Source organism: Aegilops tauschii, chromosome 2 (assembly GCF_002575655.3).
Source record: "Aegilops tauschii subsp. strangulata cultivar AL8/78 chromosome 2, Aet v6.0, whole genome shotgun sequence".
Lineage (NCBI taxonomy): Eukaryota > Viridiplantae > Streptophyta > Magnoliopsida > Poales > Poaceae > Aegilops > Aegilops tauschii.
Window position 1 is genome coordinate 21,479,263 of NC_053036.3, and position 143,525 is coordinate 21,622,787.

At 45.9% G+C, this 143,525-nt stretch overlaps 10 protein-coding genes, 1 long non-coding RNA gene, 1 other non-coding gene and 2 pseudogenes across 14 annotated transcripts; 6 read left to right on the forward strand and 8 right to left on the reverse strand.

Moving 5' to 3' along the window:
- Positions 1-7,023: 7,023 nt before the first annotated feature.
- LOC109733185 (uncharacterized) lies at positions 7,024-13,861 on the reverse strand. Of its 2 annotated transcripts, XR_005770279.3 has the most exons (4): positions 10,674-13,861; positions 10,268-10,453; positions 8,591-8,790; positions 7,024-7,392 (listed from the first exon to the last, which is right to left on the reverse strand). It is a non-coding gene; the product is annotated as an uncharacterized lncRNA (long non-coding RNA). The 2 variants fall into 2 exon arrangements; XR_002225556.4 differs by having other exon boundaries at positions 10,268-13,858.
- A 2,663-nt stretch (positions 13,862-16,524) lies between these two features.
- Positions 16,525-17,515, reverse strand: LOC109733184 (transcription factor PCF1). The gene has a single exon (XM_020292376.3). It carries the CDS (start codon positions 17,513-17,515, stop codon positions 16,847-16,849), a length of 669 nt encoding a protein of 222 aa, XP_020147965.2. The 3' UTR covers positions 16,525-16,846.
- Positions 17,516-36,168: 18,653 nt separating this feature from the next.
- LOC109733199 (ruBisCO large subunit-binding protein subunit alpha, chloroplastic) lies at positions 36,169-40,313 on the forward strand. The gene is made up of 8 exons (XM_020292393.4): positions 36,169-36,377; positions 36,610-36,763; positions 37,635-37,756; positions 37,852-38,059; positions 38,285-38,430; positions 38,565-38,871; positions 39,000-39,451; positions 39,774-40,313. Exons 1-8 carry the CDS (start codon positions 36,321-36,323, stop codon positions 40,062-40,064), a joined length of 1,737 nt encoding a protein of 578 aa, XP_020147982.1. The 5' UTR covers positions 36,169-36,320; the 3' UTR covers positions 40,065-40,313.
- On the reverse strand, positions 40,155-41,112 carry LOC109733200 (putative invertase inhibitor). The gene has a single exon (XM_020292394.4). It carries the CDS (start codon positions 40,992-40,994, stop codon positions 40,437-40,439), a length of 558 nt encoding a protein of 185 aa, XP_020147983.1. The 5' UTR covers positions 40,995-41,112; the 3' UTR covers positions 40,155-40,436.
- A 3,869-nt stretch (positions 41,113-44,981) lies between these two features.
- LOC120973344 (putative invertase inhibitor) lies at positions 44,982-45,554 on the reverse strand. Its single transcript, XM_040398866.1, has 2 exons — positions 45,483-45,554; positions 44,982-45,434 (listed from the first exon to the last, which is right to left on the reverse strand). The coding sequence occupies exons 1-2, from the start codon at positions 45,552-45,554 to the stop codon at positions 44,982-44,984; spliced, it is 525 nt and encodes a 174-aa protein (XP_040254800.1).
- Positions 45,555-51,812: 6,258 nt separating this feature from the next.
- Positions 51,813-52,304, reverse strand: LOC109733192 (uncharacterized). The gene has a single exon (XM_020292383.1). It carries the CDS (start codon positions 52,302-52,304, stop codon positions 51,813-51,815), a length of 492 nt encoding a protein of 163 aa, XP_020147972.1.
- A 599-nt stretch (positions 52,305-52,903) lies between these two features.
- LOC141040640 (zinc finger BED domain-containing protein RICESLEEPER 1-like) lies at positions 52,904-54,550 on the forward strand. The gene has a single exon (XM_073506757.1). The coding sequence runs from the start codon at positions 52,904-52,906 to the stop codon at positions 54,548-54,550; it is 1,647 nt and encodes a 548-aa protein (XP_073362858.1).
- Positions 54,551-58,937: 4,387 nt separating this feature from the next.
- Positions 58,938-60,733, forward strand: LOC120974363 (uncharacterized). Its single transcript, XM_045233736.2, has 2 exons — positions 58,938-59,499; positions 60,521-60,733. Exons 1-2 carry the CDS (start codon positions 59,168-59,170, stop codon positions 60,645-60,647), a joined length of 459 nt encoding a protein of 152 aa, XP_045089671.1. The 5' UTR covers positions 58,938-59,167; the 3' UTR covers positions 60,648-60,733.
- A 360-nt stretch (positions 60,734-61,093) lies between these two features.
- LOC109733183 (cytosolic sulfotransferase 5-like) lies at positions 61,094-62,481 on the reverse strand (annotated as a pseudogene).
- An 8,057-nt stretch (positions 62,482-70,538) lies between these two features.
- Positions 70,539-81,614, forward strand: LOC109733198 (disease resistance protein Pik-2-like). Of its 2 annotated transcripts, XM_045232495.2 has the most exons (6): positions 70,539-70,760; positions 70,876-71,017; positions 71,099-71,317; positions 71,416-72,095; positions 78,905-80,924; positions 81,039-81,614. In XM_045232495.2, the coding sequence occupies exons 3-5, from the start codon at positions 71,123-71,125 to the stop codon at positions 80,907-80,909; spliced, it is 2,880 nt and encodes a 959-aa protein (XP_045088430.1). In that variant the 5' UTR covers positions 70,539-70,760; positions 70,876-71,017; positions 71,099-71,122; the 3' UTR covers positions 80,910-80,924; positions 81,039-81,614. The 2 variants fall into 2 exon arrangements, with proteins under 2 accessions (XP_045088430.1, XP_020147981.1); XM_020292392.4 differs by having other exon boundaries at positions 70,539-71,017.
- A 482-nt stretch (positions 81,615-82,096) lies between these two features.
- On the reverse strand, positions 82,097-84,825 carry LOC109733191 (cytosolic sulfotransferase 1-like; annotated as a pseudogene).
- Positions 84,826-85,094: 269 nt separating this feature from the next.
- LOC109733182 (cytosolic sulfotransferase 5-like) lies at positions 85,095-86,656 on the reverse strand. Its single transcript, XM_020292373.4, has one exon. The coding sequence runs from the start codon at positions 86,648-86,650 to the stop codon at positions 85,526-85,528; it is 1,125 nt and encodes a 374-aa protein (XP_020147962.3). The 5' UTR covers positions 86,651-86,656; the 3' UTR covers positions 85,095-85,525.
- A 5,512-nt stretch (positions 86,657-92,168) lies between these two features.
- Positions 92,169-92,242, forward strand: TRNAT-AGU (transfer RNA threonine (anticodon AGU)). The gene has a single exon. It is a non-coding gene; the product is annotated as a tRNA-Thr (tRNA).
- A 26,169-nt stretch (positions 92,243-118,411) lies between these two features.
- LOC109748096 (uncharacterized) lies at positions 118,412-120,509 on the forward strand. Its single transcript, XM_020307148.4, has one exon. The coding sequence runs from the start codon at positions 118,606-118,608 to the stop codon at positions 120,367-120,369; it is 1,764 nt and encodes a 587-aa protein (XP_020162737.1). The 5' UTR covers positions 118,412-118,605; the 3' UTR covers positions 120,370-120,509.
- The last annotated feature ends 23,016 nt before the right edge of the window (positions 120,510-143,525 follow it).

Genomic DNA, 143,525 nt, shown 5'->3' on the forward strand with positions numbered 1-143,525 from the left:
TGACCGTTAACTGTCATGTAGGGCCCACATGTCAGTGTCTCCTCATTTTCTCCTCCTCCTCTCTGCCTCCCTTCTCCTTCTTCTTCTCCTCTCTCTGGAACTCCGTCACAGCCATGGCCGTCGGCCACACAGTTGGCGCCCGTGGAGCCCCGCCTCCGTTGTTGCTGCTGCCCTCTACGCAGCCGGCGAGGAGATTGCCGGCGTTGGGCATGGGAACCGAGCCCGTCGAGCTGCTCCGCGGCGGCTACGGGCGTTGCAAGGTTGCTCGGAGGACCAAGCCGCCTTGAGGAATGCGGCGGCTGAAGCTCCTGGGCGCGGCAGCCTGAGTTCCTGGCCATGGCGGCCCGAACGCAAAGAGAGGCTGCGGCTGCTCCAGCGGCTCGCGGCTGCGGCTGTGGCCGCGGCTCGCCTGGAGCACGGCCGGGCACAGGGAGCTGCTGGAGGGAGCGCTCGCCGGGCACGGAGAGCGGTCGGAGGCCGAGCGTCGTCGGGCGCGGGAGCGGCCGGAGGGCGAGCGTCGCCGGGCTTGGGAGCGGCCGGAGGGAGTCCGACGAGGTCACTACGCGGGTGCGTGAGCTGCAGGACGACCTCCATAGGGACCCGATTGCTTTCTTTGATTAAGTACAGGGACCCGATTGGTTTTTTATTTTTTGGCAGGGACCTGATTGCTTTTATGCCACATAACGGTCAACAAACGGTCAAACGATCAGAGCTCTTACGTGCGGGCCCGACATGTCAGAATTGCAATCAATTGTAAAACATACGGTCATTTGGGTTTTTTGGAACAACCGACTCCAATTCTGGTAGTTATCAGCGATAAATAAAAATCTGGTAGGTTTTTGGAACCATAGCGCGAAAAGTGGTAGTTTTATGCTATTTACTCACATTCTCCTTACTTCCTCACCGGTACTTCTAAGTTGCCTATTGTTCATACTCGTACGTCGTTGTTTCTAAATTGCCTATAATACTATGATGTCGTCTACCGATGATGCTTTTGTGTCTGCTATTGCTAGTTATGGTAGGCAACGTGATGGTGACTCTTGGCCACTTTAGTGTGTTTGTAGGTAACTTAGAAAAACAATGATAAACAACTTCATAATATTGTAGGAAACTATTTTTGCAAAGTTAGGCAACTGAGAAGCAATTGTAGGCAACTAATTACCAATAGCAGGCAACTAGGCATCAATTATAGGCAATTTATAGCATTTATAGGCAATTGAATATCAACCGGAGGCAACTAAGCATCAACAACAGGCAATTGAGCAGCCATGATACGCAAGTTAGAATGATGTTAGCAAAGCTCACGGATACACATAGTGCAGTGAAGTTGTTTTGTATGTAGCCGAAAAAGGCTCGCGCCCCGCTTTATATATAAAGCAACGACCAATCATCATACAACTCAACACACCCCACTCGGCACCACAACGCACACACACAAGGCACGACAGGGGTGATAAGAACAACTACATGGAGAAGCACGGCATGGCGAACCGGGAGCTCCAAGACAGCGCCTTCAGGAAGGACATGACACCAAGATGCCGCCATCGCCTGATCTAGGGATCGGGGTTTCCCCGGAGCAACAAGGAAGACGAAGAAGAGCCGCAACGCGCCTTCAAGAAGGGAACGACACCATAGGTGCCGCCGCCGTCGACCTGGCATAGCTAGAATAGGTTTTCGCCCCAGCCCGCCCTCTGCATCTCCCAGACGGAGTACACCCGCACCACCGTCACCGGCCGCCGCACACAAACCACCATGTCGCCCGCACGACCATGGCAGCCCGTCCACACCCTAGTCGCAAGCTCCGCCCACGAGCACCGCTGCAACCACCACCAAGGCCGCCGCCCTGGAATCCAAGACCCCGACACCGCCCCCACTTGAGATGCGCAGCTATGACAAGCAAAGAGACGGGTGGAAATGATCCTCTTTTCTCACCCCTATGCATCCCCCTACAGTACCGAGACCCACCTCCAGGACGGCCAGGTCTGGCCACCAACGCCCCGCCCTGCCGCTCCCGGCCGAAGGACGAGCTCCCCGGTGGCATACCACCAACCGAAGGGAGGCAAGGATGATTCCGTGGCCCTCCTGGCGGGGGAATCGTCCCTCAACGGTGGACGATGACTGGGAGAGGATCAGCCCTCCGGCGAAGACAGCACATGCACAACGAGGAGAGGATGTAGAGGCCGAAACGGTCCGCCTGCAGATGAGACGACATTGGAGAAGTCGACTGTCGTCGCAGCCGAAGGCGCCAAGCTACCGTGTTGCGACATGATGCAGGGAGGCCACGCGCGAGCTCACCGCGCCACCTTCGCCCACGGCCAGAACAGCCACCATGCCAAGCCGCTGCCCCAACCCACGCCATCCACCAGCCACCATAGCAACAGAAGCCTCTGGGGCGCCAACCACCACCATCGTACCTACGCATCCACGCCCTGTCCAGATCCACCCGGAACCCCGCCACACCACACCAGAGCACCAGGACACCAGCCGCATCACCGCCACCGTATCATGGCCGCCGACCACCCCTGCCACCACCAATCGCCACGTCAACTGGATCTGGGAAGGGACTCCCAGATCCACCGCCAGCACGTCCCTAGGAACCCCCCTAGTCGTTGCTAGAGGGGGAAGGGAGGAAGCAGCGCCGGAGGGCCACAAGTCGTCAGGAGGAGGGAGTCAGAGCAGGGGCCAGTCCGGGGCCCGACGCCGCCGAGCAGTGGAAGGCGCCCCGCGACGCCTGCCACCCGCACACGGGAGAAACCACCCCGACGCCGCCTACGCGAAGCGGCCTTTGGTCGGTGACGCCATCGGCGACGGCGAGGGAGGGGAGGTCGGGGAGAAGGCCTGGGGGCGGCGGCGCTAGGGTGCCTCCCGGGGGCGCCCGCGGGAGCGCCTCGGGAGGGGAAGGAGTCGGGCTTGCGCTTTGTTTTGTATGTAGCACTAAAGATGTCTTGTGTTTTGAATGATCTTTCTCGGTTTTACGCAAATCAACCTAATAATCAGTCCAACTAGGCCAAAATAAAGAAGTTGCTTCCTTACAGCACTAGAGTTGCCTCCATTGCACCAAAGTTACCCTCGAAATAAAGTTTGATGAAACCTACTCATATGAGATCTAGTTTTAAAGAACTCGTCGTCGGAAACTTGACAATGAAAACGGAACTAGATTTCGATTCTTGAATCAAAAGTTATGGCTTTTACAACTTATTAAACCCCGAAATAAATGCAACTGAGGACATGATTTAGACTGATTCAATCGGCAGCCATGTGCGCTATGGAATGTGACCAAACAATTTTCTTTTTTAACATAGACAGCTGGACACAAGGACATGCAGTTACTATATATGGCAGTGCGGCGCTCCCTAGCCACTTAAATCCAAAGATGAACAAATTCAGTTATGACGTGTTATCATCTCCTGCTCCAGTCACGATTTTTGTGTGCTGGTTAGGTGTATTTTTGGGTTGGCTTTTTCACTACTAGGGGAAACCCTAGTAGTAGCGCGGGTTTTGAGGCTATCAGCAGCGCGGGCAGCCGCGCTACTACTACGGCGTTACAGCTAACTGTTAGTAGTAGCGCGGTTTGTACCCGCGCTACTACTATTGACTATATCAGCAGCGCTTTTCCGGAACGCGCTACTATTAATTAGCTGTAGCGATTTCCTAGCCCGCGCTACTGCTATATCTTTCATCATTTCCCCCTGGCTTCCTACCCCGTTTCAGCTTCAATAAATTGCAATTTCCAGATACTAGGTACTACTAGATATCAATTTCATAAAGCATTATAGGTACTAGGTAGTACTCCCTCAGTTCCAAATTACTCGTCGTGGTTTTAGTTCAAATTTGAACTAGTTAGTTCAAATTTGAACTAAAACCACGACGAGTAATTTGGAACGGAGGGAGTACTAGATAACAATTTCATATATACTCAACATGCATCCTCAAGCAATACTAGGTGATATCGACGACAATCATCATATGTAGTTCTAGATGATATCGACGACGATCATCATATGTAGTTCTACATGATATCGACGACGATCATCATATGTAGTTCTAGATGATATAGCCACACACATATGTAGTTTTAGATGATATCGACGACGATCATCATCCTCAAGCCTGGGCGGTGGGTGTTCCTGATAGTAATTAGGATGGTCTGTCCAACACGAAGATTCTTGCCAACGAGGAATCTCTTCGACCCAACCGAGTTTAAGTGTGTGCGACCGTCTGTGTCCATGCGGTAAGTACAGGTGGTGACGGAGCCCCTTGCGGTAAGGCATAGTCCAGCTGAGCCTTCTTCATCAGGCTCGATACCACAACTCACAGATAGGTTCTTTGGCAATTTCTAAATAAGAAAAACATATCAATTAATAAATAGCCTCGCACATACTCTTGCAAATATATTTTTATTAAGTATAGATTTCTACACTATCAAAAGACACAGTACTACACATTTGTACTAATTAAGCATTAATTCTACTAATAAGTATATATGAATTATCTACACTATTAATAGTTTCTTGGATTCTACACTAATAAGCATGTGATCAGACTCTACACTAAAGCATATCATCGACTAGATTCCACACAGCATATCATTGGACTCTACACTAAGAGTATCATCGGATTCACTAAGCATATCATCGGATAATTTGCATTTGTAAGTATAACAATAAAGCATGTATATATCATCAAATTACTACAGTCAGTATAACATATCATTTCATGCCGATCGACCATGGTACTTGTCAGGCGGGTCACGAATGGCACCCCGACAAAGTCATCACGTGGCGGAACTATGTCCCATAGGTTGCACACCTCCTTCTCGCTCAGCCTCATTCTTTGAGCTATGATGGCTTCATGAAGTGGGTTCTCATCATCTTCATCGAGTGGGTCCTCATTATCTTCATCATCTTTGTCATCTTTGTCATCTTCATCATCTTCCACCAGGTTGATATAAATGACAGCCAGCTTGGGTCTTTCTGCTCTGAAGGAGAAGCTGATCAACTCACCACCAGTAAGACGCATGCGGGCGAGGAAACGGGCCCATCCATCTCCTCCAATCTGCGACATATTGCGTCCTTTCTCGACCTCCATAGTGTACGGCCCCCCAAGAGCCTCAAATGTCACAGTGTCTCCTGTCAGCTTGTTGAATTTCAACCTCACATTGCATGGGACGATCTGTGTAAAAAAGAAAAATGAAACATTGCAGTAATGCCAACACTAAAAATAAAATAGTTGTTACATTTCATCTAATTTCCTACCGCCGCATGACGAAAACTCAGCTGGAAATAAATGCCGAACAGCTTGCCAGTTGCAAGGCTGCTGGCGCACCTTGACTTGCAAAGTCGACATGGTGGTGGTGGTGGTGGCGCCATTTTCCTAAAGCAATATGAGCAAAGGATTAACGATCCACTTCACAGGAAAGAAAACAGTAGCATGTGATATTTTTGGTTCTTCTTCAGTTATATTTTCATAGTGGAACCCGATCCCAAAAAGTAAACAACAAGCTCTCAATTTGATGAAGAGATTCTTCCGCGAGAAGCAATTTGATGGACAATTATAATCCTAAGATCTAGTAACACACAAGATGACAAGGTATCACCTATGAAAGCATTTCAGTGGCACCTATTGCCGAAAAAACTATTTGGACCCTACCAAAGGTATAATCCTAAGATCTGTAATAAGTTATCTACCAAATCAAGGTATCACCTACCAAGACACATTTCATCTAATTTGGCCCCTATTGCCTAAGATAACTGATTAAAAAAACAAGTGACAAATTTAATTGGGATTAACTTAGCACTTGCAAACTAAATACTTGTATCAAAACCAATATCTAGCAGATCATGATACCACCTACTAAAGCATTTCAACTAAATTGGCACCTACATTTTGCAAAAAATAACTTATTACCGAAAAACAAAAGCATCTAGTTATCCATATGAAATTCGTAAGCCCTCGCTGCATCTAGGTAGGGCAGCCCTCGGGGGGTGCTGTCAAGGAGGGGGGATGGCATGGTGACCTCGGTCGGGGGTGCTGACGAGGGGAAGGCCGGTGACTTTCCTACGAGAGGGGGCGACGACAGCGGCCGACGAGGGGATCGAGGGCGGTCGGCCAAAGGCGCCCGGCCAGAGCTCGCGGGCAGCGACAAAGTGGGCGGCGAGAGGGTGGAGGAGCAGCGGAGGGGCGGCGAGAGGGGGGAGGAGCATTACCTGCGGCGGCGGTGGCGGAGGAGAAACCCTAACCGCAGCTGCCGGCATCGGGCGGAGGCGGACGATTGAGAGATGAGCGTGCGAGGGGCCGGCCGGGCCACGTGTTTTGTTTTGCTTTAGCAGTAGCTCGGGTACAGGGAGCGCGCTACTGCTAAGCCCAATATCAGTAGCGCTTTGTCCTAAAAAAACGCTACTGCTAAGTCTAAGCATGTAAAAACATCAAAAATATACATTGATCATCATTGATCTTTTTGTGTAGAATCTAAATAGTCAACATGAATCCTCACCGTACCTGTATAAGCACAGGCGCGAGGATTCATATTGCAGGCACAAATCCTAAACATATAGTTCAATGAAGACCAAGTGCTCGAGATAGTTTGAGAAGTAACATATTTAAGATGGTAAACACCTTGTTCACTTAGCAGTATGGGACTAAACTTAATTAGTTAATTAGTTGCAAGGGGGTAATACTTAGCAGCAGCGAGTTTTGAAGAAAAACGCTGCTACTAACTACTTTAGCAGTAGCGCATCCAGAAGAAGGGCGCTACTACTATATACTGCTACTGGGCTATTAGTAGCGCGGTTTCCTGAAGCTCGCTACTGCTAATTAGCAGTAGCGTTTGTTTTTAAACCATGCTGCTGCTAAGATTCTGTGTATAAGGTTTCCCTAGTAGTGTTTCTCTTTCCTATTTCGTAAATAAAAAAGGCACCACGTGGCGGAACTGCCATAAGTTCTCTTACTTTCCTGCTTAATGAAAAGTTTCCTCACTTTCTCCGAATTCAGAGATCAGACATGCGCTATTGGGTTCAAAATTCATCAAACGAGAACAGTTCAATGAAGCTGCCCCTTCAAACCCGTATCCTCTAAAGTACCAATTGTGCAGGAAAAAAACAATAATAGTCTACATTTAGCTTACATGTTGACAAGGCCTCCTTTCAATTTGATGTCAGAACACAACCTCACTCATTCAGTTATACTGAAACTATGTTATACAAACCTGCAGCTCCTGTCCTGGCGACCTTCAGAGGCAAACAGACTTCGACCACCAAACTGTTGGCTTGGCAGGCGACTTGGTTAACCAAAAATCTTAGAACTGCCATGATATTCTTGCCGGATAAGAACTAAAACATAATCACCATCACCTCGACAACCAGATCTTCCATTGCCAACATCTCAAGGGTTCACCTGAAAAATATATCACACAGCATGAATCGGTCAAAAGAAAAATAGACTGAATGGCATCCACATTAGCATGAACATTTAAGCATCCCGTGTTGGCAAAATTTTCTGTAAATGCCAACAAAAAACAAGAGAAACTGTCACCAATGTAACAGTAGAACACAGAAACCCACAGCTTTAAATTACATCATTTCTACATATAGAAACCCACAGAAACAAGAGAAACAGTCACCAGTATTGTTTTCTACATACAGGATATATGTGTTATAGGTCATCATAGTGATCTTTGAACCCTACCTAGTTACCTGACTTCCCATTTTATAGGTGTGCGTGTTTTTTTTAATCCTACAGCTACTCAGCTGGATATCATTGTTACGGAAAAGATCCCAAAAATACCTCACATGCCTAACAATAGCCAAAGGAGTGGCCTTCTTGCTAAATGATTGTGGCATCTCCATGAAAAACACCACTCCTGATAGACTGGTTACTCAGTCCACCAATGTTTGTTATGTATTGTGAGCAGAAACAGACTGAACCCTGCTGTACATTTCTGACTTGATTATACACAATTATTCAATGATTCACCTACTGCTCTACTTCATCTTCACCACTCCGTTCGAAAGTAAATGAAATGGAAGAAATGGGCTTTTAAGAAAGGAGACCTCCTAGGAAGTAAGACGAGAATATAAACTTAGCCGTCCATTGATCAAGGTGTTAGAAAATGTAAACATTGGAAGTATACTAATAGGAATTTTGCACACAAAAAAAGGAAACGTGTGCTGATAAAGTTGGCCAGGGTTTCATCATCTCTGTAATGAGCATCTTATTTCACCTCGGATGCAAGTTCTGCTCTCGTCGCGGTTTTTTGTGTGATGTTGGGCTCATTCTCTCTTCATCTTTCGTAATGCAAAAAACCTCCACGTGGGAGAACACGGACTGAAAAGATGCGCGGAGTATCTAAAAAGGAAGCGCAAGACTGAAGAAAAGAAATCAGAGGTCAGACATGTGCCATTTGATTCAGTGAGTTACTTCAACCAATGAAATGAGTTCAATCAAGCTACCACTTCAATCCCCTGCCTTCTAAAAGTACCATTGGGCAGGGGAAAAGGCAATAATAGTCTACATTTTTGCTCAAGAGTTGACAAGAACTACCAATTCAATGCCAGAACACACAACTGCACTCATTCAGTTGTACTAAAAGTACCTTATACAAACCTGCAGCTCCCCTCCTGTCGACCAAAACAGGCAAACAGGCTTTGATCACCAAACTGCTGGCTTGGCAGGTGACATGATAAAACTAAAATCTTAAGAGTAGCACCCGTTTTTCTTGCAGGAGCGGGACTAGAAAATCATCACTATCATCTCCGCAACCGAATCTTCTTCACCGGCATCTCAAGGGTTTCTCTGAAAATATATTGCCACAGCATGTATCAGCCAAAGAATGGCGTAAACATTAGCCTGAACATTTAGGTATCTCGTTTCAAAATACAAAATCACTAATAAACAAAGGTCTCAGCAAAATCTTTAATCATGTATAGATCAAATATATTGGCCAAACACAGAAATAGAAAATAAATGGAAATTCATTGTTATGTCTTGTGGATTCTACTAAAATGGGAAAACATAAATTGCACTTTAGTTACGGTTTTGATGCCCTACATAAGATTTGCAGGGAATAGTGTCTTGATTGGAGAGAGATGGTAGGAGAGATAGACACAGTTTGTCTTGGACTTGTAAAAAATATCTAATATACAGTCAAAATATATCTCCCTAACATCACTAATTAACAGAGTTTGGACATGATTCAACGAACCAAAAGTCCACAAAATCAGAAGATAAGACTGCTGAAATAAGTATCTACTCACAGAAAAATGTTTCCAATTTTACCTGAGCGCATTTTTAGAATCCTCCAAACTATGAAGGAAAGGAAATTTTCATAAAGAAATTCATAGACTTAATTTCTGAAGGATTTCAATCCTATGAAATTATTATAAACCAAATGTGTCATTACTGTTATCAAATGGAGGCAAGCTCATAGTAGCCAGAAATATGTGAGTTGACACCATGGCCACCGTCCCAGGTTCATCGACCCCAATCAAGGGCCCAGGTCATGTTCCATGGCCAGGGCGTATTCCCGCGAAGACTGGATGATGCAGGTACTAGGACACCCGTGGCAGAGAGTGAAGGCGCAAGAGGCAGGAGCTTAGCTGTAGCGGAGACAACCGAGGAAGAAAAACAGCATATACTAACTACGCTCCTTTATATGCAGCTGGATTTCCTTATCCAAATACCTCGCATGCCTAACACCGGCCAATGGTGTGCCTTTCTTGCTAAATGACTCTGTTGTCTCCATGAAAACATCAAGCCTCATAGACTGGCAGCTCAGTCGATCCATTTTTGTTATGTATGTGGGCAGAAAAGAGAATGGACCATGCCGCACATTTATGACTTGATTATTCATCGATTGTCATCAGCTCCTGCTCTAGTCATGATTTGTGTGCGTTCGTTAGGTGTATTTTTGGTCAGGCACTTACCCACTTCATCTTTTGTAATCTAAAAAGCAACCGCGTGGCAGAACTGCCATAAATTCGCTTGCTTAATGAAAAGATGCACAGTATCTACAAAGAAAGTGAAGGACTGACGAAAAAGAAATCAGAAGTCAGACATGTGTCATTTGATTCAGTTAGATATTTCATCAAACGAAATCAGTTCAATGAAGGTGCTTCTTCAATCCCTTACATTCTGGAGTATCATTGTGCAGGAAAAACAAGCAATAATACTCTATGTTTGGCTTAAATGTTGACAAGAACTACTTCAGTTCTGTGCCAGAACACACAACTGCATTCATTCACTTATATTGAAAGTAGCTTTATATACAAACCTGCACCTCCCCTCCTTGCGACCTCACAGGCAAACAAACTTCGATCACCGAACTGCTGCCTTGGCAGGTGACTTGGTAAACCAATATTCTTAGAGTTGCAGCGATGTTATTGTAGTAGCAGAACTAGAACATCATCACTATCGTCTCGACAACCGGATCGTCATCACCAGCATCTTAAGGGTTTCTCTGAAAATATATTGCCACAGCATGAATCAGCCAAAGAGTGGGTCCACATTAGCACGAACATTTAGATATCTCATTTCTACATACAAAATCTTTAATAACAAAGGTCTCAGCGAAACAGTAGAACCGAGAAAATATTAGCTTTCAGAAGTTACATATATGTTAAACGCAAGTAAAACACTAGTGTTCGTCTAAAAATAACCAATTATCACATGAATGAAACCTGCAAAGCATTGTCATGCTCCAGAAATGCGAGAAGCAAAGCGTTTCTCCATAACACTGCAGTAGAAGATTATGTTACAAAAAGGAAGGAAATGAAGTTCTGAATGATTGATTACATCTTTTCCTAAATTACATTGTATACAGAATTTTTTTACACAAAATAATCATAAATCTCATGAGATTAACAACATCCTTTGGCAAAAAGATACGACGACCAGAAAGTTTACAGAGCTAGAGTGTTCTCCAGAATAGCACAACAACATTCAATTAACCAAACATTACAAAATAACCAGGAAAACAACCAGGAAGTTTAAAACAGAGCAACATTAGAAAGAAATACAAAACGTCCTATTGAGCAACATTACAAAATGGAGCATTGCCAAACCAATCAAATTTCATGAGATGTGTTCCTGTCGTTTGCTAGTTTTTTTATTGCCATTGCTTGTTATGCAGCCGGTCCTGGAAGAAAACATTCATATGCAATATCTTGGAGCAGTTGAAAACAACATCAATTAACCCAACTGAATTTCAGGAAATGTTTGCTGGGCTTTTTTATCAAGCTTAAAGCCCTGCCTTATAAAGTAAGCAAAGTAACGGTACAACAGGGGCACCAGTTTAAACTGACAGAACGGAAGTCACCAGGGTCACGGTCACTTAGAGACGCTCCCACAGACATCCAGGGTGTACAGCTAGGAAAGTGATGAAAAATAACTAGAGAAGGGATTACAAAGCTTTAGAAAAACTCCCCTAAACAAACTACTTCACCAGCTCCCAAGTTACTGCCATGACGCAAAATACTAGTTTGCCAGTAACTGCCGATCTGCCATCATTTTTTTACTGCTCTATTGATATTCAAAATGGAGTGTGCCAGGCCTGGGCTCAATTGACAACAGAGTCGGTGAGCATGCGCCAGATCCTCCAACAGTGAGGATGATAAGGAAGTTCCACATTGATGACAGATCATGATACCAGAATTAGCCTAACAATACCACAAGGTACAACAATGAGGATGATCAAGGAAGTTTCACATTGATGACAGATCATGATACCAGAATTAGCCTAACAATACCACAAGGTACAAAGAGAATTCCAGAGCATATGCGTAGCTGCCGACTGAAAGCAGAACCACCTTATGTTGAGGCTGTGCAGCCATCTCTGCTAACTACAGTTTTTGCTGTAATGTAGCCACCATTGGGAACAGACCAAGCCTAAGGAGGTGACATGAAGCCTAAGCAGCAGACACCTTCCTAGGACATCCTTCGTATCAGTTATTTAGCACATTTTGTTGTTGTATCTACTAGATATAAAAAAACAGATTAGTTCTATCGCTTAGGGGTATGATTAAGATTTGGTCCTGTATACGAGGCATTGGAATCTCATCAATATAGTGCGCTAGCACACTACTCTATGTTCACTAAGCAATTAAAAACCATTGGGCCAGGTGACAAAGCCCTCAGGAGCCTGCCACTGACCTGCAGTAGTTTAGCGGTAGCTGTTTATTCTTCTTAATAGTTTGCTGTGGCTAACTTTTACTCCCTCCATCCCATAATGTAAGACGTTTTTTGCCACTAGTGTAGTGGAAAAAAACATCTTACATTATGGGACGGAGGGAGTAGGTTATTGGCTAGCATAGGCTGTTTGGATCTTTTTGGTTTTGCAGGTTCACCCTTGTAAATCTTTGTGCCTTTTGGCATTATTCTTCTGATACAAAACGACACGCATTTGGTGCATGTTAAGAAAAAATAAACTATGGAAATTGGTATATATTCTGCGTCAACTTCAGTATATTAGTTTTATGTAAGAAGCACTGATACGTCAGATTTAGCCGAATTGGCGTCCTAGTACCCAAGGGGGGAGGGGTACGGGGATACGTGCGGATACGTTGGAATACACGTATCCTGCAGTATTCCATGTGTTTTGAATTTAAAAAAGGGGAACAAATCGGGATACGGCTTAGATACGTTGTGGACGTGGTGGGGACTCGAGAGTCAGCCTCCAGAGACCCATTCGCCAGCACCTAGAACTTCTCTGGTCGCCGGCACGCCACCGTCATTTCCCGCAAGCCCAGCTCTCCCCACGACACTAACTAAAAAATCTCCCATCTAAAAATTATCAGTCCCTCAAAAAAAAATCTAAAAATTATCATTAAATCTTTATTACCTGATGTTTATTTTTCTACGCAAATCCTAAAAATCTGACATCAAAATTTTGGACATGGTAAATCAAACATTTTACATGGCAATTTATATTGGCGCGAGGTTGGCAAATTTAGTTTGCAAGCACGGTAATTTCCTAGCAAATAAATGAACTGAGGCGGATTTGCCATGCTCACCAACTAAACTTGCCTTCCTCGGCAAACATAATTTGCCATGAAAAACTTTCGTTTGCCATGCCTAAAAATCTGACGTTCGCTAGATATTCAGATCCATTTTCTGAATACTTATATACCCTGCTGTATCCCCAAATGACTGTTTTTTTAAATGTCATATCACGTGTCCCCATACTCATATCCATAACCCCGTATCGGTGATGCATAGATTTTTGACACAGCTATTCTCCGGGTATTTACCCTGTTATGATCCCCTGTTACGATTTAAGGACCATACCACCTGGACCAAACAGTCAGCTTTACATGAGTTTTCCTAATCATGTACTCCCTCCGTTCCTAAATATTTGTCTTTCTAGAGGTTTCAAATGGTGACTACATACGGAACAAAATGAGTGAATCTACACTCTAAAATATGTCTATATACATCCGTATGTGGTGACCATTTGAAATCTCTAGAAAGACAAATATTTAGGAACGGAGGGAGTACTACAGACGTGACTAAGAATAATATAAAACTCTAAATAGGTCCTTGCTTATGTATGATTTTCAGTTTGACCTCTGTTCATATCAGATATATGTAATATCATGAATTGTCATTCACTAAAGAAATAAAGGTATGTATCTGTTTTTGTCATCAATTATTGTAACTTCTGGGTAAAACTGTAACAATACTCCCTCTGTTCCAAAATATAAGGTGTATTAATTATTTTCATAAGTCAGACTTTGCTATATTTGACTAAGTTTATATGAAAAAAATAAAACACCACATATGGAACGTAAGGAGTACTTCATACTGCACTTGGTCTGCAGCATGATAATGCAACATACCACATCGCACCAAGGAAGTACTTCCAAAAAAGTAAAATAGCAGTACGTCCATACCTGAACTCATACAGCCATATTAGTTAGCGAAAAGTGCATGATCTCGTCCAAGCATTTGGGTCACAGAACTGACTGGGCTTCAGGGGCACACTGAGTGCAATCCTACAATGCTGTTGATCTGAAATGTGTTCAGACAGAAATAAATATGACCATCTTTTGGAGTTCTCTTGTAAAAAGTTCAACAGAAAATATAACTTAAACATCAGCAAAATGAAAGACAAAATTCATGGACATAGATATATTTCGAAGTACCTACAGAAACCTGATCCTTGAGCTGACTATAAAGTATCTTAGGAAAAGTTTGTTAACTAATGGAAAAACAGAAATATCTTGTCTGACTTCCATGCTGCCAAAAATAGGCAAGCATGCATATACTGTCATCGCCTTCCAAATGGAACAATATGCAACCACGTGGAATATATGACCTGACTGCTAACAGCCATGCACATTTGCGCCATGAAAAAACATTTCCTTTACTATTTGCATTTGGGGTACGAAAGACACAATTAAGCCAACAGTTACAACCACCAATCACACTAACAGCAAACAAGCCATTTGATTTCCAACTTCGACTATCACTGGTTTCTCTGATATCACAAAGAAGTATTATGCCAAACTTCAGCTGCAGAACCAAAACCAAATGCCAACAAAAATAATGCAGAAAATAGAACATTGCCATAAAGGCTAAGCACCATTTAAATTAAAATGAGCACCAAACCATCCACAGGAACTTGGACATTGTTTCCAACATCAATAGCACTCGCTCAACCAACACTGACAGAAATCTGCCCTTTTAAGCCACTAATAATTCTACGATCCCAATCCCCCTCCCCTGATCACTCGAATCGCCCATCATCTAAAGGCCCTAACCCATGCCGTGGCAATAAGATTCAATTATTCCGGAGGGGAAGACTGATACTACAGAGCCCAATAGGCCCCTCAACACTCTATGACTAACAAGCCCCTAACCCTAGCTTCCCCTGTGCCAATTACTTGAGCTTAAAACAGCTCAAGTGTTCTCCAAAATAACACAAAATGTCCTCTTAAGCAACATTACAAAATGGAGCATTGGCAAACCAATCGAATTTCACAAGATGTTTTCTGTAGTTTGCTAGGTTATATATGGTCATTGCTAGTTATGGAAACATTCCTGACAGAAAACAATCGTATGCAATATCTTGGAGCAGTGACAAACAATATTCAATTAACAACTCGAATTTCAGAAAAAGTTTGCTAGTTTTTTTTATACACGCTTTACATCAAGGGACTACAACTACGAAGAAAACGATGAAAAAAAACAAGAAAAGGATTACGCATTCTGGTGTATTTCGAGAAAAAATTAATCTATGGAGATTGAGTCCTGTATATTCTGTCTCAACTTTGGTAGTTTAGTCTCCCCTCCCCTAAAGAAGCTAGTTTGATAAAGCTGTCCTCTGGGCAGTATGTACACTGTTATGATCCCCCTGTTACGATCTAAGGGACCATATCAACTACAGCCATGGCTAAAAATAGTATCAGCTCTAAATAGGTCCTTGCTATAATATGTGAGATTTTCAGTTTCAACTCTGTTCATATCAGATACATGCAATTCCATGACTTGTCATTCAGTACAAATATGGATATGTATATGTTTCTGTTATCAATGATTTTAACTTGTGGGTAAACTGATAACTTCTGGGTAAAATTATAACAATACTCCCCTCTGTTCCAAAATACAAGGCATATTAATTATTTCAGAAGTCAACCTTTTCTATGTTGGACCAAGTTTATAGTAAAAAAATTAATACACTTCAATTTTAGAACAGATTCTGAAAAAAATAATAGACCTTGCTTATATTTTGGAACAGAGGGAGTACAGCATACTACACGCGGTCTGCAGCATGATAATATAGCATAAAACATCGTGCCAAAAAGCACTTCCAAAAAAGTAAAATAGCAGTACATTCATACCTGGATTCGCAGCCATATTAGTTAGTAGAAGTGCATGATCTTTTCCAAGCATTTGGGTCACAAAACTGACTGGGCTTCAGGGGCACATTGAGTGCAATCCTACATTGCTGTTGGTCAGATATGACCATCATTTTGAGTTCTCATCATGGCAAAACTTAAAACAGAAAATAAGCTTAAACATCAGCAAATGAAAGACAAAACTCATGGTGGTAGTATTCTAAATTCTAAAGTATCTAAAGAAACCTGATCCTTGAGCTAACCATAAAGTGGATTACAAAAAGTTTGTTAACTACCGGAAAAAAAAAAAATGTCTTACCTGACTTCCGTGCTACCAAAAATAGGCAAAGCATGCATGGTATATTCAACACTGTCCTGGCCTTCCAAATGCAACGGTACACAACCACATTGAACATATGACCTGACTACAAACCGACATGCAGATTCGTGTGAAGAAAAACGCATTCCTTCGCTATTTGCGTGAGTTCGGAACAGACACAATTAAGCAAACAGTTATAATGATCAATCCAACCAACAGCAATCTCGTCTGTCACAGGTTGATCTCCAATTTCAACTATCACAGGTTGATCTGATAATAAGCATGAAGGAAGTATTATGCCAAACTTCTGCTGCAGTCAGATCAGGTATTCATCAGAAGGCCAACTACCGCCAAAAACATGCAGAAAACAGGACATTGCCATAAAAGGCTAAGCACCATTTAAATTAAAATGAGCACCAAACCATTCACAAGAACTTGGACATTGTTTCCAACATCAAGAGCACTCGCTCAACAGACACAGACAGAAATCTGTCTTTTTTAAAGCCACTAATAATAATTCTACGATCTGAATCCCCCTCCCCTGATCACTCGAATCACCAATCATATAAAGGCCTAACCCGTGCCGTGGCAATAAGATTCAATTATTCCGGAGGGGGAGACTGATACTACAGAGCCCAATAGGCCCCTCAACACTCTAAGACTAACAAGCCCCTAACCCTAGCCTCCCCTGTGCCAATTACTTGTTCTCCTCGCCGGCGGGCGGCGCGGACGCGAGGGGCGGCTCGTCGGCGCTGGGCGGCTGCATGAGGAGCGCGGTGTAGTAGGGCACCTGCACGAACGGGGCGACGGGGACGGCGGCGGGGGGCGCCTCCTGCGGGGTGACGCCGGTGCCGGTGGCGGCGATGATGGAAGGCTCGGCCTGGCGGAGCAGCCACTCGATGGTCTCGCCGTCGGTGCGGTGGCCGAGCTCGCGGGTGAGCTGGAAGACGCGGGCGGCGACCATGGCCGGGATGCGGACCCGGCGGCCGCGGCCGGCGACCTTGGCGTGGCGGTCCGATGAACGGCGCGGGCGCGCCCGGCGCGCGGCGGCCGAGGCGGAGGAGCCATCGGCGGCGAGGGGGGAGGGGAGGCCGCCGGCGGCGGCGGCGGGGGAGGGGCTGGGGTTTAGGGTTTGGGCGGGGACGAGGTTGTAGAGGACGAGTTCCGAGGGTGCGGTGGACATCATTGGATTTGGGGGGTGGGGGTGGGGTGGGGTGGGTTCTGGATGGTGGGGCCGGCGAGCGGTGGTGGGGTGCGCGGCCGTGGTGGGGCTACGGGGTGGTTTTATAGGATGGAAGGCCCTCGGCCTCTTGGGGGTGGGGGTGGTGGGTTGGGCCGTTTCACTTGTTTCATTTCCATTTTCCATCTCAAGATAAATCTCTTCCCTAGAACAAACTCTATTTTTCAAGTAAAAACAAATTTATGTCCCTAAAAAAGGTAAAAACAAATTTATTTATACCTAAAAATGATACTGTTATTTTGCCTTTGTGAGTACTCTCTTCCTTCAGAATTATAAGATGTTTTGGATATTTCAATCTGGACCGCATACGGGCTGAAATAAGTGAACAAAGACACTAAAAGCGTCTACATACATCTCTCAAAAAAAATTTAGAACGTCTCATAATAGTGAATGGAGGGAGCATGTAATTATGACCTCCTATTTTAAATATAGATTGTATAGATCGATTACAAAAAATGGATTAAGATTGGGATGGTTTTTCCTTAGTAGTCTGGTTTTTATTCGAATTCATGAGTATCCATCTAATGGTTCTAGTCAATTTTTATATCATCCTATAATGAGGCGTATATCTATAGCCCCTTAATTGTATTTAATGTCTCATAAGTACTCTTTGGTTTTATTTTGAATGCGTTATAATTCTTTTGCTAACAGAAATTGCTCATGTATTTGCTCTTGACGTGTGCATGTAAGATTTCACACGATGTTTCATACTGACATAGAATCTTGCAATGACTCACATGTGATGGATTATAATTTTCTTGTGGTTGTAATATACTCAGGTAACATGTATAGAGTTTATTGTAGCTTGTAGTATACACAACTAAATGTTCTTCATACTATTTTCTTCATCAAAAGTTTTCAAGGTAAGAAACACATGCAAATTAAAATATTTAAATATAGGTTATCTAGATCAACTAAAAAAATAGGCTAAGTTGGGTTCTTAGTAATCTTTCTCTTCATTCGAATTCATGATTATCCAGCTATTGGTTGTAGTAAACTTTTATGCCATCCTATCACTACAAAAAAAAGACACATCCGTGACTTTTTGGGCCGAATGAAAAAAAATTATGTCATACTTATGACACTTCTATGACGATAATTGTGACAAAACCCGGTATCATCATAGATGTGGTGGGGTCCTACTTCTATGACAAAAAATCATAACAGAAAATGGGCTTTTCGTCCTGGGCGGGCCGGAGATGCAGCTGCATGACATTCTTTGGGCCGTCCATGACGGAAAAAACCGTGGTAGAAGCGAGGGCGCGGAAAATATTGGGGAGTCCCCGGTTACGGTGGGTGGTCGGGGGCCGAGCGATGCGCGTTTCTCTCGTACGTACGCATGTGTGTGCGAGGCGTTGGGCTCTAACTGAACCCGAGCGATTGCACTGCAGGCTACGCGTTACTGAACCCGAGCGATCGATCGATGGTTGTTAACTGAACCCGATTGTGATTCCTTCGCTACTGCTGCTAACTGAAGCCGATCGATGCTGCCTCTGGATGAACAGTGAGCGTTGCGGGGGGGTTGGATGAACAGTTCCCGGTGGGGGTGGATGAACAGGACCCCGTGGTGTTACCTCTGGATGAACAGTATCCCGATCGATCGAGCCGGTTGGGGCTGATGAACAGGACCCCGTGGAGGGCTGGATGAACAGGACCACCCCGTGGAGGGTGAGGGAGTCCTCGACTAAGGGGTCCTCGGGCGTCCGGCCTGTTATCCGTGGGCCGGACTGATGGGCTGTGAAGACATGAAGACCGAAGATTGTACCCGTGTCCGGATTGGACTCTACTTGGCGTGGAAGGCAAGCTTGGCAACCGACTATGTAGATTCCCTCTGACGTAACCGACCCCATGTAACCCTAGATCTCTCCCGTGTCTATATAAATCGGAGAGCGTAGTCCGGATAGGGAGACTCATTACCATATTCTCATAGGCTAGGCTTCTAGGGTTTAGCCATTACGATCTCGTGATAGATCAACTCTTGTAACACTCATATTCATCAAGATCAATCAAGCAGTAAGTAGGGTATTACCTCCATAGAGAGGGCCCGAACCTGGGTAAACATCGTGTCCCTCGTCTCCTGTTACCATCGATCCTAGATGCACAGTTCGGGACCCCCTACCCGAGATCCGCCGGTTTTGACACCGACATTGGTGCTTTCATTGAGAGTTCCACTGTGCCGTCGACAAAAGGTTCGATGGCTTGCCTTGTCCTTAAAGACGACATCACCTCTGGGGGAGTCCTGACCCCAGGCCAGATCCTCCGGCTGGGCGGCTTCACCATGATCGCCCGTTCGGCTGTCGAGCCGACGATGACCTCTCGGGCCATCGAAAAACCCCTTCGCATCAACTCCGAACACTCCAAGCAGATGGATCCGGCAGAGTTTTCGTCCTTAAACGAGCTCCTGGATCGCATCGCCGCTTTGAGAATCGCCATAGATTACGATCGGATCGGGCCTAAAACCGTTCAAGGAGAAATCAAAACTCCACCGGTCACCCATCAGATAGCGGTAGTCGAGGAGCAGGACGGTGAGTCTTCTTCTATGACGAAGATAGACTGTTTCCGGATCGCTGACCAGGAAGAACCGGATACCCACCAGCGAAAGGATGCGGCCGGCCTTCCGAACATAGAATCGGACGGCAGTCCTAAACAATCAGAAGATACTCCGGGGCCTGAACTGACAAGTCTGGAGGCTCTCCAGACTCCGGATAATCGGTCAGGTCAGGGTTCAGATTTAATTCCACCCACCCACCCGGACATAGACGCTCTCATGAGCATAAAGCAGCAGTCCCAGAAAACGGTCCACCACTTCTGGGCCAGATTCCTCCTTGTCAAGGACAAGGTAAAAGATTGCCATGACGAGGACGCAATATCAGCGTTCTGCAAAAATTGCGCGGACGAAGGAATCCTTAACGCCATCAATCGCCGCCGCATACTGAAATTTGCTGACTTAGCAACCATCATACAAAGGTACTGTGCAATGGAAAGCGCCTGGAAAACTCAGGCAGCTCGTTGGGAACCACCGGCCGATACATGGCCCCTCGTCCGAACAAAAAGGACACACCCTCTCGGGACGTCTGACTGAACAACAAAGAAATCAAAACCCATTATGGGGCGCGGAACCGTTCTGGAGGGATGGCTCGATGGGCCATGCAAAATACACACAACACCGGATAACGCTCCAACCCATAGCCTTAGAGCATGTTGGATACTCCGGCAAGTGGCCAAGAGCGGCGAGGATATCCTCACCAAGAATACACCAGAACAACACCCCCCCAAAAAACGACAACCCCGAAGTACTGACGGTCTTCGAGACATTCGCCTCAAACAATAGGCGCAAAAGGGCACTCCGCGAACTCGCCAAAGTCTGCCAAATCGCAGCAATAAACCCTTGGAACGACACGGCCATAACTTTCAACGCGGGTGACAAACCAAAATACAGGACAGTCCGAGCACCAGCCGCCTTGGTCCTCAACCCAATCGTGGACGGCTTTCGGCTCACCAAGGTTCTCATGGACGGCGGCAGCGGACTAAACCTCATCTATGAAGATACTCTCCGCAAAATGGAAATAGACAGGAGCCGCATCGAGAAAAGCAGTACGACCTTCTGAGGAATCATTCCCAGTCGGGAGGCGCGGTGTGCGGGAAAAATCACACTTGACGTTGTATTCGGCACGCTGGAGAATTATCGGTCCGAAGAGATAACCTTCCAAGTGGCCCCTTTCAACAGCGGATATCACGCCCTCTTAGGGCGAGATGCATTTACACGCTTCCAAGCTATACCTCATTACAGGTACATGAAACTCAAGATGCCCGGGCCCAATGGCATAATCACTCTCGCCAGTGATCCGGACATAGCACTCCGTGCCGAAAACAAAACCGCATCCCTAGCCCTCGAGGCATCTGAGGCCCTCGCGGCCGAAGAATTAACCGCACTGCGCTCCACGGTGGACAGGGATGACGTGGTCCTAGACAAACGACCCAAATCCACTTCCTTCAAGCCAGCAGAAGAAATAGTCAAATTTCAGGTCCACCCAACAGACCCGAAGAAGACAACATCTATCGGAGCGCAGCTCAGTCCCACAGTCGATGCCTCACTACGAGAATTCTTGCACGAAAACTGGGCTATATTCGCCTGGCACCCCTCAGATATGCCAGGAATCCCGCGCGAGCTGGCCGAACAGCCTCAACATACTGAAGGGATACAAACCGGTCAAACAAACACCGCGGCGCTTTTCCGAACCCAAACGACAAGCTATGGGGGAAGACCTGGCCAAACTCATCGAGGCCGGATTCATTAGAGATATTAAACATCCGGACAGGCTGGCAAACCTGGTAATGGTACCAAAGAAGGATAAATCCTGGCGCCTGTGCGTCGATTTCAAAGACCTTAACAAGGCTTGCCTAAGGATCCCTTCCCCCTCCCTCGCATTGATCAAATCATGGACGCTACCGCAGGACATGACTCGCTGTGCTTCCTTGATGCATATTCCGGATACCATCAAATCAAAATGAAGGAGTCCGATCAAGCTGCAACAGCATTCATTACGCCATATGGGCCGTTTTGCTTCAATACCATGCCTTTTGGGCTCAAGAACGCCGGCGCCACCTACCAGCGTACGATCCAAACATGCCTCGAGAAACAAATCGGCAAGACAGTGGAGGCTTACGTGGACGACGTCGTCATCAAAACCAGACACGTCGAAACACTAATAGACGATTTCCGTCTCACATTCGACAACCTCCGCACATACGACATCAAGCTTAACCCGAAAAAGTGCGTCTTCGGCGTCCCCGCCGGAAAACTGTTGGGCTTCATCGTTTCCAACAGAGGGATCGAAGCAAATCCCGCCAAAATCCAAGCTCTGTCACAATTGGCTACGCCAACGAACTTAAACAGGTCCAAAAACTCGCTGGGTGTGTGGCAGCCTTGAGCCGCTTTATCTCCAGGTTGGGGGAAAAGGCGCTGCCACTGTATCGCCTCCTGCGGCACTCCGATAACTTCAAGTGGACAGACGCGGCGACGGCCGGACTGGAAGAAATAAAAGCCCTTCTGGCAAGCAATCCAATCCTGGCCGCGCCAAATGTCGGTGAACCAATGCTCCTATATATATCGGCAACACACCAGGTGGTGAGCGTCATACTCGTCATCGAGCGAGAACAGGACGGACACAAATTTCCGCTTCGAAAGCCGGTATACTATGTATCGACCGTCCTCACACCATGCAAATCCCGGTACCCTCACTATCAATAGATAGCATATGCAGTCTTCATGGCATCTCGAAAGTTACGACACTACTTTCAGGAGTGTTCGATCACGGTGGCTTCCAAAGTGCCCCTCAATGATATAATAAACAACCGGGATGCCACAAGCCGGATTGCCAAATGGGCCATTGAGCTACTTCCATTCGACATCACGTACAAACCACATCGAGCCATCAAATTCCCAAGTACTGGCTGACTTCGTCACCGAATGGATAGAGGCCGAACTCCCTAAAGAGTACGACGCGTATTCCAACTGGGTTATGCATTTCGATGGCTCCAAAATGTTGGCGGGGCTAGGAGTGGGCGTCATATTAACGTCACCCACGGGAGATATCGTCCAGTACGTACTCCAAATATTATTCACAGACTCCAACAACGCAGTCGAATACGAGGCCTTGCTACATGGCCTTCGGATGGCCGTATCAATGGGCATACAACGCCTGGAGGTGCGCGGGGACTCAAACCTCGCAATATCCCGAATTAATGGAGACTTTGATGCCAAAGATCCAAAGATGGCAGCTTATCGCAACGCCGTCTTAAAAATGTCGGCTCGGTTCGAGGGGCTCGAATTTCATCACGTCGCCCGCGAAAGTAATCAGGCGGCAGACGTCCTTGCTCGCATCAGCGCTAAGCACGACCCCGTCCCACCTAACATCTTCCTCGAAAGGCTCTTTAAGCCATCCGTGGTGTGGCAAGGGGGAGACAGCAACGACAGTCCCGTTCCGAACACAAATATAGATAGCGAACACGTCGATATTATCGGAGGCTCAGCCACCGAAATAACACCATCGGCCCACCTCATTATGGCAGTCATTGCCCCGTGGACCGAACCATTCTTGGCCTACCTTGATAGGAAGGAGCTCCCAGAAGATCAGAACGAGGCTCGCCGCATTGTCCGGCGTTCGAAGGCCTATAAAGTTCACGAAGGGGAGCTCTACAAGAAAAGCACTACCGGAGTCCTTCAAAGGTGTATCTCCGAGGAGGAGGGGCGGCAACTTTTGGCAGAAATTCATGCCGGTCTCGGTGGGCACCACGCCGCAGCCAGGGCACTTGTCAGCAAGGCGTTCCGGACAAGATTTTATTGGCCTACGGCCCGAGCGGACGCGCATGACCTTGTCAAGCGCTACGTGGGATGCCAACTCTTCGCCAACCAAAGCCATATGCCCCCAACCGCCCTACGAACAATCCCCATTACATGGCCCTTTGCGGTCTGGGGCTTGGACATGGTTGGACCCCTTAAAGGGGGAAGCCATAAAAAAAATATCTGCTGGTCATGGTGGATAAATTCACCAAGTGGATAGAGGCTAGACCAGTTAAACGGCTGAGTCCGGACCGGTGATCGCATTTATATCCAACGTGGTGCACCGTTATGGTGTCCCGCACAGCATCATCACCGACAACGTTCCAATTTCACAGCCGATGAGGTAAAAACCTGGTGTGCTAATCTGGGCATTAAGCTCGATTACGCCTCTCTCTACCACCCGCAAACAAATGGTCAAGTCGAACGAGCCAATGGTCTTATTATGAGCGGCATCAAACCCAGGCTAGTGCGGTCTTTGAAAGAATCAGACAAGCACTGGGTTGAGGAGCTCGACTCCGTACTCTGGGGGCTGCGGACCACGCCCAACCGTACTACCGGATACACTCCTTTCTTCATGGTGTATGGTGCAGAGGTTGTGTTGCCCTGCGATATTATACATGACTCACCTCGAGTGCGTATGTATGAAGAGAAAGAGGCCGAGTTGGATCGGCAGGACAGCCTAGATGCCTTGGAGGAGGAGCGCGACGTCGCCAAAGCCCGTTCCGCATTTTATCAACAACAGGCTCGAAGATATCAAAGCAGAGAAGTACGGGCCAAGACTTACAACGTTGGCGAACTTGTTCTACGCTTGCCGAAGAAGAAAAGGACAAACTCAAGCCCAAATGGGAGGGTCCCTTCATAATCGACGAAGTTCTTACCGGCGGAGCGTACCGTCTTCGTGATGCATCAGACAATCGCCTAGAGCCGAACCCCTGGAACGCGGCCAGACTCCGAAGGTTTTATGCCTAGCGCTGAATTCTTTGTTCGTCCCCTTCTCCCCTTTTGTTTCCATTACTTTTTCTCTCTTTTCCACCTTTATTTTTTTCGCTTTAAAGCTCTCATACGGCTCGACCAAACACCGCTGACGTACACATCTTTACATATGTACATCCATTATACCTGGGGGCTTCTTTAACAAAAGCTTGTTAATATTATTTTTCAAGCGTCAAGCTCATCACACATACGCGTTTTTCGCGTATGTCTTTTCTTCACCATTATATGCATCGATATGACTTAAGTTTTGGCCAAGCTGGGTTGCCTGGCTCCTGTGCTTACCCCTACGTTCCCGATTGTTTGGCTAGGTGGTAAAGGGAGCACCTCTGCGATTGTTACTGTCGGGTCATCCGGATGTGTACCTCAGATTGGGTGAAGCCGAAAGCTAGCGTTCTAAGGGAATTTTCGGTCGGTGGATGAAAAATGTTTTTTGCACTCACTCTATTGTGAACCCCCAAAAGCTATACACACTGTGATTTTCACATCACAATTCGGACATGTCTACTAATGCATGCACACCCAGGGAAAGGAACCCTTAACGGAACTATTCTCCCTGGAAGATGTTTCTTACAATCTCAATGTAATATAACATAACTAGCCGGATACAACTTATCTGTTCAAGCAACTACGACCCCTACGCTTAGTTTTCCACGCATACCCCGGCCTATTCGGCCGTGACGGTATTCGGAAACACTCCGCACCTTCGGGTCCGGAGGTTGAAGCGAAAAGGTCTGCCATGACAAATGATATACAATTAGCTAGAATTCCACATGGTGAGGAAAGTACATAGTCACTTGGACTCAAACACTTCCTCCTCTATAGCATCTAACAGGCAGTCTAACTTACAATCCTGTTGGGAATATTTGGCGGCCACCTCTACTTGGTCATATACTAAACTAACGGGAATTTCTTCCCCATTTGGCCCTAACGGTCGAACCCGGGCCATGTGATTAGGATTCAGATTGGTATATCGCGTTTTCACCATGGCCCAGGCCTCTCGCGCACCCTCTCGGCAGGCCGATATCTTCCATAATCGGATACGCCGCCGCGCTCCCTTGAACAGCTCTACAAGCTCCTCCATACTTCCTGGAGGGGAGGCGAATGGCCATAAGGCCTTGGCAACACTCCGCATGGCCAGCCGAGCATGCTCGTGCACTTGTGACAGTCTTTGCAGCAGATCACTTGATGATCCGGACACCTCCTCTTCAGGACGGCCCGTCAATATACCTGCAAACATAGCTATATCAGTTCCATTTATCTCTGAACTGCTTAAAACAAAAAAAAAGTTTGGAAACATACTGAATATGCCGCCCCGCAGCTTCTTGTTCTCCTTCACGGAGTCGGATAGCTGGGCCCGCACATCTTTCAGCTCTTCACCCAACGTAGTGTTGGAATCCTGTAGCTTGTTTTTCTCGTCCCTGACGCGGGTCAGCACACGCTCGCCTGCAGCGTGTTGCCTCTTTGCCTCTCTTTCTCCCTCTTGGGCGATCTTCAACTTCTTTTCAAGTTGATCAGGCGACCCTATTATGCGATCAGTGGCAGTATTAGCATAGTTGGTATACAATTATTGTTCCTTGATGGAGGGGAACGTTACCAGTGGACAGCTTCTTGAAGTTTTCCAGTTCGGCGGTAGCAGCATTTAGCTGCGCCTGACACTGTTCCAGCTCTTGGGTTAGCAGGTTGTTCTTCTCTGTAAGAACCTGGTGATACAACGGTCCTTAAATCAGTTGTACCAACTGCTTTCAGTCCCGGGGGCTATTGGCATATGGCTATCCTATTCGGACAAAGAAAACTTACCCGCACGTCTGTTAAATGCTGCTTTGTGGCTCTACTAAGCCCGTCTCGAGCAGCTCAGATGTACGCATCAGTCAAGCTGAAGGCATTGAATGCCTCTTCCGAGAACTCAGGGTCTCGTAAAACAGCCCTACATCGCTGATAATGAGACTAGTAATATCGTCTTGCTCTGTCCAATACTTTCTAGGTTGCTTATAATGAGACTCCCATAATTTTCAACAAATGAGGTTCAAGTTGGATAGCCAAGATGATGCAACCAGACATGCTTGCACCCATGTTTTCAAGTCTGCTCTGCGACAGTATCGGTATAACTTGAGAAAAACTCACTTTGAAGGCAAGGCTAACAATGAACTTGCCCAAACATCTCCAGTGGAAAATATATCTGATGAAGACTGGAGAGGCCTCGTTAAACACTGGTCCGATCTGAAGTATCAGGTACATTATATATATGTGATCAGATCACATGTTGAAGTCCTATTTACGCATGTGCCACACAAATCTATCTTCTTGTAGGTGAACTATTCAAAGAACAAGGCCAACCGTACGAAAGTGAAATTCCAACAGACGACAAGATCTCGTAGCTATATTGCACACTGCGAGGCTCTTGTAATTAGCTGTTGTTTCACTCTTTTCGTTGTACCATATTATCAAATATATATTGACTTGTTCCAAATGCAGAGGAAAGCCCGCAAGGACCAAAAAGTACCTGACCAAATGCTGTCAAAATCTTCAAGGACTGTCACACCAGCAAGAAGAAGGGCATGACTACACCAGTCAAAGCCGCTGTTGTAAGTCCTTAATCATCATGCCTTTTAACTACTACTTACTCTGACTTGTGCCTTGAATTGCATGGTTTGCAGCCAATGTCTATTACTCTTTTCAATTTTATACACAATTGTCTTAGCGTATCATTGCACCTCACAAGGTTTAAAAGAGAGGAGTGATGTTCCTTTGATCTTGACCTGTAATCTAGTTCCGTGCTGGACTTGCCCACACAATGTTACAATTGCCAGTTTGTCTGTTCTCAGTTGTTTTGTGATATGAATGATGTCATACTATGCTTACCGTATTATAAACTTCGTCTCTTTATCCTTAGCCCTCAATATAATGTGAAGAAATAGACAATACATTAGCGATGGTACATGGTCATATGTTTGGAACCTGGTTTATTATGTACTTTGCAATAAAATACAACTATTATTTTACATGGGTTCACCAGAATAAGTTTTGTATATAGACCAAAGCTATTTTGTTTGGTTTTGCTGCCTCCTTAATATCTTCTGTTCTGGTGTACTACTAATGTAAAACCACAACTTTTCAGCGAGCTATGGAAAAAATGGTGGAACCGCCACCTTCTGAAGGTGGTGAGGCAACTATAACCGCAATGTCAGCTCTTGCTGCAGTGGGTCAGTACATGTCCACTAACAGTGCCAAAAGCACGTTCCTGCGTAATACTGGCTTGGTTGTTAAGGCAATCTCGTCCAAACTGCCTCATGATCAAGATATGCAAGCTCAAAACAATATTGTATCTGCGCTCCAGACACAAGTCCATTCCCTAACAAAGACCCTTTGTGAAACAAGGAGAGACATTGTTCGATGTTGTCAAGATATGCATGGTTTTAAAACCAGACTATCAGACATTTGCTATGTTGTTCAGGAGCCTAGGAGTGTTGGGGAACGTAGTAATTTCAAAAAAATTCCTACGCACACACAGGATCATGGTGATGCATAGCAACGAGAGGGGAGAGTGTGTCCACGTACCCTCGTAGACCGAAAGCGGAAGCGTTAGCACAACACGGTTGATGTAGTCGTACGTCTTCACGATCCGACCGATCCAAGTACCGAACGCACGGCACCTCCGAGTTCAGCACACGTTCAGCTCGATGACGTCCCGCGAGCTTCGATCCAGCAAAGCTTCGAGGGAGAGTTCCGTCAGCACGACGGCGTGGTGACGATGATGATGTTCTACCGACGCATGGCTTCGCCTAAGCACCGCTACGATATTATCGAGGTGGACTATGGTGGAGGGGGGCACCGCACACGGCTAAGAGATCCAAAGGATCAATTGTTGTCTCTATGGGGTGCCCCCCTGCCCCTGTATATAAAGGAGCAAGGGAGGAGGAGGCCGGCCCTAGGAGGGGCGTGCCAAGGGAGTAGGATTCCTACTCCTAGTTGGAGTAGGTTTCCTCCTTTCCTAGTCCAACTAGGAGAAGGGGGAAAGGGGGGAAGAGGAGAAGGAAGGGAGAGGGGGGCCGCGCCCCAAACCCCTTGTCCAATTCGGACTGGGCTTGGGAGGGGCGCGCGCCACCTCCTGGCTGCTGCCTCTCCTTCCCACTAAGGCCCATTAAGACCCAGTACTTCTTTCTCGTATTCCCGTAACTCCCCGGTACTCCAAAAAAAATACCCGAATCACTCGGAACCTTTCCGATGTCCGAATATAGTCATCCAATATATCGATCTTTACGTCTCGACCATTTCGAGACTCCTCGTCATGTCCCCGATCTCATCCGGGACTCCGAACTACCTTCGGTACATCAAAACACATAAACTCATAATATAACCGTCATCGAGCTTTAAGCGTGCGGACCCTACGGGTTCGAGAACTATGTAGACATGACCGAGACACGTCTCCGGTCAATAACCAATAGCGGAACCTGGATGCTCATATTGGCTCCCACATATTCTACGAAGATCTTTATCGGTCAAACCGCATAACAACATACGTTGTTCCCTTTGTCATCGGTATGTTACTTGCCCGAGATTCGATCGTCGGTATCTCAATACCTAGTTCAATCTCGTTACCGGCAAGTCTCTTTACTCGTTCCGTAATACATCATCCCGCAACTAACTCATTAGTTACAATGCTTGCAAAGCTTATAGTGATGTGCATTATTGAGTGGGCCCAGAGATACGTCTCCGACAATTGGAGTGACAAATCCTAATCTCGAAATACGCCAACCCAACAAGTACCTTCGGAGACACCTATAGAGCACCTTTATAATCACCCAGTTACGTTGTGACGTTTGGTAGCACACAAAGTGTTCCTCCGGTAAACGGGAGTTGCATAATCTCATAGTCATAGGAACATGTATAAGTCATGAAGAAAGCAATAGCAGAGTACTAAACGATCGTGTGCTAAGCTAACGGAATGGGTCAAGCCAATCACATCATTGTCCTAATGATGTGACCCCGTTAATCAAATGAAAACTCATGTCTATGGCTAGGAAACATAACCATCTTTGATCAACGAGCTAGTCAAGTAGAGGCATACTAGTGACACTCTGTTTGTCTATGTACTCACACATGTATTATGTTTCCGGTTAATACAATTCTAGCATGAATAATAAATATTTATCATGAAATAAGGAAATAAATAATAACTTTATTATTGCCTCTAGGGCATATTTCCTTCAAGGAGAACTGAAGGCGAAGGTTATGGTGCTCCATCGGACAATACAGCATGAAAACATAACAGTCAGGTCAAATGAACTGAGCTTCTGAACTTCTGGTGGTGCATTTATCTGCTAGACTGTTAACTTTTATGCCAACCTTCCTTTTGTTTTATAGTTGTAATTTCTTTTGGTGCGATACAAAATTTGTTTTTAACATGCAGCCACCAGCTGAAGAAAACAGCAAGCCATTTTTGTATAGTGTAGGGTGTTCCCTATATTTTCACTGGTGGCGAACTTTGATGCCCACCGGCTGTAGTTAACATGGGCCTCCTACGGGCCGTAGAAACAATGGGCCTTCTAAGGGCCGTAGAAACAATGAGCCTTCTACGTAGCGTAGAAACAATGAGCCTTATACGGGCTGTAGACACAATGGGCCTTCTATGGGTCGTATCATCAATGGGCCTTCTACGGGCTTATGATCGGTTGGCCAAACATGGGCCAATAACAGACCACATTATGGCCGTAAATGGGCTAGACTTGAAATCGTCCGTTCATGGGCCGACCATAACGGGCCGTCGTTAATCGGCCGTATTTTGATGACGCTATGAAAACGGCCCGACGTATTAACGGGCCACAAACGGGCCGACTGTAACCACGGGCTGAATTTGGCCCACAAGCAGAAAATGACAGTAACGGGCCGTAAGTAAAGGAATGTGGAAATGAGCCCAAGAATAAATGGGCCCCGAGAAGGCCGAAAGATAACATGGGCTGGAAACGGCCCAACGGAATAATGGGTATAAAGTGATACACTGTTCATTACGGGCCAATTTCACCATGTGCCGTTAATGGGTATAAAGTGATACACTGTTCATTACGGGCCAGTTTTACCACGGGCCGTTAATGGGCCGAGAGTAATAAGGGCCTCATACGGGCCGAAAGACGTCACGGGCCATACATGGGCCGGAAGTTAAAACGGGCTGGAATTATATTGGACGGCCCAGATGACGCTACTGGGCCTAATTCGGATAGGCCGTAAACGGGCCCTGGGTTAGTGGGCTGTAAATGGGCTATATGCGAGCAGGCCATTAACAGGCTTGCCGTGGGCCGGCCCGCCACCTTTTGACCAAGTCAAACGGGCCGGCCTTTTCACAGGAATGGGCCTATGTTGGGCCGTTCCACGTGTCGACGTATCATAGGCGCTTTGGGTCCAATGAGGGGATGACATCTGTCCCAACGATGAGCCGACACGTGTTTCCTTCAGCCAATGATGATTTTACACGTGGAAAATCCCCATTGGTCGGGGCTGTTAACGGGTTATCGGATCCAAAACCGGACCCGATAGCTTAACGGCGTTCCGTTACGGTGGATGCCACGTGTCGGTCACCCTTGACGAAAGCACTTCTGTGACGCGCGATTTATCGTCATGGAAGTGGACACTTCCGTGATGATAATTTTGGTAATGTCATGGAACACTTCTACGACAGCACAGGTATGACTATCTTGATTCTGTCATAAATTTGTCATGGATGTACATGCATGACAGAAAATGTGACCTACTGTGACAAACACGTATCATCACGGAAGTGTATTTTTTTGGAGTGTATAATTACGCATATATTCATAGCCTCTTAATTGTATTTAATGTCTCGTAGGTACTCTTTGATTTTTATTTTGAATGCGCTATAATTCGTTTGCTAATAGAGATTGATCATGTATTTGCTCTTGAGGTGTGCATGTAAGATTTCAAACAATGTTTCATACTGACATGAAATCCAACAATGACTGGCACGTGATGAATTAAAATGTTCTTATGGTTGTAATATGCTCAAGTAACATATACTTAAGTTTATTATGGCTTATAGTGTACACAACTAAATGTTCTTCATACTCTTTTCTTCGTCAAAAGTTTTCAAGGTAAGAATGTAATTGACAAAGTAAAACAATATTTTTCTCATGCTTTTGGATGTGTTAGATGAACTTGCTTAGCATGTGTACAGTGGCAACGCAAGCACATGGATGCAAAAGCGTATTTATCTTGTACCATTAACATTATAGTCTAGATGGAGTCATGTTGTTGGTCTCCAACCTAGAGGTCGTCCTCTGGAGCCATCTATAGTAGGGAACCAGGGATGTGCATGTTTGCACTACATTCTTGGTAGTCACTAAGAGAAGAACATAAAAGGTGCGCTAAACAAATGATACAACCAAATCGAAAAGTGTGATTTGTAGTTGTATATAGGATTTGATACCTTACAGGGAAAAAGTTCAACTACAAATATGTCATTTTAATAGAATTTGTGTTAAACTTACTTCTCAAAAAAGTTGGGCTTACTTACAAATAAACACATACTCTTCTCTGAAACAATAAACTACTACTCCCACTTTTGGTTGAGTTATTTGGCTTAACAAAGTCCCAACATGTATAGGATATTGCAAATAGATATCAAATAGACACTAATAAAACATGAACATTGTATATACATGAGTATTTAAGCATTTACTTTATCAAAAAAAGTCACATCACGTGCATAATATTGCAAATGGATAAGAGTGTGACTTGGAAATACTAAAGTGGGGATATTGAACGATATTTAGGACTACGTTTTCGAACCTCCATTGCCAAAAAAGTTTTCAAAGCTCACATTATACAAGTAATTTCTGTAAGTGCCATATGTGTAATTTTTGTTTGATTGTTCTGAACATTTTTGTGCCGAGTTGGTCCAATGTACTAATGCAACCCACTATTCCATGAAAATAAACCTCATTCCTCACACAAAATTGTGGTATGTCGAGAGTTTCACTATACCTAGTGACATTCATACAATATTCACATTTTCTTTATCAATTGGTGAAATTATTCATCTAATTATGCATAGCACTATGATAGGAAAGTATATATATTGACAAAAAATCATATGAACCCGACAAATGCATAATCTTCTTTATATGGTGTTTCGGAGTCTTATAATATCTTCTATTATGTGGATTCTGGTTTATACACTTTCTCATTGAAAGAGCATATATGCCCCTAAGTGGATTTTAATTTTGATGACGACAAAATAAGGGACTAATATATGTGGTAAGTGCTAACTATACTTTGGTCCTCCGGTGCGAAGGTTGTGAGCGTCAATGCCCCCACCCACCGAAGGAAAATAGTGTTTTCACATGATTTATTTATTAGTTATCTATCTTTAATAATGATCTTGTGGCATCGTCTTTGAGTCAATGGGGAAGTGGCACTATTAAGACAGACAATGATGGGGAAGTTGCTTGCTCAATGTTATCCATGCTCATCTTGTCACCCTCATGGCCCAAAAGATCTAAGCATAATTCATTGGGAACAAATCCTTAGTCAAGTTCATGTTTAGTGAGGGCTGGAGTATCACAGGTTGCAAACCAAAATGGTCTAGATGTACACTTGAATGACCATGGCTGATTCCAAGAATTGGGCCAACATCCAAGCTCACCTAGGTTGCTTGATCTTAGGGCTAGAGGGTCACCTAGGTCTTAATAGTGCGACTACATAGGTTTTCTCCTACAAAAATGGTCTGTTATCCAAGCTCACCTAGGTTACTAAATACTAGATATATATTATTTTGTGGTGTATAACCTAAAACTAATCGATTAGTTTTTAGTAACACTGTAACAGGAGATCACTAGAATAGTGGTGCTTATTTTAATCAACGTCAACCAAATTTGCTTCAAAGCCGAAGTTAAATTTTAATTTTGATTATATTTTATTATGCACTTCCTCTTCTTCTTTGGCACCTTCCATGTGCATCTCAGTCGTTCCCACATCTTCACTGTCCGACCTAACTCACCAGCTGGCGGTCGCTGCTCGCCGCTCGCTAACTATTGTCACCTCCACATAGAATTACAGCTTCATGAGGGTTTAGTTCAGCGTCCAGTCAAGTTACAACTCACAAGTACAGACCAATGCATCATGCTTGAATCCTACCGGTTCAAAGTTATGCATGTACTAGTATGTATACTAAGGCGTACTTGCAGAAAGTATTGGGTATGGCAGCTGCCAAACCTTGCGAGATAGCTGGCGCCATCCCTGCTTAGAGGTTGGCCACTCCTAGGCAGTCGGGTGTCACAAAGTGAGCTTCCAAGTTGTGGATTGCCTCCAAGTTTGTGGATTGCCTCCAAGTTTGTGAATGTTGGATGTCACCTTAGTGGTTGAGCTTATGCTTGATTGACCGGAGCTCGAGGAGAATACAGTGAGACTTTTGTGTTGGTAGGTGCTATGTTGGGCCTTTGCTGCTCCAACGAAGACTAGCATTCTTCTAAGGACCTGAACTTCGGGATACATCATAATATATGTGTCTATTTGGTTATCCCCCCCCATACATATTATTTGTGCTTAGAGTGTAATTTAGCTTGATAGGTTGCTTCTGATATAGGATGTATCTTTTTTTACACCTATAGATAACTTATAATTCTTCAGTTCATAAAATTAATTGAGAAAAGATTAAAACATGTAGTCACATATTCACCGCCACCCCCCGGGTCGACATTTTTTATGCTTCCCTTGTTTATGCTACTAGAGAAAGCCTTTCTCACGAAATAGAAATCAAACATCAAACCAAATGGTTCCATCACATAGCAAACCCCATCAATTTTGTTTGTATCAGTTTGTTTCAAATATTACTCAGTTTTCAACAAATCAGTTCTTTTAATCGATGATGAAGAAGGAACAAGCTAAAGTTTAATACGAAGAACATAAAATAATTTGGTAATATTTGTAAGTTATACTAAAAGTTTCTACAAGGTTAACATCCACATCATCTCTTTACAAATGATAACATTTTAAATTTCCAAGAGACATCGAACTTTAGATTTAACTTATGAAAAATCATTATGCTTGATCTTAGAAACCCTAATATCACTACAAAATTTTAGAGTAGTACATGTACACGAGCTAAATGCGGACTTTGAAGAGGAGAAGAGCCTTGGAGAGGCCACATCACTCTATGAACATGACAAAGTACATAATAAGTGATGAATAAACATATGTCAGAATTTTCATGTCAGTGTGAGTGCCAAATCACAAAAGGTAAGGGTCTATTTTTCATTGCAAAAATGCTAGTTATGCATAAAATTGGCTAAATATATGCCTACTATTGATTCTAGGCAAGAAGAGAACGGTATTTTGGGTGGTCAGGGGTAACATTCCTTCTAGGCAAGAAGAGAACGCTATTCGGGTGGTGGGGAAAGCGAGTGAACAGAGAGGGGAAAGAGAGAACACATTTCTCAATACATTATTTTGCCTATAGAAAATATTAATATGAACCAACCCAAAGCAAATTATGAACCGATGACTGACTTAATCAATATGCAACACATACATAAAAGTCATCATAAAAGAAATTATAGTGAAATCAAACAAGTAATCAAAAATGGAACTGAATGCTAGGGTTCTCTTTTTTGCTTCTTAGGTCCTATATGAGCCAAACAAAAGGTTATTGCTTATTCGAATAATCTAGAATTAGTTTATTCAAATGTTGATCTCGCATGCTTATCTATAACTATAGTATCAAACTTTATTCGAATGTTGATCATGCATATATCTCATGTAGGGGACCGGCTGGTCGCAAGTTGTTTGAAAAATAATTGGTGGTCAGTTGATTTGTCAGCCCCGTGACGGAAATCCAACGACTCATGTGCCCTTGTCTGCGGCAACTAGTCTAATGCTTATCTCCTTTCTTCAGTTTCCCCTACTGCCACCGGTCGATCCACCTGCCTTTGTCACTTGTGGCCACCGCCCCTCCTGCACTAGCCTTGTGGCCCCACCCTTCCCTCAGCTCCACCCATCGTCGTGCATTCGTCTCCCTCGACCATCCCCCTAAAGCTCGCGCGCACTATATTTCTCCGGATAGCCCGCAATTGTATCGTGAAGCTCCGACCCGCCTCCGCCTGAGACATCGCTGCGAGCTGCATCGTCTCTGACCATGGTTCGTTCTTGGACAAGGCCTTGCCAGCGTGCCCCCAGGCATCGCTACGCTTGCCCCAGCGCCCCCGTTCGCGGCCTCAGTGCCGCTCCTCATCTCCTCCTTCCTTCTCCCATGAATCGACCAACCCAAATTCGAATATATTGCGCTCATGCATACAATCAATTCCATAATCTACATCTTAGAATACAAAATTCAAATCCACACCATTTTCACCTTTGCCCATGCCAAAAGCCCCCTAAATACTCCTATGTAACAAAAAAATATGTTGAACGTTCGCGAGACGCCTCAACCCCTCTGCCTCCAAACCCTGTCCTCCATCCCCATATAAAGCCACGCAACCTCATCCCTAAACCCCCTCCCTCACCGTTCTGCCTCATCAAGTCCCTCCTCCTCCCCTGCCTCCACCTTATCCTCACCTCACCTCACCTCAGCTCAGCTCGCCCCCGCCCCCAATGGCGTCGGCCAACGCCATCTCCACCGCCTCCCTCCTCCGCTCCTTCTCCTCCCAGGTAACCCCCGCCCGCCCCTCTCTCACGCGCCGTCCCTCCACACCGTCCCGCATTCCCCTGCTCGCCCCTCAATCTGCGGCCTCGTTGGCCGAATTTCCGCATGTGTTTTTTCCATGAATTGTGTGTTCTTGCGAAGTTGTGATTGCCCGCTCGAATTTGTCCCCATTTTTCTCCCCGGGTTGATGTGAAATTGGTAAAGGTTGTGACATGTGCTGTTGGGTGTAATGAGCAGGGGAGGCTGAGGAGGTCCAAGAACGGCCGCTCGTCGCGGCTGGTGGTGCGCGCGGACGCCAAGGAAATCGCCTTCGACCAGAAGTCCCGCGCCGCGCTCCAGGCCGGCGTCGAGAAGCTCGCCAGCGCCGTCGGCGTCACCCTCGGCCCGCGAGGTGATGCTCAGCCGCCTATCTAATTGCAGCTCGCCTTTCATTCCTGAACCACTAGCTTTTCCGTGTTACTGTGGTGTCCCCTAGCTAGCTTCATGATAAGGTTGTCAGAAAGTTCCACATGTTCAGTATCTGCTGCCAAACCTGACTACGTGCTAGCTAATTTTTCATTTCATAATCGGCATCTTCTGCGCGCCGCGGTCTGTTGTGTGACCCAATTTTGAGTTAACAGAGCCACAAAATAGCATGAAGCAAAGAACATTGTAATTTTGGGGTTTGACACTGTCCCCTTGGTGGTGATGGTGCATAATGCTTACTGGACTGCAAGACTCTGAATTAAAACAGAGTACTGTACAAAATATGTCACAAGCATGGATCGAATTGAAACATTCATAGTTAAGGAATTCTAATCAACAATCGTACAATCTAGAAACAGTTTTAGACTCTAAGGCGTACCAAGATTGAACACAACCTGTCTTTCTAGATTTCTTTCACACTGTACCAAATTGCCGTACCATATCAAAGTCCAGGACAATAGTTTGCACAAGAGTGTTATATAGAATCTAGGACTTGTTATAAGATTACTAAGCAATACAAGACCAAACAACACCGAACACACAGACACACGCACATTTCGTATTATTTGCATAAATACCAATAGTACAATTTTTTCATACTGAATAAAAAGAAATTAACTAGCTACTTAATTTTTGTTTGCCAATTGGCAATTGACTTTGTATGAAACCTGAGGCTGTGTGCATTTATCAATGCGGAGGCAATGATTTTTTTTTCATTTTCTGAAACGAAAGAAGAAATGTTGGTGTTAAATTGCAGATCTTTGTCATGCAAGCTCTAATCTTTGAACGTTTTACAGGGAGGAACGTAGTGCTGGATGAGTATGGCAACCCCAAAGTGGTGAACGATGGTGTTACCATTGCCCGTGCTATTGAGCTAGCTAACCCAATGGAAAATGCTGGTGCAGCTCTGATTCGTGAGGTGACTTGCTTTTTATTAAGATGTATATTATATTCTTATGTTATTCCAGCAATCACAATTCCTAATGCATGTTGTCCACTTGTTCATGATTGAAGGTTGCTAGTAAGACCAATGATTCTGCTGGTGATGGGACTACGACTGCTTGTGTCCTTGCTCGAGAAATCATCAAGCTGGGCATTTTGAGTGTAACTTCTGGTGCAAACCCTGTATCGCTTAAGAAAGGAATAGACAAAACTGTCCAGGGTCTGATCGAAGAGCTTGAAAGAAAAGCTAGACCAGTCAAGGGCAGTGGTGATATCAAAGGTGATAGTTGTTTCTCTCATGGTCTACATTGTATTTCTTATTGTACATAGCTTAGCCTTGTGACAACAAGGTAGTCTTTCTAAAAGTGAGGCTTGAGTTTAAAAAAAAAGAGGATTCAGAAGATAATAGGCGCCTAATTTGACGTTTGTGCTTTAGTGCGGCTGTTGCCTTTGTTTGATGATTCAGATAATAGGTTCCTAACTTGGATTCTGATCTGTATTACAGCTGTTGCCTCTATCTCTGCTGGTAACGATGAACTTATCGGAGCCATGATTGCTGATGCCATTGACAAAGTGGGCCCAGATGGTGTCCTTTCGATCGAGTCATCTTCATCTTTTGAGACTACTGTTGATGTTGAAGAAGGAATGGAGGTTTGTTGAAAATTCAGCCTGTATTTTCATCTCCTTTATATCAAATAGCAGTTTCACATGTTTAGACGTGTTATCAATGCATATATGCTGTCACATTCTCTCTCTTCCTGAAGCTTTCTTAAATTTTGGCGCAGATTGACCGAGGCTACATTTCCCCTCAATTTGTGACAAACCTTGAGAAATCTATTGTGGAGTTTGAGAACGCTAGAGTTCTTATAACTGATCAGAAGATCACAAGCATAAAGGAAATCATTCCACTTCTGGAGCAGACTACACAGTTGAGATGCCCGCTGTTTATTGTAGCTGAGGACATTACTGGTGAAGCTTTGGCGACTCTTGTTGTTAACAAGCTCAGAGGTATTATTAATGTTGCGGCGATCAAAGCCCCAAGTTTTGGTGAGCGGCGGAAGGCTGTCCTTCAGGATATTGCCATCGTGACAGGTTCGTCCTGCAACCAGTACTGACGTTCTTTTCGTTCTTAGTTTTGTTTACAAGGAGTGCCCTTTTTTTTTAATCTTGTTATCTTTCCCGATTTCTTAAACATTTACTTATCCTACAACTACTTTCAGGCGCTGAGTACCTAGCGAAGGATCTTGGTCTGTTGGTTGAGAATGCAACAGTAGATCAACTTGGGACAGCAAGGAAAATCACAATCCATCAGACTACAACTACCCTCATAGCAGATGCGGCTAGCAAAGACGAGATCCAGGCGAGGGTTGCACAGCTAAAGAAGGAGCTTTCTGAAACTGATTCCATCTATGACTCTGAGAAATTGGCTGAGAGGATTGCCAAGCTTTCTGGTGGTGTGGCCGTCATCAAGGTTGGAGCAACAACCGAGACAGAGCTCGAGGACCGTCAGCTGCGGATTGAGGACGCGAAGAATGCCACTTTCGCAGCCATCGAGGAGGGCATTGTTCCCGGTGGTGGTGCGGCGTATGTGCACCTGTCTACTTACGTCCCCGCGATCAAAGAAACCATCGAAGACCATGATGAGCGCCTTGGTGCTGACATCATTCAAAAGGTAACTTGCTTACATATCGATATGTTGATGGACTGAACTACATTGATCTCTTTCATGGAAACTGATGGTAGAAATTGCATTTACCAGAAAACTAACCTGATAATGGTATGTTCCACACATGCTTGTCTATACTGATAGAGAATGCAACCAAGGACAATCATTTAGGATAGTTAGACATGTTAAAAGTTGATGTTCTGACTGAATAAGGTTTCAGGCTAAGGATGTGAGCCACAATACTTTAGTACTTGTCGGGATTGTATATCTCTAGAAATGTGGAATAACACCTGTGTACAGTACTTACATTAATTTGTCGATTCTTCAGGCATTGCAAGCACCGGCGTCACTGATCGCCAACAACGCCGGAGTGGAAGGGGAGGTCGTGATCGAGAAGATCAGGGAGAGCGAGTGGGAGATGGGTTACAACGCGATGACCGACAAGTACGAGAACCTGATCGAGTCGGGCGTCATCGACCCCGCCAAGGTGACGAGATGCGCGCTCCAGAACGCTGCCTCGGTGTCCGGAATGGTCCTCACCACGCAAGCGATCGTCGTCGAGAAGCCCAAGCCGAAGCCTAAGGTCGCCGAGCCAGCGGAGGGGCAGCTCTCCGTCTGATTGAGCTGTATGTAAAGATCTCTTCAGGCCTCCTCCGTGTTTTTAGATGCTTCAGTTCAGACAGGCCAAGCAGTAGAATTTTGGTTGAGATCAACTGGAAGTGAAAGGTCTAGAGTAAGAGTAGGATTGCCATTTTTGCGACTCGAACGGTAAACCTTCCTCGCCTGATCTGAACTCTTGTGAATCAGAGAAATATTCCGCTTCATTTTTGAAATAAATAAATACTGATAACACCACAGCTTTCTACAATCTCCATTGGAAATTGTCAAGTTATTTATTATTACTCATTATATTGTTGCACATCACATATTTCACTGCTGGAAAAGATGATCATTTTTCTTCCGGAGGTAGAAGAAGGCCTCTGCTACTTGCTCATTTTGCCCCATTGTTTACGGCATGCCACAAGATATTAAACGCCAGCTCGATCACACCGTCCAGCTCGCGGTCCGCGTCGGTCAGCGGCGAGCTCTCGCCGGCCCAGAAGGCGAACATCTTGTCACAGCGCACCGGCGTGCCACGAACCTCCAGCAAGGCGGTCACCTCCGTCAGCCTGTCCTCGTCCCCGCCCGTGGCGAAGTCCTTGGCGGCGCGCCCCAGCCGGCTCACGGTCCAGGCGTAATCCTTGGCGCACTCGTCCAGCCCCAGGCGCCACCGGGGCGACGTCTCGGCGGCCTGCAGCTGGGCGATGTGGTCGCCGGTGGCCTTGGCGGTCGCCCTGGCCATCCTCAACGCGATGACGGCCAGGCCGAGCTCGTCAGCCGTCGCGCTCGCCGGGTCCGCCCCCAGCGTCTTCACGCAAAAGTCGTAGTCCTGCGCCCCCCCGGTGCCGACGAGCCTGCACGTGTCCTCCAGCGTGCTCGCCCTCGCTGTGCGCGCGTGCTGCACGAGGAGCAGGAGGAGGACGGAGGAGAGAGCTCGGAGAGGGGCCATGGTCGTCTGATTTGTTTCTCTGTCCGACTCGAACTATATATAACAAGAGTATAAGGAGTAATTAGATGCTGGCGCTATAAATTTGTGTTTATGGTTTCAAACGTTTCCATTCGTTGCTCATGCATCAAAGTGAAACTCTTTTAGTTGTTACAATCACATTGAACAAAATTGAATGTATAATAAAACAGTTTCGCTAAGTACTCCGTCGACTGAGACTTTGTTACATCTCAATCGATACTATATTCTTTTGATCTTGCATGAAGATTCATGCAAAAAAGGAAAAATCTTCATTTTTTTTCTTTTTCTCCTTGTACTATATCACTATATCACTTGACTGAGACTTGGTTCAGTCGACTGAGACGTAGCCATATCCACAATAAAATTTTGACAAATGTAATTAATAAATGGTAAAAACAATTAGAGAAACCATTCACCGATCACGGACAGTGTTCCGCCGCCCACACAGCATTGGATCCCATCTGATCCTACCGCACACGTTCACATATGTTTTTACTAGCCCCAACCAGCCATGTGCCCCTTACCTTATCTTCAAAAACCTCCGTTGTCTTCTCCCAGCCATTTTCCTCTCTTTCTCCGAGCTCTCATCCTCGCAGGACGCATGTTCCATCTGTAGCCGCCCCAAGTCCTCAAGTCGCGTCCGCCGTATCGGGAGCACTGGCGTCCGCATCCACGGGGAGCAGCGTCTGCCGTCGCCCCGCCCTCCCGAGGGAGCACCGGCGTGGACAAGCATCCATGGTTGTTGCCTCCTCGAGCTCAGTCACAACCGCTGGTGCCGCCATAACAACAGTTCCCGCAAGTGTGCTAGTGTTGTGCTACGCTACGATGTTTATGCAACAAGACCTATGTTGCAAAAGGGTTCTCACAACACGACTTCTGTTATAAAAGCGAGGAAGACGCTCGGCCGCGAGATCATGTCAGATTTGACGGCTCAGAACCCGACGGATCTTTTAAAAAGATCCGCCGGCCGACGCGTAGCACACCCCAAAGAATTATCCAGAGATTGAGGGGAAATAGATCTATTAATGAAAACTAGTAGAACGCCCGTGCGTTGCCACGGGCCAACAAATGGATCTATCACGAGCTCCTCAATTTCAGCTCTTCGGTCAGTCTATTATTATTACTTCACTTTGTTGTCAGCCCGCTCCAAATCTATCTGGTGTTCCCTCCAAATTTGACAATTTGTTAAGTTCCATCATCCCAGATAATTGCTCGTGCATTTCAACAGGGCACAAATATTACCCTCATGCATATGTTGCAAAAATATTACATTGTCAATTGTTTAACCTTTTTTTAGCACAAAATGTTTAATCAATCCATCTCACAAGTTTAGTACATTTTTTCCACAAGTATAGCAGTTGAATAATGCCCAAGAACCTGAAATCATTCACTTACAAAGAAAGAGGGAAGACACAATACCGTCTTGTTAGCTCACCAGTAAACAATTTGAGTCAGTGACAAAGTGGGTTACCAAAGAGAACACAAGGGAAACCATCGTATCAGTGTGTGGCATACTCGGCTCCTTCCTTTCTCATCACTATCGTTGTTCATGTTCTCTGCTGGTTGCTGTTCAAGAAAGAACATTTGTGAGGCCAAATAACAAAAAAACATCTTGTCTATACAGACATAATAAAATAAATGGTGGACTGCACAAAAATGTCTTATTAATCATACAATAAGCTGGCCCTACTCACATAAAAAATACAGGAAACATTATGTATATAATGATTTTACCTCATAATGAATTTTTGAGAATAATATTATATATGTGGATGGCTCCACTCCAAAAGTATGACCCTCAAGTTGAAAACCTAAAATAAGGGAAATTCCTTCGAACATTTCAACAAAAGGATAAAAGGTTATATTAGCGACCAATCGGAATTCCGGAAAGTTCAGCACATCAGCGAAAAGCTCCTTTGGTGCACGGCGTCCAGTGGTATGCTTATCGGCACCACTCGTTTGTATGTGGATCACCATAGCGCAATTATGAACCAATGTATAACAGCTAGCGTAGCGGTTCTTTTACAGCATGCGGTATATCACGGGTAAAGCACATTGTTTGGTCCTGGATTCGTTCACTAGTAGTAGCAAATGTTCCCCGATCCATCCCCTTAGTATGACGAAATCTGGAACTGGTTGCAACAAGCACCACACTCAGCACAGTTTGTCCCTTGTTAGCCTGTCCTACCACGCTCGGCCGTCTTGTCACTCGAGCATGCAATAAATTTCTTTTTTGTTTGCAGACTAGGCGATGCAATTTCTTTTTCAAACTCTTAATGTACAATTCGTCATGGTGAACCACGCTTAATGAGTCTGAAGGCAGTAATCAAGTTTTATGAAACTCTCAATGTACAGTTTAAGACAGATCCATGTTTTTTTCATCAACACAATGCAAGTTGTAATAGTCATTAGCGAAGAGTAAGGTTTTGGCATACAATGCGGCACTTTATGACTCGGTTTTAATTTCCACCTCATGCACATTCCACCAGTGCTAATCGTCATTAGCACAATAGCACTAGTCACCACACAGGTCAGGAGGATTTGAATGTTTTCCTACACAAGAAATTCCATGCATTCTTTTCGTACATATTCAATTAATGGGCTGGCTGATGCATGCACCATTTAACTCTCCGTTTTGGCGACCTCAGCGCCTGGGCTCCCGCCGTCGATCTCGTCGGGTCCCCTAGCTTCCGCCGCTCTCGTCGGCGTCGTGAGGTGAGGGGGGCCAGATCCATGTGTGGGTTGTGTATATAGCGTAGTTTGGTGGCTCTGTACCTAGGCTTTTGCTGTCGGGGTGGGCTCCTAGGTGTAGCAATTGGCTCCGGTCGGGCGGCGAGGGTGGCGGAGACGCCCACGACTTGGTGTGCTTCGGGGGCTGCGTTGTCTCGTCGCCTGTCGATCTAAGTATTGGAAATAGAAATCAGGATAGAAAAAAACAAAATCCAACCAAGAACAAATAAGTTCTTAACACTTCACCTTAGCTGACCCTCCATGTCGACGAACTCAATTTCTCATGCCAGAAGGAAACATATCCAGATGTATCCCCCCCCCCCTCCCCGCGCAGTATGTGATTTTTTAGCTGCTAGCCAAGAATAGGTCCAAACCAACAAATGCGCGTCCCAAAACATGTAGCAGGTCTTGGTTGGGCCATATCACACGCCGCATGCAAAGCAGACATGTGCCAGGTTTCACATCGGGTACGAGCAACCGTGGAACAAGTACCCGACGAAGGGGGGCAGTTGGACCGTAAAGTGAGTTAAACGTACCACCTCCATGCTGTATATATACCTCGCGTATTGCTGATATATTAGAGCATGGTGCCCATTGGACCAATCACGATGCATATAGGGCACGCCATGGATAAAGTACGCCAATGCCGCCGTGCACTGAAAGTGCGCTCCGAGCACATCAGTCTCTTTCAGGAAATGTATACCTGCAAAGTAATTATTTCTCTGAGTGAACCCTGAACTCTTTTGTGTAACATGTAAATGATTTTTTTGTAACATCTAAATATAACATTAAATTACAGTAGAGAAACATGGTGTACATGCATGTGTCGTAGGTGGGCCTATCAGAATCACAAGAAAGACATTTAGTTATGAGAACGTCTTTTTTGTAAAGGCCAGAGAGGTTACATAATGAAAAGGAGATTCAGAGAAAGGTACCACGTACGCAAGACATGTAGCTGGAGAATCACTGAACCCTCAATCAAAAAGCTAATTGTCAGTGAAAATCAAAGGGTAACCTTCCTCGCCTGATCTGAATGAACTCTTGTGAATCAGAGAAAATCTTCAGCGTCATTTTTAAAATAAATAAATAAATACTGATAAGACCACATCGTTCTACAATCTCCATTGGAAATTTTGCAAGTTATTATTATATTTGTTGCACATCACAAATTTTGCTGTCCGGATTCCGGAAAGACGATCATTTTCTTCCGGAGGTAGAAGAAGGCCTCGTGCTACTTGCTCATTTTGCCCCGTTGTTTAAGCAATGCTGCAAGATTTTCAACGCCAGCACGGTCACGTCGTTGAGCTCGTGGTCCGCGTCGGTCAGCGGCGTCCTCTCGCCGACCCAGAAGACGAACGCCTTGTCGCACCGCGCCGGCGTGCCACGAACCTGCTCCAGCAGGGTGGCCGCCTCCGTCAGCCGGCCCTCGTCCCCGCCCGCGGCGAAGTCCCTGACGGCGCGCCCCAGCCGGCGCACGGTCAAGGCGTAGTCCTTGGCGCACTCTTCCAGGACCATCCGCCGCCGGGGCGACGTCTCGGCGGCCTGCAGCTGGGCGATGCGGTCGCCGGTGGCCTTGACGGTCGCCCTGGCGATCCTCACCGCGATGACGACGAGGCCGAGCTCGTCGGCCATCGCGCTTGCCGGGTCCGCCCCCAGCGTCTTCACGCAGAAGTCATAGTCGTGCGCGGCCTCCTAGGAGGCGGTGGCGACGAGCCTGCACGTGTCCTCCAGCGTGCTCGCCCTCGCCGTGTGCGCGTGCTGCGCGACGAGCAGGAGGAGGAGGACGGAGGAGAGAGCTTGGAGAGGAGCCATGGTCGTCTGATTTATTTCTCTGTCCACTCGAGCTATATATAAGAAGATGTACTAGGATTAATTAGATGGTGGCGCTCTGTAAATTTGTGTTTATGGTTGAAACGTTTCCATTCGTTGCTCATGCATCAAAATGAAACTCTTTTAGTAGTTACATCACATTGAACAAAATTGAATGTAATAAAATTTTGACAAATGTAATTAATGAATGGTAAAAAATCACCACATATTAATCATGTATATTAATCATCGCAGTATTAGTAAATATTTCTGACGCCCAAGAGCCTACTGAATATATAATATCTTGAGAGTCCAGACAAAACAAAAGACCCGATCTATACTAGCAACGTTAGTTAAAAACGGGCATTTGTGACCCAAATGAATGGAGCCGCCTGTAATAACCCTACCACATGGTTTTATTTTTCACCGAGGCGGTTATTAAAAGCAAATCGCCTCCAAAAATTAACTCGGGCGGCTCAAAAAAAAAGAAAAAGAAACAGCTAGCGGGCTAGTATTGGGCCCACAACCCATTTTCACGAGTGAACCCTATCTCTTTCCGTCCCTCAAATCCCCCCCCCCCCCCCCCCCCCCCCACCACCACCACCACCACACACACACACCTCTGTTTCTCTTCCCCCATTCCTTCTTGTCTTGCAATTCCGGCCCTTCTCTCGCACATCGATCTCGGAGGGTTCAGGTGACCTTCAGCTGCACCGCCGTGAGGAAGCCATGGTGGTCAAGCCGCCGCATCAGAGCTCGCCTTCCGCCCTACCATCTAATCATGTGTTGTTAAGATACAATCAGCTAGGTAGATTGCACTAGCTAGTACGTGATGTTGGCTAGGTGATTCGAACTTGTGTTGACCGTATTCTCTTAAGGGACCGGCTAGATGTGAGGTGACTGAATTTATAATTTGGGTAAGTCACTCTTTGATCTACCGTTAGATCAATGGACAGATGACGTTCATCTACAATGAAAAATGGCTGACCTAAATAATCTTTCTTTTGAGGGGTAGCTAGGTCAGCCATTGTTTAGGCTGACCTAAATAATCTATTTTGTGATGTTGCCTTCCTAATCAGCAGAGTGAATAGCAAAAAACTACCATATTACAGGTCATCGTTCCAAAAAACTATCGCTTTTTTAATCTTTTCAAAAAGCTACCACAAAATTGTTCTGCTGTTCCAAAACACCCAAATGACCATCTGATTTAGAATTAATCCCGTTTATGACAGGTCGGGCCCGCTACTAAACAGACGGTTTGTTGAATGTTTGTTTGACCGTTAACTTACAGCTGGGTCCCACATGTAAGTGCTCTCTCTCTCTCTCTCTCCCTTATCTCTCTTCTCTCTCCCTTATCTCTCAAAATCCCGAGCGCCACGGCCGGCGGAGCCACGGCCGCCGCCTGGTCCGGCCACCACCACGCCATGGGGAGCGCCTCTGGGCCAGCCACCACCACGGCCGACGCAGCCATGGCCGCCGCCACCAGGGTCGACCACCACCATGCCATGGGGAGCGCCTCCGGGCCGGCCATCACCACGGCCTCCGCTGCCAGGGCCGACCACCACCACGCCATGGACGGCCGCCGCCTACTTAGGACCGCCTCGCCGCTGGCCACAAGCAGCCGCCCCTCCGCTGGTCGCGAGCTCGAGCACGGGCGGGGAGCAGCCAGGGAGCTCGGGCAGTTCCAGCCCGCCGCGGCTGCTGCTTCCGGCTGGCCACGGCCAGAGCTGCACGGCCCTGACGAGCTCGCCGGCGTGGTGCTGGCCGGCTCCGGCAACGAGCTCCTCGGGAGGACGGGATTGCTTTAAAAAAAATCAAGGACCCGATTGCTTTTATATTTTGTTTTAGGGACCTGTTTGCTGAAAAAATACTTAGGCCCCACCTGTCATAACCTGCCAATGGTCAAACTAACGGTCAAATCAAATGGTCAACTTGACGAGTGAACCCGAGCTGTCATAATAACGTTTAAAGTTAACCAAAGTAGTCATCAGTGCGACACGGTAGTTTTTTCTAACAGCAGAACAATTTTGTGGTAGCTTTTTGAAAAGATTAAAAACGCGGTAGTTTTTTGGAACAATGACCCGTAATGTGGTAGTTTTTTGCTATTCACTCTAATCAGCATGTGGGCAATCCGAGGGCCTGACTTGAGTAGTATGCATGGCCAATTTTCAGCTATTTTCTCCCACAGTTTGTGTGCCCGTTTTCAAAGTGGCGGTGCCGGCGCTATAAACCTATGATGTCCAGTTAAAAAAAAAATCTATGATGTCAAGTACAAATAATTTGTAAATAATTAAAGCATGGAAAATGCTTGTACTGAGAGAGGTTTGCTCAAAAAACTGTGTAGTCAATTGACCGCACAGCCAAAGTTTGTAGCATGAAACGTCCGCATGCTCGGTCTAAGGGCAAGAGAAAAATAACTAACATGTCTACTTTACTAATCGTGAGCTCATTTTATTTCCTTTTGTATTGTTTAGACGAGGATACTTACGGTGCATGTGATTTGCAGATGAGTCGCCACGTACGTATAGTTTCGGCCAGCTAATCTTGGGACTAGATTAACCCTAATTAAAACAAACACAAATTTTAAAAGGGAAAAATGTTACACAACTACAACTTGGCATTGGTATTACCATTAAAGAGGAAAGAAAGTGAAAAATATTTAAAAAAAGAGTAAGAAAATAGTGTAGTAGTCTTTCCATAAAAAGAGATTCTAAGGAATTAATTAGTCGCATTGGTATTACCTTTAAGAACAAAGAAAATGAAAAAAAATAACGATAAAATTTGCCCACAATTAAGAAAAAAATTGCACTTTCTATGCCAGAATAATCTTATAATAGAGGAATTTTGCAAAAAGGAATTTTTTTTATGAATGAATTAGTGGCATTCATATTACCCTAAAAAATAAACAAAAGAAATAAAAACTAGAAAAAAGGAAAATAATGAAATTTTCTAAGAAAGAATGAATTAGTTACATTGGTATTATCCTTTAAGTAGGAAGAAAATAAAAAATTAAATACAAATAATGGTAAAATTATCACAATCTACAATTGTGTATAATATGCAAGAATAAGCATATACTACTGGACTTTTTGGGAAAAATAAGTTCCCTAAGTAGGAAGGAATAGTGGCATTGGTATTAAACTAAAAAGGAAATAAATATAAAAAGAGAAAAAAAATCAAAATAATGAAGTTATCTAAGAAAGACTGAATTTGTGACACTTGTATTACCTTGAAGTAGAAAGAAAATAAAAAATATATAAATCATGATAAAATTTGCAAAACTTGTGGTTTTGTATAATATGCAAGAATAAACATATAATAATGATTTTTTTAAACAATAAGTTCCATAAGAAGGAAGGAAATAGTGGCATTGGTATTACCCTTAAAGAAGAAACAAACACTAAAACAAAATAATAAAAAGTAAAAAAGTTTTCTAGGGAAGAATGAATTAGTGGCACTGGTATTACCCTTTAAAAATAAAATAAAAACTAAACTAATAATAACAAAATTTGCACACATTTTACACGTAAATTATGTTTTAAAAAATATATGCAAGAATAAGCATGTAATATTGGAATTTTCGCAAAAAAGTTCTCTAAAATGAAATAAATTAGTGTAATTGGTATTATTCTTAAATAATAAAGAAAGTGATTTTAAAAACAAATGATGACAAAAATTTCCCAAAATATGCACACAAAATTCGCTTTTTTTATAATATGCTACAATAAACATATAATAGCGAATATTTCACAAAAATAAAGTTCCAAAGAAGTAATGAATTAGTGGCATTGGTATTACACGTAAATAAGGAAGAAAATAAAATAAAACTCAAACATAATCAAAATAATGAATTATTCTAAGAGATAGTGAATTAGTGACATTGGTATTACCCTTTGAGAGGAAAGGGAATAAAAACAAAAATAAATAATGGTAAATTTTGCACACAATTTTCACAGTAAATGCATTTATTATAATATGCAAGATTAGACATGCAAAAGTGGAGTTTTCGCAAAAACAAGTTTTCTAAAATGAAACGAATTAGTATCATTGGTATACCCTTAAAGAAAAAAGAAAATAATAATAATAATAAATTGAACACAATTTACAAAAAAACATTTTTTAGAATATGCAAGAATAAGTATATAAAAGTGGTTTCATAGAACAAAAGTTTCCTAAAAAGGAATAAATTAGTGACATTGGTATTGCCTTTAAAGAAGAAACATAATGAAACAAAATCAAAATAATGAAGTTTTCTAAGATATAATGAAACATTGGTAGAAACAAAATGAAAAAAAAATTAAAATAAAATCAAAATAGTAATGTTTCCTTAGAAAGAATGAATTAGAGGCATTTACACGACATAATAAAGAAGGCAGAGAGAAGAGACAACGAAACACGCTCGGACAGTGGCGAAGCCATGCATGAGCTGTGTAGTGACTACACAGCTTTTTGGCAAAAACACCATACAATAAGTATATATCATGCAGAAAAAATTATAAGTACATACATATGACTACACAAGTTTAAATTGACTACACATGAATGAATTCCTGGCACCGCCACTGCGCTCGGACTCGTACATTCACATGATGGAGAAAATTCATAATTTTTTTTTTAATTTATAGGAAGATGAGCTTGCTCGCTTCATCTCAATTACTCTGCACTAGCAAGCCCCATTAATGATCTCGGCGGCCGCGTCACCTGTCCTGCACGCACTAGCTGCAAGTTGCATGCATGCACGGGGTAGTGTAGGTGTGTGTACATAGTTTAGGAAAAAGAATTTGACTGACCCTAATTGTCTTTTCAGTCGGCTGATGTATAGCTCAAGCGGTTTTTAAACACTTGTGTGGAATGGAGGATAAAGGTCGAGGGTAGACGAAAACGAGGATCATTGCCCACGGGTGCACATCCATCACGAAGTACCACGGGAGAATATCCTGTACTCCCAACCCCGACGGTGCTCCCGGTGCTCCAAACTCGGTATGACATTTTTAAATGTTCGAAAAAATCTGAAAAAAACCCAGCACATAGACACAACATCATTGTATGTTGTCACAAAATTTGAAATCAAAATCTGAAACATAGCTCGAGAAACATAAATGACAAATTCAACAGTAAATAGTACACAACATATGTTGAGCTTTAGATTTGGCCCATTATCACATTTATGTCAATATTGTCATTTTTGTATCTCGAGCAATGTTTTGAATTTTTTTTACAACATAAGTTGATAGTGTGTCAATGTGCTAGATTGTTTTTAGAATTTTTTGAACATTTAAAAATGTGCTACCGAGTTTGGAGCACTGGGAGCACCCTAAGGGTGGGAGTACCATATATTCTCCCGAAGTACCACTTCGGCCATGACAATGGAGCCGGTGGTGGCACTGCTTCCGTAGGCGCGTGCGAATTTAGCAGTCGGGGACGACGCATCGAAGACGACGAGGCTGTTTGCCAAGATAAAAGACACAATTTATAGTACTAAACCATAAAGCAATTTTAGTTAGGCTACTAATATTTTTAAGTTGAATGCTTTATAATTTGTACTAAGTGTTATCTTAGTTAGAGCAATGCTATTTCAGTAAAAAAAATCATAGTAGACACTAAAAAATCAGCGGATTGTCAAACCCACTGTAATATGTAAGACATATTTGACCAGAAAATCATAAAGTAATGTGCCAATGATTAAGTGACAAGTTCCTTGCGAACATCCTGTGTATTCTAGATTTGTTTATTTGCATGCGTCTAATCAAAGACCGCTATCAAAATATTTCGTCTATCATAGACTTTCGAGATCTCTAATAAGATATTTAAGAACACACACAAAGTGATATACATGACATTCATGCAATAGTTAGAAATTAATCTAAGAAGGTGTAATGTGTTCACCTTAGATATGTTTTAAGGTGTAATGTGTTAAAAATGAATTTTATTATAAAATAAAGTGTAAATTTACCATACTATATTACAATGTTTTTTATTTGATAAAAATATATGTAATAAGTACTAAAAAATAGTATAAATGATTATATTTATTATGATTAATGTTGGGCCGAATATTTGGTTGAGCCGGTCTCTCAGAGCGAAATGTGTAGTTTGTGCATAAGCGCCCTAAACTTCATAATGCCACAAGATATTAAACGCCAGCACGCCCCAAGATATCAGGCCTCGTGCTACTTGCTCATTTTGCCGTGTTGTTTAAGCTATGCCACAAGATATTAAACGCCTGCACCATCACGTCATCGAGCTCGCGGCCCGCGTTGGTCAGCGGCGACCTCTCGCCGGCCTAGAGGACGAACGCCTTGTCGCAGCGCGCCGGCGTGTCACGAACGTCCCCAGCAAGGTGGTCGCCTCCGACTCCGTCAGCCTGTCCTCGTCCCCGCCCGTGGCAAAGTCCTTGGCGGCGCGCCCCAGCCGGCGCACGGTCCAGGTGTAATCCTTGGCGCACTCGTCCAGGGCCAGCCGCCGCCGGGGCGACGTCTCGGCGGCCCGCAGCGTGGCGATGCGGTCGCCGGTGGCCTTGGCGGTCGCCCTGGCCATCCTCAACGCGATGACGGCCAGGCCGAGCTCGTCGGCCGTCGCGCTCGCCGGGTCCGCCCCCAGCGTCTTCACGCAGAAGTCGTAGTCCTGCGTCCCGCCGGTGCCGACGAGCCTGCACGTGTCCTCTAGCGCGCTCGCCCTCGCCGTGCGCGCGTGCTGCGCGAGGAGCAAGAGGACGAGGGCAGAGGAGAGAGCTTGGAGAGGAGCCGTGGTCATCATCTCAATTGTTTCTCTGTCAGACTCGACCTATATATAAGAAGACGTAGTAGGAGTAGTTAGAGGAATGGTGGCGCTATAACTTCGTGTTTATGGTTGAAACGTTTCCGTTCGTTGCTCATGCATCAAAGTAAAACCCTTTTAGTAGTTACATCACATTGAACAAAATTGAATGTATAATAAAACAGTTTTGTGAAGTATCCGTGGACTGAGACTTTGGATCCCATCTGAATGGTGGCGCTATAACGGACAACGTTCCACGGCCCATATAGCGTTGGATCCCATCTGAATGGTGGCGCTATAACGAACAGCGTTTCACCGCCCATACAACGTTGGATCCCATCTGATCCAACCGCACACGTTCACATATGTTTTTACTAGCCCCAACCAGCCACGTGCCCCCTACCTTATCTTCAAAAAGCTCTGTTGTCTTCTCCCAGCTATTTTCCTCTCTTTCTCCGAGCTCTCAACCTTGCAGGATGCATGTTTCATCTGTAGCCGCCCCAAGTCCTCAAGTCGCGTCCGCCGTCCCGGGAGAGCACTGGTATCTACGTCCACCGTCACCCCGCGCTCCCGAGGAAGCACCGGCGTGGACAACCATGCATGTTTTGTTATGCCTAGGTGTGGAACATGCAGCTGGCAATGCCAACAATGAACAAGATGGGAGCACTGACAGTGCCCCTAGTCCCTTGCTCTTGGGGGCAAAGCCAAAGAAAAGACTCACTTCCAAGTGCAGCCCTGCGATTCAGACTCAGAAGAGGCAAAAGAATCAGGAGGCTATTCAGAATGGGTCTCATGAGGAACCTGCAGCGCCCGAGAAGAAGAATCTAGCTTCGCCAGTTCTTTCAACCGATCAGAATAAGAAGAATCAAGGGACCGATCAGAACATTTCTCGTGAAGAACTCGTCATGACATTTGCCATGCACGGACACGCAACAAGGATGGTGGAACAAGGTGACTTTTGGAAGCTTGTTGGTGACCTGAATCCTGCGGTCAAGATTCCATCCCGCTTCGACCTGAAGAATGAGACCTTTAACTTGTTTGATCAAGAAAAGGCCAAGCTGAGGGAGAAGTTAACAGCCTTACCATGCCGTGTTTGCCTGAGTGCATATGTGTGGCACTACAGTCCACTGCAGGCATTCTTGTGCTTGACTGTTCACTATATCGATGACGAATGGGAGAAGCAGAAAAAGATCATCAAATTTAGCCCCGTGGATCCCTCTTGCAGTGCAGAAGAACTAAGTCGTACCATATTGCGAGCTATTGGAGAATGGGGTCTTGATGACAAGGTCTTCAGCATCATACTGGATGACGCATTCACTGATGATTCAGTGGCTTCAAATGTCAAAACCGGTCTTCAGAAAAGGAACAAAGTTGCTGCAAACCGGAGCTTGTTTGTGGCACGTTACGCAACTCATTTACTTGATGAGGTTATTCAGGTGGGGCTCGACGAACTTGACACTATCATGGAGGATACCAGGAAGTGTTCCAGGATGCATCCGACCCCTTCACTAGCACATTATCGCAAGCGAAGATACGCATCAGCGGATGATTGGAAAAAAGCACAGAAAGTTTGCAAATACTTGCAAGACTTCAATAGATACAAGGACTTGGTCCACAAATCGCCTAGCCCAGATAAAGTGTTTGACAAGGTGTGGAATGTGAAGGAAAAGGTGCTTCGCAACACTGACATTGATAGGTTCAAGACACGCGCCGAAGTCTTTTTACGTGACAAGGAGGAGGAGGGAATTTCCGTTATGCGGCGGAATATGGAGAAGAAGTTCAAGAAATGCTGGAAACTCTGCTTCTTGCATTTTTGCATGCCTATGGTCATGGATCCTAAATACCGTCTGGAACACATCAAGTCACGCATACAGCCCTTCACCGTGCCAAGTTCCTATACCGTGGATGGTGACATAGATGATTTTATTTGCGAGGTGCATGATGCACTGCTTAACCTCCATGGTGAATATTCAGACCAGGCCCAAGAACCTGACTGCACTTCTTGGTCTAAAATTAGGATGGGAGAGTTCATAGGTAGAGATATTCTGCATGAGTTATATCTATGTACCGAATATCCGTATCGTCAGCGACCACTCACTGAACTTGATGATTACTTGCAAGAGGCGCAACTGCTTCCAGCAGGTCACTCCAGTGTGCTCCGATGGTGGAAGGAACATAGCCTCACCTATCCTTCAATTGGTCGGATGTATTGGCACTACCACGCCGTACTGACTGCAAGGTAGCAGCAACGAGAACTGCGAGGCTAGTAATGTCTGGGTCGGGTAATAAAAACCGGGTTGAGAGTCTTGTCTGTATTCACGACTGGCTCGCACCTGCTGGTATAGCCTTGCTCTTGCTTCTCTTGATTTTATCTCATTATTATCTGATCAGTCTTTAATTAATAGCTGAAATCCTCATGGCTTTGTTATAGGTACTACTACAAGTGTGGAGTCAAATCTTCAAAATTGAAAACTTCACCATTCCTGAGAAGGTAGTAGTCATATGCTCGATGATAAGTACTCAAGTTCTCTCTGGTGCTTGTTTTGTCTGACTGAGTCCTGCAGCCCTGCTGCACCAGTTTGATGTATCGGTAATGGAAGTTCAGACTATATCTGGCCGATGGTAGCCACTTTATTAACTTTTCTATAATATGTGAACATTTCTTTTTCAAAATGCATGATATTTCTGAAATTAAAGATCATTTTCTAAAATTCCTGAACATTTTCTCCATTAACGATTTTTTAAATCTTGAACATCTAGTGTATTTCGCGAACATGGTTTTTAGATTATGAACTTTTTTCAAAGTTGGAAACATTTTTTAATGTCACAACATTTTCTGATTAACTATCAATTTTTGATACCATGATTTTTGTTAAATTCACTAACATTTTCTGAATTAGGGAAATTTTCTGAATTTGCGAGCATTTTTAAAAAATGACACATTTTTTAAATTCATGAAAAAATTAAATTCACGAAAAAAATATATTTGGAAACTTTTTTGTATTCATGAACATTTTTTGAATGTCAAACATTATTTGAACTTGAGATTCGTGAATAATTTTCGAAGTTAAAGAACAAAAGGAAAACACGAAAAAGGGCACCCCGCCCCACAAGGGAAAGTCAGCCGATTTGCACCACTGTATTCTACATGATGAATTCTACAAGAGAGTTATTGGATATATTCGTTTATTTTCAATTTTTTTCAATGCATGGGACCCACATGTCATATGGTATCACTTTGCTAAATCAAAATTATATTCTCTCTCATATCCGGTTGTATTTATTTGTATGCCGGTCCACCACAGTTCAAAGAAATAAATTGAGCTTTTTTTGGTACAAAAATCCATCAAACAATGCTCAGGCATGTTTATGCATAGTAACATATTTGACACATGCCATTCTTATTTTATCCAGCACTATTACTAAAGTTTTGTGTATAAGGTTTTTCCTAATAGTGCCCCCCCAAAAAAGATGTTTTCTTTTTCTATCCCCATAAATAACATAAACTTGCAGCCAAGACCTTGAAATTTTTCACTCAACACCCTAAAGCTTTCGTTTCCTTACAAACAAGTACAAACTTTTGACAAGTCGTGGGGGTTTCGGCTAGAAATTTCGGTAGCATAACGTGTCGAGAATAAATGCATCCACAACGGCACTGCTTGAGCGAAAATCAATTTTTGATGCTAGAAAGGATCCCTGGATTAAAACATGAGTGAAAGTAGTTTGGCAGTTGGCACCAAACATGTCAACATTGCATGGTTATTATAACTGTAGAGTTTCCTGAATGCTATTCTATATGCAAAATCATGACACACTTTGTTACTAGTCCCTTTGATTCTCAATCTGTGCAAATACGTGTCGTATAAATCCAGTCTAGTATGTCCTAATTACTACTGTGAATCGGTTTAATCACCTAATGCGCCTAGACAGAGAGAGTAGTCCTTTTGGACTGAGTGAAGAAGACAGATCAGGTCTGGTTAAATCCAGGCAAACTTCGTGTTGGGCCTGTTTTTGGGTCGGGCTTTTAAAAGCCCGACCTTCGTTTCTCAAGCCCAAGCCTAGCAAAGCCTGAAATACACTCTATTTTTTAAGCCCAAGCGTGGCCCAAAATCGAGCCTGAAGCCCAAAAGCCCGACCCAAATCCTATTTTCTAGTGTACATACGTGCAAGCCTGGCCCGAAATAAAAAAAGAGAAGCCCAAGCTCGGCCTGAACTACCTTCCGGGCTGTAAAACAAGGCCCAAGCCTGGGCCGGCCTGGGTTTTTCGGGCCAGGTTGTCCATGCCCGGGGTCTAGGTCTGGTCTTGGCATTTCAAGATCGTGCCTTGCAAAATCCGGCCCAGCCCAGCCCAGTCCACGCCCATCTGGCCGTTTCCATCGCTACAACCAACGCTCTCAATTTTCTTGAAGAAAAGAAAGGCTAAGAGCATCTCTAGCAGACTCCGTAAAAAACCCTCAGCTGTAAAATAACCGTTGTTTTACAGCGTAAGGTGGAAAAAGTCCATACCAGATACCACAAAACTCCTTGTCCTGTAAATTTTTTACAAGCCCCCCCTAAAATAAAGGCTTCGACTCGTAAATATTCCGGATTGGAGGCCATTTTTGTAGGGATATGTAAAAGAAGAAACGGTTGGTGGGAGGGAACTTTCCGAAAAAGGCTTTCGCCTCGCTTTATATATAAAGCACGAACCCAACAGCCCAGTATAAACGCACGCCACCACAACACACCCACACACCCAAGGCATAATACATAGGCGCTGAGCGCAGCAACACCACCCCTAGCACTACCACCGCGAAGAGATGAAGCCGCATATGACGAACCGTGGGCTCCAAGGCGGCGCCTTCAGGAAGGATACGACACCGGAGCGCCGCCACCGCCCAATCCGATGATCAGAGTTTTCCCTGGAGCTGCACGATGGGCAATGAGAGCCGCGACGACGCCTACAAGAAGGGGACGAGCTACGCCGCCGCCGGTCCGTCCGAAGATAGAACAGGTTTTCACCCCGGCTAAAACTCACCGCCACCGAACGCCACGCCCCGGCGACCATGCCGCCCACACGGCCATGGCCACCGGGCAGCACCAAGCCACAGCCTCCGCTCAAGAGAGCCGCGCAACCACCACCAGGGCCGCCGCCCCGGCATCCAAGACCTTGACACCCCCTCATCCGAGACCTGCCGCTATCCCAACCAAAGAGACGAGCGGAAAGGTCGCACCTTTCGCACCCCTGGGCGACCCCCAGCGCCGAGACCCAATAGGTCGGCCACCAGGCCTCCATCGACCCGTCCTGCAGCACCGGGCGCGAGGCGAGCTCACTCCCGCAACACCGTGCGCGAGACGGACTCAGTCCTGCTGCACCGTGCACGAGACGAGATTAGTCCTGCGGCACTGTGCGCGAGACAAGGTCGGACCTGCGCATCGAGCGCGAGACGACCGATGGACCGCAGTTGGGAGAAGGCCAGCCCTTCGCCAAATATAGCGACCGGACGACGAGGATGGGGGGCCAAAGGCCGATACAAGCCACCTACGGACGAACCGATGCCAGGACGAGCCAGCCGTCGCCGAAGCCGACTTGCCAAGCCACCATGGAGCCATCCACGGCCGGAGCAGCGGCCACCCCGGCCTCTGCCCAACCCGCGCCGCCCGCCGAGCTCCAAGCGTCAGAGCCGCCGGGCACGCACCCGCGCGTCGAGCCGCCAAAGGGTAGGGACGCCGCCGAAGTCCCAGAACATGGCCGATCCAGGTTGGAGACGGAGATGCCCAACTCCCCGGAGGCCCCCGCCGCCACGGGGCCACCACCACGAGGCCCACCACGCCGCCGACCAAGTACAGGAGCCACGCCGCCCACACCCACCGGGCGCCGCCGCGAGCCCCACGCCGCCGCCACCTGCCCGCCGGAGCGCTGCGAGCCAGGCGGAACCGGGCCAGCTCCCGAAGCAGCCAGCCGCACCACCCCGCCCCGCACGCCGCTGGGTGGCCCTTGCCATCTTGGCCCGCGTCGCCCGCCGGCCGCCTGCCCAAGCACCTGCCCGATCCAGATCTGGGCCGAGGTGCCCACCGCCGCCGCCCGAGCTGGCACGCCCTCACCGAGCCCTCGACGAGCAGCCGCCCGCGCCGCCAACCCAGGCCGCCGCCGCCGCGCAGCCCTGGCCGCCGCCACGCCACGCCGTCCTGCAGAACGGCGCGCCTCCAAGCCAAGGATCTGTCCCGCGCCAGCCCGCCGCGAGGAGGGGGGAGAAGCCCCGCCGCCGCCGACGCCGGTCGGCCTTTGCCCGGCTACGCGAGCCGGCGGCGGCGAGGAGGGGGGAAGGAACGGGGGGCTAGAGGAGGAGGGCGCTAGGGTTCGCCTCGCCGCTCGCGGGAGCGGACGAGACAAACGGGTTTTTTTTTCGTCGGGAGGGAACTTTCATCTCCTGCCATGGTGTTCCGGTGAGCCCCTGTCGCGTCTGCTCGATCCTCCCCAACCGCCTCCATGCCACCTCACCATAATACCTCGACGCCGGCAACCACCGGACCCTAGGAGGAGACGATGGAAGTGGCGGCGCTGCTCCATCCTCCCTGCACGGGGAGACGACGGAAGTGGCGTAGCTGCTGCCACTGCCGCACGCCGCATGAGGATTTAATTGCTTTTTCTTTTTATGTGTGTGAGGATGTTTTGTGCTATTCTACACGGACCCTTTTGTAAATTTAATTGGTTTATACGGAATCTATTTTGCGGACAATACAAATTGTATAGTAAAATCTCACAAATTCATTTTAGGGTAAAATTGTATACTGTTTTTAGAGGACGCGGTTTTAGCGGATCCGTCTAAGGCTGTCAAAGGAGGCTGTTTTCATCCTCCCAGATCGCACTCTACCCATCCATGGCTGAATCGGCCGGCGGCGGTGAGCCCCGGCTCCCCGAGGAGCTCGTCCTCTGGGAGATCCTGACGCGCCTGCCGGCGAGGTCCCTCCTACGGTGCCGCGCCGTCTGCACATCCTGGCGCCGCAGCCTCACCTCCGACACGGGCCTCCTCCTCGCGCACCATCGCCACCAGCCGGCGCTCCAGCTCGTCACCACCGGGGACGACCTGGAGGGCAGGATCGACGCGCTGGACCCCCGCGCCGGCGAGCGCCGCCCCGTCGCCCGCACGGACCGGGCCGCCTCCCCCATGGACCTCGTTCTGCTCGCCGCCTGCTATATAGGAATGGCACGGTATGAATGGAACGCTCGCCTCAATCTTAAGCGGTAATGGTAGTGTCGATGAAACACCATTGTTCGATGGGTTGTCAGCTGTGGTGTTGCTTCCTGAACTAGATAATTCTCAGATTGAGTAAGATGCAGTAGTCCATGCCAGCCAAGTTCATTGCTGCTTAACCCGAGTAAGCAGCTCTAGGCTCTTAGTTGACGATCCTTATTATTCCTGGTTATCTGTGTTCAGTGTCAAGCAGAATCCACCGAAACTTGGTCTTCTGAAATAAAATGTTTATGTTATGCCTTTCATATCTTCAGGTGTATAGATTCCATCTCATATATAACGCTTCTATGATAGGATAGCAAATTATATGATAATTTGATCTCGACATAATCATATTCTACACATGGTTTTACAGTTTTGAGGCATATTCTTTTTGCTGTGAGTGCTTCTTTCAGTATGTGTTTTGCATATTGTCAGTGTCCTAACCATACTTCTAATCTTGTTATTGTTTAGCCTTGTCTTTCGTTTAGTCCTCATTTGTTTTACCCCATTACTGGTTACCTCACATAATTTGAAGTTTTGAGCTAGCACCTAGCAAACTGTTCGGCAAGAAATTACTATTGTGTGCTCATTTGGTCCCCTGTATGAACAACCTGATAGAATAATAGGATGATGTTGCCCATCTCACTGTAAGCCTGCTATCCTATAGGAGTATTTCACATGTGACTGTAATAACTCATTTTTCTGTTTTTGCTATCTTGATTGATTTATTCTCTCCAGTCTCCGCAGCAAAATAGCCAACCCTAGGTCTGGATCAATGTCGGTTTCTTCTTGGTACAGCTTCATAAACCATTTCCCTTCTTTCCAAATGCTTATGTTGCGACACATATGCTTCATGAACTCTTGATTTTGAGCATCTTTTCGTGCTGCACATGTGTGCTCTTGATTAAACTGTTGTAGCTGCCCAAACTAAATGCCTCTTAATATCAGTCCTTTGCTAAATACCTACTACTTAATGTTTGTATTTGTTTCATACAGGTATAACCCTACTCTTACTGTAACAAGTATCAATGTTGTGTTAATCGATATGATATCTGAGAGTCATCTTCATCGGAGGTTTTTGTTTCGAAAAATATCGGTTCCTGCTTTTCACCTTATTTTTTGACTGTACCAATTTACGCACTTTGGTTAGATTTTCTTGTAAATCTGCGAAGTTTTTGACATTATCCTGACAAACATTTTTCTATGATATTCTTTCTGGTGGTCTTGAGATATACCACATGCATTATTTCTAGGAATAGGACTGATTATACCCTTAAGCCTAATCCCTGGATGAACGGCACCAACCCAGTAACTTTGAATCCATTTAGCCCCGTCTGTCAGAAACAAGGCCACTGTCATCTGTGAAACAACGTAACCCTGGATGGTTTTAGAATGACCAAATCTAAACTCAGGTAGCAGTTGAGAGAATCAAAACGTTTTTATCCAATTTTCATCACCCCTACAGGCTGAAAGTGTGCGAACAAAAGGTGCTGGGATCAAATGGTTACTTATTAATTTGTTTTCTGCGCAAAATCCCGTGGTTTTCAAATGTCAGCTTGCTTATTAATTATGTGTAAATATACAGTTTACGTTCTTTCAGTCAAATACAACCACTAAAATCCCAGCTGCACTGCAGCTAGTTGTGAATGAATCGATATCCCAGCCTATGATGAGGCTATATGCTTGACTGTTTAATTCTTATTCCCGAAATTAAACCACAATCAACATAGAGCAGCAGAGCGGAAAGGAAAACACAACAGATAACAGATGACACTTGCTCAAAACACAAGCCCTGACTCCTGGACGATGCGGTCGAGCTTGTCCCCCATCTCGCGGCTCATGTGGTTCGCCCAGTCCCCTACCTCGCCCTTCCTGTAGAACACGTATTTATCAACGTGAACCTTATTCCTGTGGCTGACGCCGCCGACGTGGTTCACCTCCAGGCCGGTGAGCGTCTCGAAGCTGCACATCCTCGCCACCTCCTCCGCCACGCTGGAGCCCTCCTCCTCCTCGGTTAGCGGGATGCCGAGGAAGCTCGCGAGCCTCCTCACGACCTGCGCCGGGTCCAGCTTGATCTCCTCGTACTTGAGGAAGAGGACGGTGTCCGGCCTGGCCACGCTCTGCTCCCAGTACTCGAGGCAGTGGTCCTAGAAGGGGCCGTAGGGCGAGAACCCCTCGCAGAACATACCGAAGGCGTTGTCCATCGACGGGCCGGCGCTGCCGCGCCGCACCGCCAGCTTGTTCTCGAAGTGCAGCCTGGAGACGAGCGTGTCCTTGGGGTCCCGGCACAGGTACACCACGCGGCATCCCAGCGACCGCGTCTCCGGCGGGAGCAGCGACATGGGCATGTGCGTGGCGAGGAGCCTCGGGACGGGAGCGCGCCGAGGTCGACCACATGGCCGCCGGCAGCGCCAGGGATCTCGATGTAAGGCACGAGGTGATGCGGGTGGCGGGTGAGGAGCGGGTGGTCGGCGGCGCCGAGGCCGTGGCGGGACCGCGTGGCGACGGTGAAGGCGAGGGCCTTGAGCCAGGTGGTGCCACACTTGGGCTGCGTGGCGAGGACGACATCGTCGGCGCGGGGCGCGAAGGCCCGGCTGGCGCGCAGGACCCCCTCCAGGATCCTCGGCTTGAACCAGTAGCCCTTGTGCTGGATGAGCGGCTGCGCCCACCCCTCCCTTGATGAGAGCGAGGAAATGAAGTCCTTCAGGCTCTCATCGGATGGGGCGTCGTCTACCGGTGAGCTCATCGGTGGAGCTGCTGCTGCCGGTTGAGGGGAGACGAAGCTAGCCATCTTGGCTATGAATGGGTTGGTGCGATGACGACATCGAGTCATTATACACTTTATTACGGAGGGAGCAGGATCACGTGGCGGCTAAACTAATTAGAAGTAGAACACGACGAATCGGAGCACATGGAGAGATGGCTCCCTCCAGACTCCATCTCCCTGCACATGTATAAAAATGAAGCACTCCAGTTGTGACGCATGCTCTCGCAGTAATCAGATCCTGCACTCCAAAGTGGGGAGACTATAATAGAATCTAGCCTTCAGGTGAGATGGTAAGATCAACCCAAAATAATCATACTTAGGCAACTCAAAAAATTCTAAAATTATCTGACAACATACCTATGGTGTATGCCTACAACTCCAAAATAAAAATCCGTTCAAAAACCAATTTACAGTAAGAGATAAAAAATGATAAATTCAACAGTGAATAGTGCCAGCTTTGCATGAATAGTATTTGACTATTCACATCCGATTTTGTCTTTTTCGTTTCTACAAGTGTAGATTCAGTTAGGAGCTGAAACTTTTTGAAGCTGTAAATCATACTTACATGGATGTGTGTCTGCAAATATTTTCAGAATTTTTGAAGATGTTTTGTATTAAAAAAAAATGATCTCATTGGTCTCACCTAAGGCTAGATCCTATACCAGTGTCCCATGTCCCTTGAGATTGCAGCCAAAAAAATTCTACTGTATCCCAACCAAAATATATATCCAATTACATCTACTAGTTAGTTAATTAGATGACATAATTGAACTGAACTCTAAGAAGATGCAACAAACCAGGACAAAGATTTCAAGATATATTACAAGGGAGGGATTATATCATTATGCGGCCATGCATATGCAATAAGGGCGTATCCAACGCCGACTCTCAAAACGCTCGCAAACGTTACGGACCGCGCTCTCGAGGTATCTGCTTTTTTTTGCCCGCTACACGAAACTTTTGCATGTACATTAGCTAGCTGGTGAGAGAAAACAGTGCTATGTCAATATGCTTAGATGATGGCAGACTCACAGGCAGCACAGAACAAACAAAACAACCAACAACATAGAGGACAAGACAAAAAAATGGGGAGGAGGTACCAGCTGCCCTGGTAACATTGTTTCAATTTTCATTTTTAATATTTTCGTCTTTTTACTGTATGCAAGATAATAGCCCTGAGTGACATATTATCAGTGGACTAATATAAATGTTTTCCTAGTTCTGTTTTGTTAAACTTGCAACCAAACATGTCTATCCTAACACGCAATGTCACACGCCGCAATGCCCTCGCAACTGCGATTAATGCAATGTGGTAGCAACTATCAACTCCCGTAAACAGGAATATTAAAAGCATGACATGTATTTGGCCTTGACATTATAAGAGATCAACTTAGATAATTATATGCTTGGAATGCTGACATGATCATTTTAGTTAACATCTGACAACTTGCATGTACCATACACACATCATATACTATATTTGAACTTGTAACATGTAACAGACTAATACTAATGCGAGTGATTGGTGGAGTAGTTAAATAGGGATTAACGCTTATCACAACACATTGCCAGAGCAGGAGCCTATACCATGGTCTTGGCAATCCAACCAAGAAATTTTACCTAGGGGAACCGGACCTAGGGGAACCGGCGTTCACGGTTACCGTGGAATTAGTTAAATGCCTCTGGAAATTTTTCAGACAATATTTTAAATTATTTTTTTAGCATATGATATATTGGTATTGAACTATTCTTGTACATAATCTACATGATAAGATGTTGGACGCTAACCTGTTGTAACATCAGCTATCATGTCGCAGGTTCGGCCCCTTCAAGATGCTTTTCTTTTTTGCATGTTTTGGCTACTAAAGTCGAGAAAACTAGAAGAAAAAGAATGAACGACCAGGAAGTCAAAGCTCGGACACGTAGTTGAGTACCGACTCGATTTAACCACTACCGCACTCCAAGAATTACCTTGGATGAGAGATGGTCCTGTATTTATCTACACCTTGAGAATTTAAATTCAAGTTTATCAAAATAAAATGCGCATGCAACTATCCACTCCCGATACAAAGAATACAAAATCCATGACTTGTATTTAGCCCTGACGCGGTAAGAGATCAACTTAGATAATTGTTATCCTTTGGAATGCTGATATGAACTTTATAGTTAACATCTGACAACTTGCATGTACCATACACCTAACATATACTATATTTGAAGTTGTAACAAGTAACTGACAAATTCTAATGAGACTTATGGGTGGAGTTGTTAAATTGGGAAGAAGACTATTCACAAGGTGTAGAGCAGGAGCTTGTACCAAGGTTTTAGCTACCCAACCAAGATATTTTACACAGGGGAACTGGATTCACGGTTACCGTGGATACCACCAAATATCACTCAAATTATTTCAAGCAATATTTTAAATTCATTTTTAGCATATGAAATATTTGTATTGAACTCTTCTTGTACAGAATCTATATGCTAGATCCGCAAAAAAAAGAATCTATATGCTAGGTTGTTGGGTGCTAACCTGTTATAACGTCAGTGGTCAGGTCACAGGTTTGACCCCTAATAGCTGCTTTATATTTTGCACATTTCATTGACTTATGTCGAGAAAACATAAAAAAAATGCACAACCAGGAAGTTGAACCTCGGACGTGCGGTTGAGTAGTGAATGAGTTTAGACATTACAACACTTCAAGAATTATCTTCGATGAGAGATGATCCTGTATTTTTTACACTTTTAGCTTTTAAATTATTTATTTCCAAAAAAATATTGGGTTGAGAGGCCTATTTACCGGGGACAGCGAGAAACATAAAAACCACCCGGTATCTGATTTGTTTGCTTGGTACCCAGAACCTTGGCATGTACACCAGCTAGTTGGCGAGAGAAAATAGCACTACGTCAATATTCTTAGATGGTGACGTACTCACAGCTAGTACAGACCACACAAAACAACCAACAACACATAGGAGAAGACAGAAAAGGGGGAGGAGGTATCCACGCTGGAAGGGACAGCTGCCCCTGTAGCATTGTTCCATTTTATTTATTTTTTGTGTTTTTCCATGAGATGCAAAATAACACCTCTAAGCAGTGTGTAATACACCCTTTCCTATATATTTTAGAAACATGCACAACCAGCTATAGGTCTTTCCAGACAATGCTAAAGCATACGCTGTAAGGTCTTGTACAATAAAAGGTGCTTAGAGAAATAAACCGAGTTTTTCTTAAGCACAAGTGCTTATTTCCATATGAGGGGTGCCTAATTAGGCATCCACCCTCTAAAAATAAGCATATGTGCTTAGAGAAAATCTGGTTTATTTCTCTAAGCACCTCCCTAAGAACCTTCTATTGTACAATGCCTAACGAGCTAGCAACTACGATCGACAAAATGCGCATGCAACTATCCACTCCTGATACAAAGAATATAAAATCCATGACTTGTATTGAGCGTTGACGCGGTAAGAGATCAACTTAGATAACCGTTATCCTTTGGAATGCTGATATGAACTTTATAGTTAACATCTGACAACTTGCATGTACCATACACCTAACGTATACTATATTTGGAGTTGTAACAAGTAACTGACAAATTCTAATGAGACTTATGGGGGGAGTAGTTAAATAGGGAAGAAGACTTTTCACAAGGCGTAGAGAAGGAGCTTATACCAAGGTTTTAGCTACCCAACCAAGATATTTTACACAGGGGGTACCGGATTCGCGGTTACCGCGGATACCACCAAATATCACTCAAAATATTTCAAACAATATTTTAGCATATGATATATTTGTATTGAACTCTTGTTGTTCCGAATCTACATGCTAGGTTGTTGGGCGCTAACATTTTGTAACAACAGCGGCTAGGTCACATGTTCAGGCCTACTGGCTGCTTTTCTTTTTGCAAATTTCGCCAACTTAAGTTAAGAAAACAAAATTATGCATGACCGGGATCTCAAACCTCACATATGTGGTTGAGTACCGACTGGGTCTAATCACCACAGCACTCGAATAATTACGTTGTATGAGAGATCGTCCTTTACTTATCAACAGTTTTGGCGTTTAAATTCACGTTAAAAAAACAATGTTTGCGTAAGAGGCCTATTTATGGGGGAACAAGAGCAGGAGCTTGTGCCAAAGTTTTGGCTATCCAACTAAGAAATTTTACCAAGGGGTACCAGAATTGGTGGCTACCATGGATTCCGCCAAATACCGCTCAAAATATTTCAAACAATATTTTGGATTCAATCATTTTAGCATATGATATATCGGTATTGAACACTTCTTGGACAATCTGTATACAAGGCTGTTGCTTTTTGCACATTTCGTCGACTTAGTCGACAAAACAGAAAAAAAGAATGCATGATCAGGAAGTCAAACTTCAGACGTGTGGTTGCGTACAGACCGGATTAACCACTACGACACTCGAAGAATTATCGTTGGATGAGAGATGGTTATGTATTTATCTACGCTTTGAGAATTTAAATTATTATTTTTCTGAAAAATGATTTCTTTTGCTAGGCCTATTTAACACGGGCAGTGGGAAACCGGTACCCAAAACCTTTGCCGTCTACATCAGCTACTCGGCGAGAGTGAAAAATGCACTATGTCAATAAGCTTAAAAGACCGCAAAGTCACAAGAATCACAGGCCGAAAAAAAAAACACCAGACAAGACAAAAAAAAAAGATGAGAGCTAGATGGACCCAATTTTTGTATGGACAATGATTGCTTTGGGTCGAAGCTGGTGCAACAACCAACCCACCATTTCGCACGCATCCTAGCGTCTGGACCCATGAACCATTGTCATTCTTCCTCCTCCCATCATCCTTTTCTTTTTATTTTCTACCTAAACGTCATCCTTTTTTTTTCTCCATGGCTACCCCCCTCCAAGGTCTGGCGCTGCATGCTGTCGTGGACATTCTCACCTTTCACACGCCTCTTACTTGGTCTTCCTCCGTCCATCTTCTCTCTCAGAAATACCTCAAAAGTGCGCGACTTGAGCAGTTGCTCCAGCTAGTAATTCTGGTTTTAATTTCCTCAACAAAGGTATGGTTTCTCTTCCCAGCCCTGGTTGATCTTAAATTTTTGTGCTTGTTCCTTGCTGGTTCGAGCGAGTTATTGTCTTGATCGTTGAGATGTCAGCCTTTGATCCGTGGTGCAGCGACTTTCGCTCGGCAGGTTGACTCTCTCTGCTCTCTACTCCAGCCTCCGGGTCTATAAGCCGCGGATCCTAGACGGGAAGACCTCAAAAACTGAGTGAGCCAGCCAAGATAATAGCCCTGAGTGACATATTATCAGTGGGCTAATATAAATGTTTTCCTAGTTCTGTTTTGTTAAACTTGCACAACCAAACATGTCTATCCTAACACACAACGTCACACACCGCAATGCGCTCGCAACTGCGATTAACGCAATGTGGTAGCAACTATCAACTCCCGTAAACAGGAATATTAAAAGCATGACATGTATTTGGCCTTGGCATGGTAAGAGATCATGTATTTATCTACACTTTGAGAATTTAAATTCAAGTTTTTCAAAATATAATGCGCATGCAACTATCCACTCCCGATACAAAGAATACAAAATCCATGACTTGTATTTAGCCTTGACACGGTAAGAGATCAACTTAGATAATTGTTATCCTTTGGAATGCTGAGATGAACTTTATAGTTAACATCTGACAACTTGCATGTACCATACACCTAACATATACTATATTTGAAGTTGTAACAAGTAACAGACAAATTCTAATGAGACTTATGGGTGGAGTTGTTAAATTGGGAAGAAGACTACTCACAAGGTGTAGAGGAGGAGCTTGTACCAAGGTTTTAGCTACCCAACCAAGATATTTTACACAGGGGTACTGGATTCACGGTTACCGTGGATACCACCAAATATCACTCAAATTATTTTAAGCAACATTTTAAATTCATTTTTAGCATATGAAATATTTGTATTGAACTCTTCTTGTACAGAATCTATATGCTAGGTTGTTGGGCGCTAAACTGTTATAACGTCAGTGGTCAGGTCACAGGTTTGATCCCTAATAGCTGCTTTATGTTTTGCACATTTCATCGACTTATGTCGAGAAAACAGAAAAACAATGCACAACCAGGAAGTTGAACCTCGGACGTGCGGTTGAATAGTGAATGAGTTTAGCCATTACAACACTTCAAGAATTATCTTCGATGAGTTATGGTCCTGTATTTTTTTTTTACATTTTTAGCTTCTAAATTATTTATTTCCAAAAAAATATTGGCTTGAGAGGCCTATTTAACAGGGGCAGCGATAAACATAGAAACCACCCGGTATCTGATTTGTTTGCTTGGTACCCATAACCTTGGCATGTACACCAGCTAGTTGGCGAGAGAAAATAGCAGTACGTCAATATGCTTAGATGGTCATAGCAAAAATAAATAAATGCTTAGATGGTGACGTACTCACAGCAAGTACAGACCACACAAAACAACCAACAACACATAGGAGAAGACAGAAAAGGGGGAGGAGGCATCCATGCATTGTTCCATTTTTTTTGTGTTTTTCCACGAGGTGCAAAATAACACCTCTAAGCAGTGTGTAATACACACTTTTCTATATATTTCTGAAACATGTACAACCAGTTATAGTTCTTTCCAGACAATGCTAAAGCATACGCTGTAAGGCCTTGTACAATGGAAGGTGCTTAGAGAAATAACCCAAGTGTTTCTTAAGCACAAATGCTTATTTCCATATGAGGGGTGCCCAATTAGGCATCCACCCTCTAAAAATAAGCATCCGTGCTTAGAGAAAATCTGGTTTATTTCTCTAAACACCTCCCTAAGAACCTTCCATTGTACAATGCCTAATGAGCTAGCAACTACGATCGACGAAATGCGCATGCAACTATCCACTACCGATACAAAGAATGTAAAATCCATGACTTGTATTTAGCCTTGACGCGGTAAGAGATCAACTTAGATAAATGTTATCCTTTGGAATGCTGATATGAACTTTATAATTAACATCTGATAAATTAGATGTACCATACACCTAACATATACTATATTTGAAGTTGTAACAAGTAATAACTAACAAATTCTAATGAGACTTATGGGTGGAGACGTGGAGTAGTTAAATAGGGAAGAAGACTTTTCACAAGGCATAGAGCAGGAGCTTATACCAAGGTTTTAGCTACCCAACCAAGATATTTTACACAGGGGGTACCGGATTCACGGTTACCGTGGATACCACCAAATATCACTCAAAATATTTCAAACATTATTTTGAATTCATTTTTAGCAAGATATATTTGTATTGAACTCTTGTTGTTCAGAATCTACATGCTAGGTTGTTGGGCGCTAACATGTTGTAACAACAGCGGCTAGGTCACATGTTCAAGCCTACTGGCTGCTTTTCTTTTTGCAAATTTCGCCAACTTAAGTTAAGAAAACAAAAATATGCACGACCGGATGTCAAACCTCACATATGGGGTTGAGTACCAGCTGAGTCTAATCACCATATGCGTACAGACCGGTTTAACCACTACGACACTGAAGAATTACGTTGGATGAGAGATGGTTCTGTATTTATCTACGCTTTGAGAATTTAAATTATTATTTTTCCAAAAAATATTTCTTTTGCTAGGCCTATTTAACAGGGGCAGTGGGAAACCGGTACCCAAAACCTTTGCCGTCTACATCAGCTACTGGACGAGAGTGAAAAATGCACTATGTCAATAAGCTTAAAAGACCGCAACGTCACAAAAATCACAGGCCGGAAAAAAAACACATCAGACAAGCGAACCAACTTGTGATTGGATGATTGGAGGGACAGTGGTATCCCCAGCCCACCAGGGTTCAAGTCCTGGTGCTCGCATTTATTCCTGTATTTATTTCAGGATTTTCAGCGATGCGCATTCAGTGGGGGGAGACGTTCGCGTCGATGACGAGGTGCCTACAGTGACTTCGTAAATTTCAAGATGATATACCGTCTCAGTCTATCGGAGGTGCTCATAGGGATAGGGTGTGCGTGTGTGTGTTTATAGAGGTGAGTGTATGCGTGTGTATATGAACGCTTGCGTCTGTACTGTATTAAAAAAAAACATCAGACAAGACAAAAACAAAAAAAATAGATGAGAGCTAGATGGACCCAATTTTTGTATGGACAATGATTGCTTTGGGTCGAAGCTGGTGCAACAACCAACCCACCATTTCGCACGCATCCTAGCGTCTGGACCCACGTACCATTGTCATTCTTCCTCCTCCCATCATCCTTTTCTTTTTATTTTCTGCGTAAACGTCATCCTTTTTTTTTCTCCATGGCTACCCCCATCCAAGGTCTGGCGCTGCATGCTGTCGTGGACATTCTCACCTTTCACACGCCTCTTACTTGGTCTTCCTCCGTCCATCTGCTCTCTTAGAAATACCTCAAAAGTGCGCGACTTGAGCAGTTGCTCCAGCTAGTAATTCTGGTTTTGATTTCCTCAACAAAGGTATGGTTTCTCTTCCCAGCCCTGGTTGATCTTAAATGTTTGTGCTTGTTCCTTGCTGGTTCGAGCGAGTTATTGTCTTGATCGTTGAGATGTCAGCCTTTGATCCGTGGTGCAGCGACTTTCGCTCGGCAGGTTGACTCTCTCTGCTCTCTACTCCGGCCTCCGGGTCTAGAAGCCGCGGATCCTAGACGGGAAGACCTCAAAAACTGAGTGAGCCAGCCAACAACAGCAGTTTATCTCTTCGCAATCCAATACAGGTGAGTACTCCCTAACTGCGAAGAATCATTTAGGTATCTTTTTCCGTTGTCCGGAGTCCAAGACTGGATTTTCCATTTCAGGTGTTGCGGGCAAATTGCTCGGTCATGGAGACCGCGCTGGTGGTGAGCGCCTCCCAGGGCGCCGTGCGGATCCTCTTGGGGAAGCTTGGAAACATCCTTGCCACCAAGTACGCGCTCCTCAGCGGCGTACGTGAGGAGATCCAGGAGCTCAAGGACGAACTGGAGAGCATGACCGGCTGCCTCCGCGACCTGGCTGATCGCGACGACCACAGCCAGCAGGTAATTAATATGGTCCGAGTATTTGAAATTTTGAATGACAAATGACCTCTCCTAATGAATTCCGGAGTTAATCGCTTGCCGTGCGTGCGTATTTGCAGACGAGGATCTGGATGAAACAAGTGAGGGAGGTGGCGTTCGACGCGGAGGACTGCATCGACAAATTCTGCCGTCATCTCGGCCAGCATCCCGGAGATGATCCAGGACTAGCGAGCTACCTTGGCAGGATAATCAGCCTCCTGCGAACGATGGGGTTGCGGGCTAAGCTGGCCGCCGAGATCACGGGGCTTCAGTCTCGCGCCAAGGGCGTGAGCGACCGGCGGGTCAGGTACAGGCTAGAAGATGCGGCAGGAGCTGGTCCTCGCAGCTCGAGCAAATCGCTCCACTCCTCCGGCTACAATCTGCGCCGCTTGCTTCCATCTGAGCTCGGCGGCGGGTCAGGCCTCGTCGGGCTGGACGGCAGGACAAATGAGGTGGTCGGCCTGCTGAAATGCGGCGAGGCACCTCGCCGGGTGGTGTCCATCGTCGGATTCGGTGGCCTCGGCAAGACCACCCTCGCCACCGCCGTCTACAACAGCCCGGAGCTGTGCGACATCCAGTGCCGCGCTTTCGTCGCTGTATCCCAGACCTACGATCTGCGGTCCCTTCTGGAATCCCTGCTGAAGCAGCTTGTGGTTGTACCGGCGGGAACCTCTGACGATAACCATCCCCTCCGAGGAATCAAAACCTGGGGCATAACTGAATTCCCCGATAAGTACACAAAACACTTGACGGATAAGAGGTAAGAATATAATATGTTGAATTAAATATTTAACTGTTTGCTGCAACTGCGAGCGATAGGATACTACATGTTTGATAGAAAAAAATTCATGCTTTGTATATTTGCATATCTTTTTAATCTTTGTGTACTTGCATCTCTAAAAAAAGATGATGATATCAACTTAGATGTCTATGTCACATCTAGATGATAACGTTGGATTTCGCCCACGGATCAATCACATCAAAATCGAGGAACACGCACACACATAAAAACTTTTATAGCCAGGGGCCCTTGTCATGTCCCTTTTTTCCTTTTATTTCTCTTCGGTTTTTCTCCCTTTTCATAGTACAACTACACTGTGCAACCTTTATGTGTACATATATACACAACCAAGCTACTCACTTGAGCCATAAACACCGTGATACAATAACAATGCCTAGTCCTACAAACTCTGACACTAAGAGCCCGTTCTTTTTTGGCCTTTTTGCTTTTAGAATAAGATGTCCTTGCCCAGCTTTTCTAGAAGCCCAACCAAAAAATTTGATAGGCTCCTAAAAAAATATTTTTCGTTGTGTTTCTACAAAAAGCCGGGAGGTTCCCAGCTTATTCTAGAAGGCACCAAAAGAACTGGACCTAAACCTTGCATAAACTTGAACTAGACTAATAGTACTCAACCTTTCTTTTGCATGGTAATACGTGTTTCGTTGATAAATCATAAAGATCATAGTATACGTAGACACGGATCTGACAAAACTGAAAACACAGCAGAATGCTAGCCTTTGCACAAAGGAACGCCAGACAAGAAAGAGAAATACAATCAAGATCGAAGAATCCCGTGAGCTTCACACCAATGCCCATCATCTACCTCTGGCATCACTATAGCAGCCACCAACGAAAACAAAAGACGGTTCACCTCCTCACCCGAGCTTGACGCGGCTCCATCACTGATATGCAACTTTGCGGACCTCCAAGGTGGCTCACCAAAGACGAAGACATTGCCGTTGAACGAATTGGACCAGGGCAACACTCCGGACACGCCATCGAACTCCAGATCTAGCATCCCCGCATGACTAAGACGTCGGAGAAGAAAACCATACCTGCCTGCCACGAACCACAAACCAAGCACACGATCCACCAACTTTCAGATGTCGCTGATGCATACCAGAATCTGCATCCACTCCTGCACTACCTCCCAAGTTCCGCGCCGGCGCTAGAGCAAACGCGGCCACAATGGCGGAGCCCGACGACACAAGTCCACCACGAGGAAGTCGCTGCCGCCATGCCATTCTTGCATGAAAATACTGGTTTTCAAATCTAACCCAAATATAGCCAAGATTGCCTCATCGGAAAAGGATATGAAAATTCTTTATTCATCGCCGTCATCGCCGCCGCCGAAGTCAAGACGATGAATAGCCTAAAACTTTAAACAACTAAAGCCTAAAACAGTTCATATGCATGAAACCGGCGACCGCCCTCACCACCAATAACTGAGGTCGTTAGCGGGAGTGAGCCGCCAGAGGACGGCGGCACGGCCCTCTGGCGGCGGCTGCAGGATCGCCTTTCTTTCTTCCCTCGGAAAGCTATACACATACTGCCAATTAACTCTACCTTCACAGGTACATGTTGGCTGACTTCCAAGTAACTAAGCCACGTGACGCACGCAAAGGTTTTTATTCAAAACGAGCATCTCTCAAAATTACTCTAACAGGCACGCCCTGAAAATTTACAACGAAGATAAAGCAAAATATTACTGCAGTTTGGAAATTCTTTATTCGTTTTTCAATCAGCTTCACCCTCTTCGATAATTTTTTCCAATTTGATTCATTTTGCACACTCCTCTCCCCTAGAACTAATGTACTTCAGTCGCCGGTGTTCCAAGGCCGGCAGTAGCGACGAGTGATCGAAGATTTGTTCGAAGGTAGATATGAGTGGCGGATAATGATGGTAGCGCACAGAGACATGCAATTTACCCAGGTCCAGGCCCTCCCGGAAAATGTAACATCCTACTCCCTGTGGTGGTTATATTGTCCGAGTGCTTGTCGGCGAGCAAGAGGATCACATGAGAGTAGTTTCTTGTGTTATGAGTTCCTGGCTATGGGGGTGGCCGAGAAACAAGATGGGTAGGAGAAACCCTAGTGCTAGGTGGTTCTAGAATATCTTGGATTCCTTCCGAGAGGGCCCTAGTTTGCTTTATATACTTGACTGAGCTAGCTAGGGTTAGATGGCCTGGGTTAGACTGGTGGGCTCCCAACTATGGGTCGAACTAGATCATGTCACACGCCAGTCATTTGTTGTGACCTTGCCTCTCAATCAGTTCTGGTGCTAAGCTGGCCCATGGGCATGAGTGGCTGACTCTGACCGCTAGGGTTGATTAGCTAGCCCCTTGTCTTCCTGGTGGTACATGTGTGTCGTATCCCCATAAGTAGCCCCCAGAGCAATGGCGGAGATAGGGGTGCCAGACAGGGCCCTGCCCCCCCCCCCCCCCCCCCTAACATCACTGACTTAGGCCTAGTATGAATAGTAACTGTGATCTTTTCCTACTAAAATGGTGGTTTTTGATGGATTGGCCCGCCCCAACAAGATTTAACAATACTCGGCCCCCCTTATCCAATTTTTCTGGCTCCGCCGCTGCCCCGGAGTACCGCATGATCTACCTATTGGTAGGTCGGGATGGATTATTTGAATTCATGCAAAGGAAAGATAAAAAAAGGAGACACGGCAACTCAGTGGTTATCCGTCACATGTAGGCACCCGGCTAGAGCTTTGAATGGCGCCCATGAGACCCGAGCGAGTCGCTTCCAGCTAGTGACCCATCGGGGGAAACATCTTTCATTTATGTTCTGAAGCAAGGTCTTAGATTGTGACACTCGAAATTCTAGTCTCCTGGGCCCCGACTTCTGGCCCATTGGGGCCACGCCATCGGCGTCCTTGGCTTAGATGTGCCCGAGAGATGTGTGGCATATGAGGACGAGTGTGAGCGCTTGTGGCTAGTGGGTCTCGGGTTTTTCCTGGAGACATGTTTTGTTTGGTGCCTCCTTCTTGTCCGCACTGTAGTGATTGGATGTTGGGGCACAAGTTGTGGCGCCGCGTAGGTCGTGCTTGGTCAAATGGTCATGGGAGGGAAAGATTCCCACTATCCCCATCTCCCCGATTGAGTGTCTGGCAGAGAAGAATGTGTGCCTCTATTGGGTTCGCTTTGGTTCCCAATGCCAAACATTTCTAAGACTAGTCACAGTGGGAGTAACATATGTGGAAACATGCATACTCGTGCAAAGTCAACGAGACATATTAGTGTACATGTCATAGTATTAAACGAGAAAAGAGATGGTGGTGGTAACATATTATGTTATCATCATATAAAGGTCACCAAGAAAATATGATTTTACAAGCTAATGAATGAAGGCATTTATGATACTACTACTAGTATGTATGCACGCGGAATGCACATGTCGGTTACATTATAGAGTCATTTTGGTCAAGGAAAATAAATCATGGAGTTCCCAGAGAAATGATTCAAGACACATCAACCTTATGCATGTACAAAAGACGAAAGAAATACCTGGAATTATGCAATTAGCACAAGAAAGGTTCTCGTATTCATATGCAGTAAATATCACTCTATCACATGCAAAGAACGTACTCCCTCCGGTCCTTTTTACTCCGCATATTAGGTTTGTCTCAAGTCAAACTTTGCAAAGTTTAACCAAACTTAGATTAAAAACTATCAACATTTACAATATTAAATATGTATACTATAAAACTACATTTCATAATGAATCTAACAATGTTGACTTGGCATTGTGAATGTTAATATTTTTCTATAAGTTTAGTCAAAGTAGAGATACTTTGACTTTGGACAAAATCTATATGCGGACTCAAAAGGACCGAAGGGAGTATAATTTAAACAAACCTGGGTAGATATGTTTTAATCTGACATTTACTACAACTTTCCACCAAAAAATGCACACGTGAGTCAGCGAAGTCATGTATGTGCACGACACACTGGTTTGACTTGTTTACTTTTACAGTTTTTCATTCAAATTTCTGGCCGCCTGTCAGACTTTAGTAGTACGGACCCAACTCTTCCGGGATCTGCTTTGGTAAAAAGAATTGAACGCCTCCGGGGGATGCAACTATGGTGTAGTGGCTCAGTTGGGGAGAGCGGCTAATCTGCACCCGGGCTCATGGAAAAATTCAAAACAAATACAAACCAAATTCAAAAAATTCCAAAAAAAATTATGTGGTAGATAATTTGATGCGTGAGGTCCGCTCCAAAATTAACCTTGTTTGGACATTTGAGCAGCTCTGTGCAAAAAAGACAAAACCGGGTCTATAAAAAAGTTTACTGTTCACGAACTGTTTTGACCCGATTTGTCTTTTTTGCATAGAGCTACTCAAATGTCCAAATGGGTTGAATTTGGAGCGGACCTCACGCATCAAATTATCTACCACACAATTTTTTTTGGATTTTTTAAATTTTTTAGTATTTGTTTTGAACTTTTTTCTGACCGGGAGCAGATGAGCCTGGGCACCGATTTGGATTTTCGCTCAGTTGGGTCCCTAGCCAAATAAAATAGACATATACTACCTCCGTACTAGTTTATTGATCTTTCTAGTATTTTGTGCCAAACTTTGACCATAAATTTAACTAAAATAATAATAATACATGTCACCAAAAATTATATTGTTGAGTTTGTATTAACATTTTATTAGTTAAACCTAAGGTCCAAATTATATAGTTTTCAACGTTATTATTTTATGCATTAACATTTTATTAGTTAAATATAAGGTCAAAATTTAGCATAAAATCTAAAGGGGACAAATAAACCAGGACGGAGGTAGTACTGGGCTGGGTGACTGGTGCAAACACTATGTGCTACAGTAGCCACGAATTCCAGTGCTTTAGGCCGTCAGATGAAACGGCAAAAAATGCATTTCAATGTCCCAACTCAAACTTGCAAAACTGATACACTGTATAGATAGTATAACATAGATAATACTTTATACTATGAAGATAGTAACATATACTAGTGTCATGAGTTACTCACAACTATGACCAGCCTAACGCCATAAGGCAAACCATTGGGGTCGGGGAAACGGGGTGTCGCTGACGTGGGGTGTCATGTTGACGTCTTGAATGATCAGGTCAAAGTTGAGAAGTGGTGTCCCAAGGGGTGTGACATCTTGGTATCCTACCTCCTATAAAGGTAGGTTGTATGTTGACGAGGGTATCCCTACCGTGTAGGCTGACATAATTAAGAGCCAACGAAGAGCCCATGCCCATTGGTGCTAAGGTCCAAATAACAACAGCAGGGGTTGGCAGCCTAGTCGGAGTGGATACCAGTCGGGGAATAATCACCAGGTGGTTTACCCACCTATCAGGTTCATCGGCCAGTCCATCTTATTGGCAAACCAATGGACAAGGGCATTCATGGAGACGTTGCGCGTGGAGCTCCACTAGGCATTAAGACCATGAGGATCTAGCAGACTCTCAATTTGTCGTCGTCATCTTCCACCATTCCATCTTCAGAAGTAATCGATGTATTGTCCTTGCCAGACCCTTCTGCAGTCGACGTCACCACGACGCCAGACAGCGTAACCGTTTTATGCTCTCCAATCAAATGGTATCCAGCGCCCAAGACCCCGCTGCACCTTGCCACCAAGACTCACTGTGTTGAAACTGTAGATGGCACACCACTCCACCTTGATCACTACACAAAAGAAGCATGCAGAGACCTGTGCCCAGCCACCGAAGCCAGACACTTGGCCCTCCTGCCCATGTACAACCCCAAGACGATGCCCCCATGGGGGTGACAACGCAGGAACCTCGCCATCATCCAATCCGGAATCTGAATCTGGGGTTTTCCCCGGGGCACACAAGGAGCACGAATATCCCCACGACGCCTCCAACGATGTAACGACGCCCACAGGCCCCGCCACCAGTGGTTTCGACAGAGCCCGAACCAAGCTTTCGCTGGCAAACTCACACCCATCACCGGCTGGTCCACCAGATCCTCCTCCACCGTCATCCAGCACGCCCCATGTAGACGCCCCTGCCACCAGGAAACCGTCCATAACCGGAGCTGCAGTGGAGTCACTGCCTGGAACGACCGCCTACCTGGATGAGCTGCCGACGGTAGAAGAATCCTCATCGCCGCGCCACCGACGCCAGACGACGCACACATCGAAGCAGGACACCCACACGAATCTCCATCGCATCCCCGTCTCGGAGCCACGAAGAAGGCCATGCCGCCCCATCATCTGTTGCCTGGGCTTTGCCCCGCGGTGCTCCGGCGACGCCGAGCAGAGGGGCGGCGACGGTCGTAGCCCTATCAGGAGGGAGGGAGAGAGCAGATTGGATCGGGCCATCGGGGATCTTTTTTTAGATGTATATCACTTATCTTACTCTTCATATATGCAACGTTTTACATGGGGCATGTACGTTTCTTTTCTCCCCCACCGGTATGTCAATTTCAATTCTATGGGAGCGTATGCACGGACTGTATTATAGGAACGTATATGCCAGTTAACAGTGAATCCACGCGTAGAATATTGATATAAGACAAATCTGGCCGCAAATACTCTGCTGGTACTATCCATAATAGAATTTTGATTTGAAATGTTATAAAAAGAATTATTTTATGATATTTTAGGAAGGCATTTGGGGTTTGATCCGCTAATAGAACTGCCAGTGCACTTGATTGTTTGTAAGAATATAGCAAAACAGAGTGTGATAAGGGTTTATGATAGTAGCTATTTTTTTTCCTTTTTCGAGAAGGAGGCTGTACCCCATGGTTTTGTTAGCTTACTATTTTTTGTTTTATTTTTAGGTACTTAATCGTTCTTGATGATGTGTGGACGCCAGCAGCATGGAAGTATCTGAATGAGTATTTTCCCAAGAATGAAAAACAAAGCAGAATCATAGTTACTACACGCACTCACGATGTTGCAAGAAACTGCTCCACCCATGACCAAATCTATGAGATGAAGCACTTGGAGCCGGAAGATTCAGAGAAGCTATTCTTCAGGATAGTGTTTGAGTCCGACGAATGTCCGGACAGACTGCAGGAAGTCTCCACAGCTATATTAAAAAAGTGCAATGGTTTGCCTCTAGTCATAGTAAGCATAGGTCGTATGCTTGCTCAGAGGGAAAACAAGATACCCGCAGATTGGCAAAAGGTATGTCGTAGGCTGGGTCCTGAACTAGAGACAAACCCCACTTTAGAGGCAATGGGCCGGATACTTACCCTTAGCTACAATGACCTGCCCTACAATTTGAAAGCATGCTTCTTGTACCTGTGTGCTTTCCCCGAGGATTATGAGATCAAAAGAGGGCCTCTGATTAGGCGCTGGGCAGCCGAAGGCTTCATCGCTGCCATGCGTGGGCTGAGTTTGGAAGAGATTGGTCAGAATTATTTCGACGAGTTCATCAGTAGAAGCCTGGTCACCCCTGGAGTGATTTCAGACACCGGCAAGGTCAAGAGCTGCAAGATTCATGACATAATGATGGAAGTTATAACCTCCAAATCAGTCCAAGAAAACTTCATGTCGTTCCTAGGGAGTTCGGAAGACAACATTACAGCTGGCCATGACAAGATCCGGCGGCTCTCCATCCATCCCGGTGGCACCATGGAGAATAAAGGCTTCACCAGTCAATACTTGACCCATACCCGTTCTTTGACAATTATTGGCAGCACTCAAAAACCAGCAGCCATCACTTTTTCAGGCTTTACTCTTTTAAGGGTTCTAGACCTCGAAGGATGTCTATGGTTAAGCAATCAAGATTTGAAGGACATTTGCAAACTGTCTTTGCTGAGCTACCTGAGTCTTAGAAGCACATCCATATCCGAAGTTCCAAATGCAGTAGGGAAACTGAAAGAATTGGTGACATTGGATGTAAGGGGAACATCTGTGGCTGAATTTCCCAGAGGCATCACTAAGCTCCAAAATCTGAAGCACCTAATGACAGGCAGTTATCAGTACTATACAAGGTCACGAAGTGTTAAGCATCTGTTAACTGGAGTGAAGCTACCTCGCGGATTACAGAATATGTGTGCCCTGCAGAGGATTTCTACCATAGATATCAACAAAAGCTTCCGTTCAATGGATGAGCTGGGGGACTTGTCTCAGTTAACCAGGCTTTACGTGGTCAGCCATGAGGCAGTGGAGGATACAAGCAGGTGGGAGACCTTCGTCAAGTCCTTGAATAAGCTAAGCAGCTCCCTTCGATACCTATCGATTCAGCGATTAAAACTAGCATGTCAGCCCACAAATGATTATATATCCCCACCTCTCTTTCTTCACAGCCTACACTTGTGCGGACGAGTAAGTTTGCCGCCAAACTGGTTTTCATCGCTCAGTGACTTGGCCAGTGTGTCAATTCGAGAGACTTACTTTGGCGCTGAGTTGATAGAGGTCCTAGGGAAGCTTCCCGGTCTTCTTTCATTCAAGATATATGCATCGGGAATAGAATCCACAGAAACTCGATTGTGCTTTGAACCGGATCGATTTCCACAGCTGAAGCAACTGGTCCTCGATAATCCGTCAAATTTCTCCGAGGAGATCAGCTTTTGCGGGGGCGCAACTAATCTTGAGAGGCTCACATTGTCAATAGTGAAGGTTCCCAGCAGAGGCATTTCAGGCATTAATGACCTTCTGAAACTAAGAGAGGTTGAGTTCTTCGGCTCAATTGTTCAATCTCTGGTGAACACAGTAATGGCTGTGGCCAGGGAACACCAAAATCATCCTAGAGTCACCTTAGAAGGTCAACCTACGGAAGATCAATCTACGATAGCCCAACCCATGGAAGATCAACTACGGCCGGAAGCTGCCTAAGCATCTTGCTGGCAGGTACATTTCTAGAACCTGGCTGGCATTCGTTTCTTTGTTGTTTTATGAAAAATATGATGCCACACGTGTGATCACAAGAAATCGACCCATCTTTTCTCACGAAACAGCATGCAGCTGTAGGCATGAACCCTGGAGGCTGGAGGCGCTGCAAGAACCAATAGTTGATGACGGGTGTGCTGGAACTTGGGGTCTACACTCTCCCTCGAGCCGATGCGTGTGCATAGATTAGTTTTTGTGAGTTCGTTCCACGCCCCGGTGGCGCCTACATGCTCTGTTCTGTTTATTTCACTCCTAACAATATTAGCTCTCTTCTTTTTCTCCTTGATGGAATGTTATCCACGGCTTGTGAGGGAACCTCTTTGTTTTAGACTTTCGAGTGATTATTTGGAACCTCTATCTTTTGGCTACTGTGGAACATGGTAATTTTAGAGCTTAAAGACTGTACGACCTTACCTTCTCCCGGTGGAATTTTATTTATCATTTGTTATTATGCCTCGGAAAGTTCCAGTTAACTATATCGTGGACCGTAGAGTTATTGATTCTCAAGGTAAGTGGGATTCAGTCAGAAATACGATGGATGGGTGAAGCTATCATGTTGATTACGTTCAGTAAAGAGACCGACTGCCTGTCCTATGGGACGGTAATCCGCTAGTTCAGTAAACAGATCAAGTTGCGATTTACCTTTTTTTTTGTTTTAGACAATAGTCGCAGTTTACGTACGTTGTGGATGGCGAGCCCCAAGCGACATATGTCCTCTAGCACGATTTACCTTTTTTGCTTTAAGTCTATAGATTGTAATCCCAATTGTAGTTGGATATATACTACTAGCAAATTAGATGATAGTATTTGCCTTGAGATAAGCATATTCTACTCTTGATCTTATAGTTTCAGGGCTTTGCCTTGAGATAAGCATATTCTACTCTTGATCTTATAGTTTCAGGGCATATATATAAGCATATTTTCTGTGCTTGTTTTCCTCGGTGTCCTATCCTTACTTTCGATCATATTATCTTTTAGCCTTTCTTTGTTCTAATTTTCTCTGACATTATCGTTTTTCTCGGACAATCTTTTGACCTAGCACCAATCAAATTGTTGTTGAAGAAACCAGCATTTTTTGCTAATTTTGTCCCCTCAATGAACAAACTGATAAAATAATAGGATTATGTGGCACATCACTTCATCGCCCAGGAGCATTTACACTCTTTAATATGAAATACAGAACACTAAAATCACAGTTGCACAGCAGCTAGATGTGAATGAATCGATATCCCAGCCTATGATGAGGCCATATGCTGAAATGTTTTATTCTTATTCCCAAAATAAAACCACAATTAATCAACATAGGGCTCTTCCCAACAAGAAGAAGCAGAGTGGAAAGGAAAACACAACAGATAACAGATGACACTTGCTCAAAACACAAGCCCTGACCCCTGGAGCTAGGGCTGGGCATTCGGTTCCCCCGAACCGATCGGTTCGGTGCTTCGGGTTGTCTAAAGATTCGGTTTCCAGATTTTGTTGACCAAACGGTTTCCTAGAAAAATACTAACCGAGAGTTTCGGTACTGTAGACTTCGGTTCCGGTCTCGGTTATGACCGAACAACGCCAGACTTGAGATTTGGCTCAAAAACAAAACAGAATCAGTCTCGAGCACAACTGACAAAAAGAAAATTGTGCAAGCAACAGAGATCCAGGCGGCCAACAGATATTACATCGCCGAATATCGATTATAGGAAAAATACACTCTAATTACAAGCAGCAATTCATGCGATGCCTCCGTTACCTCATCCATATCTGCCCCTGCTCTTGAAAATTAGATCCCCAAATCTGTGAGACCGTGCGCCTCCCCGCTCTCGTCTTTCCACCGTCCGTCACATACATCTCGAATCTGCACATCGGGCTTCAGTTGAGGAGATGGTCGGCGCCTCGCCGGTCATCTTCCATCTTCACGAGCAGCAGCACCGCGGTGGAGAGGCCGAGAGGTGGATGTGGAGCACGCCGCCGGCTGCGGGGATGGGTAGAAGTAGAAGGTAGGGGGCGGCGGTGGAGAGAGTAGCGAGCGGCGGCTAGGTTACGGTCGTGGCCTCGTGGGTCGAGGTGCCATGCGGAATTGCGAGAAAGATTTATCGCTCTCCAGGCCCAGTAGTTGGGCTGCGTGGGCTGTGGCTACGTGGGTTTCTCAAGAGTCGATCGATTTCTTCGGTGTATTCGGTTACTCAATACGTACTCCCGAATTGATCGAAGGAAGTTCGGTTTTCCGGATTGGCTGGCCGAATTTACGAAAGAATTCGGTTTCGGTGCCTTCGGGTTCGGTCACGGTTAGTTCGGTTCGGTACTTCGGTCATCGTTTTATATGCCCACCCCTGGAGCTTCTGCTGGACGATACGGTCGAGCTTCTCCCCCATCTCACGGCTCATGTGGTTCACCCAGTCCCCTACCTCTCCCTTTCTATAGAACACAGAGTTATCAACGTGAACTTTATTCCCGTGACTGACGCCGCCGACCTGGTTCACCTCCAGGCCGGTGAGGGTCTCGAAGCTGCACAGCCTCGCCACCTCCTCCGCGACGCCGGAGCCCTCCTCCTCCTCGGTCAGCGGGACGCCGAGGAACCTCGCGAGCCTCCTCACAACCCGCGCCGGGTCCGACTTGATCTCCTCATACTTGAGGAAGAGGACGGTGTCTGGCCTCGCCACGCTCTCCTCCCAGTACTCGAGGTAGTGGTCCCAGAAGGGGCCGTAGGGCGAGCACCCTTCGCAGAACATGCCGAAGGCGTCGTCCATGGACGGGCCGGCGCCGCCGCGCCGCCAGCTTGTTCTTGAAGTGCAGCCTGGAGACGAGCGTTGTGTTTGGGGTCCCGGCACAGGTACACCACCCGGCAGCCGAGCGGCCGCGTCTCCGGCGGGAGCAGCGACATGGGCATATGCAATTTTGGAGTTTCAGTTTCGTCAGACTATATATGAATTTAGTTCAACAAGTGTGTCAGTCCATCACAAAACATCACCAGAAGAATATATACCTTGACGCTGCCACTAGTAATTCGATTTAATTTAATACATGGGATGTAGCCTTTCTCCTATGTTTTTCAGCTATGGAGAATAACAATTCTTCAAGCTCGGGAATTGAATTATATGATAGAAAATTATATGATAATTTTATCTGATAATCATATTCTCACTGTAAGCCTGCTATCCTAGGAGCATTTCACTTGCGTGCTGGAAAGTGCACATGACTGTAATAACTCATTTTTGCTGTTTTTGCTATCTGGATTAATTTATTATTTCCAGTCTCCGCAGCAAAATAGTCAACCCTGGGTCTGGATCAATGTCAGTTTCTTCTTGGTACAGCTTCATAAACTATTTCTGCTCTTTCCAAATGCTTATGTTGTGACACATATGCTTCATGAACTCTTGATTTTGAGCATCTTTTCGTGCTGCACACGTGTGCTCTTGATTAAACTGTTGTAGCTGCCCAAACTAAATGCCTCTTTATATCAGTCCTTGCTAAATACTTGATGTTTGTATTTGTTTCATACAGGTATAACCCTACTCTTACTGTAACAAGTAGCAATGTAGTGTTCATTTATATGGTACTATCTGACAGTCGTCTTCATAGGAGTCTTTTGTTGGGAAAAATATAGGTCGTCCCTGCTTTTCACCTTATTTTTCGACTGCTTGAATACCAATTTACGCACTTTGGTTACTTTTACTTCTAGATCTGCGAAGTTTTTGATATTATCCTGACATAAACATTTTTCTAGGATATTCTTTCTGGTTGTGTTGAGATATATCACATGCAGTATTTCTGGGAATAGGACTAATTATACCCATAACTCTGGATGAACGGCACCAACCCAGGAACTTTTAATCCACTTAGCCCCGTCTGTCAGAAACAAGGCCACTGTCATCTGTGAAACCACTTAACCCTGGATGGTTTTAGAATGTTAAAGGACAAGGCTGAGTGACCAAATCTAAACTCAGGTAGCAGTTGAGGGAATCAAAACATTTTTAACCAAATCCATACTGGCTGAAAGATCCTGCAAAAGTGTGCGAACAAAAGGTGCTGCTATCAAATGGTTACTTATTAATTTGTTTTCTGTACAAAATCCCGTGGTTTTCAAATGTCAGCTTGCTTATGGTATACGTCTGACACTGGTATCAGATAAAATTCACACACTTGTAATCTTCTTGCACCACGTACGCACTGGGATCAGGTTTTTGATTTTCTCAGATAATCTTTTGACCTAGCACCTCCCTATCAAACTGTAGTTGAAGAAATCAGCATTTTGTGCTAATTTTGTCCCCTCAATGAACAAACTGATACAATAATAGGATTATGCGGCACATAACTTTATCGCACTGTAAACCTGCACCTGCTATCCCAGAAGCATTTATCGCAGTGTGTAAATATACAGTTTACGTTCTTTCAGACAAATACAACCACTAAAATCACAGCTGCACAGCAGCTAGCTGTGAATGAATCGATATCCCAGCCTATGATGAGGCCATATGCTTGACTGTTTAATTCTTATTCCCGAAATTAAACCACAATCAACATAGAGCAGCAGAGTGGAAAGCACAACAGAACACATGACAAATGGCTCTTGCTCAAAACACGAGCCCGGAGCCCTGGAGCTTCTCCTGGACGATGCGGTCGAGCTTCTCCCCCATCTCGCGGCTCATGTGGTTCGCCCAGTCCCCAACCTCTCCCTTTCTATAGAACACGGAGTTATCAACGTGAACCTTATTCCTGTGGCTGACGCCGCCGACGTGGTTCACCTCCAGGCCGGTGAGCGTCTCGAAGCTGCACATCCTCGCCACCTCCTCCGCCACGCTGGAGCCCTCCTCCTCCTCGGTTAGCGGGATGCCGAGGAAGCTCGCGAGCCTCCTCACGACCTGCGCCGGGTCCAGCTTGATCTCCTCGTACTTGAGGAAGAGGACGGTGTCCGGCCTGGCCACGCTCTCCTCCCAGTACTCCAGGCAGTGGTCCCAGAAGGGGCCGTAGGGCGAGAACCCCTCGCAGAACATGTCGTAGGCGTCGTCCATGGACAGGCCGGCGCCGCCGGCCCGCGCCACCAGCTTGTTCTCGAAGTGCAGCCTGGAGACGAGCGTGTCCTTGGGGTCCCGGCACAGGTACACGACCCGGCAGCCCAGCGACCGCGTCTCCGGCCTGAGCAGCGACATGGGCATGTGCGTTGCGAGGAGCCTCGGGGACGGGAGCGTGTCGGTGTCGACGTGTCCCCCGCCAGCGCCGGGGATCTCGATGAACGGCACGAGGTGCTGTGCGTGGCGGGTGAGGAGCGGGTGGTCGGCGGCGCCGAGGCCGTGGCGGGACCGCGTGGCGACGGTGAAGGCGAGGGCCTTGAGCCAGGTGGTGCCGCACTTGGGCTGCGTGGCAAGGACGACGTCGTCTGCGCGGGGCAGGAAGGCTCGTCTGGTGCGCAGGACCCCCTCCAGCATCCCCGGCTTGAACCAGTAGCCCTTGTACTGGATGAGCGTCTGCGGCCACCCCTCCCTTGACGGGAGCGAGGATATGAAGTCCTTGAGGCTCTCTCCGGATAGGGCGTCTTCCGGTGAACTCTCGGTGGCGGTGGCGCGCTCTGGTGAACTCATCGGTGGAGCTGCTGGTGCTGCCGGTTGGGCCATGGCTGGTGTGGGAGGGGAGGCGAAGCTGGCCATCTTTTGTTGGCTATGAATGGGTAGGGAAGAAGCCGGTTGGTGCGGTGACGACATGGAGCCGTTATAGTTTATGGAGGGAGCAGGATCTCGTGGCGCCTAAACTAATTAGCTAGTCTGACTCCATCTCATCTCCCTGCACATATATAAAAATGAAGCACTCCAGCGTCGATCGAGTTGTGACGCATGCTCCAACGACTCGCAATAATCAGATCGTGCACTCCAAAGTGACATTGTCCCTTGAGATTGCACCGAAAATAATCCTACTGTACCCCAACCCAAATATATATCCAAGTACATCTACTAATTAACTTTAGATGGCATAATTGAACAGCACTAGAAGGATGCAACAAACAGGACAAAGATTTCAAGAATACATTACTCCCTCCGTTCCTAAATATAAGTCTTTTTAGAGATTTCAATACGGGCTAGCTACATACGAAACAGAATAGACGGATCAATATTCTAAAACATGTCTATGTACATCCGTATTGTTCTGTCGGAAACGATGCAGAGTAATTCACGTGTTGTTCTTGTCCTTGCCTTGGTCGCATTCCACAAAATCCTAGAGGCTTGTCATCAATATCGTAGTGCGAAACACGCCCATAAAGCTCGATCAGCAACTCACACGCTCGTTGAGCATAGCAATCACTCTTAGACGTCTCACCTTTAAATCAAGCTATCAAGCTGTGGTGACACCTCCGATGCCGATGAATCAACCCGAGACCTTAAGGCCCAAACCGTTGCCTCGTAATCCCACATCACAAAAAGCATCTACAAAATGATGCCATCAGAACCGCCACACGTCACAAGCTTGTTAAGCATCTCCACGCTGATGTCTGAAGATAAAGTAGGGTTGGACAACGCATCCATCACAATGAGGAGGCCATCCCACACATCGTGGATCATGGGGTTGTGTTTGTAAGGGTCGGGGTCAGGATACCAAAGGACGGGCCGACGTAAGAGCTTCTGATGGGCACCACAACTGCAAAGGACAAATAGATGACGGTTACAGACTTTGGACGTGATGCTTTATTAGGTCGATGACTGGGACTTCTCATGGTCCGACCAAGAGTGAGCTACGAGAGTGAGTGAGCTCATTTTTGACTGACGGTCGATCTGGTCCGACCAAGCCTGGGACCGCCGCGGCACTAACAGGCGTATATGTGTCGTCGTCAGCCAGCCTACTAACGTGGCTAGCCCTGTCATAAACGTGCTTAAAACGGTCAAAGCGGCAAATAACTCAAATTGGTAGTGTTTTGCAAAAAATAACCAAAAGTGATACGTTTGGTTACATCTACATAATGTGGTCATTTGGGTGTGTGTGTGTGGGGGGGGGGGGGGGGGGGGGCAGGAAGGCTCGTCTGGTGCGCAGGACCCCCTCCAGCATCCCCGGCTTGAACCAGTAGCCCTTGTACTGGATGAGCGGCTGCGGCCACCCCTCCCTTGACGGGAGCGAGGATATGAAGCCCTTGAGGCTCTCTTCGGATAGGGCGTCTTCCGGTGAGCTCTCTGGTGAACTCATCGGTGGAGCTGCTGGTGCTGCCGGTTGGGCCATGGCTGGTTCTGACGCATGCACGCATGGCTCCAACGACTCGCACTAATCAGATCGTGCACTCCAAAGTGACATGTCCCTTGAGATGATTGGATCGAAAATAATGCTACTTTATCCCAACCAAAACATACTTACATGCAAGTACATATACTACTAGTTACATAGCATAATTGGACTGAACACTAGGAAGATGCAACAAACCAGGGTAAAGATTTCAAGATATATTACAAGGGAGGGATCATATCATTCTGCGGCCATGCATCTCATCTTTCATCAATCTTATTGCATCTCAAAGAAAGGTGGTCGAACAAATGTTCCCTCGGAAACGATGTGGAGTAATTCGCGTGCTGTTGCTGTCTTCGCCTTGGTCGCATTCCACAAAATCCTAGAGGCTTGCCATCAATGTTGTAGTGCAGAACACGCCCATAAAGCTCGATCGTCAACTCACGCTCGTTGTTGTGGTGACACCTCCAATGTCAAATCAATCCGAGACCTTAAGGCCCAAACCTTTGCCTCGTAATCCCACATGACAAAAGCATCTACAAAGTGATATCATCGGAACCGCCACACGTCACAAGCGCGTTATCCATCTCCACTAGTGATGTCTGAAGATAAAGCAGGGTTGGACAACGCGTCCATCAGAATGCCCCAGTCACGGTGTTGAATACCATTGTGTTGCTGAAAACATTATAGTGGTGCACCAACCACCAATGTTGTCTGCCATGGTGGGAATGTGATCTAGCTGCACCTTCCATTACAACTAGCTTGTTAAGATTTCACTCATGCCGCAAGCCTAGCCTAGTGGCATCGGCCTGTCGGGTAAAAGTTAACATTGAAAGTATAACCATTATCTTTCATTCCCCATACTGAGTAGAGTACCCGGCATTCTTCGGATGGAGGATGCTGGTAGAAGCTACTATGCTAGTTCTGAACAATCAGGCATGGTTTGGTTCAAGAAACAACGGGGACGGAGCACACTGTCACGTAGTCCGGTTGTTGATGTGAAGAGTCCACCACACTCATGGGAAAATACGATGCAAGGTTCGTTACGCTCGTGGAATGAGGCAATGAGGAGGCCATCCCACACATAGTGGATCATGGGGCTGTGTTTGTCTGGGTCGGGGGCAGGATACCAAAGGACGGGCTGGCGCAAGAGCTTGTGATGGCACCAGAATTGCACGAGTACAAGCGACGAGTACAAGCACTGAAGCGAGTCACTTGGAGTGCACGATCTGATTAGTGCGAGTACAAGATCCGTAGACCACCTAGCGACGAGTACAAGCACTGAAGCGAGTCACTTGGAGTGCACGATCTGATTAGTGCGAGTACAAGATCCGTAGACCACCTAGCGACGAGTACAAGCACTGAAGCGAGCCGAGTACAAGCACTGAAGCGAGCCGAAGACTAGGAGTATAGACTTGGTCGTGATGCTTAGGGAAGTACAAGCACCGAAGCGACGAGTCTAATAAAAATTACATCAAGATCCGTAGACCACCTAACGACGAGTACAAGCACTGAAGCGAGCCGAGTACAAGCACTGAAGCGAGCCGAAGACTAGGAGTATAGACTTGGTCGTGATGCTTAGGGAAGTACAAGCACCGAAGCGACGAGTCTAATAAAAATTACATCAAGATCCGTAGACCACCTAACGACGAGTACAAGCACTGAAGCGAGCCGAAGGCGTGCCGCTGTCATCGCCCCTCCCTCGCCGGAGCCGGGTAGATGTTGTTGTAGTAGACAGTCAGAAAGTCGTCGTGCTAAGTCCCCATAGAACCAACGCACCAGAACAGCAACCACCGCAGATGAAGAGTGTAGATCAAAAGGACCCAACCTTTCATTGGGCATAATTTTTGTGTGCTCCCTGGTATTCAACTCATGTGCATGGTGGCCATCAGTTTTGTCATTAGCAACTAGTGCGACATTGGTATGCTTTTCTCTGATCATTGTTGGTTACACTGGCTTTAGTTCTAGTTAATAAACTGATAAACTCAGAACAAATATGTTTTTGGGGAGCACTTGTAAACCTATTACTTTTTTAATGGAGCCTTTTTTAGGGCATAAAGGAGACTATATACATTGTTGTAAGTGGATATGCTAGTAATAGTCGCCGATATATATGGGAGTGGATATGTCTCTCCCGCAACAAAAGGAACATCCGTCTCGCCTCTGCGCGACACTGTACTGGGTTGGCCCATTAGTTAGTTAGTTCATTTGTTTTGTTTCTTTTGTTTTTTCTTATTTATTTAATTTTTTTTGTATTCCCAAAAAATAAGCTTATTTCATAATTTCTTTACTTAAATTTTTAAAAGTTTTCATCGCACATTTAAAAAATATTCATGTTGTATGAAAATAATGTTTGTGCAACATCTAAGAAAGGTTGGTAACATTCAATAAGAAATGCTCATGATATTTCTTTAAATGTTCATGTGTTTCAACAAAAAAATTGAAAAAACTATTTACACAATGTAAAAAATCACGTAATTTAAAATAAATGTATTATTTAAGAACTGTTCAAATATTTCAAAACAAAATTACATTGTAAAAAATGTTCGCAATTTAAGAGAAGTATTGTATGATTCAATAAAGGTAGTATGTGACATTTAAAAGAAATGTTCACTCATTTCAAGAATATGTTTTGGAACTTTTAAGAAATGTTTATACAATGTAAAGAATGTCCACATAGATTTATAACTATGTTTTTTACCAGTCCAAAAATTTACAATTCTTATTTCAAAATGTTCAACATTTATTTGAAAAAAATGTATTTGAATAAATGTTCATCATGTATTTGAGTAATGTTCAATAGGTATCTAAAAAAAATTATGCATGTATACGAAAAAATGTACACTATGCATTGTAAAAAGTTGATGTGTACTTGAAAATAAGAAAAGAAAATAAAAATGGAAATGGAAACCAAAGTGAAGAAAACTGATAAAAAGACACAGAAATAGCCATGGCAAATATATATCGATGGTATCGCTCACGTGAGCAAGGTGTGGGTCGGCCCATTAAGCGCTACCGAATGTGGGAGCAGTTTTTTTAAAGGTTCCGGGCGCTTCTCAACAGGTTTTGGCAAGCTTTCGGATCTTTTTTTATATATAATTTCATAATCTTGGTGGGTTTTTTTGTTTATTGTTTTCGAATTCATGAACTTTTATGGAATTCTGCAAACGTTTTTGACAAAAACGTTATTTGTGATTTTTTAAATTTTGAACATTTTTAAAAAGTGAACATTTTAAATCCCAATAAACCATTAAAAATTTCGACAATTTCCTGATTTTTTGGAAGTTCTTAGAAATTTGAGCTTATTTTTTAATGTTTTAAAATAGGTCACGAACAATTTCCTTGATTTGTTTTTACAAAAGTTTTGTCTTGAAGAATTTACTAAATTTTGAACTTTTTTTGAATTTACCAAAGAATGCCTCGCGTCAAGCGTCTACAAAATGAGCCAAGCCCAGCGCGACGTGGCGTTAAGCATCTGCATGTGTACGCACGTAAGCAGGTATGTTACGTACTACCCTTTTTTTTGTTATCTTGCACACCATGATCATCAAAAAATAAGAGAGATGGCGCGGAGAACATGCAATTCCTCTACAATGGTGCCAGAGTGGAGCCATAACATCACTCAAATAGGATCCAAGCATTCCTTCAAGCACACCGAAGGATCGAGAGCTGAGAAGCTCGCAACAAACTCCAAAAAGATCTTGTTGATCACCATTGGGTACTTTATAGCACTTGCTTCTTGTGCTTTTATCATGTTTTATTTGGATTCTTATTTTATCTGGACCATATTTATGTATGAATTCGAAAGGTTAGTTTTGAAAACATTAAATTTGATATGTATTTGAATTTCCAAGTTCCGAAATAATATGTTGTGATAATATATGTACAAACGTTGAATCAAATTATGGGGGATGAGTATTTCAAACAAAATAGAAATGGGCTTGAATAGTGAACTCTTCTAGCTATAAACCAAATGCTGCAGCAAGTGGAGCAGCAAGATTTTCACTGGCCCAAGATGCTTTCATAGCTCAGTTGGTTAGAGCACCCGTTTAGTAAGCGGGAGGTCTTGAGTTCAACTCTCAATGAAAGCACTCCCTTTCTTTTTTTTTTGGCTTCAGCTCCGCAGGGGGCAGACAACGACAGCTCGTACTTGTTGTATTCTTGAGTTCAACTCTCAATGAAAGCACTCCCTTTCTTTTTTTTTTGGCTTCAGCTCCGCAGGGGGCAGACAACGACAGCTCGTACTTGTTGTATTCTTTTGTTTCTCTCTGCTCTTCGGCTTTGGAATTAAGGAGGTCCATTGCTATCGTTTGGAATTAAGCAATGTGAAATTCATCAAAGTTCCACAGTGTATGTCCTGTCGCTGCCGGCTGAGGCTGACCCTGTGTTGTCATGCCGCTTGGGTCTGCACTGTATTGGAGCAGGCCACTTTTTCTGCAAAATAAAGTAGTAGCAGTAGGTTTGATGCCCGGAGATTTTACCGCATTTACACTTGAAATGTTGCCTAAGTTGTGCATTTCATTCGTCTTTACTTGATCACGGCCTGCAAATGTTTCTCTGATGCAACCTCGTTACTATTTGTGATGACAGGAGATTAAGCGGAAGAGCAGAGGCCCAAGACCGACGAGAAGAACCCGCGACGATCGAATGAATGGATGAATGAATGAATGAGCGCGTTGAGTAAATTGCAAAAAACCCTGACCGGTTGGGCCCGTTGCCAGGTGCCACGTGGACAGGGGGAGACGGCGGCCGTCACGCGCTGTTAGACGGCGTCCCACAAAGCCTGGTGCAGCCGAACCCAGTCGTCCATTCCCCTCGCTCTCGATCCAGTCTCTGCCTCCCATCTCTTCCGCCGCTCATTTCTCGCCGCCGGCCGCCGGCCGAAACCCGCCGCAGCCATGGTCGACTGGAAGGACGGCGAAACCAGCAGCGAGGACTCTGTGTCACCCCTCTTCAACGCCCACGACGACGAAACCTATGTGAGTATGATTTGCCCGTGGATTAGGGTTAGGGTTTCCATCGATTTGAGCTCTGGGAGTATATATGAGTTATATTGCACTATTGTAGATCCCGCATACCATTGTTGACCCCGAGTGGTGTGGCATTGTTGCCGGAGGACCGGTGTGCTGCCACAACATTGCTGTGCACAGGGCTGTTGTTTTTCAAGGAATCAACACTGGCCGTAGGTTTTACGGATGTGGTAATGAGGTTAGTTGCAGGTTAACTGAATGTAGGTTTGTTTGTTAGCTGACAGCAGTTTACTTAGTTATATGAAAATGGTGTATTATTTTGTGTTTTGATGAATTAATCTGGCAGGTGAAATGAATGGTTAACTCAATATATTTGTTAGATGAGATTTGGCAGGTTTTACTATGTTAACTGAAAATAATTTGTTGTGTTGTCTACTGAGTATGTGTGTTAGTTAGCTGATATTGTTGTCCTGCTATTAAATTTGTTATTTGTTCCATCATTTTAATTAGAACAAAGGTGTGCATTAGAACAAATTTGTTATTACCCTGTCCTGCTATCTCACTGAATTAGGCAGGTTTTAGTAAATGGTTATTAATTATTGTTATTATGAAGGAAATATGCCCTAGAGGCAATAATAAAGTATTATATATTTCCTTATATCATGATAAATGTTTATTATTCATGCTAGAATTGTATTAACCGGAAACATAATACATGTGTGAATACATAGACAAACAGAGTGTCACTAGTATGCCTCTACTTGACTAGCTCGTTAATCAAAGATGGTTATGTTTCCTAGCCATAGACATGAGTTGTCATTTGATTAACGGGATCACCTCATTAGGAGAATGACGTGATTGACTTGACACATTCTGTTAGCTTAGCACCCGATCGTTTAGTATGTTGCTATTGCTTTCTTCATGACTTATACATGTTCCTATGATTATGAGATTATGCAACTCCCGTTTACCGGAGGAACACTTTGTGTGCTACCAAACGTCACAACGTAAATGGGTGATTATAAAGGTGCTCTACAGGTGTCTCCAAAGGTACTTGTTGGGTTGGTGTATTTCGAGATTAGGATTTGTCACTCCAATTGTTGGAGAGGTATCTCTGGGCCCACTCGGTAATGCACATCACTATAAGCCTTGCAAGCATTGTGACTAATGAGTTAGTTGCGGGATGATGTGTTACGAAACGAGTAAAGAGACTTGCCGGTAACGAGATTGAACTAGGTATCGAGATACCGACGATCAAATCTCGGGCAAGTAACATACCGGTGACAAAGGGAACAACGTATGTTGTTATGCGGTCTGACCGGTAAAGATCTTCGTAGAATATGTGGGAGCCAATATGGGCATCCAGGTCCCGCTATTGGTTATTGACCGGAGACGTGTCTCGGTCATGTCTACATAGTTCTCGAACCCGTAGGGTTCGCACGCTTAAAGTTACGATGACAGTTTTATTATGAGTTTATGTATGTTGATGTACCGAAGGAGTTCGGAGTCCCGGATGAGATCGGGGACACGACGAGGAGTCGACGTAAAGATCGATATATTGGACGACTATATTCGGACTTCGGAAAGGTTCCGAGTGATTCGGGTATTTTTCGGAGTACCGGAGAGTTACGGGAATACGTATTGGGCCTTTTTGGGCCATACGGGAAAGAAGGAAAAGGGCCTCAAGGGTGGCCGCACCCCTCCCCTTGGTCTGGTGCGAATTGGACTAGGGAAGGGGGGCGCCCCCTTCCTTCCTTCCTTCTCTTTTTCCCTTCCTCTTTTCCTATTCCTTATGGGAGATGGAATCCTACTAGGACTAGGGAGTCCTAGTAGGACTCCACACTTGGTGCGCCCCTCCTAGGGCCGGCCTCCTCCTCCCTTGCTCCTTTATATACGGGGGCAGGGGGGCACCCCAGAGACACAACAATTGATCCTTGAGATCTCTTAGCCGTGTGCGGTGCCCCTCTCCACCATATTACACCTTGATAATACCGTTGCGGAGCTTAGGCGAAGCCCTGCGTCGGTGGAACATCATCATCGTCACCACGCCGTCGTGCTGACAAAACTCTCCCTCAACACTCGGCTGGATCGGAGTTCGAGGGACGTCATCGAGCTGAACGTGTGTAGAACTCGGAGGTGCCGTGCGTTCGGTACTTGATCGGTCGGATCGTGAAGACGTACGACTACATCAACCGCGTTGTGTTAACGCTCCCGCTTTCGGTCTACGAGGGTACGTGGACAACACTCTCCCCTCTCGTTGCTATGCATCACCATGATCTTGCGTGTGCGTAGGAATTTTTTTGAAATTACTACGTTCCCCTACATATTACAGGAGGGAGACAATTGTGGTCTGGTTCAGTGGATTGACCCACAGTGGCCAGAACCCATGAAAAATGCACTTCGCAAACTTTGGGATATGTATGAGCAGAGTAGCAAAGAGAATGAATCCAAAGAAAAGCTCATAGTTAAGCTTGGAGAAGAGAAGAGGCTAATCCAGGAGAAGCACCACAACCACATCAAGGAAACAAGCATTTTTTTTGCAACAGTTCACAAGAATGTGATGAAGGAGAATTACAAGAAGATTATGGAGGATGGTGATGTAGAAAGTGCTGTAGTTGAAGCCCATGAAGAAAGGGCTAGGTTAGGGAAAGAGAATATGGAACTGAAGATAGCACTCCAAGTGATCAAGCAGAGCAATGATGAGTTGGTTAGTAATTGGAAGAATGATGTAGCAGAGCAAGGTATGGAACAGTTGAAGAAAGAGAAGAAAAGACTTGAGTATATCATAGCTGATTTGCTTAAGGCTGGGGAGGAGAACAAGATGAACATAAGGAAAATCAGTGAAATTTGCAATGAGTAAAGTATGATGTTTGTTGGTATTATGTGTTCTGCCTTGCTGGTTGTTATTTGTTGAACTATGTATGGTGTGGTGTGAAGACTATTGGGGTCCAATATGAACCTTAGTATTATGATGTTGAACTATGTATGGTGGTGTGTGAAGACTATGTTGTAATGTGCAATGGAATATTTGTTGAACTATATATGTGTTTGGAGCTATGATATTAGTTGAATTTGCTCATATGGAATTGTGTTATTGATATGCATTCTGGTCCGAATTGAATAGGGTAGGGTTAGCCAAACCTTTTTGTTGAATGCCTTTTGTGGACGGTTGTCGAGAGGGTAGGGTTACGCAAACTAAAGTGGTGGATGCCTTTGGTCGACGGTTGTCGAGAGGAAATAACTGGAAAGGGGAAAAACTCACTCCACGCCACCAAGGCCGGATGTGTACTGATGGCTATGCCCTGGATTGGCCTTCCATACCTGGGCCAGATTGGCCGCCGCCCTGGACTCAAGGTCGTCGGAGCTCGCTTTGAATCTGCTGACCTCCTCGCCGCGCTCATTGACGCCGGCAATGGCGGATCGAACAGGGCTAGCAGTACCAGGGAGCACCGTCGGCGAGCTACGAAGGGCGGAGAGGCCCGCGGAATCGAGGATGGAGAGGTGGGGGTCGTCCCTGTCGTCACCGCCGCCGCCGCCGCCGGTCGTCACCGCCGCCGCCGCCGCCGGTCGCCATGGGGGGAGGGGCGTCGGGGGAGGAGAGGGGGAACTGGCTGCTCTGGATCGGGTCATTAGGTTTTGTGCGACGCCGTCTAACGGCGCGTGACGGCCGCCGTCGCCCCCTGTCCACGTGGCACCTGACAGCGGGCCCAACCGGTCAGGTTTGCTATCAGACGTGGCAAAACGCTCGATCAGCGTTATTTGAAAACTATCGGCACAAATGTGGTGGTTTTTTGAAAAAAAAAAACGAAAGGTGGCAGTTTTGTGAAATCGCGTCCACAATTGTGATGGTTTTCTGCAATTTACTCGAGCGTGTTTGATTGAACTTGCCAATTCGTTTGCTTTGCCTAGCTTGAAACGAACGCTTACTGGAAGCCATAGCTCCCGCTGCTAGTCTTACACTCTTATAATTGATTTGGTTGATCATGCACACCGACTATATTTACGGTGCGGTTGGATTGGAGACCTGAACTACCTATGCATGATTCAGTGAGAGATGCAGATGCATGATTGAGGCAACTTTTCCTGACACCGTCCTGTTCATCTCCGGTACAGTGAGGGGTGCCACCATGCATGTTCCTAGTATCAATAGCCTCCAACTTTATGGCTTCTCAAACTTTATAGTATCTAGAGGAGGGAGGCAAGAAAAATGCCTCGTTTGCATGGCATGGCACATGGCACCCAAACCTTTTCATTCGCTGCGTTCATGGCGCCACATCGTTTTCAACTTACTACACAGCAGGGGTTGCCACTGTTCGCTGCGAAAATGAAACTGTGCGAGCGTGGGATCCCATCCATGTTACGCTGTTCTTCAAAGCCATGGCTCCCACTGTCCGTTGGGTTGGGTGTTGCCGGTTGCTTGGGTTCAAGCTGGGGCATGGTAGATTGGTAGGTGCTGTTTCTCTTGCAAGCCAAGCTCAACAGCTCTGCTCGAGTGACCGGCGGCCAAAACGCTGAAAAATTACTGACCTAACTATTTTTTGATCATTCGGATGCAGAAGCTCAGTCGCCTGTCTGGTGATCTGAGGACACGAGAAATGCCCGTGTTTTATTCTTCATATCAGTTCATCCCGAGGAGTTAAATTAGGGATCCCAACTTGGGCAAGTTCGTTGTGGATGAGCCCATCAAGTCCAGCGTTGGTAGGTTGGTAGGTTGGTAGGTCGATAGTACTAAGATTGTTCGTCGTTCAAGAAAGTTGATCATGAGTCTGTGCAGGACTAGTGAATGATTATATCGGAGAGATAATCTCTATACCACCATAAGAGCATCTTCACTCGTTCGGCCCCCCATCGCATAGGCCGTGCATATGAACGGCTTTGGAACCAAACTCATGCTCAAGTACCGCATACTTCTTGCGGCAAGTGCATATGATGGCTGAGCCCTAGGGAGCTCGTTATTGTTATTTTTTTCCGACATAAATACGTTTTCTAGATCTCAAAATTCAGAACGTATATAAGCATATATGTGTACACTAGTAGAAAACTGGGCTTTGGTCACAGGGCAATATTCACATTAGTCCCGGTTCAGTCACGAACCGGGACTAATGTGAGCATTGGTCCCGGTTCGTGCGGCCAGGGGCCTGCCGGGCCTCGTGGGGCATTGGTCCCGGTTCGTCCGGCCCCGTTGGTCCCGGTTGGTGGGACAAACCGGGACCAATGGGCCTCGCTCCTGGCCCACCATCATTGGTCCCGGTTGGTGGCTTGAACCGGGACCAGAGGCTCACCCTTTAGTCCCGGTTCATACCACAAACTGGGACTAAAGGGTTGGTCCTAGTAGCGGTCAGAGTTTAGTCCCACCTCGCCAACCGAAGGGCGCTCACACCTGTTTATAAGCCCGTCCCTCTCTGCCTTGTTGAGCTCCTCTCAAAGTGAAAATATATGCCCTTATACAGGGAATTTGACCTAAATTCACAGTAAATTTCTTTGAATTTCATAGAAATTTATTATGAATTTAGGTTGAATTTTCTCTATAGGCACATCTATGTTCATTTTTTATAGTAAATAAAATAAATAAACCTTAATAAAATAAATAAAAATAAATAAAATAAAATAAAATAAAATAAACTATAGTAACTAAAATAAATAAACCTTAATAAATTAAATAAAAATAGCAGCAGTAAAATAAATAAAAATAGCAGCAGTAAAATAAATAAAAATAAAATAAATAAAGTAAAATACATAAGTAATTAGAAACAAAATGGAATAAAATAAATAAGTTTTTTCGTTGTAAGTAGAAACAAAACAAAATAAATAAAGCAAAAGAGAAAACAAAAACAGAGAAAAAAAATTATGCCACCTACTGGGCCACCACGGCCTGAATACGACTTGAAACCCATCCACGGGCCAGGATTCAGGCCCGCAGAAGGCCCAGTAGGCCCACAGGCAAAGAGAACGGCAGGCCCGAAAGCCTGCAGTTGAGAGGAGCTCGAGAGGGTGGGCGCAGCAGCGCTTATAAACCACTCTCGAGCTCTCTCAACTAGCGAGGTGGGACTAAACTTTTGACGCGGGGCAGCACAAGGCCTTTGGTCCCGGTTGGTGCCACCAACCGGGACTAAAGGGGGGCATTGGTCCCGGTTCGTGGCACCAACCGGGACCAAAGGCCTTTAGTCCCGGTTGGTGCCACGAACCGGGACCAATGAGTTGCCTATATATACCCCATCGGCACAGCAGAGCACTCCACAGTGCTCTGTTTTTTCTGGCCGGCGAGGGGAGGGCATTTGGGTGCTCTAGCTCACCTCCTATGCACATGAGGTGTTTGATGAAATGTCTGAGCCACACTAGTTAATCTTTCTCCTCTCGAAACTCGACCTCCGAGCTCCATTTTCCCCGAGATTTGTCTAGGTTTAGCGGTCCGTCACGTCCCGTCCCCGTCTTCACCGCCGTTGATCGCCCGCGCCATCTCGTCACCAGCACCACCGTGGTGAGCCTCTTGTTCTTATCTTCTTTCTGAAAGAAAAAAAATTCTTACTTTAGATAGATACTTGTCTAATTTTGTTACTTTTATTATTCCTTCTTATTACATAGTGCGATGGTTTTGGTATCCGCCCCCGTCGGCCCTCGTCCTGTCTATGATTCGGATGTGGTATATATTATCTTTTTCTAACTATTTGGTTCATTTATTGTTTATGACAAATATGCCGACCAACGTGACATAGATTTTATTTATCTAGGAGGTGGTTGAACCGGAAATTCTAACCGACCCTATTGTCGAGAGGTTAAATTTAGTTGAAGAAGAAAACAATTACTTGAAGGAAAAAATAAAAAAAATTAAGGAGGAGAAGATGATATTGGAGTTGCATGTTGCGGATGTCGTCGATGATCACAAGATCAAGATGGATGCAATGCGCTTGAAGATTAGAAAGATTAGAAAATATGCCATTCATACCGAGGCTTGGTATCATTATGCCGTTGGATCAATTGTTACCTTGGTTGCGATTATGATCGCATTTGTTTTCGCATTGAAATGTTTTACATAGTTTCAATGTATGGTTTAATTAATTAGATGCTCTGGAGAGCTATATATATGTTGTTAGATGAGAACTATGTATGTACTTTGGTTTTAATGTGATGATGAACTTCTATTAATTTGGTCACTTAATTATCTATTCATGATGTTCTGTAATGGTTTTTGACACACTTAATTATATATAATGCACGCAGATGAACCGGCAATGGATGTACGGTAACAGACACACCTCCGAGTACATTAAGGGCGTGCATGATTTTCTCGAAGTGGCTGAGGCAAACAAGCAGAATGGTTTTATGTGTTGTCCATGCCCTATATGTGGGAATACGAAGTCTTACTCTGACCGAAAAATCCTTCACACCCACCTGCTTTACAAGGGTTTCATGCCACACTATAATGTTTGGACGAGGCACGGAGAAATAGGGGTTATGATGGAAGGCGGCGAAGAAGAAGAGGACGATGACAACTATGTGCCCCCTGAATACGGTGATGCTGCAACGGGGGAAGCTGCTGAAGATCAAGAGGAACCAGACGATGTGCCCAATGATGCTGCAAGGGGGGAAGCTGCTGAAGATCAAGAGGAACCAGTGCCCAATGATGATGATCTCCGCCGGGTCATTGTCGATGCAAGGACGCAATGCGAAAGTCAAAAGGAGAAGCTGAAGTTCGATCGCATGTTAGAGGATCACAAAAAAGGGTTGTACCCCAATTGCGAAGATGGCAACACAAAGCTCGGTACCGTACTGGAATTGCTGCAGTGGAAGGCAGAGAATGCTGTGCCTGACAAAGGATTTGAGAAGCTATTGAAAATATTGAAGAAGAAGCTTCCAAAGGATAACGAATTGCCCGACAGTACATACGCAGCAAAGAAGGTCGTATGCCCTCTAGGATTGGAGGTGCAGAAGATACATGCATGCCCTAATGACTGCATCCTCTACCGCGGTGCGTATAAGGATCTGAACGCATGCCCGGTATGCGGTGCATTGCGGTATAAGATCAGAGGAGATGACCCTGGTGATGTTGACGGCGAGCCCCCAGGAAGAGGGTTCCTGTGAAGGTGATGTGGTATGCTCCTATAATACCACGGTTGAAACGTCTGTTCAGAAACAAAGAGCATGCCAAGTTGATGCGATGGCACGGTGAGGACCGTAAGAAAGACGGGAAGTTGAGAGCACCCGCTGACGGGTCGCAGTGGAGAAAAATCGACAGAAAGTACTGGGCTGAGTTTGCAGCTGACCCAAGGAACATATGGTTTGGTTTAAGCGCGGATGGCATTAATCCTTTCGGGGAGCAGAGCAGCAATCACAGCACCTGGCCCGTGACTCTATGTATGTATAACCTTCCTCCTTGGATGTGCATGAAGCGGAAGTTCATTATGATGCCAGTTCTCATCCAAGGCCCTAAGCAACCCGGCAACGACATTGATGTGTACCTAAGGCCATTAGTTGAAGAACTTTTACAGCTGTGGAATGGAAACGGTGTACGTACGTGGGATGAGCACAAACAGGAGGAATTTAACCTGCACGCATTGCTGTTTGTAACCATCAACGATTGGCCCGCTCTCAGTAACCTTTCAGGACAGACAAACAAGGGATACCACGCATGCACGCACTGTTTAGATGACACTGAAAGTACATACCTGGACAAATGCAGGAAGAATGTGTACCTGGGCCATCGTCGATTTCTTCCGACCAACCATCAATGTCGAAAGAAAGGCAAGCATTTCAAAGGCGAGGCAGATCACCGGAAGAAGCCCGCCATGCATACCGGTGATCACGTACTTGCTATGGTCAATGATTTACACGTAATCTTTGGAAAGGGTCCCGGCGGAGTAGCTGTTCCGAATGACGCTGAGGGACACGCACCCATGTGGAAGAAGAAATCTATATTTTGGGACCTACCCTACTGGAAAGAGTTAGAGGTCCGCTCTTCAATCGACGTGATGCACGTGACGAAGAACCTTTGCGTGAACCTGCTAGGCTTCTTGGGCGTGTATGGGAAGACAAAAGATACACCTGAGGCACGGGAGGACCTGCAATGTTTGCACGAAAAAGACGGCATGCCTCCGAAGCAGTATGAAGGTCCTGCCAGCTACGCTCTTACGAAAGAAGAGAAAGAAATCTTCTTTGAATGCCTGCTCAGTATGAAGGTCCCGACTGTCTTCTCGTCGAATATAAAGGGAATAATAAATATGCCAGAGAAAAAGTTTCAGAACCTAAAGTCTCATGACTGCCACGTGATTATGACGCAATTGCTTCCGGTTGCATTGAGGGGGCTTCTACCGGAAAACGTCCGATTAACCATTGTGAAGCTATGTGCATTCCTCAATGCAATCTCTCAGAAGGTGATCGATCCAGAAATCATACCAAGGCTAAGGAGTGATGTGGCGCAATGTCTTGTCAGTTTCGAGCTGGTGTTCCCACCATCCTTCTTCAATATCATGACGCACGTCCTAGTTCATCTAGTCGACGAGATTGTCATTCCGGGGCCCGTATTTCTACACAATATGTTCCCCTTTGAGAGGTTCATGGGAGTCCTAAAGAAATATGTCCGTAACCACGCTAGGCCAGAAGGAAGCATCTCCATGGGCCATCATACAGAGGATGTCATTGGGTTTTGTGTTGACTTTATTCCTGGCCTTAAGAAGATAGGTCTCCCTAAATCGCGGTATGAGGGGAGACTGACTGGAAAAGGCACGCTTGGAGGGGACTCAATAATATGCAGGGATGGATATTCTTGGTCTCAAGCACACTACACAGTTCTACAGAACTCTACCTTGGTGACCCCGTATGTCGATGAACACAAGAATAGTCTGCGCTCCAAACACCCGGAGCAGTGTGACGATTGGATTACATGTGAACACATCAGGACTTTCAGCAGTTGGTTGGAAACACGTCTCAGAGGTGACACCACTGTTTGTGATGAGTTGTACTCGTTGTCCAGGGGACCATCTTCGACTGTATTGACTTACAAAGGATACGAGATAAATGGGAATACGTTTTACACGATCGCCCAAGATCAAAAGAGCACCAACCAAAACAGCGGTGTCCGCTTTGATGCAGCAACCGAGAGGGGAAAGGACACATATTATGGTTACATAATGAACATATGGGAACTTGACTACGGACATGATTTTAAGGTCCCTTTGTTTAAGTGCAAATGGGTCAATCTGTCAGGAGGCGGGGTACAGGTAGACCCACAGTACGGAATGACAATAGTGGATCTGAACAATCTTGGGTACACTGACGAACCGTTCGTCCTAGCCAATGATGTGGCACAGGTTATCTATGTGAAGGACATGTCTACCAGACCGAGAAAAAGAAAAGATAAGAAAGCGAATACATCATACGATGAGCCAAAGCGCCACATAGTTCTTTCAGGAAAAAGGGACATTGTGGGAGTGGAGGGCAAGACAGACATGTCTGAAGATTATGAAAAGTTTCATGAAATTCCTCCCTTCAAAGTCAAGGCTGACCCAAGCATCCTGATAAACGATGAAGATTATCCATGGTTACGGCGCAATAAGCAAATGACACAAGCGAAGAAAAAGTGAAGACTTTCTCCCGCAACTATTATGATGATACCATGCCAACTTTGTAACAGACGAGTATGATACCATTGTCCGTTTTATACACGAAGTGCATCTAGTTTTTGCCGTAACCCTCTCAACGTTCTTGCACATGCTATGTGGATGAAATGATGATACGATGCCAACTTTCAACCTTTTCAGAGTTCATTTGAAATGCTTTTCAATTTTAGGGTCTTATAGCTCAAAATAATTAGTAAATGCATGAAAAATAACAAATGAAGTCAGAAAGGGTTGAAAATTGATGATGTGGCTTTGAATGGTGCACTTTGAACACACAAAAAGTCAGGAGTTCAAATAAGTTTTAAAAAATGAAATCACTTTGTAACAGACGAGTTTCCGTATGAAATCCTGATACTTCGAAAGAGATTGTCCGTTTTGTACACGAAGTGCATCCAGTTTTTGCCGTAACCCTCTCAACTTTCTTGCACATGCTATGTGGATGAAATGATGATACCATGCCAACTTTCAACCTTTTCAGAGTTCATTTAAAATGCTTTTCAATTTTAGGGTTTTATAGCTCAAATAATCAGTAAATGCATGAAAAATGGTGCATGAAAATAACAAATAAAATAAATAAGTAATTAGAAACAAAATAATATAAACTGTAATAAAATATATAAGTAGAAACAAAATAAAATAAACTTTAATAACATAAATAAAATTTATGAAACTAAAATTATCAAAGTATTTTCTGTTCAAAACATTATAAGCAACCTCTAGTATTATTGAAACTAAAATTATATAAAATTGATGCAACTAAAATTATCGAAGTATTTTCTGTTCAAAATCATTGAAAGCAAAAATAATTTTCATAAAGAAATTTTTTTGTTAGAAACTTTAATAGCAAAAAGAATTATCATAAAGTAAAATAAATAAGTAATTAGAAACAAAATAAAATAAAATAAATAAGTTTTTTGTTGTAAGTAGAAACAAAACAAAATAAATAAAGCAAAAAAGAAAACAAAAAACAGGCCAAAAATTAAAAATTATGCCACCTACTGGGCCACCACGGCCTGAATACGACTAGAAACCCATCCATGGGCCAGGATTCAGGCCCGCAGAAGGCCCAGTAGGCCCACAGGCATGTACAGAGAGGTTAGGCCCGTAAGCCTGCTTTAGAGAGGAGCTCGACAGCTCAGGCGCACCGCACCTTATAAACAGGTGCGGCTCTCTCTCAGCTAGCGAGGTGGGACTAAACTCCCACCACCACGCCGCTGTGCAAGGCCATTGGTCCCGGTTGGTGGCACGAACCGGGACCAATTCCACCCTTTGGTCCCGGTTCGTGGCACCAACCGGGACCAATGCCCCCCTTTAGTCCCGGTTGGTGCCACCAACCGGGACCAAAGGCCGCCGCTTCCCGCCCTTTGGGCTGCTGAAAAGAGGCCTTTGGTCCCGGTTGGTGACACCAACCGGGACTAATGCCCACCTTTAGTCCCGGTTGGTGCCACAAATCGGGACTAAAGGCTTTGCTATATAAGTTCACACTTGGAAATTTTCACTCTCACCTTGCAGTTGCCGCCCCGACGACGCCGACGCCGCCAGGCTGCCCCGACGCCGCCCGCCGCCCCCGCCGTCGCCCGTGCCCGTCGTCGCCGTCGTCCGCGCCCTCGCCGTTGCCCGCGCCCTCGCCGTCAGCCGCGCCCCTGCCCCGACGCGCGCCGCCCCGGCCCGTCCCCGTCGTCGCCGTCGCCCTGCCCCGCCCTTCGCCGCCGTCGCCCCCTACCCCTAGCGCGCGCCCACAGCCCCGTCGCCATCCTCGTCGTCGACCTCGCGGTCCTCCTCACCTTGGTCGGGCCGGCGCCCTCCCTAGCATTTTTCATATATATGCTTGTTTTTTTCATATATATGCTTGTTTTTTTATATATATGTTGATATATATGCTTGTTGTCATAATTGTTTTTGTTCATATATATATGTAATGATTTTTTTTATAGAATATGATGTTTTTCTCATAGATGATCACATATATGATGTATGCATGGATGTGGATGAAATATGATGTTTTTTGTTCATAGAACATGATGAAATATGAACAATGCATTAGGCAAAACCTTTACTTTTTTCGAAATTTTCTATTTGAACATTTTTTTATGAATGAGAGGAAAAAGGAAAATAAGAAGAGGAAGAAAGGAGAAGAAGAGGAGAGGAAGAAGAGGAGAAATAAATAAGAAGAGGAAAAAAGAAGAAAAAGAAGAGGAGAAGAAGAAAGGAATAGAAGAGAAGAAGAAAAAAATAGAAAATCTATTCCTTTCTTCTTCTCCTCTTTTTTTTTCTTTTTTTTTTCTTCGATCTTCTCCTCTATTCCTTTTCTTCTTCTCCTCTTTTTATTTCTTCTTCGTTTTCTTATGTTTTATCGGGTCTGTTGTCGTCAATATACCCCTCTCCCGATAACTTCAACACGAGGGGGGTCGATATACCCCCTCCCCGATAATATTATTTTCTCATGTACGTATGTCGTCGTTGTCGATATAACCCCCTCCCGATAACTTCAACACGTGGGGGGGGGGTCGATATACCCCCTCCCCGATAACATTATTTTCCCATGTATGTATGTCGTCGTTGTCGATATATATAACTCCCTCCCAGATAACTTCGACATGATGGACGGTCGATATTTATACCCCCTCTCGACCGTGATAACTTATACCACGGGAGCACCCCCCGGCCCTCTCGCTCGACCAAAACTCTCGAGGACACCCAAACCCTAGAAAAAACGATGTCGGTCTCCTACCCCCTCCCGCCGCGCCCCTACCCTTGAAGCGTTGCCGAGGCCACCCCAAACCCGGAATAAGCTAGGTCTACGTTTGCACTAATATATCCACCTGCTGTCATGTTTGTGTAATAATTGCCATGTTGTAATATTTGCAGAAACAATGGAGCACGGACGAGACGAGCAAGCAGAAGAGGTGTTGGGGGACATAATCTTAGCCGGAGGTGATATCTTGTCATATCTTAACGACAATGATGGTCTGGAAGAACAGGGTGAAGAAGCAGGCTACGGTGATCGAAGAGTGGAGGAGGAAAGACACGATTATGATGGCTCCGGTGACCCAATGCTGGTGCAAGAAGGAGCCCGTGGTGACGGCTCCGGTGACCGAACAGAGTCCGGCCAGGTAAATATATTAGTTAAGCCTGTGCTGACTAGCTAATTGATGCATTCATTGTTTTGGTATGTACACATATTAATTAACACTCGTCTTTCTTCTTTTTTCTAGCCCTCCGGATCGAGCACAACTTCGGTAATGAGACGAGGCCCGAAGAGAAAGTTGCGCTCGGATGAAAGGTTTGAGATCACAGCAATCGCGCGCGACGGCCAACCGATTGAACCCATCCGGACAAAGGATGCATTTGCTGCTCAGTGCGGGGTTCTAGTTAGGGACAAGATCCCGATCAGCATCCAGCAATGGTATGAGCCTAAGAAGGAAGACCCTGAGGTGTCTTATGTCAATGATATGCAGAAAGATGATCTTTGGACTGAGCTGAAGGCAAATTTCACCCTACCGCCAGAGGAGGATCCAGAGAAGCCAGTTAAAGAGCAATTAATCAAGTCTCATGCTCTTAAGAAGATGGCAGACCTATTCAGGAGGTGGAAGAATGAGCTGAAAACGTTTGTCGACAAAGAAGAGACACCAGAATTCATCGGCCGGTATGAGAAGATCAGAGATCACTGGCCCGCATTTGTGGCCCACAAGACATCGGAAAAGAGTAAGAAGATGTCAGCGACAAACAAGAAGAATGCTGCGAAGAAGAAGCTTCACCATCGCACGGGGTCAGGTGGCTACCTCAAAGCCCGGCCTAAGTGGGCCAAGGCTAAGAATGATCTGCTTGAAAAAGGGATCGAACCACAGACAATGAACTGGACAGACCGTTGCCGGACTTGATTCTTCGGGGCTGGCGGAACCTTGGACCCTGTATCAGGGAGGTGCGTTTGGACGAACGAGCTTTTGAGAATACCAGTCAAGAAGATTCAGCAATATATCGATGCAGCGCAGGAAGGGACGTTCGTTCCAGACAGAGAGAACGACGAGCTCACAATGCCCTCGGGAATCCTGAGCACCCTGGACGGACACGAGGCACGCCAGGCTCCGTTCCGTGGAAGGCTGGTTTTCCGGACGCAGGCGGTTACAAAAGCCAGGAGAGGAGGAAAAAAATGGAGCAGACCCAAATTCAGAAGCTGCACGAAAGGGTTCAAGCGCTAGAGGAACGAGACGGCAATCGACATGCCGAAACTACCCCCGAAGCTACCCCGCCATCTCAGCGGAGAAGCAGCGTGGCTTCCACCGAGCTGCTTCAGCCGGAGCATGTCTTGACGGCTCCTGCTAGCTACCCCGTGGATGCTATCACGGAGTCTCAACATTGCCACCTTATGGCGCAATGGCAGAACTTCAAAGTCAAGGCGGCTGTTGGCTCTGTTTTACCTCCTGAACCCGGCGCAACCTACCACTGCCGGCCGATTCCAGAAGGATATGCTAGGGTGATGGTGGATGAAATAACGGAGGGATTTGAGGACCTCCAGCTTGACCACCCTACCGGTGAAGGGGAGACTCGGCTGGGTTTAGCTCTGAAGACTCCGTGCCTATGGCGGAAGGAGCTCATTAACCTTCCGAACTGGACGCCTCCGGCGAGTAAGGGCACTCCGCCGCCGCCTCCTCCTCCGGCGAGTGATCAGGGCACTCAGCCTCCTTCTCCGGCGCGTGGCGGCACTCCGCCTCCTCCTCCGGCGAGTGATCAGGGCACTCATCAGCCTCCTTCTCCGGCGCGTGGCGGCACTCCGCCTCCTTCTCCGCCCGCGCCGGCGTGCCAGAGCAGCCAGCCTCCTCCTTCTCCGCCTCGTCAGCAAGGGCGGAAGAGACCCGCCGCCGCTCCGGCTGCTCCGGCGCGTCGTAGTCCTTCTCCTCCGCCTCGTAAGCAAGGAAAGAAGACAGCCGCAGCCGCTCCGTCTGCTCTGCCGGCGTCTAGCAGTACAGCTGCCAGAGGCGGGAGGCAATACAGATTCGGTCCTCCTCTGAAGACTCCAGAGAAGTTACCATACGAGAGGACCGAGGAGGAGAACGCGAAGATCATGCGAGCCGAAGTGAAGAACTTCTTTGAAAGGGTGAAAGCAAAGAAACATCCACCTCCGGAGGAGAAGGTAGATCCGGTGAAAGCGAAGCGCACTCTGGATGCCCTGACAAAACCACCAAAGTCTCCGCCGAAAGGCAACTATGAGCGCATTATTGCAAAGACATTTGTCGAAGCGGAGCGGTCGGGAAGTACTGTCAGTGATCAAAGGTTAAAAGAACGACGAGCTGGGAAAAAAATTGCCCAGCTCGGCGAACAAGCGAACCAATCATGCCCCCCGCTCAAGGTGTCTAAAGACATCGTCGCTAATGATCCGAGGATGGTGGCCGGTTATAGCAATCTTGGAGATTACCTGCCCGACGATGTATATTATGAAATCATGGAGGTGGACGAACACAAATACCATTACGGGAAGCCTCTCGTCAAAGATGAAAGATCTCTAACAACGATGATGCGAAGATTACATGATTGGTACATGAAAACCTGCAGAGAGTCTGATGGGATGAATACTTTGACGCTGAGAGTTAAACCGGAGCATGACCTCGTTGGAATTGAACTGCTGAATGTTCCATTTGAGGAGTTCTTCCAGTTTTTCAATCAAAAGGCCCTGGATAAAACAACGATCACTTGCTACTATCTGTAAGTAGTACTACTTCTGTCATTAAGTCTCTCTATATAGGTCAGCTCTTTCATTGCATGTATTTATAATTATCCTCACTATATTATGCAGATTGAAGATCGCCGAATTGAAGAAAAGACAAATCGGTGATATTGGGTTCATTAACACAAATCTCATAGATGCATATACGGTTGAAAAACATGCCAAAGAAGCCGAGGCCAACTTGCTACGATCGTTGGTATTAAATCAAAACAAAGATATAATACTCTTTCCTTACAACTTCAAGTGAGTGTTACTGTCTTGTGCATATTCGGTTTCCCTTATTAGTCCAGGTTATGGTAATGTAATTGATGACTTATGCATGCATGCGCAGCTTCCACTATATTCTCCTAGAGATCAAGCTTGAGCAGGGAGTAGTAACCGTCTTAGACTCGAGACGAAAAGATCCCCAGGACTATGCGGACATGACTCAAATGCTCGAGAAGTAAGTTAAATCGATCATTATCCACCATATCAGCAACTTTGTTCATTTCCTGATATCAAGTAATTGTTTTCTTTGTCTGGCAGGGTTTGGAGAAAATTCACCACAAAAGCTCCGGGACTGCCGAAGAAGCTGCAATTTAGACATCCGAAAGTAAGTACTATAGTAGCATGTTCCGCACATCTCCTAGTGATTCAAGCGCTAGTTTCATCAATACCATTTAGCATGCTTGCTTATCAGTTAGATTGACCTCTATTTCTTGTAAAGTGGTTGTGGCAGACACGACCTGTGAGCGGGGCTACTCTGACGAACGATATGAAGTGCGTAAGCAATAATATTCATAATTTTATTTTATTACCATCATTTGTGTCGAGTTTCATTTAGTCATATATATATGTATTGACCCCCTTCTTCAAATTAGATGTTTCGGATGTGGGATGAACTCCTAGCAGAAGATCGTATGCGAGCAATTCAAGAGGAATTGGCGGCATTCTTCCTTGACCACGTGATCGCTGAAAACGGAGAATACTACGTGGACCCTGTGTTCTTACAATTTAATTAGGAGATTATATTGTAAGAGATAATTATTGTATATATGTAGCCGGTAGTGTCAGATAGATATACGAGAACTTGTTGTTCGACCAATCTCTCGGAGAAGGAGAGGTGGTCGATATCACTTCTCTCTGTATGCATATGTTCATGACGATCTTCTGTTTCCTTCATTTGCTTACTAGCTAGCGTGTCTAGTCCTCTCCATACGTATATAGTACGTAGCGTCGACCAAGCACGGAGATAAGAGAGGACACTTCTCTCTATTAATTAGCTAGCTAACACAATATATGAAACACCTAAATTAACCCCCCAAAACCCCCCAACCCCCCCCCCCTTTCAAAAAAAAACAAAAACCCCAGCCCCTGAAATGCTGACGCGTGGATGCCTATTGGTCCCGGTTGGTGGCACCAACCGGGACGAAAGGCCCCCCTGCCTGGGCTGGCAGCAACGGCCACGTGGAGGACCTTCTGTCCCGGTTTGTGTAAGAACCGGGACTAAAGTGTTAGGGCTTTAGTAACGACCCTTTAGTCCCGGTTCGAAAACCGGGACAAAAGGCCCTTACAAACCGGAGTAAAAAACCCTTTTCCTACTAGTGGTAGTTCTCCCTGCGTTAAAAAATATTAAATGTTCTAACTTTTTTATGAATCGAATATGTATATAGACATGTTTTGATGTATTTGTTCACTAATTTTAGTCCGTATATGTTTGAAATTAAAATATTTGAAACATCTTATATTTGTGAACAAAGAAATATTTGGCCTTGGTTCAGTAGATAAATTTAAATAAATCTTGTTTTTGACGGTGCTACGGCGGGTTTACCCCGACCTAAACCATTTTCATTCTAAATAAGAGCGAGATACATCAGGACAGGTACAACAGATAGCACCCGACACACACAAGAAGGATCAAGGAACAACAACACCTGACACACATAAGACGAAGACACGGAGCAAGAAGGAGAACCAAAGGCAAGCTACGACGAGCAACCAACACCAAGAACTTAGCACCCATGACCACCAGCGGACCGAGAAGAACGGGAGCTAGCATTGTTGGATCAGTCGAAGGGATATCCGCCACCGAGAAGACATAGAGAAGAAGCTGCCTGCTACCATGCAATCACTCTGCACCTTGAAGAGCTAGGAAGTCGCAGCCACCACCGCAGGGCATCTCGCGGCCTAGGAACGTCACGACAAAGAGAGCCACTGACCGTGTCGAAGGGCAATGTTCCACCGAGATAGTCCTGCACCTCCTCTGGGCCACACCATGGCCAGCATCACAATTAGAGAGAACCAGAGCACTATGCGAGGCCACCAAACCTCACATGCCGTCGAAGGGCACCGAAGACTGAGACCTCACCGCCGCCACGAACCCCCAAAGGAGAGGTCAAGCATCAACATAGGATGACCAAGGCATTGGTCGCCACCACAGAGCACCTCCATCGCCACCACCCTACAATCCACAAACCAAACCAATGCTCCAACCTAGACATCAACCGCCAACCGCAGATCCCTGGCTCCAAAAACAACACCCCCAAAGGGGAAAATGACATCGAAGATGCCATCGTCATCTGATTTAGAGAAGGATCTCAGGCTTTCGCCCGAAGCACAGGGAAGAAAGCAGGCAATGGTAGCTCCCCAATGATACCTTCACGAAGGGAAACGATGCCGGAGGGCGTCGCCATCACCGTGCCGACGAGGCGGCACTAGGCTTTCGCCTGAAGCATCCCAGCCCGCCCAAACTCCGTAGATGCCGGCCACCGAGTCCGGCAGCACAGACCTTCTCCACTCCTGCTAGTCCACGGTGAGCGTCCCCGCTAGGACAAGCAAGAGGCTCAGCTATCACAACTGCTCACCTCGAGCACCTGCACAGACAGAGTTGTGTCGGTCTCGCCTGCCACCCACACCCAATCCCTCACTGTAGGCCACATCACCCCACCACCACACGCCAACCCCGCCGACCCCCAGCCGCAGCCTTGGGACCACAGGCCGTGCAAGCCACCACCCCATAGGGGGCCAGATCGGGGCATAGAAAGCACCCAAACCGAGCATGGTAGCTCACCACCACGCCACGCTGACCACCCTCCCCGCCAAGCGATCTTAAAATGCCAAAAGGTAAAGGTGCAATCTTTAGTCTCATACTAGTGACGGCAGCTGCACCACGCCGGCAGGGAAGTGCCAAATTGTTTCCTTCCTTGTGGTCAGCTCGAGCGGACGGCCCGGTCACTACCCGGTCACCAAAATTTGACCTAGATGGACGCCTCAAACGGGCCTCAAACGCCCGGGCTGTCAAGCGCCCCTCATATCCTGCCCAAAATCTAGGGCGGATATGGGGCAGCTCGGGCACGTCCGACCGGCCCATCCCGATCCCACTTTGTGCCCACAAATATCCCAATCCGGAAACCCTACCTCACTCCGCTCTCACTCCGTCTCTTATTCTCCTCCTCTGATTACTCCGATTCAATCCTGTCCGATGACTTCGGAGATCATGCCGAGCTCCAGCAGCCGCTCCGACTCCGACCTCGACATCGACGAGGAGCTGGCCCTCCGCCTTGCCCTCAAGAGATCCAAGGTGGACATGGGGGGCAGTTTCGAATCTGTCGCCTCGCCTCTCCCCCACCGACGCAGTGAGGACGCCGACGCTGGCCCCTCCCGGCCCGCGCGCACCTCTGCGAGGGCTGCATAGTCCGCGCTTCCCCCACCTCGTCCCCTGCCCCGACGACTGTTGCTTCCCCACGTGGGCAATAGTGGGGGCTTCTGCCTGCCCAGCCGGTCCAAACGCGCACGCCAGAATAGGAGGCGCGCGCTGCCCGCTGCGAGAGGCAGCAGGCAAGGGAGAGGGACGCGGTGGAGAAATCTGTCCGCCGCCGCCGCGGGTTTCCGACGGAGCGCGATGAGGACGAGCGGCTCCTCGCTCTACCGTCCGTCACTTACGACGGCGGAGATGGACGCTCGGCAGCTCCGCCAGAAAAATGCCAAGCACTCTGGCTTGCCATCGAGCAGTCCGAGCACGAGACCAAGGAGAAAGCAACGGAGGCGGCTCGGCTGGCGAAACTCAAGTTGCCGCAGGACTAGGCCGTCCGATGCCTCAAAGGCCTCATCATCCTCTCCTCCTCCTCCTCCTCCGACGATGGCACCGACGACCACGACGCGTCATCCGACGACTCGGACGATCCTCCACCAGCCGCCGAAACCTACAGTTGTGCCGGCGCTAGGAAGAGAAAAGGGCCGGCGAGGAAGTGGTGAAGATCCGCTTTCTTCACTTTAGTTGCAAGTTTTTAGATGTGGTTTAAAGTTGCCTGTCGTTTATGTGCATTATGTGAACTTTGGCGGTCTTTTGAAGAACCGTTGGTGATCTTTTGGTGAACATATTGTGCATTTTTATGTCCGTTTCTATGTCCGTTTGATGATCTATGTAGTTTGGTCGTTGCATGTTTTAGTATGGATATAGGGGATCATATATGAGATACCTGAATGTGGATGACACAATTTGAGAAATGACGGGTTAGACTCACGAACACGTCCGCGGACATTTACAAGGCCGGATTTGTCAAGTCGGACGGTAGATACTATTAGGCCAACTCCACCGCGCGACCCCATTCTGTCCGGCCCCGTCCGTTTGGGGTAAAGCGAACAAACGAGGCGGCCCAGCGCGCGACGGCCCGGACCCATCTGGTCAGTTTTGTGTCTGGGCCAACCCATTTCGAGCGCAAACTTGCGCCGGGTTTCGCTCGCGACGGACACCAAACGGACGCGCGCCTCGTCCGCGTCGGGGCCGCGTGGCAGGCGGCCACCTACCTCCCACCCACCCACATCAATGCGCACGCGCGGGCGGCCTCGCCTGTCATCCGCCCAGGCGAGGGGTCGCGGTCCTTCTTAAATGGGAACCGTGGACCGGTCGTCGTCCACACTGCCCCATGCCACCCCGCGGCCTCCTCGAAACCCGACAACCCCAGTCCCAAACCCTAGCCAAGAACTCGCCAGCCGGCCGCCCGCAGCCATGGGGCTATGGAACTACGACCGCAAAGGCAAGCACGACCACGGCTCGGTGAAGAAGGAGGAGCCCGCGTCGCCATCGCCACCACGTCGGGCCCCCGCGCCGCCCGCGTTCTCCATCGCGCCCACGGCCGTCGGCGAGCGCGACCGGCACTATATCGAGGCGGCCGTCTGCCGCCATTATTGGGAGACGAGGACGCCGCTGCCCTGGAGCGACGTCCACCTCCCCAATAACTGGCACCTGTCATCCGACCGCGTGCCGATCCCACTGGGCCCGCTGAGCGGCCGTGCGCGCCGCCAGGAGATCCAGCGCCGCCGCCGCCTCCTCCCAGACGACCTCTACTACGACGAGAGGTACGCCCCCGACTCGCCATTGTGGGACACTTGGTTCCGCGATGAGGACAACATGCGGCGGGCGTCGTTCTTCGCCGGCACGTCGACGGGACCGCGGCGGCCACGTGAGCCCCGAGCGGCTCCCCAGGCGCGCGGGCGTACGCGGGTGCGCGGCCTGACGCCCACGCTATCGCCGTCGCCATCTCCATCGCCACCCCACCTCCTCGCATGACGGTGGCGGAGGAGGCCCGGCTCATGGCGCGTGTGCTGGAGGACTCCATGCACACGCACGACGAGCGCCAATGGGAGGGCCTCGAGGAGATGACGGCCCTCTCCGCGGCCGGCGACGTCGCCATCCCCGAGCTGGAGATGGTGCCGAAGGAGGAGGTGGTGGAGGAGCCGCCGGTGGCCGCGTTCCACCCTGAACTGGTGGGCCAGGGGTGGAGCTGGTCGTGCTCCGCTGAGCAGATGGCGGCCGCCCTGGGGGCCGTGAACTGGTGCCCCACGCCGCCGCGGTCGCCGGAGCGGGAGGCCTCGCCTCGGGAGGAGGTGGTGCAGGCACCGGCCACCTTCCAGCCCGCCGCCCCCGTGCACCACGGACCGCCGGCCCACCTGTGGACACCGCCGGACTACGTCGACCTCGTCAGCGACGACGACGACACCAGCGGCCAGTGAAGACGGCGACGGCCATGGCATCAACGGGCGCGGCAGGAGCGCGCGGGAGGCGTTTTTTTATTTAGTTTTTAAGTTAATTATGAAACTGGGCCGTTTAAGTGGACTGAGAAACTGGGTCGTTTTGTGGCCGTAACCCCTATATATGTTTTATGTTTTTTTAACTGCGTTTATTTACTTTTTTAGTCATTTCATTTAAGTTTTTATATTTTTTTATTCACGTCCATCCCGAACAGGTTTTGGGGACCCACGACCCATCGGACAAACGTGGACATGGGCGAATCCATTGCCGCTCCAAAGAGACAAAATCCGGTCAAACCGGACGTACGTTTGGGGTCGTGCGGTGGAGTTGGCCTCACATATCCATGACGGATTTATGGTTAAGTACACGTCCATCATTATTGAAGGAGAGGTAGGAGACAAGCGCATGCATGCATGCATGGCAGCGAACAGAGGCCGCGGCAGCGTCGAGTACCACTCCTTCAATCATGATATTTTGGAGATTTACCTTTACCGCCGGTCACATCGTTTTCACTGCCGTACGTACTCACTGCGGTGATAATAATTGATAGTTGATCAAAAGCAAGTTTGACAAGACGCCGCCGTACTGCCCTAGCACGGCTGTCTAACCGCTTTTGGATAGCGTTGCTGTAGGCTTTGACAACGGCGACGAGGACAAAGGGAGCATAATCATCGTGGCCGCCCTAGCTAATTCCTGCTTAATTACTAGCCGTGTAACGTTCCTTGTGCTTGTACTAGAAGGTGGTTGGAGAGTGGAAAAAAGGAATAATTGCTCCGCAAAGTCCTGGCGGAACTAGGACACAATTTAGGACAATTTGCATTGTTTTCTTTTTGAGAAAGGAGGTTAAACCCCCTGTCTTTGCATCACTGTGATGCATAAAGTCGAGGATAATTTGTATATGAAAATGGAACAAAAATGTTCTAGTTTTGGCCGTCCTTCAAGGGGCGGCACCTGCGAAGCCCTAGGCATCGTCGTCGCCACCGCCCTCCCATCTTCCCCTTGCCGCCAAAGGAGGATATTGGGTTCTTTTTTGTCCCATATCACGGTGGTGGTCTTGATCGGTGCGGCTCTCGCTCTCGTAGAGGCAGCCCTGGAGTAGCGGCGCCCCTCACAACCATAGTAGTCACCGCCATCCTCCTCCCCTTCCCTCCCTCCCCTCCCCTCTTTTGGGACTAGCGACAGTGGTAGTTGGGCTCTTGGGCCGTTGGTCGACGTATGCATTTGGGCATGGATGATGTGGCTGCAACGGCAGATCCTTAGTCCACCCTCCCTCCCTCCCTCCCTCTACCGATGACGGGAATCCCAAAATAGCTGGGTGCAAAGAGGGCGAGGTCCTAAACTCACTTCCGACGTTTTCTCCAGTGGGACTGGCAGGCCTTGGGCTCACCCAACGCCAGGATCTGGATAACAAGAAGGTGCGAGGTGGTAGTGAAGTTGCCGACAATTGTGGCTTCAACAGCAAGTTTGCAAATTCTCCAGATTAAACCCCATGATCCCGCCTTCGATTTAAATGACCTCCATTTTTTCCTTACATAAATCAATTGGTTGGGCATTGACAATTTATTATCAGATAATTAATAATATATGGATGCAGAGATAGGGTTATCCTCCTTTATAAAAAGACAATTAATATATATTTTTGTCCACGGGTTTGCATTAAACTGTTTTCGCTGTGTTTCAAGTGGTGTACTTCGGCAGGGTGATCACACCAGAGCGATGGGTTTACAGCAACTCCAATGGAGCGACCCATTTCGTCCGCCCGCGTCCGTTTGGGTCGGCGCGGACAAAAGTGGCGGCCCAACGCGCCGACCCAAACGGACGCGCGTTCGTCTTTCGTCCGCGGGCGACCCATTCCAGGCCCAATTTTGAGCCGGATTTGTGTCGGCGCGGACACGAGACGGACGCACGCGCGCCTACTCCTCTCCCTGGGCCCGCCTGTCGGTGGCAGCCACCACCATTTTCCCCCATTTTCCCCAAAAACGTTCCCGCCCGCGCGCGCCCCCGCCCCCCAACCAGCCATGGAGGACGCCATCGACCTCGACCTCGACGCCGCCGCCGGCCTCGCCTCGCTCGCCTCGTCCGGCGCCGTCGCCCCCTCCGGGAAAGGCAAGCCTCGTGCCCCGCATAAGACCGCCGCGGCGGCCAAGCCGAAGAAGGCGCTGACGCCCGAACAGCGGGCAAGGGAGTCGGCCAAGAGGAAGGGCCGGAGGCACACCGCGGACGCGAGGGATGAGGCCGCTGCGCCGGCCGCCGCTGTCGCCGCCGCGCAGCAGGAGTTCACCAACGCCCGCGTCGCCGCGACAGCGAGGGAGGCGCTCTACATGCTTAGGGTAAACCCTAGCCAGCACAGCCTCGTCCAAGCCACCGTCGCCGCGGCCAGCACCGGCTCGTCGGCGTTTCCTCGGATGGTGATGCCCGACTCACCCCGCGCATCGGCTTGCAACCCAGTCCACGGTTTCCACGTCTACCCGCAGGTTTGATACTATATCCTGTAGCTTAGTCTTGCCGGCATGACCACGGGAGCCGCGATGGCGTGGTCGAACTCAAGTCCCACCATTTTTTGTGTGCTGGCATGTGTGCCGGCCGGCTGGCGAGTGCACCAGCATGAACTGTGGTGTTTTCTGAAGCCGGCATTGTATGCCGGCGCTGGCACGAGACATAAACGCTGGCATGATCGGCCGCGGGCCTTTTTTATTAAAAGTTGAATGCGGACATGAAATGGATCGACGCGTTGGGCGTATTGCCGACCCAAATGCAAAACTGGGCGGACGGCGGGCGGGCGGCTGACCTAAACGGACAAAAAGCGGACAAATGCGCCGTCCGTTTAGGTCGGGCTTTTACCGACTTCGTAAGGACGCCCTTGACGAAATGTGCTCGCACTGCAGCGCGTAGGTGGACGTACTCCTACGTGCATGCAGAGCTTGTTGACCAACCATGTCAGCGTCAGCGAGCACCGCCCCCGCTCCGGTCCGAGCCTCCGCTTTATTAGCTGCCAACAACAGAGCATCCGAGGCGCAATGGCGTCGCGTCGGTAGCCAGCCAGCCAGCGAGCCAGCTAGGAGACGACAAGCCCCACCCACCAAGCGAGCAGAGCAGGCCACGCGCGCGAGGGCGGTGGAGATCGAGGAGGAAGACGACAATGGCGCGGATCGACGGCGGCAGCGCGCTGGCGTTCTGCGTGCTCCACGACCTGCTGGGCGCGGCGGCGTTCCTGGCGGCGCACCCGCTGCACGCCGCCTACGCGCTCTTCTTCCACCGGGGCCTGCTCGCGCTCGCCGCCTTCTTCTGCCCGCTGCTGCTCTCCACGGCGCTCCTCCTCGTCGTGCTCCTCACCGCCGCCCCGTACGTCGCGCCGGGGCGGGCCGGGGCGCGGTACCTCGGCAGCACCTGCGGCGTCGCCGTCGCCGCGCTCTGCGCCGGGCTGCGGCCCGACGGCGGGCTCGGGCTGATCGGCCAGCTCTGCTCCTTCGTGCTCGGCCCGGCGGGCGTCGGCGAGGTCGTGTTCGTGGGCGAGGTGTGTGATGCTGGTGGTGGTTCTTGCTTTCTTTTGGAAGAGAAGAGCTTGCTGTATGCTTATGCTACCCGAGAGCTGGAGGGTGAGCTGCCATTGCAGAGTGTGTCTCGAGAAGAGATCTGCTTCCTGAGCAATGGGGAATTTTATGAAGAAGATATGCCCAATTTCAAGGATGAAATTCAGGAGAAAAATGTGGTCTGTGAGGATCTGAAGAAGGCTCCGGAAACCTTGTCTTCTTCTTCGGAGCATTGCTGTCCAGGTGAGACATTCATGCCGGTGCCAGAGATGGAAGAGCAGGAGAAATCCATCAACAATGTAAGCTTGCCAGAGAGAAAGGGATTCAGCAGTGATGCGGTTAAGGAAAAGAGATTGGAGTGTGACCCTGTTCCTCTGTCAGCAATGGAGGCGAACACACCTGAGCGGGTCAGCAAGCCACGCTCTTCGATTTCTCAGCGAATAAGGCAATGGGAATCTGGCAATCTGAAGCTTGTTCTTGATGAAATCGAGGATAATCCGGTGGAAATCTGTTTCGAGAAGGAATCATTCAAGGGTGTGAAGGAAGCCGTGCCATTGAAGACTGAATCTTGCGATCAAAAGCAGAGTGAAGACCAGCTCGCTCAAGAAGAATCTGACCGGAAGCAATCGCCAGAGGAGGAACTTGTAGATGTCAAGGAAGAATTGGTGCGCTCGAAGGTGGCGGAAAAATGCAGCGAAGACCTGCGAGCTGAAGAAATCGCCTCCATTATCGGTGAACCCGAAGCAGACCCGCCGCAAGAACAGAGGAGGGAGGACGTGCAGGCCGAAGAAGATGCGCAGCCTAACGGACAAGACCATCAAGAAGATGTGCAGGAAGAGCAGGAGCACGAGGACGCGGACGGCGGGGAGGGTCCCCTGAGGTCGACGTCCATCGCGCGGCGCGTGCACACGCGGACCTCGTCGGAGAGCCTCGCCGGCGCGGGCGAGGGGTCGCCGTCCAAGGGGAAGGAGTGGAAGCGGACGCTCGCGTGCAAGCTGTACGAGGAGCGGATCCAGCTCAAGGTCTGCCGCGACCGCGCCGTGGCCGGGGCGTGCGCGGACGACATGGACATGCTCTGGGAGGCTTACGAGACCGGGGGCGGCAGCAGCAGCGCCGTCGCCGTCGCCGTCGCCGGCGACACCAAGCCCCGAGGTGGCGGCGGCAGCAAGGCGAACGAACAATCCGTTGACGAGGAGGAGGAGGAGGAAGACGAGGAGGACGAAGGGCCGGTGCGGCAGCTGTGCTGCCTGCAGGCGCTCAAGTTCTCGACGAGGAAGATGAACCTCGGGGGCGGCAAGCCGAGCCTGTCCAAGATCTCCAGGGTGCTCAAGCGGATGACCGCGCTGTCCAGGGTCGGGTCGCGCCGTAAGTGATGATGATCGGCACTGGCCGTCGCTGCATGGACGGTTTCCATGGATCTAGAGCTATGGTGACAAGTGTATCAGTGTGTTCAGTTTGTGTATACGTATATGATGATGGAAATATATATGGGCCTGTTTGGTTTGTGCTCTCACTCTCAGCTCAGGCTACCAAAATGTCGGCCATGCCAAATAATTTGTCTGTTATTTGGTTTGTTGCCAAATACTTATACTTTGGGTGGTCTTGCTCCTCCGCATGTAATCCCCGGAGCATCTCAAATTGCCATGATTCAAAGGCAGCAAAAGAGGGCATGGCAGAGAGAAAGAGGGCATCAGGGACCAAAGCTCTGTTCCTCCTCCCTAGCTTTAATTACGCCGGAAATCCAAGGCTTTCTTTCGAGGATCAACATGGAGGCCATCTCCAGACAGCCACGAAGAGAGTGGTAAGGGCCTCTCTAAGAGCGAGCATGGTTAATAGTATAGCCAATTGCGGCGGGGAACGTTTGGTTCCTGGTACATATGTATCCTATACGAAAAAAGAATTTAGCAATACAACAAAAAGTCAAAAATTTCTGAACTTTTTTTGAAATAAACTTGACCTTTCATTGTACTAGTGAGAAAAGTTCCACGAAAAGAAAAATTCTTTTTTCACTTCTTTTAAAAAAGACAAATTTTCGGTCAAAATAGCATGAATAGTGACCTATAATTTTCGCTGTGAAGTCAACGTTGGTTTTTTTTGAACATTTATATACTAGTGTGCAAGTAAGTCAAGATTAATCTAAAAACACTTTTGAACTATTTTGACTTTTTTTAATTATTAAAAAAATACCCCATATAGGGTGTATATACATGCGGGAGCCAAATGGTATTTCCCAGCCAATTGCTGGCTACATGACGTTGCCATGTTATATGGAGAGAGTATTTTTTTTTCTTCTCTCTAACACTTCCTTCATATTTATTGTATCTACGCATATAACTAGGTTCTTGTATGAGAGCCCTCAGCCGTTATTTTTCAATGTCTCTCTCTTGCACATAGGCAAAAATGACATGTAGGTGGGCTATAAGCTCACTATTATACTTGCTGTTGGGGATCGTAGCAGAATTTTAAAATTTCCTACGCATCACCAAGATCCATCTATGGAGTATACTAGCAACGAGGGAAAAGGAGTGCATCTACATACCCTTGTAGATCGCGAGCGGAAGCGTTCTAATGAACGGGGTTGATGGAGTCGTACTCGCCGTGATCCAAATCACCGATGACCGAGTGCCGAACGGACGGCACCTCCGCGTTCAACACACGTACGGAGCAGCGACGTCTCCTCCTTCTTGATCCAGCAAGGGGGAAGGAGAGGTTGATGGAGATCCAGCAGCACGACGGCGTGGTGGTGGAAGTAGCGGGATCCCGGCAGGGCTTCGCCAAGCACAAGCGGGAGGGAGAGGTGTTGCAGGGGGAGAGGGAGGCGCCAGGGGCTGTGTTGCTACTGCCCTCCCTCCCCCCACTATATATAGGCCCCCTGGAGGGGGGGGGGCGCCGGCCCTGGAACCCATCTACAAGGGGGGGGCGGCCAGGGGGGTGGCTTGCCCCCCAAGGCAAGTGGGGCGCCCCCACCCCTAGGGTTTCCAACCCTAGGCGCAGGGGGAGGCCCAAGGGGGGGCGCCCCAACCCACTAAGGGCTGGTTCCCTTCACACTTCAGCCCATGGGGCCCTCCGGGATAGGTGGCCCCACCCGGTGGACCCCCGGGACCCTTCCGGTGGTCCCGGTACAATAGCGATAACCCCCGAAACTTTCCCGGTGGCCGAAACTGGACTTCCTATATATAATTCTTCACCTCCGGACAATTCCGGAACTCCTCGTGACGTCCGGGACTCCGAACAACTTTCGGGTTTCCGCATACTAATATCTCTACAACCCTAGCGTCATCGAACCTTAAGTGTGTGGACCCTACGGGTTCGGGAGACATGGAGACATGACCGAGACGCCTCTCCGGTCAATAACCAACAGCGGGATCTGGATACCCATGTTGACTCCCACATGTTCCACGATGATCTCATCGGATGAACCACGATGTCGAGGATTCAATCAATCCCGTATACAATTCCCTTTGTCAATCGGTACGTTACTTGCCCGAGATTCGATCGTCGGTATCCCAATACCTTGTTCAATCTCGTTACCGGCAAGTCACTTTACTCGTACCGTAATGCATGATCCCGTGGCTAACTCCTTAGTCACATTGAGCTCATTATGATGATGCATTACCGAGTGGGCCCAGAGATACCTCTCCGTCATACGGAGTGACAAATCCCAGTCTCGATCCGTGTCAACCCAACAGACACTTTCAGAGATACCCGTAGTGTACCTTTATAGTCACCCAGTTACGTTGTGACGTTGGGTACACCCAAAGCACTCCTACGGCATCCGGGAGTTACACGATCTCATGGTCTAAGGAAAAGATACTTGACATTGGAAAAGCTCTAGCAAACGAACTACACGATCTTTTATGCTACGCTTAGGATTGGGTCTTGTCCATCACATCATTCTCCTAATGATGTGATCCCGTTATCAATGACATCCAATGTCCATAGTCAGGAAACCATGACTATCTGTTGATCAACGAGCTAGTCAACTAGAGGCTTACTAGGGACACGTTGTGGTCTAGTATTCACACATGTATTACGATTTCCGGATAACACAATTATAGCATGAACAATAGACAATTATCATGAACAAAGAAATATAATAATAACCATTTATTATTGCCTCTAGGGCATATTTCCAACAGTCTCCCACTTGCACTAGAGTCAATAATCTAGTTACATTGTGATGAATCGAACACCCATAGAGTCCTGGTGTTGATCATGTTTTGCTCTAGGGAGAGGTTTAGTCAACGGATCTGCTACATTCAGGTCCGTATGTACTTTACAAATATCTCTGTCTCCATTTTGAACACTTTCACGAATGGAGTTGAAGCGACGCTTGATATGCCTGGTCTTCCTGTGAAACCTGGGCTCCTTGGCAAGGGCAATAGCTCCAGTGTTGTCACAGAAGAGAGTCATCGGGCCCGACGCATTGGGAATCACCCCTAGGTCGGTAATGAACTCCTTCATCCAGATTGCTTCTTGCGCTGCCTCTGAGGCTGCCATGTACTCCGCTTCACATGTAGATCCTACCACGACGCTTTGCTTGCAACTGCACCAGCTTACTGCTCCTCCATTCAAAATATACACGTATCCGGTTTGTGACTTCGAGTCATCCAGATCTGTGTCGAAGCTAGCGTCGACGTAACCCTTTACGACGAGCTCTTCGTCACCTCCATAAACGAGAAACATATCCTTAGTCCTTTTCAGGTACTTCAGGATGTTCTTGACCGCTGTCCAGTGTTCCATGCCGGGATTACTTTGGTACCTACCTACCAAACTTATGGCAAGGTTTACATCAGGTCTGGTACACAGCATGGCATACATAATAGACCCTATGGCCGAGGCATAGGGGATGACACTCATCTTTTCTCTATCTTCTGCCGTGGTCGGGCATTGAGCCGTGCTCAATTGCACACCTTGCAATACAGGCAAGAACCCCTTCTTGGACTAATCCATATTGAACTTCTTCAATATCTTGTCAAGGTACGTACTCTGTGAAAGACCAATGAGGCGTCTTGATCTATCTCTATAGATCTTGATGCCTAATATATAAGCAGCTTCTCCGAGGTCCTTCATTGAAAAACACTTATTCAAATAGGCCTTTATACTTTCCAAGAATTCTATATCATTTCCCATCAATAGTATGTCATCCACATATAATAAGAGAAATGCTACAGAGCTCCCACTCACTTTCTTGTAAACACAGGCTTCTCCATAAGTCTGCGTAAACCCAAACGCTTTGATCATCTCATCAAAACGAATGTTCCAACTCCGAGATGCTTGCACCAGTCCATAGATGGAGCGCTGGAGCTTACATACCTTGTTAGCATTCTTAGGATTGACAAAACCTTCCGGCTGCATCATATACAATTCTTCCTTAAGAAAACCGTTAAGGAATGCCGTTTTGACGTCCATTTGCCATATCTCATAATCATAGAATGCGGCAATTGCTAACATGATTCGAACGGACTTCAGCTTCGCTACGGGTGAGAAAGTCTCATCGTAGTCAACCCCTTGAACTTGTCTATAACCCTTAGCGACAAGTCGAGCCTTATAGATGGTCACATTACCATCCGCGTCTGTCTTCTTCTTAAATATCCATTTATTTTCTATGGCTCGCCGATCATCTGGCAAGTCAGTCAAAGTCCATACTTCGTTTTCATACATGGATCCTATCTCGGATTTCATGGCTTCTAGCCATTTGTCGGAATCCGGGCCCGCCATCGCTTCTTCATAGTTCGAAGGTTCACCGTTGTCCAACAACATGATTTCCAGGACAGGGTTGCCGTACCACTCTGGTGCGGAACGTGTCCTTGTGGACCTACGAAGTTCAGCAATAACTTGATCTGAAGCTTCATGATCATCATCATTAACTTCCTCCCCAGTCGGTGTAGGCACCACAGGAACATCTTCCCGCGCTGCGCTACTTTCCGGTTCAGAAGGGGTGACTATCACCTCATCAAGTTCCACTTTCCTCCCACTCAATTCTTTCGAGAGAAACTCTTTCTCCAGAAAGGGCCCGTTCTTGGCAACAAAGATCTTGCCTTCGGATCTGAGGTAGAAGGTATACCCAATGGTTTCCTTAGGGTATCCTATGAAGACGCATTTTTCCGACTTGGGTTCGAGCTTTTCAGGTTGAAGTTTCTTGACATAAGCATCGCATCCCCAAACTTTTAGAAACGACAGCTTAGGTTTCTTCCCAAACCATAATTCATACGGTGTCGTCTCAACGGATTTCGACGGAGCCCTATTTAAAGTGAATGCGGCAGTCTCTAAAGCATAGCCCCAAAATGAGAGCGGTAGATCGGTAAGAGACATCATAGATGGCACCATATCCAATAGAGTGCGATTACGACGTTCGGACACACTGTTTCGCTGAGGTGTTCCAGGCGGCGTGAGTTGTGAAACGATTCCACATTTCCTTAAGTGCGTACCAAATTCGTGACTTAAATATTCTCCACCACGATCTGATCGTAAGAATTTTATTTTCCTGTCACGTTGATTCTCAACCTCACTCTGAAATTCCTTGAACCTTTCAAAGGTTTCAGACTTGTGTTTCATTAGGTAGACATACCCATATCTACTCAAGTCATCAGTGAGAGTGAGAACATAATGATATCCTCCGCGAGCCTCAACACTCATTGGACCGCACACATCGGTATGTATGATTTCCAATAAGTTGGTTGCTCGCTCCATTGTTCCGGAGAACGGAGTCTTGGTCATCTTACCCATGAGGCATGGTTCGCACGTGTCAAATGATTTGTAATCAAGAGACTCCAAAAGTCCATCTACATGGAGCTTCTTCATGCGCTTGACACCAATGTGACCAAGGCGGCAGAGTATGTGGGACTATCGTTATCAACTTTACATCTTTTGGTATTCACACTATGAATATGTGTAACATCACGTTCGAGATTCATCAAGAATAAACCATTGACCAGTGGGGCATGACCATAAAACATATTTCTCATATAAATAGAACAACCATTATTCTCAGATTTAAATGAGTAGCCATCTCGAATTAAACGAGATCCAGATACAATGTTCATGCTCAAAGCTGGCACTAAATAACAATTATTGAGGTTTAAAACTAATCCCGTAGGTAAATGCAGAGGTAGCGTGCCGACGGCGATCACATCGACCTTGGAACCATTCCCGACGCGCATCGTCACCTCGTCCTTTGCCAGTCTCCGCTTATTCCGCAGTTCCTGTTTTGAGTTACAAATATGAGCAACCGCACCGGTATCAAATACCCAGGAGCTACTACGAGTACTGGTAAGGTACACATCAATTACATGTATATCACATATACCTTTGGTGTTGCCGGCCTTCTTGTCCGCTAAGTATTTGGGGCAATTCCGCTTCCAGTGACCACTTCCCTTGCAATAAAAGCACTCAGTCTCAGGCTTGGGTCCATTATTCGACTTCTTCCCGGCAACTGGCTTACCGGGCGCGGCAACTCCCTTGCCGTCCTTCTTGAAGTTCTTCTTACCCTTGCCTTTCTTGAACTTAGTGGTTTTATTCACCATCAACACTTGATGTTCCTTTTTGATCTCCACCTCCGCTGATTTCAGCATTGAATATACCTCAGGAATGGTCTTTTCCATCCCCTGCATATTGAAGTTCATCACAAAGCTCTTGTAGCTTGGTGGAAGCGACTGAAGGATTCTGTCAATGACCGCGTCATCCGGGAGATTAACTCCCCGCTGAGACAAGCGGTTGTGTAACCCAGACATTCTGAGTATGTGCTCACTAACAGAACTATTTTCCTCCATTTTACAGCCGAAGAACTTGTCAGAGACTTCATATCTCTCGACCCGGGCATGAGCTTGGAAAACCATTTTCAGCTCTTCGAACATCTCATATGCTCCATGTTTCTCAAAATGCTTTTGGAGACCCGGTTCTAAGCTGTAAAGCATGCCGCACTGAACGAGGGAGTAATCATCAGCACGTGATTGCCAAGCGTTCATAACGTCTTGGTTCTCTGGGATTGGTGCTTCACCTAGCGGTGCTTCTAGGACATAATCTTTCTTGGCAGCTATGAGGATGATCCTAAGGTTCCGGACCCAGTCCGTATAGTTGCTGTCATCATCTTTCAGCTTGGTTTTCTCTAGGAACGCGTTGAAGTTGAGGACAACGTGGGCCATTTGATCTACAAGACATATTGTAAAGATTTTAGACTAAGTTCATGATAATTAAGTTCATCTAATCAAATTACTCAATGAACTCCCACTCAGATAGACATCCCTCTAGTCATCTAAGTGAAACATGATCCGAGTTAACTAGGCCGTGTCCGATCATCACGTGAGACGGACTAGTCAAGATCGGTGAACATCTCCATGTTGATCGTATCTTCTATACGACTCATGCTCGACCTTTCGGTCTTCCGTGTTCCGAGGCCATGTCTGTACATGCTAGGCTCGTCAAGTCAACCTAAGTGTATTGCGTGTATTCCAAGGCCATGTCTGTACATGCTAGGCTCGTCAACACCCGTTGTATGCGAACGTTAGAACCTATCACACCCGATCATCACGTGGTGCTTCGAAACAACGAACCTTCGCAACGGTGCACAGTTAGGGGGAACACTTTCTTGAAATTATTACAAGGGATCATCTTACTTACTACCGTAGTTCTAAGCAAATAAGATGCAAAACATGATAAACATCACATGCAATCAAATAGTGACATGATATGGCCAATATCATTTTGCTCCTTTGATCTCCATCTTCGGGGCACCATGATCATCTTCGTCACCGGCATGACACCATGATCTCCATCATTGTGTCTTCATGAAGTTGTCACGCCAACGATTACTTCTACTTCTATGGCTAACGCGTTTAGCAATAAAGTAAAGTAATTTACATGGCGTTATTCAATGACACGCATGTCATACAAAAAATAAAATAAAGACAACTCCTATGGCTCCTGCCGGTTGTCATACTCATCGACATGCAAGTCGTGATTCCTATTACAAGAATATGACCAATCTCATACATCACATATATCATTCATCACATCTTCTGGCCATATCACATCACATAGCACATGCTGCAAAAACAAGTTAGACGTTCTCTAATTGTTGTTGCAAGTTTTTACGTGGCTTGTATAGGTTTCTAGCAAGAACGTTTCTTACCTACGTACAACCACAACGTAATATGCCAATTTCTATTTACCCTTCATAAGGACCCTTTTCATCGAATCCATTCCGACTAAAGTGGGAGAGACAGACACCCGCTAGCCACCTTATGCAACTAGTGCATGTCAGTCGGTGGAACCTGTCTCACGTAAGCGTACGTGTAAGGTCGGTCCGGGCTGCTTCATCCCACAATACTGCCGAAACAAGATAAGACTAGTAGCGGCAAGAAGAATTGGCAACATCTACGCCCACAACTGCTTTGTGTTCTACTCGTGCATAGTAACTACACATAGGCCTGGCTCATGATGCCACTGTTGGGGATCGTAGCAGAATTTTAAAATTTCCTACGCATCACCAAGATCCATCTATGGAGTATACTAGCAACGAGGGGAAAGGAGTGCATCTACATACCCTTGTAGATCGCGAGCGGAAGCGTTCTAATGAACGGGGTTGATGGAGTCGTACTCGCCGTGATCCAAATCACCGATGACCGAGTGCCGAACGGACGGCACCTCCGTGTTCAACACACGTACGGAGCAACGACGTCTCCTCCTTCTTGATCCAGCAAGGGAGAAGGAGAGGTTGATGGAGATCCAGCAGCACGACGGCGTGGTGGTGGAAGTAGCGGGATCCCGGCAGGGCTTCGCCAAGCACAAGCGGGAGGGAGAGGTGTTGCAGGGGGAGAGGGAGGCGCCAGGGGCTGTGTTGCTGCTGCCCTCCCTCCCCCCCACTATATATAGGCCCCCTGGAGGGGGGGGGCGCCAGCCCTGGAACCCATCTACAAGGGGGGGGCAGCCAGGGGGGTGGTTTGCCCCCCAAGGCAAGTGGGGCGCCCCCACCCCTAGGGTTTCCAACCCTAGGCGCAGGGGGAGGCCCAAGGGGGGGGGCGCCCCAGCCCACTAAGGGCTGGTTCCCTTCACACTTCAGCCCATGGGGCCCTCCGGGACAGGTGGACCCCCGGGACCCTTCCGGTGGTCCTGGTACAATACCGATAACCCCCGAGACTTTCCTGGTGGCCGAAACTGGACTTCCTATATATAATTCTTCACCTCCGGACCATTCCGGAACTCCTTGTGACGTCCGGGATCTCATCCGGGACTCCGAACAACTTTCGGGTTTCCGCATACTAATATCTCTACAACCCTAGCGTCACCGAACCTTAACTGTGTAGACCCTACGGGTTCGGGAGACATGCAGACATGACCGAGACGCCTCTCCGGTCAATAACCAACAGCGGGATCTGGATACCCATGTTGGCTCCCACATGTTCCACGATGATCTCATCGGATGAACCACGATGTCGAAGATTCAATCAATCCCGTATACAATTCCCTTTGTCAATCGGTACGTTACTTGCCCGAGATTCGATCGTCGGTATCCCAATACCTTGTTCAATCTCGTTACCGGCAAGTCACTTTACTCGTACCGTAATGCATGATCTCGTGGCTAACTCCTTAGTCACATTGAGCTCATTATGATGATGCATTACCGAGTGGGCCTAGAGATACCTCTCCGTCATACGGAGTGACAAATCCCAGTCCCGATCCGTGTCAACCCAACAGACACTTTCAGAGATACCCGTAGTGTACCTTTATAGTCACCCAGTTACGTTGTGACGTTGGGTACACCCAAAGCACTCCTACGGCATCCGGGAGTTACACGATCTCATGGTCTAAGGAAAAGATACTTGACATTGGAAAATCTCTAGCAAACGAACTACACGATCTTTTATGCTAAGCTTAGGATTGGGTCTTGTCCATCACATCATTCTCCTAATGATGTGATCCCGTTATCAATGACATCCAATGTCCATAGTCAGGAAACCATGACTATCTGTTGAAACAATCAAAATTTTCAAAAAAACAATCAAAATTCTAAAAAAATTAAAAAAATTCAAAAAATGTTCAGAATTTGAAACATGTTTAGCTTTTCAAAATTTGTTTAAAATATTTAAAAAGTTCCGATTTTCTAAATTTGTTTATGTTTTCAGAATTTTTTTTAAATTCCAAAAATTATTTTAACTTTTCAAACAATGTTCAAAAAAATTTATTCACCATTCAAAAAATTATTCGGAATTCAAAGTTGTTCGACATGTCTAAACAGATTTAGGCTGCCAAATAAAGTCTCAGCTCAGCATGTCTCAACACGTACACTGCTACCAAACGATAGCAAGTGCATGTACTCTGGATGTCTACACTCAGCATGTATCAAAGAAGAGCAACCATGCTAGATTGAGAATGCTACCAAACGCAGCCTACAAGACGCGGAGCACCCACTGCCGGTAGGGAAGAATACTCACGGAGTGTCGGATGCACTTAGGCTGCGACTCGGGCGTGTGACGGCGACAAGGGCCACCAAGGCCACGGTACAACTGTATGAGTTGTTCTCTGTCTCTCATTCTGTATAATTTACCAAGAATTTGTATAATTGAGCACTGATTATGCTTAGTTATATATTTTTGAAACTGCCAAGGAAAGGCTCTCCCCCTAAATATGCCCAGTTATAATTAGATTTATCCTGCAGCGCCAAGCTATAGCGCCTCTGCCGCCACGTCAAGTCACACCGGAGCGACCCGGTAGATGCTTTCTTCTCTTGAAATTGATGAATATTTATAATTCCAAGTTTGAAATTCGGTGAACAAAAAAATGTTCTCAGATTTTCAAAAAAATTGCGAAAGAAAGGGAAAACATAAAGAAGGAAAAAGAAAAAAGAAAAAGGATAACAGAAAGGAAAAACGAAAAAAATAAAAAATAAAAGGAACAAGAAAGACCAAACGAAAGGAAAAAATGAAAATGGGCCGGGCCATACGAACGCCCAGCGCGCGAGGGTGTGGCGCATGGTCGGTCGCGGGCAACCAGGGAAAATCCCACTTACGCCCAGCTCATTGCGGCAAACTGCCGGCGCTTTCGCAAAGGGGCGAGCGACCGAGCTATGCTTTGGACCGGCCCACTTACGTACATAGCTTAGAAACTGCCCACTCCGGTTTTGTGAACCTTCTATAAGGTTCCAAGAACCGGTTTTTTTTCCTCTTATTGGTTTTCCACTTCTTTTTTTCACTTTTCTGTTTCTTTTTTCTTTTCTTTTTTTCGTTTCTGTTTCTGTTTCTTTTCCATTTTTCATTTTTGGTTTCCTTTCCCTTTTCAAGTTTGTTTTTCTTTTTCAGAACATGTTCGCAGTTTTACAAAATGTTCAGGATTTTCTTATTCTTTTCTTCTCTTTTTTCATAAAAAATTGAAAATTGAAAATTTTGTTCATTTTTCCAAAAAATGTTCAGTTTTTGAAAACTGTTCTCAAAATTCAAAAAATGTTCTCGTCACACAAAAAGGTCAAAAACTTCGAAATTCAGAAAATGGAACGGATTTCAATTTTTTTCACGTATTCAAAAAACGTTCCCGCCTCCAAGTTTGTTCGGGATTTTTCAAAATTGTTCTCAAGATTCAAAAAATGTTCATGCTTTAAAAAATTGTTCGTGCTTCAGAAATTGTTCAGGATTTTGAAAAATTGTTCTCCGTTTCAAAATTTGTTCTCAAGATTCAAAAAATGTTCGTGCTTCTAAATTTGTTCTCATGATTCAAAAATCGTTCGTGCTTTATAAATTTTTTCACAAATTCCAAAAATGTTCATGTTTTTTTAAATGTTTGGGGAATTCAAACTTTGTTCGTTTTCATAAAATTTGTTCACACATTCAAAAAATGTTCATGTTTGAAATTTAGTTCACAAATTGAAAAGTTTTTCCGCATGTTTATATTTTTCACTATTTCAAAATAAAAATTGAGTCCCCTAATAATGTTTGCATTTCAAAAAGATTTCCTTTTTTAAAATATGCTTCAATAAGTTTTAATGTGCAACGGGTTATAGTTCGTAAACTTAGGGCTGCCACTGTACTCACTAAATATTAGATAGTATAGTTTCTACTGACACGCTTCCCAGTCCGGAGGACTTGAGTTCGATCCCTCGCACACAAGTTTAAAATTTTGGAGTTGGCTGAATTGGTTTTATTTTTCGCCGCTGCGGAAGTTTATGTAAAATCCCGCTGCTATTCTTTCACAGCAGCTAGCCTGGCGCAGTGGTTAGAGCATCACGAGCAACAATGGAAGGTCGTGGGTTCGAATCCTATCGACAGCGAATGGGCCGGGCCAGTTGCACGACCCCTGTGCGTCGCGCGACCTATTGGCCGCAAAATGCGGCATATAGGAGGTCTCGGCAACCAGCACGCCGTATAGGCTGGAAAACCTGGGAGATCCTGTTCGACGCTCGCTGCGTCAAACAGCCGAGCAATCGCACCGGCGCGCTCCCCTATGGGGCCGGCCCATATAGCAAGCGATGCACTGTAGCGAGCCGGGTCACTGCAGAGAGTAGGCCACTGTAGCAGACGGGCTTTGTATGTCCAGTGTCCTCTAGCAACCGACTTTTACTGGTTGAAAAATTTCAAGCTTTTTTTGTAAAATGAATATTTTTTGAGAACGCAAACAATTTTCCAAATTTCTGAACATTTTTTGAAATTCCGTCATTTTTTGAAATTGGGAATTTTTTGAGACCTAGAAACATTTTTTTAAAATTCAAACTTTTACATTAAAAAGCGAACATTTTTTGAAACTCCCGAACAAAAATTGAAACATGAACATATTTTTGGAATTTGCGAACAATTCTTTAAATGGAAACATTTTTTGAAACTCCCAAAAAAATTTAAAAGCATGAACATTTTTTGGAAATTGGCAAACAAATTTTGAAAATGGTAATTTTTATGAAACTCCTAAACACAATTTGAAAAGTTGAACATTTTTTGAACTTATGGATTTGTTTTTGAAAAGCAAACACTTTTTTCAATAATATGCGAACATTTTTTTCGAAAATGAAGAACTTTTTTTTGTATTTGTGAACAAATATTAATAACAAGAACATTTTTTGAACTTCTAAAACATTTTTTGAATTCTAGAAAAGAATTTGAAATTCTGAAGAACAAAAAGAAAATAAAAAAAAAGAAAAAGGAATTGAAAAATGAGATAAACAAACAGAAAAATGAAGAAAGAAAAAGAAAAAAGAAACAGGAGAAAGAAAAAGAAAGAGAAAAAACTAGTGAAAAAAACGGTTCAAGAAACTTCTAGAAGGTTCCCAAAACCGGCCAGGAACCTTCCAGAATGTTCCCAAAACATGACACTGTAGCACGTGCGAAATCTCGTAATTGGGCTGGCCCATCTTGATCGCTAGCTCGCTCGCCTCTGTGCGAAGCAGCGGCAACTTGACGCTACAAGCGTCCGTTAGGATTTTCCGGAAAACCTACTTGATGCATTTTGCGTCAAATTGTCGGGGTGCCACTCATGCGCAACGGAACCGATCAACCAACACGGGCCGATCCATCTGCAGCGAGGGATTTGGAACCTTCTGGAAGGTTTCAGCCGATTAAAAAAGCTGGGTTTTCTGTGTTGGAAATCATCTAGAAGGTTTCTGAACCGTTTTTCCAATTTTTCAGTTTTCCTTTTATATTTTTTTCTGTTACATTTTTGCTTTTCGCCCATTTTTCATTTTTTCTTTACTTGTTTTTCTTTTTTCTGTCGCTGCTACTCTTTTTCCTTTCTTTGGTGCTTCTCTTTTTGTTTTCTATTTTTTAGTTTTTTTCAACGAATGGTCGTAATTTTTAATGTTTTTGCATGTTCCACATTTTACTCATTTAAAAAAAATGTTCCTGATTGAAATTTTGTTCAGAAGTTCCAAAAAAGGTTAGAATTTCAAGGGTTGTTCGCTTCTTTTATAAATAGTAGAATTTCATATTTATTTTTTTCAAAAAATGTTCATACTCTGAATTTTTTTTCGAAATTCCAAAAAGTGTGCGTATTTTTAGTTTTTTGTTCCCAAATTCAGATAATGTTTCTGCTTTCGAAATTCATTTTGTTTGGGAATTTGAAAAAATATTCTAGCTTCTCAAATTTCAGAAATGTTCATCTTTTTAAATTTGGTCCACAAATTCAAAAAACCTTTGAGTAATTCCGATTATTTATTAGTTTTTAATTTTAGTTCACAAATTCGAAAAGAATTAAGGAATTTCACAAAATGTTCCCGCTTTCCAAAAAAATTCACATCATTCATGCTTTCCAAAATTTGATCCCAAATTGAAAAAAATGTTCTTGGTAATTCACGCATCTTGAAAAATTTGCTCGTAATTTTGAAAAATGTTCAAGCTTTCATATTTTTGTTCCAATTTTGTTCTAAAATGTTTTGCATTTTCAAGAAATTCCTTGTAATTCCGAAAAATGTTGCATTTTCATTTTTTGAATTTTTTTTGCGAATACAAAAAATGGTTTCAGTTCGAATTTTTTGCTATGAAATATGAAATGTTTGCATTTCAGAAAATATTTATTTTTTTCCAAAAGAAAAACACGTTTAAAATTTCAAAAATTGTTGAAATATGTTTCAGCTTATGTTCATATAGGGCGAACTGCCATGTTATGTATGAAATAACAGAAATTCTGGTGGCTTCGCTCACTTGCAAGAAGTGCTTGGTTTGACTGTTGACACTGATTTTGTCGTGGACTGTTGTTTAAGTTTTGCCGCTACTGTATATTTCTTTAAGGATGGTGTTGCAATTCTAACACGAGGAGTTGTCAGTTGCAACGGCTAGCACAACACGGTTACCACTATGGGTAACCATGAAGTGGCAAATGACCCGTCCCAGGTTAGTCACCCCCGTGCGCCACTGCAATTCTCCTCATATCGATATCTCACTCAAAACTTGAAAACTTCAATCACATAAACCTTAACGGAACTTCGTGAGATGCTTAGTATAATAAAAATAAATCATTCATTTTGGTATTGTCAAGAACAGATTCATAATCGTTCTCACATAATTCTTACTTTATTCTATCATTTCTACAATTTATATCCGACAATATAAGCTATTGAAACACTAAAACAAGCGAACTATGTAATAAAAACAAAATCTATCAAACTCAGAACATCACGTAATGATCTAATTTTTTATCATACTTCTGTTACTCCAAAAATTCTGAAAAATTAGGATGGCGTAAAAAATTTGTATCCCAATACTTTGAAAAAAATTCAGCAATTGACAAAGAATCACTCCAAAGTTCTTAGCAATAGCGGAGAAGATGAAATTGTTGTAGGTAGCGAACCACCTCAAAGTTATATTTCCGATCAATCTACTGAGCCATCTCTATAAGTGTCACAAATAGCCCTAGAGATCGTACTACAATAACACCATATGATATGCATAATTCAACTCTAATGTCACCTATATAATCCAATGTCACCACAAGTATCTGTGAGTCAATTATTCAATATACACCAGACAATTTCAGATTCATAATATTCAGTCCAACACAAAGAATTTCAAAGATTACCCCAAAGTTTATATCGGAGAAAGTAGGATGAAAACGTGTATCAACCTATGTGCCTAGATTACCCCAATGTCACCTCGGGCATCCGCAAGTTGATTACCAAAACATACATCAAGTGACTCAATAGAATACCCCATTGTCACCACAGGTATCCACATGCAAAACATACATCAAGTGACTCAATAGAATACCCCATTGTCATCACGGGTATCCACATGCAAGACATACATCTGATAATAATAAAACCTCAAAGGGCAAGGTTCAATTCATCACAACAAAGATAGAGAGGGAAGAACACCATATGATCCAACTATATTAACAAAGCTCATGGTACATCAAGATCGTACCCTATCAAGATCCCGGGAGAGAGAGATCAAACACATAGGTACTAGTGCATACCCTCAGTCCCGAGGGTGAACTACTACCTCCTCATCATGGAGGCCATCGGGATGATGAAGATGGCCTCCGGTGATGGTTTCCCCCTCCGGCAGCGTGCCAGAGAAGGCCTCCAGATGAGATCGCGTCGGAACCGAGACTTGTGGCGGCGGCATAAAAATTCTAGGTTTCTTTCTGGGGTTTCCTCAATTTATAAGGATTTTCAGCGTTGGAATCATGCCAAAAGGAGTCCCGAGGAGCCCACAAGCTTGCATGGCACTCCCTAGGGGGGAAGGGAGCATCGTGTGAGCTTGTGCCCTCCTCGTGGGTCTTCTGGTCCTTCCTCGAAGCTTCGGGGGTCTCTTATGTTCCAAAAAAAACCACCGCAATTTTTTATCGCATTTGGACTTTGTTTGGTATGTTTTTTAGTGAAACATAGAAATAGGCAAAAAAACATGAACTGACACTAGGCACTAAGTTAATAGTTTAGTCAATAAAAATCATATAAAAGTGCACCAAAACCATATAAAATCATTGTAAACATGGCATGAATACTTTATAAATTATAGATATGTTGGAAACATATCACGCCCCCAGTGGCGGCGGCGGCGGGAGGGGGGGGGTGTGGAGGCGGCTAGCGGGGGTGCCCCGGTGGGCGCGGTGCCGCTGCATGGGGAAAAGGGAGGGGGAGCTGCAAGGCGGCATGTCTTCTTCCTACAAGAAGGTAATGGTGGTGTGGATGAAACACCATTGTTCCATGGGTTATCAACTGTGGTGGTGCTTCCTGATAACAAGTCTGAACTAGTCTGTTAGGGGATGTATTTGTCCATGGCTTCCAAGTTACAATGCATTGTAACATGAGTGAGTGATCTTCGTTCTCTGTTGATGATATTGGTTTCTAGTCATGTATAAGTCTGTGTTTGCTGTCAGCAAGAACGCCCCCCAAGGTTCATTTATTTATTCTTCTTCTTTTGTTTACGAACTATGATGGTCATGTAATCAATTAGTTTTTGCACATCAAATTACATTGTAATATTTTCTTCGGGGTAATCAGGTTCTATACCTGATTTTATACTTTTGCCATATCATTTTTGCTGGACACGACTTTATTTTGGTAGGAGTTTTGCTTATTAGGGTGCAATTCACATTTTTAATCATGTTGTTCTTAAGCATTTTTTCTTGTTCTTCGTATTTCCTTCACATTTCGATTGATGCTATTGTTTATCTTGTATAATTTGAATCACGGAGCTAACAAACCATGGTATGAAAAGTTACAATTTTTGTGCGACTCTTATTCCCTGTATGAAGAACCTGACTAGAGTACATCTTAAAATCATATCAAAACCAGAGTACCAGACATGTTTATATACATGATCCTATCCTACTACATGACTGTGTCCTCCAATTTTTTATTTGTTAGACAGAGTGGTTTTATAAAAAACAAGTAAAGAACCTTGAAAAATCAACCGCACAATTTGAGTATGCTTCATTCTGTTAACTTGTCAGAGCATCCGAACTGTTGAGATGTTGGCAGCTTCATTATTCAAAACTCGCTTTCATCGACATGGGGTTTCATCCACGTGTTTTGGCCACTGTTATTTGTCTATTCCTGAACTAGGACAATTTCTCTACTCCATGCTAGTTGTTTTACCTTGCTTAGGTGAGGTGTATGGGCCTCCTGTCATTGTATATTTGCTATCTTTTCCAATTTTATACCAATTTGGATCACAATTAAATTACAAGTAGTAGCTCGGCCACATTTTCGGTTTTATAAATACTCTTTGAAAGTTCATTGCAATTGGAAATCCATGTCGCAGATTCAGAAGACAAGAGGGGCAAAGCATCTGTTGTCAGCTAGTCGCTGTCATGTCAATCAACGCACTGGCCTTCTGAACAAGCGAAAGGATGCCACCATCCCATGCTGGAAGACCACTATGGCGGGGAGCATCGAGTGGGCCGGAGTCCGAGTTCGCGAAATGGAACATCCATACAAAAGTGCTGAAGAAGCAGGTACACACTGGAAGGCTTGTGGTTCTTTCACTAACGAGCCTAAATGAGTACGTTGTAAAGATACCCATGCCCCCCTCCTTCATGTAATGCAAAATTGCGTGCTTTTGCATTGCGATCATTTCAAAACATCATGTCTCACAGACAGTCCGGATCAGTCTTGCTTTTCCTTTGAAGCACTGAATGTTACATGCATTTTGTGCCAGCCATCCAAGCTACCTATAGTATAGAGTAGATGATGTTTGTACTAAAGCAACGTCAATTAACTTGGATTGGATGGAGTAGAATAGTTCCATAGCACACATGTACTTCATATAATCCAGAATGTTAACCTGACACTGAAATAGTACATAATAATCACCAAATATGACAACAGAAGTATGTCTGCTTGAATACAAAATTTGCCGCCGTGCACATAGCAGTTCAATGCCCTCAAACAACATTTGTCGGTCAATCGCATGGTGTAGTGTCACTGATAACGCCAAATGTCTCAGAATAGGCTTCCATGATAAGAGGACCAGTGCACCGTCGGTGGAAGTGGAACAAGGTAGCCCCTTCAGCACCGCCTGTTCAATGAAAGGTGGCTACGACGTGGGGTGGCCTTCCTGTGAATTGTCTCGGCTTGCCGGATCCAACTGTCAGGATGTAGAAATCAGACGGGTTGCGATTGCTCCTGGGACCGTACAAGGCGATGAGACAAGGGTCATCTGATGCAGCTCCATCGTCCGGAAAGTGTTTGATGATGTGGAGGGGCGAACGATGGTGATGGTGGTGGGCGAGAAGGAAGTTGTGAGTGGAGGTCACACGGGGCCATGGCATCCAGACGACGCAGTAGAATGAGTTTCGGAAGACGCGGTAGCAGGCCTGTCACTGGCCGGCAAGCGGACGAGTATCTCCCAGATGGCCTCATTCAATTATTCGCGTTCCAAGTAGTCGTTTAGTATAGCACAATAAATTGGTAGTGTTTTTAGTTGACTAACATACATTGGTAATTTTTGCCCTAATGTTCAGCCATGCCACCAGAAACATGCCATGTTTCACGCTGTTTTAGCTCTATTTCTGGAGGTTTATTATCTTCAGCATGAAAAGACGGTAAAAGGAATAAAATAGAGGATTAGTGACCTAATTACACAGAAGTGTGAATTCATCACAAATTAGCCGAATTTGTAGAAAAGCAAGAGTTCATCCATGATGATACATGCTAGCACTATATTCAGAAGCACATATGGAGTTGGAAAGCGTGCAATTAACACATCTTGATAAGGAAAAAGTGCATCCAAATTGTTGTTTCATAATAAGTTGCATTCGAGCTATCCTAGCTAACTTTGAAACGTCCAGAGATTACAATTCTACATGCATTTCTATTTGTTCATCTATGATTCTAATTCTGCTAGAGTCAGGTTCAAACAACACAGTAGGCCAGGATGAAATCAAATGGGCAAAAAACTGCCATAGTTGCATAAAATCTTAGTTTGTAACATTTAGCATATGACAATGATAGGTTTTGATGATACAAATAACATCCAAAATGTCCAGTCCTACCATAGCAGAACCTCACCTCTAGATACCCAAATACAACAATTCAAGAATACATTCTATGTCCATGCGGAATAACGCATATCTTACATGTTCTTCCCCAAGCCATCTTGCATCTCAAAGAATGGTAGCGGCAGTGGCAACACCACCATCTCCTCGTTGCAGGCCCTGCTTGCACACCTGTGGATCGCGGTGTGCCGAGCAAGGAGGCTGGCGCCGGACCAGCGGACAGTGTACGCCCTCCTTGTCGGATTCCGGGGCCGTGTGCATGGCTTACCGGTGGACTACATGGGCAATGCTGTGGCACGCGCTGAGGCGGTGTGCACCGCCGACGAGATCCTAAAAGGAGGCCTGGGTTGGGCTGCATCCCTACTGAATAGACTGGTGGCGTCGTCCGACGAGGCGACTTAGAGAGACAGGCATGCATCTTGGATCCAAACTCCTAGAGCAGATGATGTTTGTACTAAAGCAACGTCAATTAACTTGGATTGGATGGAGTAGAATAGTTCCATAGCACACATGTACTTCATATAATCCAGAATGTTAACCTGACATTGAAATAGTACATAATAAGCACCAAATATGACAACAGAAGTATGTCTGCTTACATACAAAATTTGCCGCCGTGCACATAGCAGTTCAATGCCCTCAAACAACATTTGTCGGTCAATCGCATGGTGTAGTGTCACTGATAACGCCAAATGTCTCAGAATAGGCCTCCATGATAGAGGACCAGTGCACCGTCGGTGGAAATGGAACAAGGTAGCCCCTTCAGCACCGCCTTTTCAATGAAAGGTGGCTACGACGTGGGGTGGCCTTCTTGTGAATTGTCTCGGCTTGCCGGATCCAACTGTCAGGATGTAGAAATTAGACGGGTTGCGATTGCTCCTGGGACCGTACAAGGCGATGAGACAAGGGTCATCTGATGCAGCTCCATCGTCCGGAAAGTGTCTGATGATGTGGAGGGGCGAACGATGGTGATGGTGGTGGGCGAGAAGGAAGTCGTGAGTGGAGGTCACACGGGGCCATGGCATCCACACGACGCAGTAGAATGAGTTTCGGAGGACGTGGTAGCAGGCCTGTCACTGGCCGGCAAGCGGACGAGTATCTCCCAGATGGCCTCATTCAATTATTCTCGTTCCAAGTAGCCGTTTAGTATAGCACAATAAATTGGTAGTGTTTTTAGTTGACTAACATACATTAGTAATTTTTGCCCTGATGTTCAGCCATGCCACCAGAAACATGCCATGTTTCACACTATTTTAGCTCCATTTCTGGAGGTTTATTATCTTCAGCATGAAAAGACGGTAAAAGGAATAAAATAGAGGATTAGCGACCTAATTACACAGAAGTGTGAATTCATCACAAATTAGCCGAATTTGTAGAAAAGCAAGAGTTCATCCATGGTGATACATGCTAGCACTATATTCAGAAGCACATATGGAGTTGGAAAGCGTGCAATTAACACATCTTGATAAGGAAAAAGTGCATACAAATTGTTGTTTCATAATAAGTTGCATTCGAGCTATCCTAGCTAATTTTGAAATGTCCAGAGATTACATTTCTACATGCATTTCTATTTGTTCATCTATGATTCTAATTCTGCTAGAGTAGGCCAGGATGAAATCAAATGGGCAAAAAACTGCAATAGTTGCATAAAATCTTAGTTTGTAACATTTAGCATATGACAATGATAGAAGTTGATGATACAAATAACATCCAAAATGTCCAGTCCTACCATAGCAGAACCTCACCTCTAGATACCCAAATACAACAATTCAAGAATACATTCTATGTCCATGCGGAATAACGCATATCTTACATGTTCTTCCCCAAGCCATCTTGCATCTCAAAGAATGGAAGTGGAATAATGTTCTCCCGAAAGCGAAATGTCGTAATATGCATGCTGTTTTTTTCACCTTCATCACATTCAATAATTCCTAGAAACTTGCCATCAATGTCGCAGTGTAGAACACTCCCACCCAATAGTTCGATCAGTAACTCACGCTCATTGAGCATAGCAATCTTTTCAACACATCTTATCCGGTAATCGATCGGCGGCGAATCCTCCAATTCTGATATGTTAATCCGATACATGAAGTCCCAAACTTCAGCCTCATAGTCCTGGATAACATAAATATCTGTGACAATGAAATTCTGACTACAACACATACCAAGAGCACTATCCATCTCCAACAATGACTTTGAAAGGTAGGTATGGGTGGGACCGAGCATCCACCGGAATGCCTCGACTGTAGTGTCAAACACCATTATGTTGCCGGCATCATAGTATGAGTATGTTCCCAACTTCCAATGTAGGTTACCCCGGTGTAGTACTGGGGCATTCGAAGAACATGTGAGTAGATTCAATAACTTATATTCTACTGGGGGTTGTCCGATGGGCCTGGGCTTATTGGATCCCACTGTGAGGACATAGAAATCAATTGTGCAATTTCGAAGAACCTCATTTCTTGTCCATATCGAGTAGAGCACCCGGTATTCTCCCGATGGGTGATGTTGATACAATGCGGATATCTGAACGGATCTATTTGGTAGCATGTGTCCCCGAAGCAACCGTAGGGGAGCATGCTGACGAGTAGTTGGATTGCAAACATCAAAGAGTCCCATCTCTTCACAGACAGGCACAATGATGAGGCCATCACAGATAGCGTAGATAAAAAATCTTCCATTATCAAGGTGTGGGATAGGGTACCGGAAGATGGGCAGACAACAAAGCTTGCTTCTGGCAGCAATGGTACTAGAGTCACATAAGGCAAAAATATAGTGGTTGTTGTTGTACTTGATTTGTTTGATGACTGGAAGCGAAGGTTGGCGCTTGTGGTGCGCAACGAGGAAGTCTTTGGTGGAGGTGGCGTGACACCATGACTTGCGGACCATGCGGCACCGGAGAACATCCTTTGCTGGTAATTTATGGAGTACCTCATCGATGATGATTGCCTCGGGCAAATCGTCAAGGACAGTTGCATAGTTGCTATCACTCATGGCCATGGATTCCGTGGATCCTTGATTGATGTCCAACTAAAAAGAGATGAATGTTAGTATGCGATGGTGGAGCTCAGTTAAACTTTTTGATGTAACAATCCTAGGATATGTATACCTATGAAGTAGAGTCTGGGAGCGATAAAAAAAGGGAAGATTGGGTTCTCATTTCCAATGAAACTTACCAAATCAAAATTTTACATACATTTTTTGTCTGTACTTTGGCTAAATATTTTTTGTGGCACATGAATTTGATCAAAGTCAAATAGAGTCCAAAGAATGATCAAACTACCTCAGACTTTGGTTGAATTTTATTCAAATTTAAGCAAAATATTTGGTCATTCAGCCAAAATAATAAATTTAGGAAATGTATGTTGTCTCAGTTGTCTTTTAACGAAATTTAAAAAACACTAGTGCATTTCCACAACCAATATACTTAGACTAAGAAACAAGTTAGGAAATCGGGCATATAGACATATTACCGTGGAATACTTGGAGGAAGATCAACGAGGATAAATAGCTATGGTAGCATCCGAATGGTGAAGTGAATCTATTCTGACTGATTTGGAAACAAAGACGGGGGAGGTGGATTTTAGTGTGTGTTATATGGAGGAGAAACCCCAAAATAGATGGAGAAAGAAACCAAATAAAAATTCATCAAATAGAGCGATGCAACTAGTTTGGTCAATGAAGTTTCTCACCTTCCTCAATGAAGAAATAGTACCCTGATGAGAAGTTGCGTCTGCTTTGGTATGACTTTGCTCTTTGGTTATGCAAATAGGAGAGGAAGAACACAAGGTGGCATTTCACCTTGTTAGTACTCAGATGAGCAGTTGCATCTGGTTTGGTCTTACTTTGCTTCCTTGGTTAAGCAAAGAAGATAAGAAGACAACAAGGTGGCGTTACTAGAATGAGTGAATGCCGGAGGCTGGTGCCAGTTGCATGGGTGTGGTGATATATATGAAGCACCTAATAAAATTCTCATTAATTGGTGTAACTTCAGATGTGCTGGTGCCGCTTCATCGTTTCATCCACACTCACTTGATCCAACGGCGACAAACATGTTATCTTATGTGACAGTGTGAAAGCCATGGGTGGATCCAGATGCAGTCTTGGTAAGTCTTCA

Excerpts from the sequence above, each read along its gene's own strand:
- LOC109733184 (XM_020292376.3), bottom strand. The coding sequence starts at position 17,515 with ATGGAAAATGGAAATGAAACAAGTGAAACGGCCCAACCCACCACCCCC.
- LOC109733199 (XM_020292393.4), top strand. The coding sequence starts at position 36,321 with ATGGCGTCGGCCAACGCCATCTCCACCGCCTCCCTCCTCCGCTCCTTC. Across the intron at positions 38,431-38,564 it reads ATGTTGAAGAAGGAATGGAG|ATTGACCGAGGCTACATTTC; the intron begins GTTTGTTGAAAA and ends ATTTTGGCGCAG. Across the intron at positions 39,452-39,773 it reads GTGCTGACATCATTCAAAAG|GCATTGCAAGCACCGGCGTC; the intron begins GTAACTTGCTTA and ends TCGATTCTTCAG.
- LOC109733200 (XM_020292394.4), bottom strand. The coding sequence starts at position 40,994 with ATGGCCCCTCTCCGAGCTCTCTCCTCCGTCCTCCTCCTGCTCCTCGTG.
- LOC120973344 (XM_040398866.1), bottom strand. The coding sequence starts at position 45,554 with ATGGCTCCTCTCCAAGCTCTCTCCTCCGTCCTCCTCCTCCTGCTCGTC. Across the intron at positions 45,435-45,482 it reads AGCACGCGCACACGGCGAGG|GAGGCCGCGCACGACTATGA; the intron begins GCGAGCACGCTG and ends ACCGCCTCCTAG.
- LOC109733192 (XM_020292383.1), bottom strand. The coding sequence starts at position 52,304 with ATGACCACGGCTCCTCTCCAAGCTCTCTCCTCTGCCCTCGTCCTCTTG.
- LOC141040640 (XM_073506757.1), top strand. The coding sequence starts at position 52,904 with ATGCATGTTTTGTTATGCCTAGGTGTGGAACATGCAGCTGGCAATGCC.
- LOC120974363 (XM_045233736.2), top strand. The coding sequence starts at position 59,168 with ATGGCTGAATCGGCCGGCGGCGGTGAGCCCCGGCTCCCCGAGGAGCTC. Across the intron at positions 59,500-60,520 it reads TGCTATATAGGAATGGCACG|GTATAACCCTACTCTTACTG; the intron begins GTATGAATGGAA and ends TGTTTCATACAG.
- LOC109733198 (XM_020292392.4), top strand. The coding sequence starts at position 71,123 with ATGGAGACCGCGCTGGTGGTGAGCGCCTCCCAGGGCGCCGTGCGGATC. Across the intron at positions 71,318-71,415 it reads GCGACGACCACAGCCAGCAG|ACGAGGATCTGGATGAAACA; the intron begins GTAATTAATATG and ends GCGTATTTGCAG. Across the intron at positions 72,096-78,904 it reads AAACACTTGACGGATAAGAG|GTACTTAATCGTTCTTGATG; the intron begins GTAAGAATATAA and ends TTTTATTTTTAG.
- LOC109733182 (XM_020292373.4), bottom strand. The coding sequence starts at position 86,650 with ATGTCGTCACCGCACCAACCGGCTTCTTCCCTACCCATTCATAGCCAA.
- LOC109748096 (XM_020307148.4), top strand. The coding sequence starts at position 118,606 with ATGGCGCGGATCGACGGCGGCAGCGCGCTGGCGTTCTGCGTGCTCCAC.